Source organism: Xenopus tropicalis, chromosome 9 (genome assembly GCF_000004195.4).
Source record: "Xenopus tropicalis strain Nigerian chromosome 9, UCB_Xtro_10.0, whole genome shotgun sequence".
Taxonomy (NCBI): domain Eukaryota; kingdom Metazoa; phylum Chordata; class Amphibia; order Anura; family Pipidae; genus Xenopus; species Xenopus tropicalis.
Window position 1 is genome coordinate 84,042,214 of NC_030685.2, and position 121,896 is coordinate 84,164,109.

The following is a 121,896-nucleotide window of genomic DNA, read 5'->3' on the forward strand; positions in this document are numbered from 1 at the left end:
CATAGAAACCAGGACACATTTTTGGGGGGTGTTACTTGTCCTTTAAAAGGCTGAGGTGGCACAATATGTGGGCAGCATAGGCTTCTATGCATCTAATCCAACATAATGACCTGATCTGTTTTACCCATAAATTTTTTAAATACTTTTTCATTTTTGTCATTTGCAGAATAAAATAACCATCTAAGCGCATATTCACTTTAATCCATTGGGAATAAAGAGATTACAGGGGTGCCGCTGCCTCATTACATCCAACCAAAGGGTTTTGCTGCTGTGATTTTTAGCATTTTCTCATGATTACAGCAAATAGGAAACACACAAACACTTACTAGAAGATATTGTATATCCATGAATGTTATGTATTACTTCTCATTTACAAATCAGTTGAATTAAGTATTACAGAGCTGATATATATCATAGAAGGGGCAATGCAGTCTCTGTGGGGTCAGGTAACCACTTTATGGCCACAAAGCCACAGACAAAGGAATTCCAATAAATCAATTTTCATACAATATATTGTGTCTACTTGTGTATATGTATATATATATTTATATCCCTTTATTTGGATATGTATTATAAGGGATAATGTACCCCCTACTGTAAATGATAAGGATATTAGCAGTCACTGAGGGGTTCTGTGCCCATATAAAGGCACAAGGCTGCAGGCTGAGTTATACAGGGAACTCTGAGTATCACTCATGTATTATAAGGGATAATGTACCCCCTACTGTAAATGATAAGGATATTAGCAGTCACTGAGGGGTTCTGTGCCCATATAAAGGCACAAGGCTGCAGGCTGAGTTATACAGGGAACTCTGAGTATCACTCATGTATTATAAGGGATAATGTACCCCCTACTGTAAATGATAAGGATATTAGCAGTCACTGAGGGGTTCTGTGCTCATATAAAGGCACAAGGCTGCAGGCTGAGTTATACAGGGAACTCTGAGTATCACTCATGTATTATAAGGGATACTGTACCCCCTACTGTAAATGATAAGGATATTAGCAGTCACTGAGGGGTTCTGTGCCCATATAAAGGCACAAGGCTGCAGGCTGAGTTATACAGGGAACTCTGAGTATCACTCATGTATTATAAGGGATAATGTACCCCCTACTGTAAATGATAAGGATATTAGCAGTCACTGAGGGGTTCTGTGCCCATATAAAGGCACAAGGCTGCAGGCTGAGTTATACAGGGAACTCTGAGTATCACTCATGTATTATAAGGGATAATGTACCCCCTACTGTAAATGATAAGGATATTAGCAGTCACTGAGTGGTTCTGTGCCCATATAAAGGCACAAGGCTGTCACCTGAGACACAAACAAGTAAACAGACTGCAGAGCAAAGAGAACAGAACACGTAGTTTGGACTTTAATCTCTGTAATACATAGACATTGTATCACGATTAGGTTGATATCGCCACTGATTTATGACTAAGGACCCAATATCTCTAAATTCTGATACTGATGCCATTTTTTGAATTGTTTATAGACCAGGATTTCTGGTGGCACGGGGGCTGCGGGACATTAATCAGCCTGTGGGATTTTTGGTCACTAAAATTTATTTTGGGAAAAGTAATTTCTTTTTCTCTTATGATTTTGGGTGAATTTTAGGTAAGTGCCCCCATCCCCCATAGTCAACAGATGCACTAGGGAAGGTGAGTGATTGCCGGGATGATTGACAGATACATTACAGCTATTTCTGTATATAACTGCCTGCTCAGTGCCTTGAAATCCAATCCGCAGGGTGACATTTAGCAGCTGTAGAACCAACCCCTGACCCTGAATTTAAAGCACTATGAACCCTTCCGTTCCGCTTCATCCTAATTATATCATTGCTGTGACTTCCCAGGAAAATACCTTCCAGAATCTGATAGATAAAAGGAACCTGTGCAGTTACCCATTGGGTAGTATAAAGGTCTGGGATCCCCAGAGTTACAGGGCCGGCACCGCCCAAACCAACTGGGTCACTCCAGGTTGTTTATCTTTCTGTTCCTCTCCTAATCTGCCGTCCAGTCTGTCATGCTAGGATCAGGGTCTCCACAATCTACCTGTATCCCTGTCCCACCCAATCATGTGACAGTCCCACTGCAACTCTATTACTGCCCCAGCTACCCCAAGTGTACAGCTGCCCCACTGCCCGGCACAACTGCCCTCTGTACTTCTGGCCCTTCCTAAGCCGGCTGGTAGGAGCACATCCAGAGCCCAGTGTGGCGCCTCTAACAGGATTTTCCAGCTAATTCAATTGATATCAGGCCGAGCAAGATAGTTTTTTGGCCTGTGGGTCAATGTCAATATCAGTCAGTCAGAACCTAATGGCCACATAGTCCTTCCCTAGGTCTGTGGGGCATACCCTTATGTGCAACTGTACCCTCAAACCCTTAAGAAAGGGTCACATATAATAAAGTGCAGTGACAAAACAAGGAGGCGAATAAATGCTACCGGCCCCTTAGCCTGTCTATATGGAGAAGCAGCCAGTCTCCCCCCCTAAGAACAGATACTACACTTGATCTAATTGTCCCACTGTACTACTGCCCCATCTAATTGTCCCACTGTACTACTGCCCCATCTAATTGTCCCACTGTACTACTGCCCCATCTAATTGTCCCACTGTACTACTGCCCCATCTAATTGTCCCACTGTACTACTGCCCCATCTAATTGTCCCACTGTACTACTGCCCCATCTAATTGCCCCACTGTACTACTGCCCCATCTAATTGCCCCACTGTACTACTGTGCTGTCCATCCGTCCCACTGTACTAAATGTATAAAGCTGCTGTCTCAGCACAGTACTGGGCAGGAATCCAGTGTATCAGTTTCCCAGGCTGTTCCATTTCAGGAACTCAATTAGCTACAACCCCCCCCCCCCTGCTGCCCCCACCACTCCTGCCCCCCGGGAAGGGAAGAGCTACAGACACAGGGCTACAGGGCTGATCCACTGTCCCAAACCCAGGGGAAGCCTGAGAGCCTTTAGCTGCAGAGCCCTGAGTGCTGACAGGTAGGGGTGGTGCTGGGGTAGGTGCTGGGGTAATCCATGGGGGTAGTGGGGGTGCTGTGCCAGTTTATGGGGGGGGGGTTGCACCGACAGAGGAAATGGTATTAATACAATGAGCTGGGGGGTTTCAGAGGAGGGTGTAAGATTAGAAGGGGGAATATTGAGATATAGAGTATGGGGCAGTGTGGGGAGTGGGGGTTCTATATGGAGAATGGTATGTGGGTACCGAGGGAACAGAAAATGTTTGGGGGCTACAAAGGGTCATTCCAGGGTATTTGGGCTGAAGGTGCAGACCCAAGTATGGCAGGTCCAGAACCCTGTGAAGGCACTTAGAACCCAGTCAGCTCAGATATGGCAGCATAAGTGGCAATGTTGCAGAATACAGATGTATGTATAGTATGTACTAGGGACTGTGTGCTGGGTATAAAGTATAACTGGGGGTTACAGGGGCCCACTGGAGGCTTATTATAAATTTTGGGGGTAGAGGGGCAACTGACAATTATGTGGGAGGAGACTGGATGCTGCTGTGTGGGGGAACACCAAATAATCACTTTATCTGGGATGAGGGTACCTGGACTTGGGTACATTTGCCCTGTCCCCCAATATTCCCCTGACTACAGACCAACTGGGGGTCTAGACAGGTTAGTGATTTGGGGACCCAGCCTGCTGCCCTCAAGCCCAGATATATTTGCTGCTGCACCCCATTTACTACAACCCCAGGGTACATTTACCCCCTGTAACCATTTACTGCTCATGGGCTGCTCTCTTTCCCACGGTCAGGCACCGACTGTGTCACCACTCATTGACCTCTGTGTGTAGTTTAAAGTGTCTTAATAGAGTTTGGTCACTAGAGGGCATTGCTTCCCTGCCCAATATGATCCATACAATCAGTATTCTGTCTGTGCCAAGCTCCGACACTAAAAAATATTTATATACTAAGTTGGATGGACCTAGTAGGGTTGGGTCCATTTGCATCCAATACAGTGGGCTAGGGGAACCAGTCTAAACATTCAGCTGCTCATTCTTGTGGCCAGGAAACTATCTGCCTTCTTTATATTCCCCTCCAATGACCTCCTCAACTGATATGAATCCCCATCCCTTGCCAGACAGTGGGAAGGAGAGCAGCATTGGAACAGTAGGGAGAACCAGCACTCTGTACACATGACTGAGCTTGGATACTATTACTCTATTAGCAAAGAGTTAACATTGCATCATGGGATCTGTATTCTTTCTGCCTGTGCCTGTGGGGATAGAAGAATAGATCATAACGACCCTGTATTCTGCTTTACAGAATGGCATCTTCTGACCTTAGAGAAGAACTCAACTGTTCCATCTGCCTCAACATTTACGCCGACCCAGTGACCCTTAAATGCGGCCACAATTTCTGCCTGGCCTGTATCAAGAGTGTGTTGGCCACGCAGAAGGGCTCTGGGGCCTATTCGTGCCCTGAATGCAGAGCGGAGTTTCGGGAGCGGCCGGCACTGCAGAGGAACATGAAACTGAGCAACATAGCGGAGCGGTTCCGTTCTACTCGATCTACACAGCCCAAAAGGACTGGAATTTTCTGTACTTATTGCATTCACAGCCCGGCGCCTGCTGCCAAGTCTTGTCTCCTCTGTGAGGCCCATCTGTGTGAGAACCATGTCTTGGTCCATAGTAAGTCCCCAGAACATGTCCTCACTGACCCCACAACGTCCTTGAACAACCGAAAATGCTCAGTACACAAGGAGGTCATGAAGTATTATTGCCCCGAAGATGCTGTTTGCATCTGTGTCTCCTGCTGTGTGTTGGGGGAACATAGGGGCCACCAGGTGGAGCTCCTCAACGAGGCCACCGAGAAAAAGAAGAAGAGATTAAGAAATATTCTGGAAAATTTAACCTCAAAACAAGACCAGGCCCAGATTAGAATCCAGAACCTGCAGGAGCACAGGAGGGACGTGCAAGACAAAGCCGCCGCTGTATCGGACCAAGTCACGGCTCTTTTTGGGGACATCAGGGAACAGCTGGAAGCGTTAGAGAAGCGGGTGTTGTGTGAGATCTCCAGACAAGAGGAACAAGCTTTGCTTCATGTCTCTGATCTCATCCAGCAGCTTGAAATCCAAAAGGAGGAGTTGTCGGCAAAGATGCACCACATTGAAGCGCTGTGCAACATGACCGACCCATTAACTGTCCTACAGGGGCGGGAGTCGGACTATAATGAGCACAAAAGTCACAAGGACAGAGGAAGAGATGACAAAGACATGGCCGCCGTAGGAGATCTGGATGAGGTGTTGATCTCAGTGACTCTGCACAAAGCCTTAACTGATATTGTATCTGATGCAGAGAGAAAGAGAGGCCTCTTCATCCAGGAGGCCAGAGACGTCCTTCTAGATATCAACACCGCTCACAATAATGTTGTTGTATCCAGTGATCTGAAAAGTCTCTCGAGGTCAGATCAGAAGCAAAGCCACCGGCCGACACGGGGAAGATTTAAATTCTATTTCCAAATACTAAGCATCAGGTCCTTCTCATCCGGGCAGAGTTACTGGGAAGTGGAGACCAGTCAGACTGGTGGCTGGAAGATTGGCGTGGCCTTTCCCAGTATAGAAAGGAAAGGAGACCAGTCCTGGTTGGGGAACAACAAAAAGTCCTGGTGCCTGTACAAATATAATAAAGAGTTTTCAGTGATACACGACTCAAACATAAACCCCTTAACCATTGAGGCCCACTGCCAGAGGATTGGGATATTCCTCGACTATGAGGCTGGACGCTTGTCATTTTATGAGCTCACTGAGCCAATCAGGCACCTCCACACCTTCACCTCCACCTTCACTGAGCCTCTTCATGCTGCGTTCTATGTACGAGACAGCGGTTGGGTCAGAATTAGGAGCTAATCATGCTTCTTCATTGGCTGAAGATCAGCGGTACCGGATCTATCAATAGATATACAGCTGGTGACCAGAAGATTATAGTAAAGGAGATATGGTCAACAAGCATCTCTATCAGTTTCTTCTGCTGGACATTTATGCTTTGACTGATTGGTGCTGTTTATTGAATAAACTATTTTATATAGGGGCAATTTACTTTACCAGTGTCTTAGGGTCCTGGCCAGTAAACTCGATACCTTCTGGAAAAGGAGGAATCTCAAAAGAAACTCAGATAAGCCAGACTTTATCCATCTCACTCTACTAACATCTGGGAAAGTCTATGGCAGAAATGGCTGCCAAGATAATGATATGATATAGTCTCTATGTCCAACAGGTTTATCCATAGATAGAGCTACATATGTGGGTTAGGGTGGGTTGTAGGCCATAATTCAGGCAGGTAAATGTCTTTGGCCTGAAGTTATCCATTTAGCCTCTCTCATTTACTGATTCCATTGGTCAGGGTTTGGGTCATTAAAATGGCAAAGGCCTCTGTATATTTTGGGTTCTTGTTAATACCAACAGGTGTAGATGGTACATTTTCCTGATCTACTTACTTTTATGATCAAGTATTTATTAAGCCCCAAAAGGTTCTGCAGCTCTGAACTTTGGATTGGGACAATGTTCCCTCTTAGCCTTGTGCTTATATAGAGAACAATGGAAAAATGGAGAATAAAACAGGAAAAATAATATGGAAGAACCCAACACAAGGACAGAGGGGCCCCTGACTGGGAATATCTATGGTTCCATCTGTGATCAGTGACCAACCCCTAGATGGAGAAATGTTACTCCTACACTGTAATGTTACTACTGAGGGAACATCTGGAAGCCCTGGAGAAATGACTATTGAGTGAGAACCATATTGTCCCTTTCCAGGTAATGTACAAGTTGGAGCAAAAATAAGTAGAACAATTATATATCAAGGTTTAACACTGTATAGGCAATCTGGGGGCGAATATCATTGTTTATACCATTTTTTGCATCCAATGAAACAAAAACTACACATTCAACTGTCCAACATGTCATGATCTTTCTTGTATGGTTGTACATACTGGGATCCCATTGGCCGAACTGATTATTGATTCCTACTCTATGGGGCTCATTTCTCTACACCTCTCTTGGGGGTATATTTATTGTGCTGTGTAAAAAGTGGAGTGAAGCATTAACGGTAATGTTGCCCAGGGCAACCAATCAGCAATTAGATTTCAACAGTTGGAAAACCAAAGTAAAACATCTGATTGGCTGCTATGAGCAACATCAACAGTGATGTTTTACTCCACTTCTTACACCGCATGATAAATATACCCCTAAGTGTCTCTGGAAATCACGTAGGCAGTGGTGCATAGTGCCCCCAGCCGCCATGATAGGACCCAGCAATGTATGTCTCACCTTGAGCGCCACCCGCAGGAGAAACATGCCTGGCTTACACACACACACGTGGAAGTAGAAAGCAGCCGTGGGACTCTAACCCTTACTTGCCCTTTAGAGGTGTTTCCTACGTTGCAGATATTGAGTAACTTGCTTTGATCCCTCATCCTATAGGGCAGTTATCTACTTGTACAGCTGATTCTAAGGTTATGTGTTATATAAGTGACTGGTAATTAACCCGAAAATATTAATTATTGGCTAAACCTGTCTTATATAATACAGGTCTCTGTTATGTCTCTGTTATGTAACCCAAGCGCCACAAACTCTTACTCATGCTGAAGTGCACCCTGGGTTTATGGCATGTTACATATATATATCTATATATAGCGGTACATATTACACAAAAAGCCTTTATCCATTTAATTTTGCAAACATTGAAAACATATTTCAGTTATTTCCCTGTAATTACAGGATAACAAGCAGAGTCAAACCAGGGCCCAGGTCCCATCAGGAAACCACAAGCCCCAATATCTTCTCCTGTGGCCCCCCAGCTTCTTCCTTCCCCTTCTCTCCCACCTCTGGGACTAGAGACCATCTGGCCTACATTAGAACATGTCCTGGATTTTATGGAACATTTATGGATCGTGTAGCAGTTTACAGAAAACCTGTGCTGCCTGGCCTATTCTTCCCAAGATTGACAGAAGCCCAGTCATTTACAGTACAGACACCATGGCTTTAATATATGGGAAACAAAAGGCAAGGAGTCCAATAACATAAAGCCCAAGTCATATGTGAGGGAGACGGAGATGAAATATTGGGTTTATCCACATGAACCTTCCTTATGGAGAAGTCTATTCAGCCATGACATAAGATTCCAAGCGGTTTGGGTACCGACTCACTCTCCTAAGGCCCAAACTCTCCCATAGTAAGTAGGTTTGTGTCAATAGGTTTTATTTACAAAGTGGAAGGCAAGGTGCAAAGACCACAATCCACCTTTTTATTGTACTTTGCCCCCTGCCTCCTACTGCAGTTGAGTGGTGGCAGTCTGGGTCCATCTGGGACATACACAAGTGAGGGGAATGGAAGGGCTTGTGAGCCACCAGGAGGGTGGGGTGGCTTGGCACTGGCACTGGACCTTGTATACCAAAATAATTTGGCCAGGCACTGGCTTCAGCCACTGAACCTTTTCCCCTTTCTACAGTACATCTCCTTATGCAAAAGCCTTGTGGCTTATTCATAAACAATGGCCAAATTGGCAGAAACCCAGAGCAACCAAGGTGATTGGCTTTACAGCCAGCTCCAAATAAGACACTAATAATCCCCAACAGTAATGCCCATCCCCAATACACAAACATAAGGCCTAAGCCAGTTTGGGCATTTTCACCATTACATTTCCTTTTCGGCAGGCTGGTACAGGGTCAGACTAAGCTGGGGGGGTACCGGGTAAACCCAATGGGCCCTTGAGGGGGCTCCGCCTCGGGATTGCTGCTTGGCCGGGATCTGCAGGCCCTCTGACCATATAACAGTGGCCTCAAGTTTTCATGAGGAGAGAGGAGGTACACGGTGGACCGGTAATTTTTGATGGGGTGTTGGGGTGAGGGTAAGTCTTTGGCTGCCGAGGTCAGTGACCCCTATGTGAAAGTTAGAAAAAGAGACAGAGAAAAGCAAATAAGTCAAAAATGAAATGAAGACCAATTAAGAAATTACTAAGAACGTCATACTTTCAAAGAGGAGCCATTTGTTATTATGGTTTTCCCATGAGTCACATGACTATTTAGGGGTCATCTATACATTAGTGTGTCCCTTAGTCAGGTGGTGCCACAAGTGAAGGTGCCCAAATGGTTGCTTTAATGGTTTTCCGCTGCCAGATTCTGGGGAGGTTTCAGGTGGCATTTAGCTCTGCTCTTCTGTGGCACAATATGTCCGTGCCAGTCATTAGGTAGAAATTCAGTGGGCATATCTTCAGGATCAATGCATCATGGTGCTACGTGGCTGCCAAGGTTTAAATATTAGAACACATAGTTCAAGTTGCCCCAGGGACTTGTCCAATTGCCATCTTGGAGTCAGGAAGGAATATTTTTCCCCTCTGAGGCAAATTAGAGAGGCTTCAGATGGGGTTTTTGCCTTCCTCGGGGCAACTAGCAGTTAGGCAGGTTATATATAGGCATTATGGTTGAACTTGATGGACGTAACCTAACTTACTATGTAACATAAAAGTGGGGGTGGGGTGGAGAATATTAATGTAACATTTGAATGATGCAGACTGGTAGGAACCCAACCTCTCCCCCAACTGATCCAGAAGCAAAATAACCCCCAATGTTATATAAGTCATGGTACCACCAGCCCTTTAATCTGTGCCCCCAGTTAGATGGGTCAGGCAAGGGGTTAAATCAATACATTGATTTTTCTTTAAATCCTTCATAAATCGGTCAATATACGACATCTCTGTAATTTTGCTTCGTGGCAGTTTCCTTATCTGCGCTGAGCAGAGTTTAGTTTAAATGTTACTTTTATGGCCCCCGTGCAGCTATAAATGCCTGGGTGCTCCCCCCCTGCCACACTGTGCATGATGGGTGCCTACAGGGTGCTACTCGCACTGCTGCTCTGCTCTCTGTACCAGGGAGCCCATAACCTGACACCCAATGAGAAGCTTGTGGCCCTTGCTGGACCCATAACAAGCAGTGTATTGGGGCCACTGAATGAGGGAAATGGAGACATTGGGTGCCATGATGCCCTTTTGCAGAAGCTTAGAGACCGGCTGCCAACGCTGAGCCAATATGGCGCCACCCATTATAAGCTGAACCTACAGTGGGCTGCCCTGTTCCACAAGGGGTATGATCAGACAGGGCAAGTCCAGTGCTACCGGAACCTGCTCCAACTGCTGGTCAGTGAGAACATGAAGCCGGTGGTCATTCTGCAAGGAGAGCGCAGCAGTGGCCTCTTGCTTTCCGCTGCCAGTAGCCAAGCGGCCAGTGACTTGGCCAATGAGTATGTGGCCCATGCTGACTTTGCCTTCAATGTGTTCGGTGATTTGGTTCAGACCTGGATCACCTTTGATGTTCCCACAGGACAGAGCGGGGAGGCATCTCCTGGGGGCCTGAAGGCCCTGCTCCGTGCCCACCAGAGAACCCATGACTTGTACAGGGGCAAATACTCTTCCAAAGGTGAGAGACTCCGGGGCATCATTGGGACCTGGTAAAGAGATATTTATAAATGCCCCAGTCATTAGCCCCTGGGTGGTGGGGCCCTGCCAGTCAGTAGAATGGGACCCCAGAAAGCATGACCACGCCCCTTATCCACCATGGCCACGCCCCATTATCCTCACCCATGTTGCACCCAGACCCTGCCCACTACCCCGCAAGTTCCCCTTTGGAACATGAGAATTGCACCTTTGCATCTCTTGGGACCCCCTTAGCAACGGGGCATCTGATTGTACCCAATAGCAACCAATCAGCAATTAGTTTTAACAGTCTACTACAAATTATAAAATGTAAGCAGAGGCCTGATTGGCCCTAGGGGGCCACTGTTTTGTCGTTGCCAACTTTCTGTTCATCGTGGCTACTTTGTTATCCGTTTCCTTTCTCAGGTGGGAAACTGTCTGTTGCCATGGAACCGGCCTTACTGGAGGCATCTCTGTCCCTTCAGCCACGTCACCGGGTAAATATCCAATATTCTGTCTGTATTAGTTATTAAAGGGGAACTCCACCTAAAAACTTTTTTTCCAACTCCCCAATACCCATTCATTCCTCATTCTCACTGGGTTTATAGTTATGTGTAACTGTCACTGTGTCTGTCCCTTTCCCTTCCCTGCACTGCTGGTTCTGACTCCTGATACAACTCCCCAATATCCATTCATCCCTCATTCTCACTGGGTTTATAGTTATGTGTAACTGTCACTGTGTCTGTCCCTTTCCCTTCCCTGCACTGCTGGTTCTGACTCCTGATACAACTCCCCAATATCCATTTATTCCTCATTCTCACTGGGTTTATAGTTATGTGTAACTGTCACTGTGTCTGTCCCTTTCCCTTCCCTGCACTGCTGGTTCTGACTCCTGATACAACTCCCCAATACCCATTCATTCCTCATTCTCACTGGGTTTATAGTTATGTGTAACTGTCACTGTGTCTGTCCCTTTCCCTTCCCTGCACTGCTGGTTCTGACTCCTGATACAACTCCCCAATATCCATTCATCCCTCATTCTCACTGGGTTTATAGTTATGTGTAACTGTCACTGTGTCTGTCCCTTTCCCTTCTCTGCACTGCTGGTTCTGACTCCTGATACGACTCCCCAATATCCATTCATTCCTCATTCTCACTGGGTTTATAGTTATGTGTAACTGTCACTGTGTCTGTCCCTTTCCCTTCCCTGCACTGCTGGTTCTGACTCCTGATACGACTCCCCAATATCCATTCATTCCTCATTCTCACTGGGTTTATAGTTATGTGTAACTGTCACTGTGTCTGTCCCTTTCCCTTCCCTGCACTGCTGGTTCTGACTCCTGATACAACTCCCCAATATCCATTCATTCCTCATTCTCACTGGGTTTATAGTTATGTGTAACTGTCACTGTGTCTGTCCCTTTCCCTTCCCTGCACTGCTGGTTCTGACTCCTGATACAACTCCCCAATATCCATTCATTCCTCATTCTCACTGGGTTTATAGTTATGTGTAACTGTCACTGTGTCTGTCCCTTTCCCTTCCCTGCACTGCTGGTTCTGACTCCTGATACAACTCCCCAATATCCATTCATTCCTCATTCTCACTGGGTTTATAGTTATGTGTAACTGTCACTGTGTCTGTCCCTTTCCCTTCCCTGCACTGCTGGTTCTGACTCCTGATACAACTCCCCAATATCCATTCATTCCTCATTCTCACTGGGTTTATAGTTATGTGTAACTGTCACTGTGTCTGTCCCTTTCCCTTCTCTGCACTGCTGGTTCTGACTCCTGATACAACTCCCCAATATCCATTATCATTACTATTATTTTTTTTTTGGCGGGGTGGGGCATACATAAAATCCTTAGTTTATTTCTAATTAAATTGTTTCTCTTTTCAGGAGTTTGTTGATTTTGTTGCTCTGAAGATAAACTACAGTTGCAAGAATGGAATCAGTTTGGAGAAACCTCATTGGGAACAGGTACCATATCCCCCATATAGTGTAACTGTAACTCCCTGTATTTAGCTAAATGGTTCTGGTATCTGTCACCTTGTTATGGGCTAAGGGGGCCCAGCCTGAAGGCCAGTTAGGGGGGATTTGGGGTGAGAGCTTATTTGTGCCCTGGGTACCCCTGGAACTATAGAGGGGTGACTGTTACCCCAATGTTTCTATATATCTGTAACCTTGTTATGGGCTAAGGGGGCCCAGCCTGAAGGCCAGTTAGGGGGGGATTTGGGGTGAGTGCTTATTTGTGCCCTGGGTACCCCTGGAACTATAGAGGGGTGACTGTTACCCCAATGTTTCTATATATCTGTAACCTTGTTATGGGCTAAGGGGGCCCAGCCTGAAGGCCAGTTAGGGGGGGATTTGGGGTGAGTGCTTATTTGTGCCCTGGGTACCCCTGGAACTATAGCAGGGTGACTGTTACCCCAATGTTTCTATATATCTGTAACCTTGTTATGGGCTAATTGGGCCCAGCCTGAAGGCCAGTTAGGGGGGGAGTTGGGGTGAGTGCTTATTTGTGCCCTGGGTACCCCTGGAACTATAGCAGGGTGACTGTTACCCCAATGTTTCTATATATCTGTAACCTTGTTATGGGCTAAGGGGGCCCAGCCTGAAGGCCAGTTAGGGGGGATTTGGGGTGAGTGCTTATTTGTGCCCTGGGTACCCCTGGAACTATAGCAGGGTGACTGTTACCCCAATGTTTCTATATATCTGTACCCTTATTGTGTTGCTATAGATATTTCTGGCTGATTGGGGGGTTTGTGTTACAGAGTATCTGGAAGGGGCTGCAGGTTCTGGTTTTCCAGTTGAAGCTCGGGGGCTGCGCTTCTCTATCAGATGAAAGTAGATATCTCCCGACCTACCAACTCGCTGCAGGTAAGTGACAATATCTGCTAGAAAGCTGACATTTACACTATTGGTTATTGCTGAGATTTTCTTTGATTTATCATATTTATTTTAAAATATCAGAAAAATGGCAGGAATCTCAGTCTGAATGTATATATTCTCTTTTTCCTTTAGGTCTGAGCAGCGCCGGGGCAGTGTTTCTGGGGTACGACATCAGCGCCTTCATAGACTATTCGCCCATAACTAAGGAAAGGTACGAACACAGCACTGACGGCCGGGGACTTGCCTTGGGCACCAGAAGCTTTTGGCCGGGCTGCTCCCATGTCTCAGGGGGGCTTAGTGCAGAAGTTACTATGTTCACAAGCATTTGTCCACTAGAGGTCACTGTTTCCCTTGAGAGTCTAAGGCAGTGCTCAGTGGAGAAGCCAATATGGCTGCCTCCAGTCACAGGGATAGGCACGATTATACTCAGTGGGAATAGTGCTCTGATATGGTCATGGTGGTGGGAGTGGATTTGGGGAAGGGGAAGATTATTGTTGCTGATATATCATATAAAGTGATAAAGGAAAGCATTATTTAGTGGCGGTGGGCCAAGCAGTGTTACTGGAGTCGGCAGGGTAAGGACAAGTGAGTATTACTCCAAGTGGTTCCAAATTACATGGGAGAGTCTTGAATCTGGACCTCAAAAGGAAAGGGACTTACTGGGAGTAGGCGGAGTTTCAAGTTGATTGGCGGATTGTCTAAGTGTAACTTGACATGACTAGGGCAGATTTAAGCCTAAAATGTCCTGACTTGGTTTGCAGTGAAAGTGACATTATAGTGTTTGCACAATTAATTATGTTTTCTGTCTCTCGTTAGGGTGGAACAAGGTGCAGAGAAGTCCCTCTTTGCCCCTCTAATTGCCCCTCGTTCCTCCTACACTACAGTCTGGGACCGATTTGCTAACCAGGCCCCGGCCGAGAGAGACTCCTTCCTGCAGGACGTGTTTCCCAGTGGGTTCTGGTGGGGCTCATCCACTGCTGCTTTCAGAGTGGAAGGGGGTTGGGCAGAAGGGGGGAAAGGAGAAACCATCTGGGACAGGTTTGGCCATCAAAACCTGGCAGCACAGAATGCCACCGCCAACGTGGCCTCCGACAGCTACCGGAAAACTGACTACGACGTCTATCTTCTCAAGGGCCTGCAGTCCAACGTGTACAAGTTCTCCATCGCCTGGTCCAGGATCTTCCCAAATGGGCTCAAATCCGAGGGGAGTAGAAAGGGGGTGGAATACTACAATACATTAATTGACAGCTTAAGAGCCGCAGGGGTGGAACCAATGGTTACTTTATTCCACTGGGATCTGCCCCAACCTCTGCAGGACCTTGGGGGCTGGACAAACGAGAACACGGTAGATGCCTTTGTAGACTACGCCGATTTCTGTTTCAGCCATTTTGGAGACCGTGTCAAACTCTGGATCACGTTTCATGAGCCGTGGGTCGTCAGCTACGCTGGTTATGGAACTGGGGAACATGCCCCAGGGATTAAGGACCCTGGAAATGCTTCTTACAAGGTATGTCCTGTGATATAAAGGGGTTGGTATATGGATAAAGGATCCCCCCAGTTTTAAACAAGATGGAAGGTGGAACTACCTACATGAGTTAGTTACAGTATTCTCAACCAATGACCAGATTCCCAACTGGGCTGGAAACAAACCAGGCCAACTAAACTGACCTCTGTTTAAACATCTCACTCAGTGCTGCTTCTTGGGTTGCAAATAGTTGAATAAGAGCAGCAGTCGCGAGTAGGAAGCAAGATGGTGACAGTAACACAGTCACTGGTTTCCAGTTGGCTTGGTCAATACCCAGCTCAGCACCCACGAAACTCTGCACCTCATTATATACATGTTTGAGGGGTGAGCAGGGAACCTCCATTGGACATGCAATTAGGGCCTGATTATGGTTTGGGGTTCAGCCGCCCCTTTAGTCTATAATGCAAATACATTATAGGGCTTTCAAGCCCAAGGGAAAGACATGTACAATCTAGTGATACAATTTATTTGTGACTTTATTGTCTTCAAGGTGGCCCACAACATCATCAAAGCTCACGCAAAAGCCTGGCATTTGTACGACGGCCAATACCGTGCCCATCAACAGGGCAAAGTGGGAATCTCTCTGAACTCAGACTGGGCGGAGCCAGCATCCCCGGCCAATCCTGCTGATGTTGAGGCGGCTGAGCGATACCTTCAGTTCATGCTGGGCTGGTTTGCACACCCTATACTGGTCGATGGGGACTACCCAGCCGTTCTCAAAACCCAAATACAGAAGAAGAACCAGCAGTGCCCTGGAACAGTCTCCCAGTTGCCCACCTTCACCGAGGTGGAAAAATCCAGCATCCATGGAACTGCAGACTTCCTGGGAATTTCCCATTATACCTCCAGGCTGGTCAATGCATCTGTTAGTGCAGCCTGTGTCTCCGGATATAACAACATTGGGGACTTTGAACCCTACGTGGACCCTTCATGGCCGGGGACCTCCTCACCGTGGATCTCAGTGGTGCCTTGGGGTATCAGGAGGCTGCTGAACTTTGTGAAAGAGGAGTATGCAACAGGCAGTCTGCCATTATACATCACGGGGAATGGGATGCCGACGGCACACAATGTAGAGATGTACAATGATCCAACCAGAGTGGACTATTTAAAGGCCTACATTAACGAGGTCCTGAAAGGTAACATTTTATAAAGCTGAACATTGAGGATGGTACCTATCTCCCAAAGCTTTCTGGGCGCTCCCCTTGGCAGTACCCTTGGTGCTACCCTTGGCACTCACCTTGGTGCTACCCTTCGTGCTACCCTAGGCGCTCCCCTTGATGCTCCCCTTGGCACTCCCCTTGGTGCTACCCTTGGCGCTCCCCTTGGTGCTACCCTTGGTGCTCCCCTTGGCGCTATCCTTGGTGCTACCCTTCGTGCTACCCTAGGCGCTCCCCTTGGCACTCCCCTTGGTGCTACCCTTGGCGCTCCCCTTGGTGCTACCCTTGGTGCTCCCCTTGGTGCTACCCTTGCCGCTCCCCTTGGTGCTACCCTTGGCGCTCCCCTTGGTGCTACCCTTGGCGCTACCCTTGGCGCTCCCCTTGGCGCTCCCCATGGCGCTCCCCTTGGCGCTCCCCTTGGTGCTACCCTTGGCGCTCCCCTTGGTGCTACCCTTGGTGCTACCCTTGGTGCTCCCTTTAGTGCTACCCTTTGTGCTCCCCTTGGCACTCCCCTTGGCGCTCCCCTTGGTGCTACCCTTGGCGCTACCCTTGGCGCTACCCTTGGCGCTACCCTTGGTGCTACCCTTGGCGCTACCCTTGGCGCTACCCTTGGTGCTCCCCTTGGCGCTACCCTTGGCGCTACCCTTGGTGCTCCCCTTGGCGCTACCCTTGGTGCTCCCCTCCTTGGGTTCTCTGTCCCCTTGATTATTACATAATAATAATAATGATTAATGATATCACCTTCTTCCCTTCCAGCTGTCAAGACTGATAATGTGCCAGTTGGAGCTTATATAGTCCGTTCCCTCCTGGATGGATTTGAAGGCCCCCAAGGTTACAGCCAGAGGTTTGGGTTACACCACGTGGATTTTGAGAACGGCAACAGGCAGAGGACCCCCAAAGAATCAGCTTATTTCTTCCACAGAATCATTGAAAATAACGGCTTCCCCGTGACGAAGAAGACCAACGTGCCACCGAATTCAAGATGGCCGTTAGCAAAGAAGTTACCTGCTCTGCCTTCTTCTGAGGTTCCTTCAAAGGCCCAAGTCGTATGGGAAACATTCTCAGGGCAAACTGATTTTGAAAGGGATATGTATTTCTATGGCACCTTTCCAAGCGACTTCCACTGGGGGGTTTCAACCTCGGCCTATCAGATAGAAGGTGGGTGGAACGCTGATGGGAAGGGGCCGAGTACATGGGACACCTACACGCATATTCCTGGGAATATTTATAATAATGACAATGGGGACGTTGCCTGTGACAGCTATAACCAAGCAGACGCAGACGTGTACATGCTCAGGGCCTTGGGAGTGACCAGCTATAGGTTCTCCTTGTCTTGGTCTCGGATCTTCCCAACTGGCACCGGCACCCCCAATGCAAAAGGGGTGGATTATTACAACGGACTTATCAACAAACTTGTAGAAAACCACATTGCCCCGATGGTGACACTTTACCACTTTGACCTTCCCCAGGCTCTTCAGGATATAGGTGGTTGGGAGAGCGATGCCGTGCTTGACGCATTTCACAGCTATGCCGACTATTGCTTTAAGACCTTTGGAGACCGGGTCAAGTTCTGGATGACGTTTAACCAACCCCACACTATTGTGACAGCTGGGTATGGCCTGGGGTTGATACCACCTGGACTGAAAGACGACCCAGGATCTGCTCCTTATAGAGTAGCCCATAATCTTTTGAAAGTCCATGCCAGGGTTTACCATACCTACGACCAACAGTATCGGGCTAGTCAAGGTGGCGTTATCTCTATAAGTCTCAACACAGAATGGGCAGAACCCAAAAACCCCAAAGACCCAAGAGACGTGACAGCAGCTGACAGATACTTACAGTTTTCACTCGGTTGGTTTGCCCACCCCATATTCAAAAATGGTGACTACCCAGATGCCATGAAGTGGCAAGTGGCCAACAAAAGTGACTTACAGAACCTAAAATCTTCCAGGCTGCCAAGCTTCACGGAGGAGGAGAAGGCCTACATCCAAGGAACGGCTGATGTCTTCTGCATTAACATCTACACTACGAAAATAGTTCAATATAAAACAATCTCCCTGAACCCTCCTTCTTTTGAAAGAGACAGGGATACGGTGGAAGAGGTCAACCCACAGTGGCCAACAATACCCTTCATAAACAGCAGAGCAGTGGCATGGGGGTTACGCCGGCTTCTTAACTGGGTGAAGGAGGAGTATGGGAACGTTCCCACCTATGTCACGGAGAATGGAGATGCAACAGACGACGTCCCACCAGATTATGATGACACCGCACGGATCTTCTACTACAAAACCTACATTGATGAGGCCTTGAAAGGTGAGTAACAAAGCTCGGTGTAGGTGTTCGTCATGGGTACCACATCAGGAACCTCCCTCAGCTCAGTACAAGCTCCACCCAATATTTACCCAAGTGTAGTGTTAGTGTTACTACTGTAATCCATGGGCTGCTCTCTTTCCTATGGCCATTCTATTGATGAGTATGGACCAAGAAGCAAAAAACATCAGGTTGAAGATATTTTGAGAGGGGGGCCCGGTGCACACTAGTTATGCCACTGAAAGGGTAACATAGGGAAGCACCTCTTTACAGAAAGGGTGATGCATACATAGAACAGCCTTCCAGCAGATGTGGTGAGGAATATTCCACTAAATTCAAAAATTTGTATTTAGCTTACAGCTTGGATGGTGTAAACCTAAAAGGCTATGCCCCGTGGTCTCTCATGGACTCATTTGAATGGAAATCAGGATACAGAGTGAGGTTCGGCCTGCACTACGTGGACTTCAAAAACCCAAGCCGCCCAAGGACAGCAAAGCACTCTGCCATCTACTACTCTCAAGTCATACGCAAGAACGGGATCCCACAGGGCAGGGAGGATGAGTTCTTCTATGGGGAGTTCCCCAAGGACTTTGCATGGAGTGTGGCCTCTGCAGCCTTCCAGGTAAGTCATTGTAGAACCATCTAGAGTCCTTTAGCTGCCCATGACCTGCAATGTGAGGGGCTGCAGAAACAGAGCCTGGCCCGATTATTAGATAAACTGCTCCGTTATGGCTAAGAGAAGTCTTTGACGTGCTGTTGTGTATCTGCAGATTGAAGGGGGCTGGAGAGCAGATGGGAAAGGTCTGAGCATCTGGGACCAGTTTACACACTCGCCATCCAGAATCGAAGACGACAGCAATGGGGACGTGGCCTGCAATAGCTACAACATGATGGAGAGGGACGTGGAGATGCTGAGGAACCTCAAAGTCTCCCATTACCGATTTTCAATATCGTGGCCAAGAGTCCTTCCAGACGGGACCGTGAAGTCTTTCAATCAAGCCGGTCTGGATTATTACATCCGCCTGATAGATGCTCTTCTGGCTGCCAATATAGAACCCCAGGTAATCAAGTCATGATGTTGTGATATACTGGTCAGAATCAGTTAATCCACTGTCATTTATATGAATGTAGTTCAGTATCAACAGAAGTTCTGTAGGATGGACATCCCTCATTATAGGAAGGAGAATGCATAGGAAGAAACCTGAGCACATTGGCACCTCTGCCTCTAGAACTGGGAAGGGGCACCTCCTTCAACTTTTGCTTATTCTCTGTACCTCCAGCTCATAGGTTGCTTTCTTTCCATAGTCAATGAGTGGGTGGGGCTTGGTCCTGATACAGAAGCCAGTTATGGGGTTTCATGTACTTTCCTTGACCAATACTCATGGGGAAACATCTGGGCCTCTTCTATCAGGTCCAAGCACCACCAATGATATTAAACAATATAATCTATACAACACCATTACAAACACCCCCCTTTTGACATTTACAGGTAACTTTGTATCACTGGGATCTTCCACAAGAGCTACAGAACATGGGCGGTTGGGAAAATGAGACCATGGTGCAATGGTTTAAAGAGTACGCAGACTTGATATTCCAAAAACTGGGAGACAAGGTGAAGATGTGGATAACGTTCAATGAACCGTACATTATTGCCCTCCTTGGCTACGGCTATGGCAACTTTGCCCCAGGTAAGTGGCAGATACACACCTGAACAGGACTCAGAGAAGATCTGAAAGCATTTATTGGCCTAGCACCAAAAGACTTTGGCATAGTCCTTACACCGAATGTCCCCTAATCTCTTCTTGTTTGAGGGCCTGTATACTGATTGGAGGGGGCTATCGTACAATTGAATTGAATCTGCAAATGAATGGGCTAGGGTCCAGTGGAATGGAATATCCTCGTCCAATATAACTGTGAACCCATTGGTCAGCGGTGAACTTGTTATCATTCAATCTCCATTGGTTTCATTCTTTTAAGGTGTTAATGTAAGAATTGGGACCGCCCCCTACGTGGTGGGACACAACATTATCAAGGCCCACGCAGAGGCGTGGCATCTGTACAATGATAAGTACAGGGCGGCACAAGGGGGCCTCATCTCCATTACTGTCAACTCCGATTGGGCAGAGCCAAGGAACCCCTACAAGCAGGAGGATGTGGAGGCTGCTAGAAGATACTTGTCGGTATGGAAGCCATGTAGACACTTGGGCTGAAATGTGGGTCCATTTGCATTCGCTCCTCTAGGATCCTCACCCCTGGATATATCTGTCCAGCCCTGCCAACCTTCTTCTATTTCTCTGTACCTTCTGTTCCTGGAATGGTTCTTTCCCATGGTCAAATAGGGAGCTGAGTTGGGTCCAACTGAGAAGCTGGGTTTTCTCAATGGTTTGATCTCTATGGGCCGAGTCCAGGGTAAAGTGTCTGGGTCAGGCCATGAAGATCAATGCAAGAAGTTTGCTTCTCATTTTGCTGTGACCTTCGCTCCATGTACTTGACCATGGGAAAGAGAGCAGCCCAGGAACAGCAAATATACAGATCTGTCCATGGAAGGTTAAGAATGCAAAGAGACCCAAGAGTCAATAGGTTTTTGTATTTAGTTACTACTTGCTTAATTACCTCTAACAATTGGCTTTATAGAAGGAGACTTCTGGCTATTGGACCAAAAGAGAGAATCGAATCATGCAGAATGCACCAATGAACAGATTTGATTGGCCGGACATTCAGTTAGCTAAAATACTTGTTTGTATAACTAGAATAGTCGGCCACGATCTGCACTTCCAAGGGCAACTAATCTCCACGTGTGCCGTCACCCTAAGCTGACACGTGACCAATGTTGGGCAATTATATAACTTTAAGGGCAAAGGTGCCCCATGGGGGGAGGCAACTCATTCTGCATTTATTGGGCCTTATCTCCGGGCGAGTCCATAGTATGGCGGGGGGGTTCAAAGCCGGCGCTTATCAGCTCAGAAGATGGAAAATATTTATTGAAGCCAAAGTTCTGCCCTGACAATAGGATGGGGGGGGGGGGGGGGGTATTAGTGGAACCAAATCCAGATCCATTTACACTATTAAAATAAATTGTATTTCCTTTATGTAAGTTTTTTTGCGGTTGGTTCGCTGATCCCATTTTCCATGGAGACTACAACGAAGTCATGAAGACGAGGATCCTGGAGAGGAGTTTGGGTCAGGGGCTGACTACATCCCGGTAAGGGCAATGCCTTATGGCACTAAGGGGGATATCTGCCGGCGCATTGTTATGGGGGGCTTATTCACTATCCTTCATTTTCTGCCAGACTCCCAGAATTCACGGAGAGCGAGAAGCAAAGAATTAAGGGAACTCATGATTTCTTTGGGCTCAATCATTACACCACGGTGCTGGCAGCGCCCCTGGACTTCCCAGAAGGAGACCCGACGTATGACGCAGACAGGTAACCACCCCTGAATTACCCAGGGGCAATAGTCAGAGAATGTGATTGGCAGAATCCCTAACTGGCACATAGGGGGGCACATCATTATCTGTCTGCCCTATAGATGCAGGGATTGGAGGAGGCATTTGGGGGCCAGACTTTTGCTGTAGGGTCACAGACATAGTGGGGTTCCACTGTGGATCCAACCTGATGTCCCCATTCCACAACTCTAGTCCAAGTATGGACTCCTCTGGTCAGAAGGAAATACGTCCCCATAGATTGTAATGGGATTGGCCAATACTATGATTGCCAGACCAATACCCTGCGCCTTTCTGTATGATATAGAGGTACCGCTGTGATGAGTGATCGGACCTGGCTCGGTTCCGGCTCTAACTGGCTGAGGGTCACCCCGTTTGGCCTAAGGAGGCTGCTCAACTGGATAAAGGAAACGTACAACAACCCCCCCATTTATGTGACAGAAAACGGGATTTCGGAACGCGGGACCAATCTGAAGGACGTATGGAGGGAACATTATTATAAATATTATATCAATGAGGCGCTGAAAGGTATGGGGCCCAGTTACCCAGGGGTTACAACATGGCTGCAATACTCACTCATATCCAGCTCATTCTCCCATCACTTCCTGCTTGTGGGATCTTTAAAGGGGCGGGCTCTTGAATTATTTGCCTTCTTCTTCTGCCTCTTTCCAGCTTTCAAATGGGGGTCACTGACCCCGGCAGCCAGAAACTATTGCTCTGTTGTTTTTTATTACTTATCTTTCTGTGCCTTTTACTATTCATATTCCCATCTCTCGTTTAAACCACTGCCTGTGCTGTATCTGGTAGGCAGCCCCTTGGCGCAGGGTAAGTCCCACATCCCACCATTGCTTCCATCCCAACCGCTCTGTGTTGCCCCCATTTAACAGCTGTCAAATACGATGGAGCCGACCTCAGGGGTTACGCAGCCTGGAGCCTGATGGATAACTTCGAGTGGGCAGCAGGATACACGGAAAGGTTCGGACTGTATTACGTCAACTTCACGGACCCCGGGGTCCCGCGTATCCCTAAGGATTCTGTAAAGTACTACAGATCTATCATTCAGTGCAATGGTTTCCCAGACCCCAAAGATGGCACCCCCCCTTGTCTTCAGCCTGAACCCGAAGGTAATCTCATTATAGTTATTGTCTTATAATACTCTATATGTATTGTGTATGTATGTATTCTATCACAGAACCCCTTAATGACTTCTAATACCTTATAATTTACCATAGGGGGTACATTATCCCTCATAATACATGAGTGATACTCAGAGTTCCCTGTATAACTCAGCCTGCAGCCTTGTGCCTTTATATGGGCACAGAACCCCTCAGTGACTGCTAATATCCTTATCATTTACAGTAGGGGGTACATTATCCCTCATAATACATGAGTGATACTCAGAGTTCCCTGTATAACTCAGCCTGCAGCCTTGTGCCTTTATATGGGCACAGAACCCCTCAGTGACTGCTAATATCCTTATCATTTACAGTAGGGGGTACATTATCCCTTATAATACATGAGTGATACTCAGAGTTCCCTGTATAACTCAGCCTGCAGCCTTGTGCCTTTATATGGGGGGCACAGAACCCCTCAGTGACTGCTAATATCCTTATCATTTACAGTAGGGGGTACATTATCCCTTATAATACATGAGTGATACTCAGAGTTCCCTGTATAACTCAGCCTGCAGCCTTGTGCCTTTATATGGGCACAGAACCCCTCAGTGACTGCTAATATCCTTATCATTTACAGTAGGGGGTACATTATCCCTTATAATACATGAGTGATACTCAGAGTTCCCTGTATAACTCAGCCTGCAGCCTTGTGCCTTTATATGGGCACAGAACCCCTCAGTGACTGCTAATATCCTTATCATTTACAGTAGGGGGTACATTATCCCTTATAATACATGAGTGATACTCAGAGTTCCCTGTATAACTCAGCCTGCAGCCTTGTGCCTTTATATGGGCACAGAACCCCTCAGTGACTGCTAATATCCTTATCATTTACAGTAGGGGGTACATTATCCCTCATAATACATGAGTGATACTCAGAGTTCCCTGTATAACTCAGCCTGCAGCCTTGTGCCTTTATATGGGCACAGAACCCCTCAGTGACTGCTAATATCCTTATCATTTACAGTAGGGGGTACATTATCCCTTATAATACATGAGTGATACTCAGAGTTCCCTGTATAACTCAGCCTGCAGCCTTGTGCCTTTATATGGGCACAGAACCCCTCAGTGACTGCTAATATCCTTATCATTTACAGTAGGGGGTACATTATCCCTTATAATACATGAGTGATACTCAGAGTTCCCTGTATAACTCAGCCTGCAGCCTTGTGCCTTTATATGGGGGGCACAGAACCCCTCAGTGACTGCTAATATCCTTATCATTTACAGCAGCGTTTTTCAACCACTGTTCCGCGGCACACTAGTGTGCCGCGAGATGTTGCCTGGTGTGCCGTAGGCAGGGCACCAATGTACTAGGGGGGCACTGCTCTTGGCACCAATGTACTAGGGGGGCACAGCTGCTGGGCACCAATGTACTAGGGGGGCACTGCTGCTGGGCACCAGTGTACTAGGGGGGCACTGCTCTTGGCACCAATGTACTAGGGGGGCACTGCTGCTGGGCACAGAGTTAAATTTTTTAACATTTTCTAATGGTGGTGTGCCTCATGATTTTTTTCATGAAACAAGTGTGCCTTTGCCCAAAAAAGGTTGAAAAACACTGATTTACAGTAGGGGGGTACATTATCCCTTATAATACATGAGTGATACTCAGAGTTCCCTGTATAACTCAGCCTGCAGCCTTGTGCCTTTATATGGGGGGCACAGAACCCCTCAGTGACTGCTAATATCCTTATCATTTACAGTAGGGGGTACATTATCCCTTATAATACATGAGTGATACTCAGAGTTCCCTGTATAACTCAGCCTGCAGCCTTGTGCCTTTATATGGGGGGCACAGAACCCCTCAGTGACTGCTAATATCCTTATCATTTACAGTAGGGGGTACATTATCCCTTATAATACATGAGTGATACTCAGAGTTCCCTGTATAACTCAGCCTGCAGCCTTGTGCCTTTATATGGGCACAGAACCCCTCAGTGACTGCTAATATCCTTATCATTTACAGTAGGGGGTACATTATCCCTTATAATACATGAGTGATACTCAGAGTTCCCTGTATAACTCAGCCTGCAGCCTTGTGCCTTTATATGGGGGGCACAGAACCCCTCAGTGACTGCTAATATCCTTATCATTTACAGTAGGGGGTACATTATCCCTTATAATACATGAGTGATACTCAGAGTTCCCTGTATAACTCAGCCTGCAGCCTTGTGCCTTTATATGGGGGGCACAGAACCCCTCAGTGACTGCTAATATCCTTATCATTTACAGTAGGGGGTACATTATCCCTTATAATACATGAGTGATACTCAGAGTTCCCTGTATAACTCAGCCTGCAGCCTTGTGCCTTTATATGGGCACAGAACCCCTCAGTGACTGCTAATATCCTTATCATTTACAGTAGGGGGTACATTATCCCTTATAATACATGAGTGATACTCAGAGTTCCCTGTATAACTCAGCCTGCAGCCTTGTGCCTTTATATGGGCACAGAACCCCTCAGTGACTGCTAATATCCTTATCATTTACAGTAGGGGGTACATTATCCCTTATAATACATGAGTGATACTCAGAGTTCCCTGTATAACTCAGCCTGCAGCCTTGTGCCTTTATATGGGCACAGAACCCCTCAGTGACTGCTAATATCCTTATCATTTACAGTAGGGGGTACAGTATCCCTTATAATACATGAGTGATACTCAGAGTTCCCTGTATAACTCAGCCTGCAGCCTTGTGCCTTTATATGGGCACAGAACCCCTCAGTGACTGCTAATATCCTTATCATTTACAGTAGGGGGTACATTATCCCTTATAATACATGAGTGATACTCAGAGTTCCCTGTATAACTCAGCCTGCAGCCTTGTGCCTTTATATGGGCACAGAACCCCTCAGTGACTGCTAATATCCTTATCATTTACAGTAGGGGGTCTGAGTTTATGCACTGATCTTTATTCCACCCTATCCCCTTACAGGCACAGCTAAAACAACTGACCAATCACACGTCACTACTGCCCAACCAATACAAGGAGATGAAGGAACGGTTTCCTTCCTGGGACTGGGAATCTCCGCTGCGGACGCTCAGATCGCTCTGTACGTGGAATTCGCGCTCATGATCGCTGGGGTTCTAGGGATTATACTATTTGGTGTTTTATACAGCAAGTTGGCCAAAAAATTTAAAAAGTCAGTAACATCATTTTGATTGGCTGCACTTTCTGGGAAACTGTCGAACAGTTCTGGCGACTCTCAGGGGCTTTTATTGCTTAATCCAGGCAAATAAATGTTTATATATTATTATTGGTTTGGAGTTGTCGGTTAAAACACGGTATTTTGGTGATATCAACGGAATATTAACCCACGCTGCCCCCCTGGATCTATAAAGAAACATTTTACTTAACTTTGCCTTTAAAGCGACTGTATATTTTGAGATGTATATTTCCATTTATATAAAAAGCTTTGTTTACAGACTTTTGCCTCTGGGTCGTTTGTTCATTCTCCTTGGCGAGTGAATCGGCCAATCGGTTCGGTCCCTTACTACTAACTGAGCTGATGCGTTGCTTTATGTGGATAACAAGACCCAATCATTTAAACCAATCAAAATGGTTTATTTAGTATCCCCTTTATAAGCTGCTCTCTCTCCCTTGGTCAGGCAGGGGGGCCACAGAGGATTATGGGAATGAAAACTCTCTTACTTCCCTTGTTGGTTCAGTCCAACAGATCCCAAGGCCATCCAATAAAATTGCAGGATGCTCCATTGGGAAGATGAAGGAAGGCGTGGCCTGTAGTATTTCCCACCTATACACTGGGGGCACCAGCAGTGTTGCCATCCAATAAAATTGCAGGATGCTCCATTGGGAAGATGAAGGAAGGCGTGGCCTGTAGTATTTCCCACCTATACACTGGGGGCACCAGCAGAGTTGCCATCCAATAAAATTGCAGGATGCTCCATTGGATTGATTCCTACAGTGGGAGGGAGGTCCAAACTGAATGTCATTTGGGGGTGAATGACTATTTGCCTTCCTGAAAGCCTCATTTAAACATCACTTGTACAACTATAGAGGAAGCAGACCCAGCGGTTGCTAGGGGGGCGGGGCCTGGCTGCAGGGTCTGCTTCCTGTACAGTTGCAAATGGTAAATAGTTCCCAATATTCATACAAATACACTATTGACCTTATGTAAAATTATTAAATATATTAAATAGTAAAAAATATTATTCTTACCGTTTGTTTGTTATATACGTATTATACCAAATTGGGTTTCGGAAAAGCTAAAAAAATTCTCACACTTTGTACATATGTATAACATACGTTTATTCACTATGATTTGTAAGATATGCTCTGATTGGTGAATGAGCTGGATGCTGTGATTGGACACTCGGTGACTGGTGCTTTTAGCTTGAAATACTGGGTGATTTCAAACAATCTTTAGCCGATGATTGTGTCTCCTTTTTGGCACAAAACGCGTCAGGCTTCTCAGCTTTGTAACTGCACCACGTTAGTCTTTTTCTTATGAAGTAACTTGTTTCAATTAAATTTCCTTAAGAGCCGAGGGTTTGAGCACCGGGGCCCCAACGTTTTCTCCAAAAAGAAATCTAACTGCAGTATTTTTTATATTTAAGCGATTTATCTCATTAGGAGCCAAAGGAGGGGGGGGGGGGGGTAACAAGATGTTGAACCTCAAAGGGCTCAAACTAAGAAAAAAAAATAGTTCTATTGGAAGTGCCCCCTAGTGGCACCAGTTGAGAATTACAGAATAATCCAATCAGATTGCTTTATGCCCGGCCAGCTTTACTAGTTCATATTATTACATTACCAATAGAGCAGCTGAGGGTGCTCATCCCATACTCCCCCTGCTTCCCACACCCCTCCCCTGCCCCCCACACTCCTCCTCTGCGCTTTCAACGCCCCTCCCCTTTTTGCTTCCCACACCCCTCCCCTGCTCCCCACGCTCCTCCCCTGCCCCTCCCCTTCTTACTTCCCATACTCCTTCCCCTGCTTCCCACGCTCCTTCCCCTGCTTCACGCTCCTTCCCCTGCTTCCCATGCTCCTCCCCTTCTTGCTTCCCACACTCCTCCCCTTCTTGCTTCCCACGCTCCTTCCCTTCTTGCTTCACGCTCCTTCCCCTGCTTCCCATGCTCCTCCCCTTCTTGCTTCCCACACTCCTCCCCTTCTTGCTTCCCACGCTCCTTCCCCTGCTTCCCATGCTCCTCCCCTTCTTGCTTCCCACGCTCCTTCCCCTGCTTCCCACGCTCCTTCCCCTGCTTCCCATGCTCCTCCCCTTCTTGCTTCCCATGCTCCTTCCCCTGCTCCTCCCCTTCTTGCTTCCCACGCTCCTTCCCCTGCTTCCCACGCTCCTTCCCCTTCTTGCTTCCCACGCTCCTTCCCCTGCTTCCCACGCTCCTTCCCCTTCTTGCTTCCCACGCTCCTTCCCCTGCTTCCCACGCTCCTCCCCTTCTTGCTTCCCACACTCCTCCCCTTCTTGCTTCCCACGCTCCTTCCCTTCTTGCTTCCCACGCTCCTCCCCTTCTTGCTTCCCACGCCCCTCCCCTTCTTGCTTCCCACGCCCCTCCCCTTCTTGCTTCCCACACCCCTCCCCTTCTTGCTTCCCACGCCCCTCCCCTTCTTGCTTCCCACGCTCCTTCCCTTCTTGCTTCCCACGCTCCTCCCCTTCTTGCTTCCCACGCCCCTCCCCTTCTTGCTTCCCACGCCCCTCCCCTTCTTGCTTCCCACGCCCCTCCCCTTCTTGCTTCCCATACTCCTTCCCCTGCTTCCCACACTCCTCCCCTTCTTGCTTCCCACACTCCTCCCCTTCTTGCTTCCCACACTCCTCCCCTTCTTGCTTCCCACACTCCTCCCTGGACAATGAGAGGAGAGCAGCCCATGAGTAAGGGAGGATTAGCTGGAAGCAGCACTTGGGGGGGAAGGGGAGCAACCAATTAAAAGAACAAACAAAACGAGAGACATCACAAGGTCATTTTCTTTGAAAACTTTATTTTCAATGTCTCAAAATCCATCATGAAAAACTACAAGAAACAGCTTGGCTTTTGCTTTTGCTTTTTTTTTGCAGAATTAAAGGGCAGAATCATATAAATAAGTTCTCTCTTTCGCTCTCTTTTTTTATTTTCCAAAAACATCGCATTATAGTGAAATGTAGCAAAAATCCCAAGTGTGGGAGGAACCCGAGGCTGCGGCACAACTACCAACTGAACAGACGGTTCCCCGGCCAGGAAATAACGGTGAAAATAAAAATCCCAGTACGTGCGTGGGTTCTAGGGTTCTAGTACAGTGAGAGGAAACCATACGGAAAGCGCTGGCAGTAAATAAAGAGGGTTAATTGGATCATTTCTGGTGCCAGAACCTACTTTCATGCAGCAGACTAAAGTACTGAATGCTCTTATGAATGTGGCTACCAGAATCCCCTGCGGTTCCGCGGGGGGCGGAGTTCAGAAGCCTTTGTACATTTGGCAATGAGTCCCACCTACATTTGCTGGGTCGAGTTCCCGTTCCAGGTGTTGTTCTCGTCCTCGTCGTCCTGAGTTCGCAGTCTGTAGATTTTGCCTTCTTTTTTGAACTCGTCCGTGCGCTTTTCTAGAACTCTTTTCCTAACAACATCTCTGGAAAGAGCAATGGCGACAAGTTAGCCGCACAGTGGGTTCCGACTACCAAACATCTTATTAAAGGGATACAAGCGCTAAAATGCATTGTATGTATGTATACATGCATGTATTGATCTAGTTATAAATGGTTACCTCTTTGGTTCGGAACTGCTGCTCGCTGTTGGGTTTGTGCTTTCGTGCCGTGGATGTGCCGGTCGCTCTGCAGGCTGGGAAGGGGAGGGGCTACCAAACAGGAAGTTGCTTAGAAACCGCCATACTGCTAGGAGAGGGAAGAGAACTGTACCGAGGAAACCCCAGACTCCGCCTTCAGAGCTCTGTATGACAGCGTTGGACGGCCTTCCTGCCTAACCATGCAATAAACATCAATAGGTCAGCCTGGAAATGGCTAATTGGCCACATAGACAATGTAGGATAGCAATCAAACAAATGGATATAAAGTATAAACCCCCCCCCCTGAATGACTTGAGAGCACCATTACCCAACAAGGAGCCTAATTTACAAATGGGCACATCTGCCATTATTGTTTCCCATTGAACCCATTAACAGAAATGAATAATGCACATACTGGCAAGAGGACTATTGAAGCACTGGGTGCGAGTTCCAACGACAACAGGGATTTCCCATAATCCTCTTTGGTGAATTCCCTCCTTGGAAACATGGTCGCCAGTGCAAAGTTTCCGTAAGTATTTCCGACTGTCTGTAAAAAACAAGAGATTGAGAAAATAAGGTTGTGGAGCAGGGAGCAGTGTGTATGGACCTGTGGGTGCTGATAAACCCTTGGGTATGGGGGGGGGCATCTTGTTTCAGCCCCTATTTTATGTGTCTGCCAGAGGCTGTTACTTCAATGCCCAGATGTTAGTATTGAAGAAGCCGATATATATATATATAGATAGATATATATATATATATAGATATATATATATATAGATATATATATATATATATTATCATTATCTCTTATAGATGCCTGACGTTATGCAAAGCCGTAACCAGAAAATTCACTCAGATTTGATTTTATAATTGGAGGGAGTGGCCAGAGCAGGGTATAAAATAGCCCAGTTCCCTTAAATGTGAACTGTTAGTGCTGTGCTTGGGCAGAATAGGCAATAACTTGGTATGCAGCACCATCTGCTGGTGGAAACCCTGTATAGCACATATAGCAGCCAAGTGATCAGGCTGTATAAACTAACCTGTGCAGCAAACTGTCGCGCTTCCTCAAGAGGAGCTTCTGATGCAAACTGGTTGGTGAATGAAGAACCGTCAGGAAGTCTAAACTGTATCCGGGCGATGGTACTGCACAGAGAGGATTGTGTAAGGCTGAATTCAAACACGGAGTAGCAATACTTGTACATGTAGAATGACGTTACCTCCTCTCCTTCTGTGCCACCTCTCTCCGGGCCTCTCTCTCTGCCTGCTGGGCCTGCAGTTCCGCCGCTTTCGCTGCTTCCAGTTCTTCTTTGTTTTTTGCAAAACGGGCAGCACGGTCGGCGCGGTCCTATAACGGGAAGAGAGAGGGCACACTGACTAGCTGGATGGTGATAGGACTGCCCTAAAAATCCAATCAGCCAACAAGATATGAGCATTCACCATCCGACCATACAGATCAGTTGGTGTTGGGTTTGCTTTATGCACGCAGCCAACCCGAGGCCCATTCACACTGTACCTGAGCGATCTGCTGCCGAATGCGATCCCTGGCGGCTTTTTCTTCCGCCTTCTCTCTGTTTCTCTCCTCCAGGGCCCTTTTTGCCAAGTCCTCCTCCTGCTTTCGCTTATATTCCAGCATATCTTTGCCCATTTTTCTTCTCTCAATTTCCTTCTTTATCTCAACCTGTGTAACAAATAAAACACATCTCAGGAATTGTTGAGTATTACCCCAGACCAAAACGTGGGCCCCTTGGCTAGCATATACTAGGCCGTAATCGAAATAATAAACAGAAGCCTCTTTAGGGTGAAGACACACAGAGCTACTAGTAGCAGCTACTTGTCACGGCTACTAAAAAAGACAATGCTGATCATTTACTGATAATTGTCTCTGTGTGTGTTTTAGCAGAGGCAATTCTCAGTATTGTCTAAGGAAATGTATTTTCAGGAGCTTAGTAGCCGTGAAAAAGTAGCTGCTACTAGTTGCTCAGTGTGTCTTCACCCTTAATTTGTATTAGATAAGGGCTAGAAGGCAACTACAAAATCCATAATAGACTTGGAGCGTTGCGCCCTAAGGTTAAAATAAACACGGAACCCCTATATATTTATTTCATTTTTATGGAGACAATAAGAAAACAGAAGAAATAAGGACGTAGAGGAGAAGACTCATTGTGCAAACTTTATTGTTCATTTTTAATTTGTAGTTCAGTTTGTTATATTTTATTATGAATATACCATTTAACATGTCTGTACATCATGAATGATTCCATCATAAACACTCTACATAGGAGAGCATTAGAATTCTATAAGATAAAAGCTTAAATATGTCTGTGTAATGGTTAATGAATATGGCTAAGTAGAACTGTTTCTCCAAAAAAGATGGGCGCTGCTTAAATTCAGTACCCGGGTTACCCATGGCTCTTTCCTACAATGATTTTGTTTAAACAAGAATAACCAACTAATTTCTCTCAGTAAGATAAAGGCCCCCCATGCCTATAGACTGCTGTCACAGTGATGTGCATCAACACAGGGGCACTTACCTGCTCCTCATCCTTTTTTCTCTGCTCCCTTCTCTCCTCCAGCTTTTGTGTTACCCTGGGCAAAATAATGAAACAGCATTGATCATAAAGTGAATAATGTACCCCCTGTTGTAAAATATAAGGATAAGTCACTGAGGCACTCCATGACCATGTAAAAGTACAACAGCAAAGGCAGAGAGCTTTTATATTGTACTTTTATACTGGCTGCTTTGACCTTGAAAGCTCCAGCCAGGGAGCTGTACAAACAACAGCCATAGTGTAACACATTGTTCTAGTTGTTGCTGTATATTTGTACAGTTAGTACTGATACCTCACAGTAGATAATAATCCCCATCTCACCGCTGCACTCTGTCGGCAAACTCCTCCTCTGGTTGGATAGGCTGCACACACTCAGTCCCCGGTTCCTGGGATTCACTCTCGTGGGCGGGGGGCAGAGCTGCCACTGATGTGGGAGGTTCTGAGCAAAGTAAGAAAGCACAGTGACATTGTGCCCACACTGTACATAAAGGCGACAGTCTAGAAGGCATAGCAGCTCAGGAAGTACAGAGAGTTAGAATTCTGTACTAATTAAATATTGGGGAAAAGCCAGTGGCCCCAGGATTCACCCAAAGTGAGCATTACACTGTATTATTGGCTCATTGCATTTGTACCTGTGGTAGGCGATGAAGTCTCTGGCTGCGTGCCTGCTGGCTGGGCATTCTCCGGGGGGCTGGCGTGGGTATGTGGAACAACAGGACAAGGTGCTTCAGAACACGGCTCTGGAGAACTTTCTGGAAGCTTTGCATTTACTAGAAGTCCATCCTTCTTTCCTGAGTGCATCTAGAAAGTATCAGTATATAAGATCATGCCAGCAGGAGAGAGAAGGACTTGTTATGAAGGCACAGGGCTGGCCCCTGTTTACAGACTGCAGGGCAAGTTGGGATGAAACCCGTGAAACCCTCTCAAGCACTCCCCCCCCCTTTAGATTAGAAGAATCCAATCTCAAACCCCCCCCCCCCCCACCCCTTTCACATGTAGAAACCTTGAATCTGTCTATTTTCTGGGGGGGAAAGGGTTTGGACCAGGAAAAGCAGATTGCTAGACCTCTCTCTCTAGAACAGGGATCCCCAACCTTTCTTACTCGTGAGCCACAGTCAAATGTAAAAAGACTTGGGGAGCAACACAAGCACCATAACAGTTCATGGAGGAGCCAAATAAGGGCTGTGATTGGCTATTAGGCAGCCTCTATGCACCCTATCAGCTTACAAGAGGGTTTATTTGGTAGTAAATCTTGTTTTTATGCAACTAAAACTAAAACAAAGTCAGGAATTTAAAAATAACTCCCTGGTTTGGGGGCACTGAGAGCAACATCCAGGGGGTTGGTGAGCAACATGTTACCCCTGAGCCACTGGTTGGGGATCACTGCTCTAGAAGGCCAAGCTTTATAAACCTGTTTTATGCTCTCCATAAAGCACAAGGCAGTGTGACCAAGCGCTCAGTAATGTCCAAGCCCCGCCTCCCCCCTGACACTGGGAAAGAGAGCAGCCCATGGGTAACAATCACAACAATTGTAGGGTTGAACTCTAGGAGACAAAGACTCAGTACATCACTCTGACCTGTTTGACTTTGGCTATCTTTGCAACAAGTTCTTCAGCCGAAATACTCCCAGCAATGACTTCCAACGGGATTCCATTCTCCCCTATAAAGAAGCTCGATGGGACGCACACAACAGGATCTGAGAGACAGCTGCTCAAGGAGCTATAAATAATAATGGGACTATTTATCAGGGTGGGGGCCGCAGATGTTCAGCAGGAGCATTGGGATAGATAGAATAGATATAAAGTGGCACCCTTCTGGCATTTATAGCAAAGCCCACTGCTCTGCTGGGCCAAAAACATAGGAAGCCAACACAGAGGCTAAAAATATAGGGTTAAACAGGCTTAAATGTGTTCTTTTTTTTCAGCCATTTAAAATGTGCCCACTCTGTGGCCTTAGCTCTGTAATCACTGTACAGATTTTATGCCGGCACACTTATCAAAGGGTAAAAACAAAGGTGACTGTATGATAAATATGCCCCATGGTAATACAAACACTGACACCTAGAGGCTACTGCAGGCATCACCGAATGTTGTGGTGTTTAATGAAGCACTAATCTCATAAGAAAGGATACAGATCTGTGAAAACTGCAGGCAGGATTCACTGCAAAAAAAAAAAGAGGAATTTTAGAAACAGATTTTTTAAATTTTTTTTTTTTTTATTATTCTGCAATTCTGTAACTCCTATAGGAAAGAGCGCAGTAGCAGAGAGACAATACGACTGTGCCCCAGGGAACCAACCTTTGGCTATCGAGCTTTATAGCGACGAATCCCTCGGAAGTGTTCTGGGTCACTCCTTCATTGGCCCAGCTTTCCGACATCCGGATCGACTGCTCATCCTCCCCTGCAACCAAACATAGACTGCTGTATGGGGCTATCCAACAGAAATCATACATACAGTGTTATTTATATGTACGGTTATATAGCGAGAGTATACAGTGGAACCTGCTGCGCTGTATAATGATATTGTGGGTACGCAAGCCTTATGTCTGTAATTCTACATGAATTCTCCATGAACCGGACCCACCGACAGGCTCGACCAATCAGTATCTAGTCAGTTTAAAATTGCCCAGTGTGTCAATGTGGGAATACTGGGGGAAAGATCCATTTGTTTAGCAGCCTGGGCAAACAAGCAGATCTTTAGGGGCATAGCCAGCTTTACCCAGGCCTGGGGCCGGACTGGCAATCTGTAGACTTTACATGAGCCTTATCAGTAGCTGCAGTTTGTAAGCTGCCGGTCTCACTAGGTTGCATTGGGTTGATGTGTGTTTGGGCCAAATCATTAAACATAATGCATGAATAATATAAAATGAAAAACATGGTGTCTATGCAGTCTGTATGGGCAATCGGTCTCTCTTTATATTCTCCGCCCTGCTGGTTCTGACTACTGAAACTATGTAGCAGTTTATTAACAGACCTGTGAAGAAGAATTCAAGTGCAGACAGGGAGAGACAGACTACGCGCAAATTCCTTACAAATTTATATCAGAAAGTTGCTTAAACTGACATTTTCTTTTCATTAGGCAAAATCTTATTTTTGGGTTTACATTCCCTTTAATGATCAGTGGTCCCACGACAGAGCTAATAAGCGCTGCCATTGGTTAGCGGGAATGGGTAACTTGCTGAAGGGCAGAAGGGAGGCAGTGGCGTGAGTGAAGGCAAAGTCCGTGTAATGGCAGGAATGGCAGCAATGTGCCACTTGTACACGGGAACAGCGTTTAAAGGGAAAGCAGATCTGAATAATCTACCTTGTAAGGACGTTAGAAGTCAGTGTATATAGTAAGGAGATGTGGTGCCAGGGGGACGGGGTGAATAGTAAGGCTTTAGGAGATTGCCCAATTGTATGTTTAGTAAGGACACCGTCCCTGGAGCACATAAACACTGACTATAAATACCATATCAGCACAGGAGTATTATTAGCCGCCACTTGTCAAGTGCATTGGTAGCTCTGCCTGCCGCCTCTGTCTGTCACCTAATACCCAGATTTCATCACAACAATAACCCCCCCCCCTCACCTATAACACACAGGCAGCTACAGACACCACCCACAGTACTGGGAGGGCTGTGGTTTATTTGCTCTCCCTTTGTTTAACCTTCTTATGTCTCCCAATAAGGGCAGTGAAAGCATTTTGTTGTGACAGTTTGGCAAAGAGCTGGCGAGACTGCTGGCGAGACTGCCCTACAGTGACAGGGAATGAGCAGCTTCACGGCACAAACAAGACAAACACAAAAGAAACAAGATGGAGGCCCAAGGCTCACTAGGATGTTATTTTCAAACTACGTAGCAACAACGGCAGAGAGGATGCCAATGGTGCCGCTGGCCCAACTGTGCCAACTGTGCCAGGCAGTCTAACAGAGAGACGGGCTATAATTACTGGGATAGAGCAATAATGGATTTTATTATTGCATCCAAGGGACATCTCATAAAGAGACTGTACTGTAGGGCCAGGAACTCGCAGTGACTGCACTTTGCACTCTCAGACTGAAGCCAATAAATAACTGCCTGCGAGCCCTTCAGAGATGCTCTGTCTGTCACTCTAACTGTCACCCCGTTCCTCATTACTAAATGGCTAAAGTGCTGCCCCTCTATTGGATGGGTCCCCTATACACGCAGTAATACCATCCAATAACAGCATTATTAGCGGCAGCGACCTGGGGCCCCTTTGGCAGGCAGGCACAGAGTTGCCCAGAGAAGCCCCCAGGATCCATCTCCATTCACACACAGGATGCCAGTGACAGAAACTGTGCAACCCCAATCCCACCCCCGCTACCAGCCAACAAACACAGGCTGACAGTTAGTAAAGGCAGATGCCTGACAGTTACCTGTTTCCCCCCAATCGAAAAATTACTCCTTTTTATAAGCCGACAGCTACTTGCCTGGAAATAACAGGGTTCCCCTTTACAAAAAACTGAGCATCTACCCACCCAAGCCTGGTCCTACTGCCCCCCATTACTATTGATGACACGCTCATTAACCCTATCTACTGGTCCTACTGCCCCCCATTACTATTGATGACACGCTCATTAACCCTATCTACTGGTCCTACTGCCCCCCCCATTACTATTGATGACACGCTCATTAACCCTATCTACTGGTCCTACTGCCCCCCCCATTACTATTGATGACACGCTCATTAACCCTATCTACTCGGCACGTGGTTTGGGGGGGGATCTCTCCTTCTCTCACCATATAAACCCCACTGTCAAAACCTGTAACTTTTTCTTATGCAAAATTGCCAAAATCTGTCCCTTTCTGTCACCCGTAACTGTCAGGCTGCTCGTACATTCTCCCCAAATTTCTGCCGAGGGTATCCCCCCTGTCTCTGCAGAACTCACAGACCCCCCCTTGGGGCTCTCGCATAGACCTGAACTAGGAACTGGCACTTATACTGCAGTGTCACCTATTTGTGTCTGTAAGTTATTTAGACTGTAAGCTCTACAGGCCAGGGACCTCCATCCTCCCGTCCTCGGTGGAATCATTAATACAACTGTACTTTATATTTATTTGTATTTATTCCTTTGTACCTATTATTGTAATGAACCTGTTTGTTTATGAATTCACACATACGTAGCATTATATACATGAAATATACATACATACCAACAAGCTGACAGTTACTAGGCAACCCCATGAACACTGACAATAATAATGGCCCATCATAAAGCTGACAGCTTAGTATTTGTGGCCTACAGCAGCCTCTGGGCTACAGAGAACAGTTCTAATGCCCCAATATGTTGCCTGGGTTACCCACATACTGACATTCGGCAGCGAGTCCTTGGGCTCCACTCTGGCAGGACATTGGTTATAACAGTCCCCGGGTTCCCACTATACTGACAGTTAGCTGTGCCAGTCCCTGGGCTATCTCCATGATGCCAGATGTACCAGTACATGGGCTCCCCTCTGACAGGCAGTTAGTAGCAGTACATGGGCTCCCCTCTAACAGGCAGTTAGTACCAGTACATGGGCTCCCCTCTGACAGGCAGTTAGTACCAGTACATGGGCTCCCCTCTGGCAGGCAGTTAGTACCAGTACATGGGCTCCCCTCTGGCAGGCAGTTAGTACCAGTACATGGGCTCCCCTCTGACAGGCAGTTAGTACCAGTACATGGGCTCCCCTCTGACAGGCAGTTAGTACCAGTACATGGGCTCCCCTCTGACAGGCAGTTAGTACCAGTACATGGGCTCCCCTCTGACAGGCAGTTAGTACCAGTACATGGGCTCCCCTCTGGCAGGCAGTTAGTACCAGTACATGGGCTCCCCTCTGGCAGGCAGTTAGTACCAGTACATGGGCTCCCCTCTGGCAGGCAGTTAGTACCAGTACATGGGCTCCCCTCTGACAGGCAGTTAGTACCAGTACATGGGCTCCCCTCTGGCAGGCAGTTAGTAGCAGTACATGGGCTCCCCTCTGACAGGCAGTTAGTAGCAGTACATGGGCTCCCCTCTGACAGGCAGTTAGTAGCAGTACATGGGCTCCCCTCTGACAGGCAGTTAGTAGCAGTACATGGGCTCCCCTCTGACAGGCAGTTAGTAGCAGTACATGGGCTCCCCTCTGACAGGCAGTTAGTACCAGTACATGGGCTCCCCTCTGACAGGCAGTTAGCTAAACTGACAACTATAACAATCATTGCCCCCCCCCCGATACTGGCAGCCCTTGTGCCCCTATGATGCCCATATTATGCCCCTATGATGCCCATATTATGCCCCTATGATGCCAGACAGTTGGCCGTGCCTCAGGCCCAGTTGCCCCTATGACAAGTTGCCCGATACACTGAGAGGCGGGGAATCCATTCTCCTCACCAGCCACGAACACCACAAACACGGAGTTGCGCTGCTTGGCGGCCGCTATAGCCTCCGGGATGGAGCCCTGGAACCACAGCATCGTCCGACTCCGCTGCCCGCCTCCTGTCACTGCCCTCACTGCCCTCACTGCACACACACAGACGGTGACGAAGCCGGAAAACAGGATGTGACGTAACGCCGTCCGCTCTCACGCCGCACGCAAACAATAAGCCACGCCCACGTGGGGCGGAAGTGAATACTGAGCGCAGCGCTGATGGAGTTTGTTGTCATGGAAACAACCAAGCCGCCATACGCTCTGCCCGTAATGATGTCATACGCATATGCAGTTACCTCATACACTAATTGCGCCTATAATTACCATCATTGCGTCATGTTTTATTCAGTTTTGCTGTATAGTTAATGTAGGCCATTCTCTGGGGTAATACCATTTATTTTGCCCTTCCCTCCCACCCAATCAGCAGCTTGCTGGGCTTGCCACCTGTTTAGTTATCAAGTTCAATTCATTTCTTATTGTTACAGAAATAAAGAGCAAATTTCTGAGCTTTCTGGAAAACTGGTATAACAGAGCCCATACAGTTACCCATCAGGCAGAATAAAGACAGAACTAGGGCTGCCAATCAAACTGACTGGAATTCCAGCCAATTGTAAGCGCTGCAGTAACTGCACTCTGGCATCATAACCCCGCCCCTAGCTTTGCTGCCCCACCCCTATAGCTTTGCTGCCCCGCCCCCTTTGTTCAGGTTTAGCACTGGCAAAGGTGGTGACCCCAATGTTTTCCACAGCACTGCCCTCAGGCTCAGGCCAAGAAAGTGTCCGGACTGACCAGAGCATGGGCTGAGGCAATGGTGCCGGACACATTCCTCCCTTGAAAATGGAAAGAGGGACAAAAATAAATAACGCACGGCAAAATTTTACCACGCCCCCTAAATACCACTCCCATTTGACTAAATTTGGCAGGTTATTTAAGGTCTGAACACATTTCTGGGGGGTTTGGGGTCCTGCTTCAGTGCAGGAGATGAGGGAAATGAGGGACAATTCAGTAAGAATCCGGGACTGGGAGCTGAGCTGTCAAAAGAGGGACTGTCCATATCACACCATTAAGGTTGCGCCAGATGGGCCGTACCCCAACAGATCACTGCCCGAGATGTGCAGCTAGCCCTGCTAACTTTCATATCCCCATATGCAGTCACTAAATACTCATCAAATAACTTAGCCTTCCCTACTGTGACTGCTCCTGAAACCTGCTTGCTAGGGGTCCTAGACAGTATAATTGCCCAAAATAGCGCCCAGATACGCTACAGAATACTCCTATGCAAAAAAAACAGTCGCAATGCATTGGATGGGCCCTACCCTGCCCACCATTACAGCCTGGAAGAACCTAGTGAATGCGGTTGCCCCTCTGTATAAACTCACATACGAGACTAGGGGCGCACCTGACAAATTTGACAAAGTTTGGGGCCCTTGGTGTTACCTAGAGGGAAATTGAACAATCTCGCTCCTAGTTACATAGTATAAGGCGTCCTCCCACCTTGTTCTGCCACACCCTGAACACGTAGTTCAGTAGGGTGACGGACCCAATATGCTGGAACTGCTGCCAAACATACACACTCTGTAATGTCACAACCTATCCCTTCAATGTTTGTAACAAATTTTAAAGATAAACCTGGAAAAGAAAGACCAATGCATTTTCCTCATTGCATTGTTAAATGTGTTATTTTATGTTTTTGTTTGTATGAAAAATTAATAAAATACACCTTTCAAAATATAAAAAAAAAAGGGGGACTATCCCGTGAAAATCGAGACAGTTGGGAGGTATGGGTACAGCCCACCCTGCAGGGTCCTAAAGGCGCCACACATGGTAAAATCTGCTTGTTTGGATGAACTCCGGGCCCTAAGGCCAAATGAATGAATGAGAACAGTGGGACTCGGCACCGTCAGACCGAGGACCAACCTCATCAATGGGCCAATGCGGTCCCTGATCTGATGGAAAATCAAACCTGCTCCGGCAGGACTTGGCTCACTGGCAGCTTTCCTCAGCCCGGCCCATGTATCCCTTTACCCTGAGTATAAGGAGATCATTTAAGGCTGATTGGCCCAAGTTCATTTAAATAGTTTGTTCTGTGTGATTTATATGAATTGTGTCCCCATCAGCCATGAAAGGTTTTTGACTGCCCCCAGGCCTGGATTTGTGGTGAGGCCATAGAAGCCCAGGCCTAGGGTGGCAAAGTTTTAGGGATGGAATGCCCCCCCACTTGCCGCAGCGCCACAGCTGTCCCCGGGGGAAGCCGATGCAGGTTAGATGGGGTGGGGCAGTTTCAGGCGGGTTCTCAGAAGTTTGGCGCACTAGTGCGCATTCACAGGCCGGCCTAGGGCCGTATGCATTTGAAATCCAGCGCTGACCGACCATTTTGGGGTTTTATTGAATAAGCATATTTCATGCTGAATCCTATATACTGTAGCCCCGGCTACAGACACTTATTTTTCTGGATTTTAGGCTGAAGGAGCTGAAAAAAGCGCAGGTTGAAAATTAGCCCCATGTGGCATTAGCCTTATGCTGAAAGCTCTGAGGCTTATCCACAAACCACATATGGCTGCTTACTTGACTTTACCCCACTACTGAACCTCATCTAAAAGGCTGAAGAGGGTGCATTAAAGGGAAAATACATTTCTAAACCAGTGAAAGCAGCTTCATGGGCCAGACTGGACACTAAGCAGGGAGGTCGCTGAGAGCTGTAGTTCAGTATGAGCTAAAGCAGGTATCCAAACCCGACCATAGGGGCCCACACTGGGGCTTCTGGGGACTTTGTGATAAAGTGATCGGATAGGAGTCCGAGCTCAGACATTTAAACTAAACCTGCGTGATGGTATCTATGAGCTGTATGGCGGGGCCCTGGCTGCCGGGATCTGCTTATAGCAGCTGTTTCTCTCGCAGGCCCAGCAGCTGTCGGGATTTCTTCTGCGCTCGAGAGGGTCAGTAAAGGACAAGCGGGCATCCTGGGGCAGTACCGATACATTCTGGGCATGTAGTAGCACCTTTAGGGATCTCTGCATTTGTATCAACCTAGAACATGAACCCAAGGGGGAACCTAATTGATCTAGAAAGTACAGCAGCCTGTAACAGTAAGTGCAGCCAAAATATTGCTAATTAACATCTGCCCAGTTATAAAGAATTGTTATCCACCCGGCTATAGTTCCAGGGGGCAATAATCGACACATTTTCCGCATATAAAACATTTATTTTCCTTAACGGAGAGGCTTGCACCCCCGCACACACTGTGCAGCCTTTGCCAATACACCCACAATAAGTTTGTTCATATGTGCAGACTCTTTAGATGTCCATTAATCCTTAATGGGGGGGGTACAAAAATAAGTTATAAATCTTTTTATTTTTGGCTGGGGGCAGTTTGTCTAAAAGCACATTCTTCCATCTCAATTCTATGGCTCATTTCTTAACACTGGGCAAATTGGCACTTGGGCAGTATCCCATAGCAACCAATCAGATATTTATTTTCTCAACTAGCTGGAGGTAGAATAAAAGCAAACATCTGGTTGGTTGCCATGGGATACTGCCCAGGTACAAATTTGCCCAGGCTTTATAAATTACCCCCCCGAGAATGGGGGTTTTCAATCACACAGATAATTCCCAGCTGCAGGGGCTTGTAGTTCAACATCTACCCTTCAGATCCGCAGGCTGCCATGACAGTCAGGTTCTTACCATTCTTCTCTCTGATGCCCAGACTGGGGGGGAAATAATTAGCTATAAAATTATATAAAATTTCCACCCAAAACAACTTACCATTTTTAATCTTTTATTTAAAAAACTCTATCCCCCTGAATGGTCTCTAATAATATAAAAAAAAGCAATAAAAATCTTTTTCGGACAATGTATTTTACAATGTTCAAGGCCTTTAGTCGGGTTTAACTCTTGGGAGGTCACTGTAAAGCGCGTAAGTAGTTCCGTCTGTATAGGAGCCGGGGCCACAGGACTATTTCCTATTCCAGCAGTAATAGGTTTATTTATTATCTCTTATAGATATATATTAATATTTCATAAGCGCAGCAATTAATTCCCCACCCTGTTCTATTAAAATGGATGGCAAAGTGCTGGCTGTGAAAAAAAGTAGAAAACACATTTTTTTTCTTTCTTTTTTTTCATTTTTTTTTTTTTTAACATTGGGCATTCATTATGAACAACATTATCTTTTTCTGTACAAGAGAACTTTGGGTCCGATACAGAAATATAAATATAAAACAAACAGACTATAAAAGGAAAGGAAGAGTTTATCCTGGTGTTTCGTTCTGCCGCCACTGGTTCCGCTGGGTCCAGCCTCGAGGTGTCGCTGCATGAGGGGGCAATGGGGGGCTGGGGGGGGGACTGGTAATGGCATTGGGGAATGGGGGGGGGGGGGATCACGCAAAGGTCTCTTACTGAGAGCTGGCCCTTTCTAGAATGTGGAAATCGTAGTGCTTTCTGCTTGTTTTCAGTCTGAACTTGTTCATGAAGTTATTGTGTTTCTTCAGCGCGCTCTGAGCGGCCGACACGGTGGGGAAAGTGGCTACGATGGTGTAGGTGGAGGCCAGGTCCGGCGAGGCGTTGGAGTGTTCGCTGCTCGTGTGGTTCTCCCCGCTGCCACAATAGTGCGGGTGGTGTGGGGTTGGTTGGGAGCGAGGCTCCCGCAGCCACCGGATACTGGCGCCGGCCTTCGACAGGTCTCCTAAAAGCATTTCGGCATCTTTGCGGCTAATCCCCTCCGGCAGCTCCGTGATCTCAAGGACTTTCCCCATTCCGGAAACAACTGGGAGAAAAAGACGGCGTTATTACGGCACAGCCAGTGTCATCGACAGCCCCCTATCTGTTACCTATATCATGGGGAAGGGGACTCAAACAGAAGATACAATATAGACAGCTGTATAGCAGGAATTTGCACTTGGCCTCTACTCTTTATGCCAGAGCCACATAAACCCATTTAATAGCAATGAATTCCGGAACCTGCAGTACAGACCTGCGCGGAACCAATTCTTAAGACCCAGTAGTGACCTCGACCCACAACCCACATCTTTACTCGCTCTGACCCACTAACCATCCCGACCCACAAATGCCTTATCCACAACCCGCTGACCACCATTAAATGGGAAATGCTGTTGCAAACCAGAAGTGGGCGGGGGTAGGAAAGAATGTTTATAGGAGTAATATAGGTAATATAAGATAAGAATTGTACAGCGCTGCAGAATATGTTGGCGCTTTATAAATAAATGTTAATGTAATGTAATAAGAAATAATGGACTTGAGGGGGGCCGTATGGGACATAGCAGTGAGTAGCCAATCAGTGACTTGAGGGGCGGTCATATGGGACATAGCAGTGAGTAGCCAATCAGTGACTTGAGGGGCGGTCATATGGGACGTAGCAGTGAGTAGCCAATCAGTGACTTGAGGGGCGGTCATATGGGACGTAGCAGTGAGTAGCCAATCAGTGACTTGAGGGGGGGGGCACATGGGACATAACTGTCAGTTAGTTTGCATTTGAATCTGACCAGCGTGCTCACAAACTGACAGTTATGTCCCATATGCCGCCCCCCCCCTCAAGCCACTGATTGGTTACTGACTGCTAACAGCTTAAAGAGCTGTAAAGCAGGAAGTAGTGTTCTGGCTATTATGTTAGACATCTGCCCACTCCAGCCTTTATAGATGACATTTTTGCCCAACTAACTATATTGAAAACATTTTGCACAGTCTGTCTGTTTTACCCAGTTTCATTTTTACACTGAACCTTTAAGACAGCAACAAAATAACCCCCCTCCCCACTGACTGGCAAATGTGGGTCCCGTAAAACTGACATTCTGCTTAAAAAAAAAAGGTTTTGGCTGAATTACTGCTTACACATGTGTATCATGCGATCCTATTATCCATTGCTGTATATGTGTGCAGGAATCCAGGAAACAATGTCTGTACCTGGGTCCCCCGGGCAAAGGTCTGTGGAAGCGGCTTTTTTGGGAGCCTTCTTTCCTCTGTTTCCGTGCCGGTGGCCAGGCTGCCCCTACGCAGAGAACAAGTCAGCTCCAATGAATCAGATATAACATCAGACAGCATAATATTATATATTATGCTGTCTGATGTTATATCTGATAATATATATATATATATATAAATCTCAACTCTGTAGATCACAACTGAACTCATTTATCTAATAAATTCCTCCTGAATTTAAAAAAAAAAAAAAATGCCCCCGATAAGTTGTGGGTACCAACCTGTTGGTTAATGTGTCCCTGTATCACATGGGGAGCATTGTAATGTAACGGCTGCCCGAGCAACGGATACCTGGTATCACCTGTTAGAGAAAGGAATACAGGAAACCCAGTTAGGGGATAATTCATATGTAATGAGACACATTGCTTTATGTCTTTAAAGGGGAACTTCACCCAAACACAACTTGTTTTTTTGAAAAGTAAACATAATTTCAAGCAACTCTGCAATATACACCAATTCAAAAATATATATGTAAAATGGTTTGGAACAGTTCCCTAAGCCCCACCCCCTGTTCCCTAAGCCCCGCCCCCTGCTGATCTGGCTGACTACTTTGTGACTCAAATAAAATGTAACAGTAGTCGTCTGTCCCTCAGCCTGCCTCCTCCCAATCCCACAATCCCCTGCTGCACACGTGATGTCAATAAGGAAAGGAACATCCCAGTGCAATGCATTGTGGGTTATGTAGTTCCTGCATGCTGTCTGTAAGCTGTGGAGAAGTTGTTACAATTTGTAACATCAGTGTTTTAGTCCCTCCTCCCCTGCCAGGATTTCAATTGATGCAGAAAGAGAAGAACTGTTTTGCAGCTGGATTTCAGCATATAAACATGGGATTTATTCCTACTGTTTGAAGGAACAGATTACAGGGATAGGGGTATTAGGGGTTTCTGTGTTGTGTGGGGCTTTGTAACAAATTTTGGTTCAAAAGCCAGAGTTCCCTTTTAAACTTTGTTTTAATTCAGACTGAAAGATACATTGGAATCTCTCGGCAGTCACTGCTCAGACAGAGAGAAGGGCCGTTCCTTACCTTGCCCGGCAGTAAATGGTCGCGAGAACTGAGTGACGAGAGGAAGAGGAGTGAGGCCGGGCCGAATGTTCTTCATGTTGGTTAAATGAACAGGCAGAGGGGACTGATTGGGCGAGGTGACAGGACTCCCCAGGTGGGTGTTATGCTAAAGGTAAAAAAAGACAAAAATATAAATGAAAATTCATTAAATGTCAAAGTAACAAGATTTTCCTCTTTAGACAAAACAATGTAGGCTCAAATACATACAATTCCCAGTACAGTAACGTAGTAAAATGCTACCTAGCAACAAGTGACACTCCCGAGGGAAGATTTTCCAGTGCAGCTGTGTCACGCTCTCCCCTTACCTGTGTGGTATGGTCCAAGCTGCTGTACTCTATAGACTTCTGCGCTCTCTGGTGGTCACAGTAATATTTATTTGGTTTCCATTGAGGTGGTGAATGTGTCTGAGGTGGAGGATTATTAGGTACATTCAGCTGCATCATCACCATTCCACCACCAGGGGGAGGCGCCGGCACAGCTACAAACGGTGCAGAAAGAACACATGAAGTTACAAAATGGCCCCCGGCATTAGACAATTACCCCACAATAAAGTCTTATTTCTTTCAAGAAGGAAGACGTTGCGTCCAAAAGCTGAATTTTTTAGCAGGTTGCGTAAAGGGGAAATGAAACCAAACAGAAGAGCTTCATGGAGCAGCAGCCACCATGTGTTGTCTTTACTCTAATGGGATTATTTAAAAAAAAAAAAAGAAAAAGGCACTATGTTTGCCCAGGAGCAGTAACCCATAGTAACCAGGGAGAATTTACTAATCACCTGTTTAAAAGCATAGGCCACGCCACACAGCGGCAATGCCACGCCACACAGAGGCAATGCCACGCCACGCGGGCTACCGGGCAAACTTAGTGCCTTTTATTACATATGGGGGCAAGTGCTCTGCCATTTGGCAAATGTACACGTAAGTGGCGCTCTCTCGAAACATGTAACACGGAAGTGACTTACCTCCACACTGAGGGCCCGGCATAGGCTGCGTATTGCACGGTGATGTTGTTCTGTTAAACTGTATTGGTTCAGATCCTGACGGTTGGATAAATCCCACTGAGGAGCTGAGAAAGAAAGAGAGAGGCCAATGGCATCAGCAGAAGAAGGAAGAGACTGTCACAGCGAGAGAGTGAGGCGCAATGAATCGCCCTTGCCCGGCACTCACACAGACGTGCCATTATACAATCACCAATGAGAACCCACCTCATGTTGTTTTGCTGCCCGGGTGATATGACGCTATAATACACCGGCATTCCTGCTGCGGGTAACGGCCCTGGGTTGGACTGACTAGGAATCAGCACCGGTTGGTGGTATGGCTGCTGCGACACAGACTGAGAGCTCTGTCGGACTGGCACCTATAGACGCAAACAGGAGACTCCATGAAGGCTGAGGTGTCCCTGTCCCAAAGCAAATGGCACTTTCTGGATACCCACAATGGGACGCCATACCTGATAGGAGGGCACTGAGGAGTACTGCACCATCACCCCCTGAATGGGGTTTGTAAGGTTGCTGGGCTGCCCACCAACTAGCGCTTGGTTCTGAGGCTGCTGGACGATGCCCTGGAAATTCGGCTGCTGGTTGGACATTACAGTGGGGAAACCTGGGGAGAGTCACAGGCACCATTATTGTCATGGTCACAGATCCTGCTCCGATTGTGTGTGACACAAATGCTTCAAGCTGCCAAATTATTTTACTTTAGGCCTGTACAACTCTAATACGTGGGATTTTCTCATTGTTGTAAGTGTGGAATGAATGCAGCCATACAGAATAGTATCTCAGCCATAAAGCAGGGCAGGACTGCTGCTTACAATGGGAGGGGGGGATCAGATAGGATCTGTGCCACTGTGACAGAATGCTCTGTTATACAGATAGCTAGAATCTCAGCCATAAAGCAGGGCAGGACTGCTGCTTACAATGGGGGGATCAGATAGGATCTGTGCCACTGTGACAGAATGCTCTGTTATACAGATAGCTAGAATCTCAGCCATAAAGCAGGGCAGGACTGCTGCTTACAATGGGGGGGGATCAGATAGGATCTGTGCCACTGTGACAGAATGCTCTGTTATACAGATAGCTAGAATCTCAGCCATAAAGCAGGGCAGGACTGCTGCTTACAATGGGGGGGGAATCATATATATATATATATATATATATATATATATATATATATATATATATATACATACTGGAACAAGGACAGCACTCCTAGGATTTAAAGAATTGTGAGCAAAATATAAATGCAAAAATAGAAAGGTTTATTACTCAACGTTTCAGTCTCACACAGAAACCTTCATCTGGAGTGGAGTGTTTGTGAGACCAATATATATCTCCAACCAAACTAATCTTCTTAAAACTTATATACTTAAATACAGTCACATTAATAAATTGCTTGCACTGCTTATATAGTTTGTTTGGGGACTGAAAGGACATTCTCAGTTAAATGCTAACTGCTACAAAATCCCCGGCTTGGTACATAGACGCTGCAGATTCAGATGAGTCAGTTCCAGAATGTGGCGATTCAGGAGCAACACAGTTTATTTACAGTAGAAGGAGCCATCTGCAGCAATTCTCCAGGACGCTCGTTAAAATAAAACTGCTCGGCAGAATATTAAAATAAACTGTAAATGCACTCGTGCAGAAATCATATGGGTATGTCAGCGGGGAACTCCAACCCCTGTAAATTCTAACTATATGGGGCACTTTTTTATGTCTAAATGACCCTGTTACACAGCAAATAATTCCCTCTGCCATTTAACCTTTTATTCTTGAACCAACAAATGTATTTGTAGCTGTAATATTGGTGTGTAGGCGCCATCTCAGTGCATTGTGCCTGAGTCTGAGCTTTCAGCCAGCGCTACACATTAGAACTGCTTTCAGCTAACCTATTGTTTCTCCTACTCCCATGTAACTGGAGGAGTCCCAAGCCGGACTTGGATTTCTTACTATTGAGTGCTATTCTGATACCTACTGGGAGCTGCTATCTTGCTCCCTTCCCATTGTTCTGCTGATCGGCTGCTGGGGGTGAGGGGGGGATATCACTCCAACTTGCAGCACAGCAGTAAAGTGTGCCTGAGTCTGAGCTTTCAGCCAGCGCTACTCATTAGAACTGCTTTCAGCTAACCTATTGTTTCTCCTACTCCCATGTAACTGGAGGAGTCCCAAGCCGGACTTGGATTTCTTACTATTGAGTGCTATTCTGATACCTACTGGGAGCCGCTATCTTGCTCCCTTCCCATTGTTCTGCTGATTGGCTGCTGGGGGTGAGGGGGGGGGGGATATCACTCCAACTTGCAGCGCAGCAGTAAAGTGTGAGTGAAGTTTATCAGAGCACAGGTCACATGGCTGTGGCACCCTGGGAAATGAAGAATATGGCTAGCCCCATGGGAAAAACAGATTACAATGCAGGATTCTGCTGGAGAAGCTCTATTAACTGATGGGTTTTAAACATCTAATACACAGTTGCACCAGTTATATTATTGCCCTTGAAAGCAGTTATTTGTCCCTCTATTTTCTGCACTGCTGGTTCAGACTCTTAATACATGTAGATGATTTAATAGGAGAAGGGCAATAGACAGGGAGACGGAGGGTAAGAAGGGGAGGCAGAGAGACCAGAGATTTCCCTGTGCAGTAAGGGTTAATACGAGGAGAAGCCGCACACAGATAATGGCCGTTATTGTGCCGAGAGATCAGGAAGATTAGAAGAGACTGAAAAAGAGACCGGTTCACTGTGAGAAACTTAAACCCTCTCAGACAGCGCTCCGGGCCCGGTTCCAGCCGCTCAAACACCCGGCACCAGAGCAGCTTGCCACTAACGACACGAAGGGCAACTAATTACCAATATGGGTTACAAACGAGCAACAGTATCGCGTGAGTTAATCGGATTGACAATGAGGAACAGACTGCGCAGAACGGTTATCGGTATCTGTATCGTGAGAGTGTCCATCTGCTGAACAGTAAGGCGGCGGCACAAGTTGCATGTAGGTGGCATTAGCCATCTGTACCTACCTCCCACCGCCGGGCTCTGCCAGCCATCAGGGCACCAGAATGATAGCTTACATTATATACACCTGGGAGTGGCTTCTTAGCAAACAGCAATGTAAATCAGTCATAAAAGACTGAAAGAGAGCATTATGGGAAGGGACTGGATAACAGTTTCCCAGGTAACGGATCCCGTATCTGTAGAGGCTCTCCGTTCCATTGCTGAATAGGCAGCTGTGTATTGTATTGATTCTCTATGAGCCAGGGCTGCTCGCTCCATCAGATTCTGTAAGCCACACCCCTAAGCCTGACCATGGGAAAGAGAGCAGCCCAGGACGAGGAAGTACATAACATTAGAACTCTGTCGCTGAGGGGAGGTTGGTTCCTGGTGAAGCAAATGCAGATGAGCCCAGGTACTATTCTCAATGGGTTTAACTAAAGTACAATTATTATTCTATTACACTCAGACGGAACCCTTGTGGAACCTCCATGGAGGAAGAGAGACAAACCTGTGGTGTGGGCAGCCTGCGGCAGTGATTGGCTGGCTTGGGAACTGTACTGGACGGACGCCACTGGCCGATATTGTTGACTGGAGTGTGGATATTGGTTTGGGGCACAGTAACACGTCGGTATCTGAAACGTGAACAAAGTCCGTCATACATGCCCTGGTAAAACCAATAAGCCTTTATTATAAGAAAATCTAGGACCCCGTCCTTTCTCACCCAAATCCCCGCCCTCTGTCAGAAGCCCCGCCTCTGCATGTATGACCCATATGTATGCCACTCACCTGCTGTATAGATGGCTGCATGAATCCCTGTTGCTGCATGACTGGCTGGTTAACGGGCGGGTTCGAGGCTGAGTAAGTGGGAGGAGGCACAGACTGCCCGAGGGGGGGTGCTGGGGGTGGAGGCGGGGCCATGATATATCCAGGTTGGGCAGACGGTTGAAGCACCACTGTTGACTGGAACATTGTCGAATGAGCATCTGAATTGTCCGCAGATGGCTGCCTGGCAAGACTCATATGGCTAAACTGGGATCCCAGGTTATCTGGCTGAACAGAACAAGAACAAAACCCACATTAATCAATGTAATAAATATACAGATTGGACCATCCTATGTGCTTAAGGGGGGGGGGGGGGGGTAGGGGCAAATATCATCCGACCTATCACCTGATAAAAGACCACGAAAATGTAATTTCTCTATTGAGTGCAATGATTATATCTACAATCAAGGATTTTTCTTAAAGGGGCAGGCACCTTTTAATGAACATTTAGTCAAATTATCAGTATTTAAAGACAATTTGAAATTTGTCTCTAACAGTTTTCCTCCTATCCCAGGGCTCCTCTACCCAAGAGTGTGCACCGGTCCAGTGTTTACAGATAAGTCAGCATCGTTATATATTTCCTTAATTATTTCAGAACTCCGGGGATCTGAGCTCTTTTTTGAAGAGTGGGCATAGGCGCCCCTGCTTGTGTTCCTTAGGAAAGTTCTGCACTCGCGTAAAGGAGATTTCAATTTGATGCCTAAATGGGAACTCCGGCTTCGGAACCTTAATCTATTAAAGAGCCCCACCCAACACAGAAACCCCTAATATCCCTATCATTGTAATCACCGTGTCTAACTGCATAGAGACCGTGTCTAACTGCATAGAGACCGTGTCTAACTGCATAGAGACCGTGTCTAACTGCATAGAGACCGTGTCTAACTGCATAGAGACCGTGTCTAACTGCATAGAGACCGTGTCTAACTGCATAGAGACCGTGTCTAAATGCATAGAGACCGTGTCTAACTGCATAGAGACCGTGTCTAAATGCATAGAAACAAGGGGGGGGACTATGTATAACTGTATAGAGACTGTGTCTAAATGCATAGAGACTGTGTCTAACTGTATAGAAATGAGGGGGGGCTATGTATAACTGTATAGAGACTGTATAACTGTATAGAAATGAGGGGGGCTATGTATAACTGTATAGAAACGAGGGGGGCTATGTATAACTGTATAGAAACGAGGGGGGCTATGTATAACTGTATAGAAACGAGGGGGGCTATGTATAACTGTATAGAAATGAGGGGGACTATGTATAACTGTATAGAAATGAGGGGGACTATGTATAACTGTATAGAAACGAGGGGGGCTATGTATAACTGTATAGAAACGAGGGGGGCTATGTATAACTGTATAGAAACGAGGGGGACTATGTATAACTGTATAGAAACGAGGGGGGCTATGTATAACTGTATAGAAACGAGGGGGGCTATGTATAACTGTATAGAAACGAGGGGGGCTATGTATAACTGTATAGAAACGAGGGGGACTATGTATAACTGTATAGAAACTGTATAGAAACAAGGGGGGCTATGTATAACTGTATAGAGACTGTATAACTGTATAGAAAAGAGGGAGGGGCTATGTATAACTGTATAGAGACTGTATAACTGTATAGAAACAAGGGGGGGCTATGTATAAATGTATAGAGACTGTATAACTGTATAGAAAAGAGGGAGGGGCTATGTATAACTGTATAGAGACTGTATAACTGTATAGAAACAAGGGGGGGCTATGTATAACTGTATAGAGACTGTATAACTGTATAGAAACAAGGGGGGGCTATGTATAACTGTATAGAGACTGTATAACTGTATAGAAACAAGGGGGGCTATGTATAACTGTATAGAGACTGTATAACTGTATAGAAACAAGGGGGGGCTATGTATAACTGTATAGAGACTGTATAACTGTATAGAAACAAGGGGGGGCTATGTATAAATGTATAGAGACTGTATAACTGTATAGAAAAGAGGGAGGGGCTATGTATAACTGTATAGAGACTGTATAACTGTATAGAAACAAGGGGGGGCTATGTATAACTGTATAGAGACTGTATAACTGTATAGAAACAAGGGGGGCTATGTATAACTGTATAGAAATGAGGGGTGCCATCTGACCCCCCAAGATGTTACTGGGCTTAAGGACAATGCAGTGCCGCTGGACAGGTTAAAGTGACCCATTGGGTGGGGGGGGGGGTAGATTTTGCTGGCTGCCCGCAATGAGTCTAATTGGGAAGGAGGCGATGGGGTAATGTTGCTTTCTCATCAGGTTACGTAGGGCCCCCCCGGAACAGGCTGACATTGCAATGTGCAGATTTAAGGCTGGAAACACCAGAGCTCAGATCCCCCGAGTGGGGAGAATAATTAAGGAAATAGATAACGATGCCAAATTGGACAAGGTTAGCAAAAGTTGACTAATCTATAAAAATGACAACTCCCCAAAATATGTTCATTATGGAAAGCCCCGAGGATAATTAGCGGCTTTGGGGTAATTAGGAGGATAGTGAATAGCAGAAGAGGGTTTCTTGGCGCTAATGAATTGATTATGTAAATGGCGTTACATAAGGCCGGCCCATTGCGCTTATTTAGGGTAACATTGCCGGGGAGGCCCCCCCCCACACTGCCTAATGCAGCGCTAATTAACAAATCAGGAGATATTACCAGGACATTGCTGAAATCAAATCCAATCATACTTTAATTGCCAATTACTGCTGAATGAAGGGAAGATGAAATTAAACTGCAGCCCCTCCGAATTGCCATGGTTACAACCAACCGGAGCTAAAAGCCTATTGCTTGATGGTACGGCTGCAAAATATAAAGTCAGTCTGATACTAAGGGCTTGTGATCTGAGCTGTTAGCCTCCTTGTTAGGGAGTTTAAGCCCCAACACTTCAGCATTTCATCCCTTCCCTGTAATTCGCTGAGTTTTTGGTGTAAGTTCAAGTACTACCCTTATAGGATTGGGATCTTCCCCTAAATATTCTTCTATAGCTTTTACAGACTCCTTGCCCTACCCACTGTAGGTTGCCATCAGTGTTCTAGTCCCACCCACTGCTTGAGTTACAGGCTCCCAGTCCATTCCCCTGTAAGTTGCCATCAGTGTTCTAGCCCCACCCACTGCTTGAGCAACAGACTCCCTGCCCCACCCCTTGTAAGTTGCCATCAGTGTTCCAACCCCACCCACTGCTTGAGCCACAGACTCCCTGACCCACCCCTTGTAAATTGCCATCAGTGTTCTAGCCCCACCCACTGCTTGAGCCACAGACTCCCTGCCCCACCCCTTGTAAGTTGCCATCAGTGTTCCAGTCCAACCCAAGTCAGACTTGCTGCCTCTACCCAAGTAAGCTGCCATCAACATTCTAGTCCCAGTAAGTTGCCATCAGTGTTCTAGCCCCACCCACTGCTTGAGCCACAGACTCCCTGCCCCACCCCTTGAACATTGCCATCAGTGTTCTAGTCCCACCCACTCTGAGTCACAGACTCGCTGCCCCACCCTCTTTAAGCTGCCATCAGTGTTCTAGTCCAACCCAAGTCAGACTCACTGCCCCTTTCCAAGTAAGTTGCCATCAGCATTCTAGTCCCACCCACTGCTTGAGTCAGAGTCTCTGCCCCACCCTGTAAGCTGCCATAAGTGTTCTAACCCCACCCTCTTTAAGCTGCCATCAGTGTTCTAGCCCCTCCCACTGCTTGAGTAGTAAACTCTCTGCTTCTCAAACTAAATTTCCATCAGTAATAAAGTTAACTGCTGCTGTGTGGGACCCAGAATCAAAGGGGGCCCCCAGTGGGGGTCATGACTGAAGCACAATTACTGGATGTGTGTTGAAGGGTTCTGGCAATTTTTAGCCATAGCAACTTACATACATAGATACTAGAGCCACTGCTTCAACCTGATTCAAAGGGACCAAAAAAGACTTGAGAGCCTGTATTTATATTTATATATATATGGGTGGGGGCTGCCATATTGTTTCCCTTAGAGTCAGTAGAAGGGTACAGCACAATCCTCCCTCTATACTCACATTTCTACATAATAAAGTAGCAGCTTTATTCAGCTGAATGACTCTGCATAGACTTTGTCATAATGTGCATGACCACTAGGGGGGGGGGGGTGTTTTGACGCTGTAAGTCAGTGAGAGCTTTAGCAGCTCCCATGTAAATGTATAGAAGTTCTATTTAATGCAAAGGGTGAAATAAAACTTAGGACCCCCCCCCCCCCCCTATAGGGGTTACTGGTTAATTAGTTGCTTCAGTAGTAAACTGTGCCGCCCTAACACTGGGCATAGCAGCCCGCTTCCGCCACCATTTTATTATATTGAGGCTTAATGACAAGGTGGGAGGGCATTTGGGCACTTGGCAGCGGAATGAAAGGCGTCTCGGAGACAAAGGCGTTGGGGACCCCGCAGCCGCCTCGCTCTGTTCCGCATATAAGGACATTGGAGCAGGGAAGGTTACGCAATTGGCTCTGCAGTTATTACAGGCTGACAGCTTAATGATAAATGCCGAGCAAAAATGAATCCAATTAAACAAAAACAAAACAACAAGCCCTGCATATTGCACATCTCAAGGGCATTCAGATACAACTAATGTACCGGCGTCTCCAAAACGCAGATGTGCAGCCTGACAGCGGCTGGGAAAGTCTGCCCAGTATTCTCTCTGCCAGCAAATGGCTCATCATAAAGGGCTGCTGTGTTTTATGGTATCTCTCTGTACAGGCTATGGGCAAACTTAGGGGGCTGTTCCTGCTGAATTGTGCTTAGTACAGGGGAATCCCTATGTGCCATAGTTTTATGGTATCTCTCTGTACAGGCTATGAGCAAACTTAGGGGGCTGTTCCTGCTGAATTGTGCTTAGTACAGGGGAATCCCTATGTGCCATATTATTATGGTATCTCTCTGTACAGGCTATGAGCAAACGTAGGGGGCTGTTCCTGCTGAATTGTGCTTAGTACAGAGGAATCCCTATGTGCCATAGTTTTATGGTATCTCTCTGTACAGGCTATGAGCAAACTTAGGGGGCTGTTCCTGCTGAATTGTGCTTAGTACAGGGGAATCCCTATATAGGGGAATTTCCAGAGGTTTTAAAGTTATTTGTTATTGCAATTAAAGAAGTATCCGACTGGCTACACCCCTGCTTGTTACTAATAGAGGGGATTACAACAATAGGGAGGCTTAATGGGGTGATAGGGAAGACTTATGAGTGTGAGACAATGGTAGTTTAGGCAAGATTGAAAATGCATCAAAAATGCCTTGACAGAAGCTGAAGAAAACAAAACAGGAATATTAAACATTAACAGTAACCTCAAATAAAATAGGAAACTAAGAATAATGGGTAAGTTGCCCTTTAAAAAAAAAAAAAAAAAAAAAAAGTTGAGTTTAACACAATGCAGGGTCGTTATGCCGATTACTGTAACGAGCCTCCCCAGCGAGGAGCAGAGCGTATGGCAGGTGGGCAGGAGGCGCTGACGCCAGCAAGGGAGACGGCCAATAATGTCATTAAATCATCATAAAACTCCCCGGCCGCTCTCATAACCGAATATAGAGAATTCCCAGAACAACTGGACAATTTCTTTAATTAAAAATTTGTAAAGAATATTTTGGAAAGCGGCTGTGTAATTAGTTATGCAAATGTAAGTAACTGATAGGATAAGGTCATTAAGGAACGGAAGAGCACTTCCAGGCACAAGTACAATTAGCGTTAAGTCTACCCCCCCCCCCCCCCCCGGCACCTTCGTTACAGCCCCCCCCCCACTATAATTAGCCATTATTCCTTAATATGAATGCTGCCCGGGGTTATGATTCTGTCCTCAAATGCCTTAATCAGTGCCATTAAAGGGGAGGTAAACCCAGGAATTGTTTCGAGAGACAGAACCAGGAATACAGAAAAGGACACAGACACCCGACTCTCCGTAGCAATTACATTTATATGGGACTTTAAATCCACTGGAAATGTGAAACTGATATTGTGAAGTTACCCAGCAACTCTGATTCTCTCTATTCTGTACAGCAGTCCTGCCCTGCTTTATGGCTGAGATTCTAGCTATCTGTATAACAGAGCATTCTGTCACAGTGGCACAGACCCTATCTGATCCCCCCCCCCCCCCATTGTAAGCAGCAGTCCTGCCCTGCTTTATGGCTGAGATTCTAGCTATCTGTATAACAGAGCATTCTGTCACAGTGGCACAGATCCTATCTGATCCCCCCATTGTAAGCAGCAGTCCTGCCCTGCTTTATGGCTGAGATTCTAGCTATCTGTATAACAGAGCATTCTGTCACAGTGGCACAGACCCTATCTGATCCCCCCATTGTAAGCAGCAGTCCTACCCTGCTTTATGGCTGAGATTCTAGCTATCTGTATAACAGAGCATTCTGTCACAGTGGCACAGACCCTATCTGATCCCCCCATTGTAAGCAGCAGTCCTACCCTGCTTTATGGCTGAGATTCTAGCTATCTGTATAACAGAGCATTCTGTCACAGTGGCACAGATCCTATCTGATCCCCCCCCCATTGTAAGCAGCAGTCCTGCCCTGCTTTATGGCTGAGATTCTAGCTATCTGTATAACAGAGCATTCTGTCACAGTGGCACAGATCCTATCTGATCCCCCCATTGCCAGCAGCAGTCCTGCCCTGCTTTATGGCTGAGATTCTAGCTATCTGTATAACAGAGCATTCTGTCACAGTGGCACAGATCCTATCTGATCCCCCCATTGCCAGCAGCAGTCCTGCCCTGCTTTATGGCTGAGATTCTAGCTATCTGTATAACAGAGCATTCTGTCACAGTGGCACAGATCCTATCTGATCCCCCCATTGTAAGCAGCAGTCCTGCCCTGCTTTATGGCTGAGATTCTAGCTATCTGTATAACAGAGCATTCTGTCACAGTGGCACAGATCCTATCTGATCCCCCCATTGTAAGCAGCAGTCCTGCCCTGCTTTATGGCTGAGATTCTAGCTATCTGTATAACAGAGCATTCTGTCACAGTGGCACAGATCCTATCTGATCCCCCCATTGTAAGCAGCAGTCCTGCCCTGCTTTATGGCTGAGATTCTAGCTATCTGTATAACAGAGCATTCTGTCACAGTGGCACAGAGAAGGAATTATCTTTTAAACACGTGAAAATGCATTGACTAAATTTTTCTGTATATTTTTAGGTTCACACTATTTACAGGTAATTTTGAGGTTATACAGAGCAAGTGCTCACCTATAAAATCCAAGCACAAACACAACCAAGCCAAACACACACAGACAAGACTTCACAAGACATGGAGAAGAAGAGAGCAGAAGAAAGTACCACAGTGTACTGCTGGGTGGGTGAGACTGGCAGGAGCGGGGGCGGATAAGAGACTGCGGAGTACTGAACAGGTTGTGCAGAAGACGGCAGAGACCGGAGAGGCTGAAGGAGTAACAGTTGGACAGTTTGGTTAATAACAGAGGAAATGAATATGGAAACACAAGATCAGCTCTACATAGGGGGGTATTTATATGAACACTGGCTGGGAGATTCTGGCTTGGATGAAGTTAAAATAATAATGTAATATAAGCTTCGTCTCATGGAAATACGAAACATTATAATTATATATTAATTATATATATATGTCTCTCTACATGCAGCAGTCGGGGTCAGATTTTGATGGACAAGTAGGACTAATACATTTTGCCTGTTCTTTTTCCTAGCAGTTATGTTTTGATTGACAGGTCTAACACGACTCCGCCTACTGCATGAAGAGAGCCATATGCAGAGAGGGGGACAAGCGAAGGTTTGGTTAATTCAGAAACAGGACAGAAACGTTAATTGATTATATATGGGAGGCTCCTTATTTCAGTCAGATGAAGCTGATATTACATTTTCATTTTTGCCACAGATCGCATTTAATGCCCACGCACCATGGGTGAGTTTAATGAGGCTGATTTACCAATGTAGGTGCAATGCAGGTTGAACAGTCTGTTACACGTTGGAAAAGGAAAGCAGAAGCCTAATATGGTTGCCACTGGCAACTGCACTTGTGCAATTTTGCACCTGTAACCTGGCCCTGCTGTGCAGTGGGTTTAGTCTGTCATGGAATCTTCCTTCCCACTGCCCCCTCAGCCATTGTACCCCATTATAAAGCTACCCCCTTACAGTAGCTGCCTATGCCGGGGCATTTGGGCACAGGGGTCTCTGGGTATAAGCAGCTATGTCATTGGGAACATACATTACTCTGATTGGTGGGCTGATTATGGAAAAACGAAAGGGCAAATAATGTACTGAATCTGTGCGCTATTCATAGGATGCTAAAGGGGCGGCTCACCTGTAAGTGAACTAAGTATGTTCTATTCCTAGTAACTTTGCAATTGGTCTCCATTATTTATATTTTATAGTTCTTGAATTATTTGCCTTCGTCTTCTGGCTCTTTCCTACCTTTAAATGGGGGGTCACTGACCCCGGCAGCTATAAACACTATTGCTCTGTGAGGCTACAATTGTTACTTTTTCTTTATTAGTTACCTCTCTATTTAGTCCCTTCTCCTATTAATAGTCCAGTCTCTTCTTCAAAGCACTGCCTGGTGGGTGGGTACATACTAGACAGGAGAGCTGCTGAACAAAAAGCTAAATAACTGAAAAAACACAAAAATATAAAAAAATGAAGACCAATTGAAAATTGTTTCGGAATATCACTGTTAACATTATACTAAAAGTTAAAGATGAACTGCCCCTTTAATATGACAATCTGCCCAAAGCGCATTGGGAACACTGTGCTACACTGGGGGGTTTGTCTGTCTCACAGATGAAAACAAGGGGTTTCACTATGTCACTGCTGAGAAGAGGAACAATAATAAGACAAAAGTCCTGATTGGTGGGCCTGTGTTATAGTAATTAAAGAAAAAGCAGCATATAAGTCAAAATAGGAGAGAAATAATATAAAATGTTCCAAGCCTGGTTAAAGAATTACTAAATATGATAGGCCCAAACACAAGTATTTGGCTTACACAGAGGGGTGACAATGCAACTCAGATTATACCTTGTATTGTTGTTTAGGCGCAGCAAGGCCACCCGGGGGCAGTGCCATACACAGCAAGGCCACCCGGGGGCAGTGCCATACACAGCAAGGCCACCCGGGGGCAGTGCCATACACAGCAAGGCCACCCGGGGGCAGTGCCATACACAGCAAGGCCACCCGGGGGCAGTGCCATATGCGGTAAGGGTTATATAGCAGGGTGGTGTGGAAATCACATTCCCTATGCAATAACTGGGAACCTACCTGGGACAGTATGTGATTGGTGGGTTGCTGAGGCGGCACCGGGGGAGGAGGCGGGGCAGGTGCAGGCACTTGGGTCCTAACTGGTTGCTGAGTGACAGGAGGGTTGTACACAACTGGAGTCCCATCTGGGTTTATAAATGGCTGACCTGGGGAAAAAGAACACATTAATCTCTGGGAGCACTATTTATTTCTCTATATAAGTACTTGGTGCAAAGCATCACTGGTGGTTACTGAGCCACAAATATTACAATATTATAGCTGAGCTCTTTACTTCCCATCAGTAGTATATATATATATATATATACACTATATACACACACACACACACAATTATTCTATAAATTCCATTAAAAACACCCAAATAATCAATCAGTTTCAGAACCTCGGCATTATGACAATCAGCACATTTTATATTATGGAAACACTGAACTTGTATCATTTTCTTTCTAATTTCAAAAGCAAAGGTTATTATACAGCTAATACAATAAAAGTGAAACAGCACCACCTGCTGGCAATTATGGCCAACGGGCTACAGTTGGCTGAAAATTAATTTGGAGAGAAAGTACAGTCAGAAACTTGGGAATATGCGGATACTTTATAAATGTCTGGCCTGCCTGAAACCCCACCCTTAAAAGCATTTGAGTTACCTTAGTATGATGTAAAGATTGATATTCTGAGACAATTTGCATTTGGTCTTCATTTTTTATAATTTTCAGGTTTTTAATTATTTACATTTCTGATCAACAGTTTTCCAGTTTGGAGTTTCGGCAGTTAGCTGGTTGCTAGGGTCCAAATGACCTAAGCAACCAGGGAGTTGTTTGAATGAGAGACTGGTATTATAATAGGATAAGACTGGAAATGTAAAATAAGTTTTAAAAAGTAACAATAACAATAAAACTGGAGCCTCACAGGGCAATAGGTTTTTGGCTGCCGGGGTCAGTGACCCCCATTTGAAAGCTACAAGAAGTAGCAAATAATTAGATTAAAACTATAAGAAATAATGAAGACCAATTGAACATTTGCTTAGAATTGTCCAATCTATAACATACTAAAAGTTAACTTAAAGGTGACCCACCCCTTTACCTGCACACTAAAGCCAATCAGCTGATTGATCTGATCCACAAAAGGGCAAGTAACTGATGTAAGAAAATCAGCCATTGGACCCTACCAAATGAGGAGGGGTAACAAGCAACCTAAAGGCTATTCATGGCCTTACCAACCTGGCATTAATATCTGGCTTAGCAACAAGAATGTTACCCATTATAATGAAATATCTCATTACACAGCAGCAGTCTGAACTAAAGGGTAAGTTCTCCTGTGATTAAACCTGAACCCATCAGCATTATACTCATTAGCAACATCCATCTGGCTGAGAAATCCCCCCGGTACTGAGCTTATGGGCTGTTCTGCTTCCCGTAGTCAGGCAGGAGAGGGGCGGAACCTAATCTAGACTGACGCTTCTGGAGATGTACAGCGCTGTATAAATAGCAATATACCCACACACATTTGCTATTGCACTGGTCTCTATGCACAGTGCCCACTAGAGGGAAGGAGGCCATCATTGTTTGTAATGTGCCTTAAGGGTGAAGTCACACAGAGCTACTAGTAGCAGCTACTGGTCATGGCTACTAAGATAGACAATGCTGATCATTTACTGATATGAAAAAGTAGCTGCTACTAAGTAGCTCTGTGCGTCTTCACCATCAAGGAACACTTGGGTGTAAAATGAAACTGGGTAAAACAGACTGCGCAAAATAAAACATATTTCTAATATAGTTAGTTGGGCAAAAATGTCATCTATAAAGGCTGGAGTGGGCAGATGTCTAACATAATAGCCAGAACACTACTTCCTGCTTTCAGCTCTCTAACCTCTGACTATAGGGTGGAAGCCATATGGGTTATCAGTTTGTGAGCACGCAGGTCAGATTCAAATGCAAACTAACTGACCGTTATGTCCCATGTGCCCCCCAAAGTCACTGACTAACTAAGAGGTTAGAGAGCTGAAAGCAGGAAGTAGTGTTCTGGCTGTTATGTTAGACATCTGCCCACTCCAGCCTTTATAGATGACATTTTTGCCCAACTAACTATACTACAAATATTTTTTAATTTTGCACGGTCTGTCTATTTTACCCAGTTTCATTTTTACACTGAACTGTTGCTTTAACGAGGCCATATTTTATAAGATTGGGATCTTCCCCCACTATACCCATGGCGATATATGACTATTTTAATCGTTCAAATCAAATTATGACGACAGAGATAGTAGCAGTTAGATCGAGGACCGCATCAATGAGCCGACGTGGACCCGATCTAACTAAAAAAAAAAAATCTTCCCATGTATGGGCACCTTTAGTAACCAATGCAATGGGAAAACTTAATCAGCGTTATCCGCCAGATCCAAGCCCCGCCTTCTGACAATAGGAAAGAGAGCAGCATTAGTACCTGGGTTAGTGGATTCACTTACCTGGAGGCAGAACCTATATTCATATCCCAGCCCCCCTCCCATATACAAACAGACAGTACATGCAACAAGTACAGTGATATTTCTATTTATTTTTTATATTTGCACCATTGAGCCGATTGGAAGTGCTGTGATTGGGTACCAACCTGTTTGTGGGTTGATCAGAATGCTGCCCGGGGGAATGCCTGTGGCTTCCAGGGGAAGCAAAAAGAAGCTAGCGCTAGGAGGAGTCACTTGGCCATTTATAGCGCCATCAAAGGAAAGAGAATTACTAGTGCTGACAGGTGGATAGACGGCAGCGGTGCCATGGGCTGGCTGGCTTAGAGCGTTTACTGGAAGAGACTGCTGCTGCGGCTGCTGCTGGGTGTGGGACAGAGAGCCAGTGGACGACCCTACACTACTAGAAGACTCTGAACCTAAGGAAAGGAGCAATGAGAAATGTATTTTTACCCACAGGTCGAAACAGCATGCACAGTTACACATATCATGTTATGCCCGTAGCTGCCAGCCGGGTTGGACAAAACCCTGCCCTTCCTATGGGGCATGACAGAGCGTTGTCGCCCCCTGCTGGCCACAAAGCAGTAAACGACAGAGAAGCACAGCCTTGTAAGCAAAGCATGCAGGTGCTAAACATGTATATTAGTCTTATTAACACAGCAGTAAAGGGGAAATATACCATATATCCATATGTTTATTACCCATTTGCTACAAATAATACACTTAATACAAAGGTTACCCATGTAGAAACCACTACAAGTTATCCAATACAAGGATTGCTCGCTCCAGTATAAATATGGTAGATTTTCCCTTTACAGCAGCAGCTCCATGCACCTCACACTTTTGATTAAATATAAAAGGCCCACCACCCCCCATGCTTCAAAGCAATGTTCACAAATGTATAGAGGGAAAAAGAAAACAAACGCGTGGATGTTAGAGCACAACACACTGCAAGCCACTTCTGCACACTGATTGGACAAACAGCAGGAAGGGGGGGGGGCAGATAATGTAGGTATCAGAATGCCTGGGGAAGCACAGACACAGGACTGATCTGTTACTATAAGAACATGAACCCACAAATATGTCCAAAGATACATTTCTTCTGCTTCAAGAACATTCCCTGTGCTGTTTTTCGGGCAGGCTTGGGGGGGGGGGCATTGTTTGCCAATGGGTGGGATGTAACCCCCGATTGTCCTTTGGTGGGTTGTAACTTGAAAACTTAACCCCCCCCCCCCCCCCCATGAGCAGGCCCGGACCGGCAACCTGTGGGTTCTGGCAAATGCCAGAGGGGCTGCTGTAAGGTTCCATAGTCACTATTTATTGGGCTGGGGGGGGGGCTTTTTTTGCCTCTTGGTACTTGGAATGCCAGGGGGGCTGTAAGGTGCCACAGACACTCACTATTTATTGGGCTGGGGGGCTGTTTGTGCCTCTGGGTACTGGGAATGCCAGGGGGGCTGTAAGGTGCCACAGACACTCACTATTTATTGGGCTGGGGGGGGCTGTTTGTGCCTCTGGGTACTGGGAATGCCAGGGGGGCTGTAAGGTGCCACAGACAGTCACTATTTATTGGGCTGGGGGGGGGGGTCTGTTTGTGCCTCTGGGTACTGGGAATGCCAGGGGGGCTGTAAGGTGCCACAGACACTCACTATTTATTGGGCTGGGGGGGCTGTTTGTGCCTCTGGGTACTGGGAATGCCAGGGGGGCTGTAAGGTGCCACAGACAGTCACTATTTATTGGGCTGGGGGGGGGTGTTTGTGCCTCTGGGTACTGGGAATGCCAGGGGGGCTGTAAGGTGCCACAGACAGTCACTATTTATTGGGCTGGGGGGGGGGGGGGGGGGGGGGGGCTGTTTGTGCCTCTGGGTACTGGGAATGCCAGGGGGGCTGTAAGGTGCCACAGACAGTCACTATTTATTGGGCTGGGGGGGCTGTTTGTGCCTCTGGGTACTGGGAATGCCAGGGGGGCTGTAAGGTGCCACAGACAGTCACTATTTATTGGGCTGGGGGGCTGTTTGTGCCTCTGGGTACTGGGAATGCCAGGGGGGCTGTAAGGTGCAACAGACACTTGAAATGCCAGGGTCCATTTTGAATCCAATGTTTATATATTAAAGAGATTGTTTGCTTTTGAGTTAACATATACTATGATGCAGAGAGTAATATTCTGAGACAATTTGCCATTGGTCTTCATTATTTATCATCTGGTTTTTTTTTTAATTATTTCACTTTTTGTTCAGCATCTCTTCAGTTAGGAATTTCAGCAGCTGGTTGCTAGGGTCCTTATTACCTTAGCACCCAGAGAGAGTGGTTTGAATGACACACAGGAATATGAATAGGGACTGAATAGAAAGTAAAGTAACAAATAATAACATTGTAGCCTCACAGAGCAATAGTTTTTGTTTTTTTTAGCTGCCGGGGTCAGAGCCCCCCCCACCCCTCCTCCATTTAAAAGCTGGAAAGAGTCAGAAAAAAAGCCAACTTTTCCAAATCGTCTTCATTTTTCCTTTTTTACCAATTTATACATATAAATTAGTAAAAAAGGAAAAATATATATATATAGTAAATAAACCTCTAGGGTTCAATAGCATTAGCCCTCCTCTCCAAGAGGAATAGGGCTGCTTGTATATCTACATTCCCTTTTCAATTGGAAAAACCATCTCTCTGGTGACAGGACCTTCCCAACATTCGACAGGGTCACAGGAAAAATACATGTTGCCCAGGGACCCCCCCAAGTCTGTATATGTGGGACTGTGGTCTGGTTTGTGCTGTTGGGATAGGGCAGGAATAAGCCCGCTGCGGGAAATGCTAAAAAACCAGCACAGGGAATGTTCCCATCCAATAGGAGTGATTTATATATAATAAATATATGTTATCTTTAGAAATAGAACTTGTTTTAACTCATTATTACTGCACTGAGAACTCGGCCCACATTATTCCTTTATACAAGGAGTGGTGCCGCTGCTGCAGCTGCAATTTGTCAAAACACCATTAGCCAATCAAACAAACACAGAGGGAATGAAAGGGGGAAAAAAAAGAACAAAAATCGACATATTTGACAAAAGAGAGCCTTTGTTAGTTGTTTGCAGGCGAGAATGCCATTCGGTAATCGCTACAGAGAAGAATGGTAAATATTTCGAGCCGTTCTAGGATCCTGAGGACAAACAATCAATGCGGTGACCACTAGCAGCGGAATTGCAAAGGCCTTTAATATACCGTAGCCTATTAAATGGAAATAACCCGAGTAGCTAAAAACGACACCGGCAGGGGCCAACGAGCCTATTAGAAGGGCCCGCTGATACGCGCCGGCTGGGTTCTGCTTCTCCATTGTTCAGGGGAACAAGGTGTTTGAAAGCAGTGGTGTAATTGGGCCCAGTATTCCATAGAATGCACGTCAGAACTACATGTACAAGGTGTGAGGTTTCCATTTTCCCTTACTCTTTATACCTACATGGTCAGCCTGTGCTCCTGGCTTTCATAAGCAATCTGATACTGTGGGGAGGGGGGCACAAAACAATGAAAGCACTGGGGTATGGCAAGAAAGAGATTGCCACACAGCATGGGAACTTTTTTTGGGGGGTTTGGTCATAAACTTGGGCACGGGTAAGGGTGAAGACACATGGAGCTACTTGTAGTGGCTACTAAACTAGACAATGCTGATCATTTACTGATAACTGTGTCTTCGTGTGTTTTAGCAAAGGCAATTCTCAGTATTGTCTATGGCAGGGGATTTCCTGGCATTAAGTTTAGCAATGAAAAAGTAGCTGCTACTAGCAGCTCTGTGTGTCTTCACCCTAAAGGTGCCCATACACCTTCAGATCCTCTCGCTTGGCGACAAGTGATGTCACCAAGCGAGCAGATCTTCTCCCGATATCCCCACCTATGGGTGGGTGATATCAGGAGAATGCAGGCTAATTCGATCATTTGGCCCCAGGGCCATTATAACAACGGGTATAGGAAAAGTCACTCCGGGAACCGCATCAATGAGCCAATGCGGTCCCCAATCCGACTAGATTTTCTAACCTGCCCAATCGAGATCTGCCCGATTTCAGGCCAGATGTCGGTCAGGCAGGCCCGTCGGTAGTGCCCATACAGGGGCAGATTTCAGCTGCAGACTCTGGTCCTTCAGACCAATTCAGCCGCGACAGGCCTCCCCGACCAACACCTGGCATAAAATCATGTAGATTTCCATCAGCCAGATTTGATTTTCCTTCGGATCAGGGACTGCAATCAGCTTGTTGATGCAGTCCTTGGTCCGACGGTTCCTAGGGCCAAAAAAAACAAATTAGCCCATTATCGCCCACCTTTAGGTGGCCATACCAGGAGAAGAGCCGCTCATTTGAAAACCTTGCCAAACGAGCAAATCTTCCCATGTATGGCCACCCTAACAAGAGAAATATGGTTGGCTATTGAAAAGGCCTTTGCAAGGCGCTCCCCACTTTATAGAACAGTACTGTGGGCTCTTAACAGAATTTGCCTTGTTACCCCCCAAATAATCCTACTGAATGAGGCTGGTGCAGGTGTAGGCATGTTCCACGCAAGCACAAATAAAATAAAATAAGGGGGTATGCGTTGGCGGCTGTAGGTGGGAGCAAGCAGTACCTGCTTTGGAAAGCCTGCCTGTGCTTTTGCTGCTGCCGGAGCTGTCGCCCCTCGTCAGAACGGAGATGCCGCTGAAGCTGCTGGCTTTGGTGACTGCCGGCTTTAGGTTCCGGATGGAGCTGTCTGAGTCCGTGCTGCTCCAAGGGCGAGGCTCGTTGTACTTGCCGTCATTCTCCGTGCTGCTGAAGAGGCTGTTCCCCGAGCGGCCCGAAGCGTCTTTATTGATCCTGCAAATCGGCACCGGCTGTTAATAAATCTGGCGCTTAGTACAGAAATAATATAGACAGAGGCGCCGCGGCACCGAGCAGTACCTAAATATCTGCCGTCTCTGCTGCGTGCTGTTACTCTCCTCTTCTTGGATCCTGTCGGTATTTATAAGCAGACAGTCACTCAAGGGCATTACTGGCAATATAGTAATCGTGTATTAATAACCGTCACTTCATTTACTCACCTCTTATCGCTGAGATAATTCTCCTGAGACTGGAGGGGGGGGAAAATAAAAATATTTCTTTTAGTTTGCAAAGCATAAAGGGGAATCAAGTTGTAGATCTAACAATTGAGTGTAATACACATTCTCCCCTGCAGGGTGTGCTCTGGTGTTTGTAGGAGGCAAGTGCAAAAGCTTCTGCTCTACACAAAAAAAAAAAGAGACAGTCTCTGCAGCGTTAAATGTTTCGTTCTGATGCCGCAAAAAAGTAATTATTTCAAATTGTAAGAGGCCCGAGAGAAGTGTCAGCGGATGGATCGGGCAACGGTGACATTCACTGCAGGACGGAGAAGGAAGCTGTGATAATAAGGCCTGGTATTAAAAGCTCCATCGCAAATGCCACAATTACGGCTCTTTTTAACCCACGCCTACCCCTGACATATCCATAAAGGCGGCTCTGTAATTATCATTATGATGCTGGGGATCTTTAGTAACCCTTTGCCTGCCACGGAGCGGCTGCTCTATTCTCCGTGCTGCGGATCTGCCGGAGACCCGAGGGGATAATCTTCCCTCGCATTAAACAAGCAAGCGTGGAAATAACGCTGCAAAGAAGGGAGATTGCCCTGATGAATTGAAACACTCAGCACTTCTCCACGGGGTTTTAGAACGCGCAGCAAATTGCAAGGAAGCAAATGAGCATCCTGCGAGTTCAGCTGAGGTCACGCTGCTATTTACCGAGCATTAATGCTCTGCCGCATACGTAACCATTATCTTACACAAGAATACTTCAGCATTCTCCCCAATCGAGCTAATCCCAATGGAGGGAGCATTGTACAATATACAGTAATTGCTTCTAGGCTTAACATTCTTAATTAAGTTATCACTGAACTACAACTCTCCACATCAAACTGTGGGGGCTGCTAGGGATAAGTACCACCACCTAAAGGGCTGCCAGTGGCCGAGGTTATTTTGGGGCCTTATTTATCTGCATACAATACCGGTAAGAATAGCAAAACTGGCTCTGATGAGATGTTCTCACCCCTGGGGTTAATGCTCACCAGGGGCAACAGTGGCAGATATAGGAGCATAGGGAGGGGCTCATAGTAACAGGCAAGATGGAGACACTTTATTTCACTGTTGCAAAACCTGTGTCTCCTCAGTTACTCAGAAGTGGGATGCTGCTGGGAGTTGTACATCAACAACAGTTGTAAGGCCACAGTCAAATGTAAAAAAGACTTGGAGAGCAACACAAGCACCATAAAAGTTCATGGAGGAGCCAAATAAGGGCTGTGATTGGTAGGAAATCTTGTTTTTATTCAACCAAAACTTGCCCCCCAAGTCAGGAATTCAAAAATAACTCCCTGGTTTGGGGGCACTGAGAGCAACACCCAAGGGGTTGGAGAGCAACATGTTACCCCGGAGCCACTGGTTGGGGATCCCTGCTGTAGAAGATGGACCAAGAGTACACTCACCTAATGGATAGCATCTTGTGGCTGATTAGGTAACTATGTAAAGGCGGCCCATACACTGTAAGATCTGCTCGTTTGGCAAGGTCGCCAATTGAACGGATCTTCTCTCAATATGCCCACCTATGGTGTATGCCCACCCTAAGTTACGAGCCATCCAATGACCCCATACAAATGTCAGCAGAGGCCACTGGCTAATCAGGTTTCCCGTTCTAGCCAAACAGTTCTACTTTGATTCAGATGATGGTAACCGATCCAGAACCTTCATGTCAAGGGTTCTGTTCTAGATATATCTTACCCTGTTTAGGCTAATGCCCCACGGAGAGATTAGTTGCCCATAATAAATCTCTGCTACCGTGTCCCCGAAATGCCTTTCCACCGGCAACAAAGAGATTTGATGGCAGAAAGGCCTATGCATCGTTTCGGCTTTCCAAAGTTGCACAAAGATTCCTCCTTCAGGCAGCTACTCGCAACTTTGGGGCACCGAAATGATGCGTAGGCCTTTCCGTTGCAGATTCCCTTTGTCTTCGGTGCAAAGGCATTTCAGGGACACGGTAGTCACAACCAAAAACAGTGTGGGGAAACAGTAGCAGAGATTTATTGCGGGCAACTAATGTGCAGCAGTGTAGGCTATAACATTTTACCCCACTGTGTGATGCAAGGATCTAATGAGAATTAGCAAAAGGAGACTTCCCAACCAGCATAGGAACGGTTGTACTTGGACCCCATTTTTTTTTTTTTTTAGGTGCAGCAGTAATTTATTCCCCCCCCACAACTGAAGTTGAATTAGCAGTCACCCTGTAGGCCGTTTTATATGCCCCCCCCCCGGCTCAATATTTAAAGAGTTTGGAAAAGGGTGAACTTAATCGATTTGTGTCCTTTTCCAACCTAAGGATACGATGTAGCTATTAAAAGGCTAATTACCTCTTGTGCAAATATTCTCTCGCGAGCCCTCTGATACTCCTCTTCCCTTTCTTCAATCGATTTGCTCCTTCTGTCCTCTTTTAACCTCATTCGCATCTGTGTGCGGAAAAAGAATGAAAATGTATCTGGAAGCTGTAGGGACGGTTTACTTTCAGCCTAAGCTGGAGCCCGCCGGCCGCTGTGGGACTGCAGTTCTCAAGGGGGAATGCTGGGAAATGTAGTCAGACAGCAACGTAAGGCTAAAAGTTTCCCACCCCTGTTACGCAATGGACTGACCTGATTATCATCTTTATCTAAACTCGAATTATCGCGCTTGAGAATGTACCGCTTCTGAAAGTCTACGTTCTTTTCGTCCTTGATGTGTTCCTCAAATTTCTGATCTGGGCTGAAGGGGAAAAAAAAGAAAAGAAAATGAAATTCATTAAGGCGGCAATACTAGAGGGTGGCACAGCGATAGCAGAGGGCACGAGTTCCAGAAAACCAATTAGGGGGATCTGCTTCGACAGGCAGCTCTGAGCCATTCTGCCATCTCCATGCTGAAGTCAGCACTAAATGAAAATACGCCTGCGTCTCCTCTGACAGTACAATTAAAGCATTGCAGACAGGCTTCATGTAGCGCCACTGCCAGGCGCACAAAGTACAACAGGACAAGCCGCCGTGGGTAACACGGCACATTAAAGAATCAAAGTCTGTGCCTAAAAATATCACGATCTGCCCATAATAAGCCGATCCGGGGTTCTCTGGGACACAAAGGATTTTCATGAAGTATTGCAACATAAAAAGTTAATTGCCCCCTAAGTTTGCTCATAGCCTGTACAGAGAGATACCATAAAACTATAACAGCATAGGGATTCCCCTGTACTAAGCACAATTCAGCAGGAACAGCCCCCTAAGTTTGCTCATAGCCTGTACAGAGAGATACCATAAAACTATGGCACATAGGGATTCCCCTGTACTAAGCACAATTCAGCAGGAACAGCCCCCTAAGTTTGCTCATAGCCTGTACAGAGAGATACCATAAAACTATGGCACATAGGGATTCCCCTGTACTAAGCACAATTCAGCAGGAACAGCCCCCTAAGTTTGCTCATAGCCTGTACAGAGAGATACCATAAAACTATGGCACATAGGGATTCCCCTGTACTAAGCACAATTAGGCCAGCAATTCTAGTGTACAATAACCCTTGAAATATTGAAGCACTACACGGACATGTCTGCTGAGCCAAAGAACTTACATTCGTGTATTGCTCGTTTTATTCACAATCACCGATTTCCCACTCTGGTCCACATTGTGGTCTAATCCAAAGTATGCCGCCACCCGGTGCAACAGCATTCTGTGATACGAGGTCATTGGTGGAAATTTTTTACGTTGGCTCCTAGAATATAAAAAAAAAAAAAATAAATGAATGAAAAAAAGCTCGATACACGCGGATACTACAAGCAGGCCCAGCAAAAACAATATGAGAGCCACGGACAGACTTACTCATTGGTACCAATGAAATCTAATATATCCTGTTCCAGCTTCAGCAGCATCATCCTGTCCCTGCGAGGAAAAGAACAAACATTCTGATTATTATAGTTATAGGGCTGCTAAACCCCTGGGCTGGTACAGAAAGATCAGTGCATAAAATACAGCATTTCTACTTTCATTTAGTTCCCCTTTAAAACATCCCTGAAGGGTCATTTAAGTGCACTGGGCCCAAAGAATGGGTATATGAAAAGCAATAAATATATAGCTAAAGGGATAACTTTTTATATATCTTACTGAATACTTATATATTACTAAAATAATATATATAGTGTCTCCATCTTGCTATATATATATATATATATATATATATATATATATATATATATATATATATATATATATATATAGCAAGATGGAGATACTATCTGAAATACGTTAAGCTGGCTGAAAACAGCACAACATTACAGTATTTTGTGCCTGCGAAGGGGTTAATTATTAATGTAGGGTGAGTGTCTGGAGAATCGCAGGTCAGCTGATTCAGCAAGCCAATTATAGTGCCTTACCATTACTAATTAATGAATGATAATATTTCCCATAAAGATGATCTAAACAACACGGGGAAGGCAGGAGAGAACATTCCATTAGGGGCACGAGGGTAGGAAACAGACATCTATGGAAAGATTACAGTCGCCCACAGTCAGAGTAGGACAGGGGTTTCAATTACGAAGGGGCCTTAACAGCCCCCTAAATAGTCCCCATCAATGGCAACTTCCGGCAGCCCCAACCTACAGATTGCCAGCCCAGTCCTGCCCACAGCCCAGCAGGATCTATGAAAATGGCTCACTTCTAAGGGGGAACTGCCTATGAGTAGGGAGGGGTAAATACTAATGGGCTGGGGTGACTTAAGGGCAGATCTATAAAAAACGAAGAGATTGACTTTGCCTTCCTGATTACTCAGTATAATAATGCTTGGATGACTATTGCCTTCTATTATCCAGGGCAGCTGCCTATGTTGGTACTTTATTAACAGCAATTATTCAGTAATCTGCCCACCCCGACAGTATGGATGGAATATGGTTGATCTGAAGGTTTGATCCTAGGGCAAAATAACATATCGCAGGCTGCAGACCTTATATAAGACCTGATGCACTGCCCAACCCTGAGAGTGAAGACACACACAGCTACTAGTAGCAGCTACTAAAAAAGACAATGCTGATTATTTACTGATAATGGTCTCTGTGTGTTTAGCAGAGGAAATTCTCAGTGTTGTCTATGGCAGGGGATGTTCTGGAATTCAGTAGCCTTGAAAAAGTAGCTGCAACTAGTAGCCCAGTGTGTCTTCACCCTAAGAGCAACAATCTCCCATCTGATCAAGCTCCACTGGTTACGGATACCATAAAACTGTCAATATTGTCTGTCACCTCCAGTGAGCAGTTTATTATAGGTCCATGTACATGACTGGAGATCACACAGCTGTCACCCACAAAGTCCCCAAGGGGGTCAAACAATCTGATTGTCCTTACTCAGCCCCCATATGGGTGGCCTAATCAGGTAATGATCCATTAAGTTGCCAAACGAGGTGATCCTCTGATTTAAGCCAGACTTTAATAGTCCTACCCACACAAGTCTGAGGGCTAGTAACCCTCTGCGCCCCACAGGAACCTAGACGTGAAGGTTAGTGTTGGTCACTAGTATGGACTGGACTAAAGGAACACGGAGCTATGGAGAAACCGTAAAGGGAAATTAACAGTATAATTGATTTAAGGAAAGGGAGGCTGGGGCTGCTCCTACCTTGGGTTGCTCTTTAGTGTATTCACTAAGAACTCGTGCAGGTCTATCCCCGTGGAATCAGTGTATTCTTGACTGGAATCTGTAAGGAAACAAAAAAAGCAGTGAGTTTGTGGCAAGAAGGAAGCACCCACGAGACACCCCCGTGCCCGGTTTTGGGGTAACGCTAGAGAAGGAAAGCGCAGCAGACAGACCTCTTGACAGCATTTTGCGCGCCGACTTCTCGCTCCCCTTTTCCTTCTCAGACTCATCCTTCGCCGGCTTCTCTTCCTTTGCGGGGGACGGCGTTAGCTGGACTTGAGTGGTTTCCTGCGGATTCACAAATGAACGCGGTTATAACGCTTATCTTTTCAGTGGGGAAACCTCACGCCACACACACACAAAAACCTGAGTTAATTATCTATATTGTGAGAAGAACTCAATGTTCCCGGAATAATAAAGTCTCTCTTTGATATCAAATTGTATAGAAAGTGTTGCACTCAGGACATTGCCTTGCCCAGCCCTTAAATCCCCACTTGCAGCCATCATTTGCCCAACGTACTGCCCCACACACCCTGCTACCCCGTGCCCATCCAATACCTCTTTTCTCATATCCCCCTCCCTCATTCTCTATACTCTTTGCGGTTCAGTCTTCACAGTCTAAGCCCTTACCCTCCGTTAATGGTCCCATATCCTTACTGTATAGATACTGATAATATCCAATAATTTTATAGTTATATATTTTCTCCCAAGGCCCCCCTTGGGAAGCTAAAAGGCCAATGCTATTTCGGATGCCCCGTGGGTGCTTCCAGAGGTGCCCTTGGCCGGGAAAGCAAACAATTCTATTCCCCCTGCTGAAAGAGCTCTGCTGTATTAATCCTACATAGGCTGCATCCCTGGATGCTACAAAAATGGTAATTTGATGCAGTTATCCAATTCCCCCCACTCCCCAATATGCTGCCAATCTGATCAGCCTCCTCAATTCAGAAAGACAAATGACAGCAGAATGCAATTTACATCCCAACACAGAGATGGAGGCACGGAAATAAGGTCACATTAAACAGAATAAGGCAATCTCTGCCAAAACAAACTCATATCCCATATAGCAACTCAAGGTTAGAACTCTGGCAGCATGCCCCCCCTCCATCCCTACCAATGATAGGCTGCCTTTAGGATCGGGGCCACATGTTCCATTAAGTGGAAGAGAGAGTCCAGTTGACTCAGATGAGACAAGCAATATGGCAGCACCTATAGGTATAAATATTCCTTCGACACATACTTCCAAGCCTCACTCTCAAAAATAAAGTAACCTAAACACCACTCTGGCTAATTTCTTCCCTGAAGTCTCTTTAGAGACAGACACAGTGACTGCTGCTACATTTCTATCCATGTCACAGGCCCAGATTAAGCCAAAGTCTCAGTACATAGGTCATGGCAAGTCTGTGATATCGTTTGCCAGTAATTAGCTTTGTTTGCCAACTTATTAACTTTTTTTCTATCAGCTACAGGTTGAATATAGCTTCAAATTGACCATTTAACACACAGCTACTATCAGACGTCAGAATGGCAATTAGAAAGACAAATATTAAATGATGCTTATAAATGCCAATGCACAGAAGGCACCCGTGTAAATCGGGTTCACGCGTTGGTGTGGTCTTGGTGCCAAGGGGCTCCCAGTGCACAAGGAGAACGGGGTGAAGGGAAATGACCCAATTGTGGCTAGGTGGGTGCCCTGCAGGATGGGCACTGGGTGTAGGTTCTGAGTATGGCACTATAACCTTCCTGCTATACGGCTGACGGCTACGGATAAGTCATTCAGCAATGTGATTAAGAACCCGAGTCTAGGATCAATACCAACATAACCCCAAAAATGCTGTAGAGAGTGCTATTCTGAGACAATTTGCAGTTGGTCTTCATTTTTCTATTAGAGTTTTTATTAATTATTTCGCTTTTTGTTCAGAAGCTCTCCAGTCTGGAATTTTAGCAGCCGTTAACTAGAAGTTGCTACAGTTCTAAGCTTTCTTCATTATATATATAGTCATATATAGTTATTTACCTTCTTCTACTGAAGAAATGGGGGTCACTGAACCCGGCAGCAAAAACCTACTGCTCTGTGAGGCTACAATTTTATTATTATGGTTACTTTTTATAGCTTATTTTTCTATTCATGTCCTGCACTATTCATATACCAGTCTCTTATTCAAACCACTCCCTGGTTGCCAAGGTAGTTTGGACCCTAGCAACCAGATAGCTGCTGAAACTATAAACTGGTGTGCTGCTGAACAAAATATTAAATTAAAAAAAAAAAAAGACCAATTGCAAATAGCAATTACTCTCTACATCATACTAAAAGTGAACAACCCCTTCAATTAGGTAGAACAAGTAACTGTTACAATTGGCTGCCGGGGTCAGTGACCCCCCTATTTGAAAGCCAGAAGAGAAACTCAAATAATTTAAAAACTATATAAAATGAAGACCAATTGGAAAGTTGCTATGAATTGGCTGTTCTACAACATACTTGCTCTAATGCCATTTAAAAAGTGAAAATGATCCTCTATGCTCTCTGCTTCCCCTGTACCAGACTATTCCAAACTCATTGCTGATTGGTTGCTGTGTTCTAACTGGCTTCCTGGGGCTCAATCTAACCATGTGACCACATAAATGGGGTTATGTCATAAAAAGACACCAAATTTGCCCAGGAGCAGTAACCCATAGCAACCAATCAGCAGCCAGCATTTCCTGGTGACCTGTTTAAAAGCAAACATCTTATTGGTTTACCCTCCCATACAGATTGTATCTATTATTATCTTAATAACCCCCTGTTTGTATTAATGTATTCTACTGTACAGCGCTGCGTACATAAGTAGCACCTTATAAATAAAGATATACATACATAGGTTGCTATGGGTTACTGCTCCTTTTATTACATATATGGGGGTGCTTTGTAACAGGAAGAGCACAAATAGTAACAATAGAACAATCCCTCCGATTCCTGTTTATTACCTGTATGTCCGGGGGTGTATCAGCTGTGGAAGGAGGAGGAGATTCTTCACACACAGCCAGGCTCCGCACTAGCCTTAACTTGGAATTTGACTAAAGAAAGTGATTTATAATAGAACTAGAGGTCAGGAACAAGCTCTGCGAGGCACCAAAGCATTCAACAGCCAAGCCTTTCCCCTAGGCGAATATATACAGGCCGGACACACTACACAAGGCAAACCAAGGCCAATATTCAGGATATACACGCACACACAGAAATATACACGTAACACGCCAAACAGAAAAAAAAAATGGCAAAACTAGAAATTAAATATAAAAAAAGTGCATTTTTACAAAAACAGCACACGGAAATAAAAAGATCTCCAAGCACAAAGTCGGGAGCAGGCATGCGAGCATACACGGCGGGTACGGTACCTTAGACCTTTTTCCTGTTTGGGCCAAGGGCTGTACGGGTCGCTGAGGGCGGGGGTAACAGAATTTCTCATTATACAATATAGAACCATATACTGCATACATAAACCAAACAATTATATATAATATACAGGTTGGTCATTTCCCTATGGGATCAAACTCTAAATTATATCCTTATAAACGGTGCTTAGTGATGTCATCAGTTATAACAGGAGCTTAGTGATGTCATTTCTGTAACATGACTCACTAAAACATATACAGGTATGGATAAGTCTGCTAAAAAAAATATCATTTAAATGTTAATTAAACCCAATAGGGCTGTTCTGCCCCCAATAAGGGGTAATTATATCTTAGTTGGGATCAAGTACAGGTACTGTTTTATTATTACAGAGAAAAGGGAATCATTTAACCATTAAATAAACCCAATAGGGCTGTTCTGCCCCCAATAAGGGGTAATTATATCTTAGTTGGGATCAAGTACAGGTACTGTTTTATTATTACAGAGAAAAGGGAATCATTTAACCATGAAATAAACCCAATAGGGCTGTTCTGCCCCCAATAAGGGGTAATTATATCTTAGTTGGGATCCAGTACAGGAATTGTTTTATTATTACAGAGAAAAGGGAATCATTTAACCATTAAATAAACCCAATAGGGCTGTTCTGCCCCAATAAGGGGTAATTATATCTTAGTTGGGATCCAGTACAGGAATTGTTTTATTATTACAGAGAAAAGGGAATCATTTAAACATTAAATAAACCCAATAGGGCTGTTCTGCCCCAATAAGGGGTAATTATATCTTAGTTGGGATCAAGTACAGGTACTGTTTTATTATTACAGAGAAAAGGGAATCATTTAACCATTAAATAAACCCAATAGGGCTGTTCTGCCCCCAATAAGGGGTAGTTATATCTTAGTTGGGATCAAGTACAGGTACTGTTTTATTATTACAGAGAAAAGGGAATCATTTAACCATTAAATAAACCCAATAGGGCTGTTCTGCCCCCAATAAGGGGTAATTATATCTTAGTTGGGATCAAGTACAGGTACTGTTTTATTATTACAGAGAAAAGGGAATCATTTAACCATTAAATAAACCCAATAGGGCTGTTCTGCCCCAATAAGGGGTAATTATATCTTAGTTGGGATCAAGTACAGGTACTGTTTTATTATTACAGAGAAAAGGGAATCATTTAACCATTAAATAAACTCAATAGGGCTGTTCTGCCCCAATAAGGGGGAATTATATGTTAGTTGGGATCAAGTACAGGTACTGTTTTATTATTACAGAGAAAAGGGAATCATTTAACCATTAAATAAACCCAATAGGGCTGTTCTGCCCCAATAAGGGGTAATTATATCTTAGTTGGGATCAAGTACAGGTACTGTTTTATTATTACAGAGAAAAAGAATCATATTTAAAAATGTAAATTACTTAATTAGAATGTCGTCTATGCGAGATGTCCTTTCCGTAATTTGGAACTTTCTGGATAACTGGTTTCCGACATATATATTTTACAATATTGGCTACTTTATTCATTATATAATATTTATCATGACATTACATCATCTTTCCATAAGGGACAGTGTTGCCTGAGGGAAAATGATTTCATATTTAAACAGTTAGTCCCACATCTATCAGATGGCTCCACAAACTATCCATCTTTTGGGGTGGGGCGATAATCTGATAGGACAATGCTGCCATACAAGGATGCTCATGGGCCGGACAGTAAGAAAATTAGGGATGGACCAAATCCACTATTTTGGGATTCAGCTGAACCCCAGACCCTTTGTGAAAGATTTGGTCAAACACTGAACACAACAGACCCCTTGTGTCTCAACCCTATCTCCTTATAGATTGTAAGCTCTTATGGGCAGAGTTTGATTTTTGTTTTTAATTAATAACCCCCTTAGTATGATGCAGAGAGTGACATTCTGAATTGGGCTTAATTTTTTTTTTTTTTTTTGGTTACTGGGGTCAGTGACCCCCAATTGAAAGTTAAAAATTGTCTGAAGTGGCACAATTTAAAAACTATAAAAAAAAATAAAATAATGAAGACCAATTGAAAAGTTGCTTAGACTGGCCATTCTATAACCTACTTAAATACCCTTAAATGCAGCAGAGCGGTACAATGAAGGCCGCTATGTAGCAGAAATTTAAAGTTGAGCGTCTCCTTAAGTCCATAAACCCCAAGGCTGAACCCTAAAGAACCCCTGGACGCCCATATAATACCCATGAATGTTATATTGCCCTAAACGCACAGCTCTAAGCTCCACAAATACAAGTACCCGGCCAGCAGAGGATTCTGGGAAATGTATGCTGCCATCTTTGCTTAAGACGGCCAAAAACATCTTAGCAAACTCCTCTCTTGGCCTTTAATATCCCACAAGAGAGCAATCCGATTATCTCCCAATAAAACTGCCCAGGTCACTGGTTTTACAGATTAAATACTCGTCTAAATGGCATTTTATGCTCCAGGGAACCTATAGGCAAACAAGTGTTGGTGGCACTGAGAGGCGGCAGTGGGGACGGCGCTTTGCTGCCAGTTAAATACACCGGCAGAGATAACAGCCTCGACACCACTGTCTAAAAATATGCTTTGGCAGCGGCAGTTGTTTCCAGAGCCGATATCCTCGGGCAATGCAGGTTTTATAGATTTCCCCCAGGAACAGAAGGGAATCAATAACCTGGATAATTCAACCTGACATACCCTCCCTCAGCCTTGCTGACTGGGCTGTATGAATATGCCGCAGGCAGTGCAGTTAGGGCCCCCCAGTTTTATATGAACACATCTTTCAGTTGATAATAAGGGTTTGCCATTGGTGCAACATGGCGTGGGGAGGTTTGTCACTTGCAGTACCGACACACACCAGGTTAGCTGGGAGGCAGCACTGCGAGAACTAGGAATTCTGTGGCTTTCTTCTATAGACAGAAGGCTTGGGGTAAATCACCTTTAAAACAAAGCCCCACAAATGGCAAGAATGCTCCTAAAGGTGGCCATACACTCGTTTGGCAAGGTGGCCAAGTGAGCGGATCTTCCGCAGATATGCCTACCTATGCCCACTGTTTTCATTCGATCGTTTGGCCCTAGGGCCAAAGGATCAAATGAAAACGGTGGGCAAAGGCACCGTTGGATCAGGGAATGTATTAACAAGGCAACAAATTCCTCTATCCAATGGAAAAACAAAACCTACCCAATTGAGATTTCAGGCCAGATGTCCATCAAGGAGGTCTGTTGGGGGCGTCCATGCACCATAGTGGTCTAAAGGACCTATACTGGCAGCTGAAAATCACCCCCTGTATGGCCACCTTTAACCAACTGGAAGATCTACCCTTGGAGTTACACGTTGGTTTGATATAGTTGCCGGCCCTCCAGCCGGGGATGCTTAGAGCCGTATCTCAGCAATATCTAGAGGGCTGTCAGTTACCCCTTCCTAGCTTCCATTGATTCCCATTACTTCCAGGATCCACTGTTATTAGGGACGCACCAAATCCACTATTTTGGGAATCGGTCGAACCCTTAAGGTGCCCAGACATGGGCCAATTCTAGCTGCCGATGTTGGTCATTTACGTCGATTCAGCAGCTTATCTGCCCATGTAGGGCCACAAACAATGGGCCTCCCCAACAGACATCTGGCCTGAAATCAGGCAGATCTTGATCGGGCAGGTTTGATGTTTACATCGGATCGGGGATCCAATGTGATCCCCAAACCAACGGCACCTGTTCCAGTCACTCTAATTCTAATTTGGCCCTGGGCCTAACGGCCGAATTAGCCAGATATCGCCCACCCGTTTGTTTAATTTTACGGATCTGGTGCACCCCTAATTGTTATACCATTTACAGGATAGGCTATAGGACACAATTTGCATATACAAAGGGGCGGAGCTTGGGTCAGAGTGTGCGCTCTCTCTATGCCAGTTAGTGAGAACCCCCCGCTGGTTTTATATCTGCAGAGCCGCGAGCCTATTCTGTGACCTCTAACAGGGCTCGTGCGTTTCTGCCATCTTCCTGCGCACAGCCGCTATAGATTTTCCTCTGCCCAAACTGCCTATTATGGGGGGGGTCAATTAAGATCCGATATTTACACCATCCGTTCCTGTGAGTTTATTTGGTCATGTTTTCGCTACTCTGGACTTCATTTCGCAACGCATTGATTTTTGAAGGAGCGTTCCTGCTTGATCCTGAGGGCTTAATTAAGAAGGGGCTTTGTCACTTTGATTGATGAACAAAACTCATTGTGGGATCTCTTTACACTCTGACCTGCTCAGACGCTCGTCAAGGCAGAAATAAAAGGCACGAGAATAAAGTATATAAAATAAAAAATCCATATTGCTGCCCGCGGCCCTGCTTTTGGGGTGTGTGCGCCGTCCCTTTATTATATATATATTACTATACATATATTTATAATTGCGGCCGTATCTCCTGATCTCTAATTACGGTTAATCGAATGGCAGGAAGAGATTTCATTTTACCTTATGGCGGCGGCTGAGTGGCGGCTCGGAGATACAAACACAGATTTGGGGCTGCGCACAGGTTAATGCGCCGATGTTTAACGTAAAGGGAAACTATACTGACCCTACTTATCTGTCACTATGGCAGCCCCGGCGCTTGCATTAGGGCTCAATTAAAAAAATATTTTTCTTTCCGGGCCTCGGGGCTCCGCTATGCGTCTATGCTCCGCTTAATGGGCGACGCTGCAGTATGAAAAATAGACAGCATTTTTTGCCAAAGGAATACATAATGAGGATATTTAGTGCTTAGCCGCACAAACACCAAACATTTCCCTTAATGGAAAAGATAAAAACTTTGACAAATTTGAATGTCACTGTTGATGGCTGTTGAGATATTTTTCTTGTTCTTCTCTCCCACCCCCGTGACATTTAAAAATGTCTCTCATGTGAGATGTAACAGAACGAGCCATCAGGTAGCACTTATGACTGATAGCAACACTGCTGCTCATAGCAACAAATTCCTATTAAAAATGTGATAAACTGAATGCAGGGGGGGGGGGGGGGGGGTGTAGTCTGGATTGGATAACAGAGCCCCCAAACCTCTACACTGTATTTAAAAAAAGGGGGGGGTAATTTTGATTATACAGGTATGGGACCTTTTATCCACAATGCTCAGGACCTGGAGTTTTCCCAGATAAGGGATCTTTCCATAATTTGGATCTCTATATCTTAAGTCTGCTAAAAATCATAAAACACTATTAAATAAACCCAACAGGATTGTTTTCCCACCAATATGGAAGCTACGGTTTTATTTTTACACAGAAGAAGGAAAAATCGCTTTGAACAATTAGAATTCTTTGCTTAGAATGGAGTCTATGGGAGATGGCCTTCCTGTAGTTTGGAGCTAATTGTGGACAAAAGGCTTCCGGATAATGGATCCGCATATGAAAAATATATATTTTTTTTGTTGTTGTGGTTTTTTTTTTGTTTACTTACTTATATCGTATAAATATATTATGACAGCATGTCATTGTGCGAGTGATTGACCTTATGAACATGCCCCCCAAAGCCCTCCCTTTCTCTCTTCATATAGCTATTGTATCTATATAGCTATTGTATCTATATAGCTATTGTATCTATTGTATCTATATAGCTATTGTATCTATCTAGCTATTGTATGTATCTAGCTATTGTATGTATCTATATCTTTATAATATATAGATACATCAGAGAGAGATAATCTATATGAAGAGAGAAAGGTCAAGCACACAGGCCCACAATCACATGCTATCCCCTCACCTCATTAAAGGGGATCCCTTGACCATTTTTGACACAATGAACACTAAATTAGCCATCAGTAGGGTATATATTTAATTATCTACTTTTCGAAAGAGTGCTTGCTTGGCAGGTTGGCATAGTGATGTAATTCTATAGACTCCCAAGAGACTGCACGGAGACATCTGTTTGTGGGTACAAATGACTTTTCTGTAAGATTTTGGATGAGAGGTACCAATGGGCCGAGAGGCCGGACATTGAATGAAGCCTTTGCAGGGAATTTTTTGCCTTGATAAAGTGCATTAAATGCGATGGTTACCTGTCACTACAACTCTTCAAGTGTCGCTGATGGGCACATTTGGGTTTTGGAACCCCATAAATTCTACAGTACAGTGTTGATGGATTGATCACAGGCACCAAACTGGCATTAATTTATTTTTTTCTTTAAAAGGTAAAGCAGTTCATATTAAATAATTGTTTAAAAAAAAAAAATCCAATTGGCAACAACGATTTTGGGAAACGGAGCAGAATCACGGAGAGAAAGAATCTGACAGCAAATTAGCACAGAGAGACGCTCCTTGTAGGCACCACGGCGCCCCCCGCAATTTTACAAACTTCTGGCCGCTGCGGTGTTTGTGGGTAAATGAGAGAAACCTGCCTTACCGTAGCATCCTGCTGGTTAGTGGAGCAGCCGTCCTCTTTGTCACTTGGCGATTTCTCAGGGCCCTCGGGTTTTATAAGGTTTTCTAAAGAGGTGGAGTGTCTCATGTCGGTCTCGGATCCCTTGGTGGCTTCGGAGCCGTCCTTTACAGCAACAGTACCAGACATCCTCATTGGAAAAGGTCACTTTAATAATCAAGGATATGCAGAACCTTGAAAATATTCCAAAAACAAATAAATATAGGTTATAGGCACTACATACTGAATAATATACAGACATTCAAGCACCTATCATTTTCATGTATATATACATTTATATGTCACATATATCTCTTATACAAACCTTTTTGGGGGGGGGGGGCTAATAAAAATCTACCTATATATTTATGAAAACCTTAAAATAATGTATTTTTATAGACAGATATACTGGTACAATACAGTTTGATAAAATGCAAGAATATAAGAAAATATACAGACAAATCAAATTTATCATAGATTTCATAGATAGATTGATAGATAGAACTGATACTGGTCAATAGATAGATATAGACAGATAGAGATAGACAGATAGACAGAGAGATAAATACAGAATTGATAGATAGATAGAACTGAGACTGGTCAATAGACAGAGATAGACAGAGAATTGATAGAAAGATAGATGGATAGAAAGAACTGAGACGATAGATAGATATAGACAGAGATAGACAGATAGATAGAGATACATAGAGAATTGATGGATAGAGATAGATAGATATAGATAGATAGAACTGAGAGACTGGTCGATAGATAGATAGATATTAATAGAGAATTGATAGATATAGATAGATATAAAAGCCCCAAGCCTAGGGGGCGATTGTTGGTGTATGTATCTCTCCCCATACAAGACACACGGAGACACAGGTTTCTCTCGCAGCTTGTTGCTATAATGCAATTTCTGCTTTATTTAATTAGCAACGTGATGAAACGCGGTGTCGCCGGATTTCCAGTAATACTGATTAACATCCCACTTTACATGTTTAAGGCCGGCCGTTGTGCCCCATTAAAGAGCCGACACCAAATGAAATGCAAATGGTTATGTTTTTTTTTCTCCCCCCCTTCCACTTCTTTCTCTAAGGGGCTATAATTCTGGAAAATAGGAGGTTTTCATGAAGTGCCAGTCGGGATTCTAAACATAGACGGAACAATAGATCCGTTCCCGTTGCCATGGCAACCAGGGAGAAGAAACATTTACTGCAGCTTCGGAAAAAGAAAGGAAAAAAAAATGTGCAGCACAGGTGGGGGGGGGGGGGGAAACAAAGGGACAGCTTATATAAATAACCCCCCCATGGTCGGCTCACAGGAATAGGAGGCAAAAACTTGCACATCCTTCTTATAATTTGCTTTGGTTGGTCCTAAATTCTGTAAGCCCCTCGTTAATAGGGAGAGGAACCTGAACGTGTCAGTGGCCATTCAGAGCATGTGATCTCTGCCCCCCCCTCCCCGGGTCACTGCAAAGCCCCTCGTCCAATAGACACTGACACGAGGCAGACAATAAGCTTTGTCTCTTATAAAGCAGCTTTCTAACATGAAATAGGAGGGAAGCCAAGGGATCAGTATAGGAACTGTCAGTCTCTTCCTTAAGCCCTGTAATTAGCTCTTGTGGGCCGTTACGCTCGGGGAGGGGGGGCTGGAACGGGGGGGGAAATATCATCACATGAAAAGATGAAGGGATACAGATGGAGAAAAGCAAAAGAAGCCAAATAGAAAGGGGGAGAGAAAGAAAGAGGAAAAGAAAGGAAATAGAAAATGGAGAAAAAGATGGAGTAAAAGAGCAATGAGAATTAAGGGAGAGATGAGGATCAGGGAGAAGGGAAATAATAGGGGAGAAGAGATGGAAAAGATCAAATGGGTTTAATGAACGAGAGAGAGAAAATGAAGTATGGGAACAATTAATGGATAGAACAAATGAAAGAATAAGGAAAGACAGGATGAATGAACGAAAAGAATGAAAAGGAAGAAGAATGCAGGGCTCCTCGTGTAGCCGGATCCAGCGCCGTGTTCCCTCCATGTTTCACTCAACTTGCCCAACTTGTCCCACCATCACTGGCCGCATAACTGACAGGAGCAGCACAGCGAGACCCTGCGCGTTCCCAGCCGATCTGCTGCGCCCCCCCCATCCCTTCCCACCGGCAGCCCCTCATTACTCATCCCACTGTAGAACCTTCTCTAGCCAGGTGTCGGGCAGATGGCACCATAACATACAAGCCGGGGCTGTTTCTTGTACCCCCCCCCCCCCCCCCCCCTTATTGCTTCCTTATGGCACTTTCTTTCTAATGCATCAGTGCTCTGCACCTTAAATTGCCCCTTATTGCCAATGGGTGGGCATTTAAACATGGGAAACTGACAGAAAGAAACCCGTTTTAGGATGGAATCTGTATTTGGTAAAATAAAAAGGAGCCCCAATTTTCTCATCAATCTTCCCCCCCACCTTTTCGTTTGATGGCAATGAGGCGGCCCCCACCCCTCCTTCATTTTATGGTAATGACCAGAGACCCAGTCCCGGCAGCCGGTGACCTGAAGAAGCCCACGCTGCGAGATTACCTGATGTATCCTACTGCTAGGAGTATGTGATGTCCCACAGCAAGACAGAGAGACAGACTCAGGTTCCTTCCCACTGAGAGTAAGCAGGGTGTCAGTCGTAATGAACTGCCTGGAACGTGACAGAGGTCGTCCCATGTCCTTGTCACCAAAGTAATGTCCAGGGTAGAATGATACGGCGCTGGGTCAGGTGCAGCATGCCTTACGCGAGCCTGTCGGCAGAGAAAAGAACACACAGGTTGGAAGCTTGCAGCACACACGGCACACACGGAACCTTTCAGCGGCTCCAAACTTGAAGCCGGTACCTCCAAATTAACCTGAACCCGCGGGGTGAGAAAGATCCCCCTGTGATACCAACTTGCGCCGAGAGCCCGGGATACATTTATGGGCATTTATATAAATAAGCCCATTCGCTGCCAATAGAGCCTGCCAGAGGATGGAGAGGCATAATGGGGAAAACGAGCCTGGGATTTGGCAATTTGCTCGGTGCTAATCATTATAAACACTCCGGCACTAATATAACAAAATGAGTGTGTTGGGGAGGGAGAGGGGGGAACGGGAGAAAAAGTCTTCTCTGTAATTTTATACAAAAGCTTCATAGGTCAAATTAAGCAGAGTGCGATCCGGCATGGCTAATATGGAAGCAATAATGCCAAGCTGGTAGCAGGGGTACGGGGGGTGAATCCCAGGGGGGTTACAGATCGGATGCGCATTTCCTCCCACTAGTCAGGGCATAGCTATTTCATATACAAGCGAATAGGTGCCGGGGCACCCACATACGGGTGCTAAGTCTCCCACCCAATGTCACTGGGATGGAAACATCGATCCCAAAGTACTGAAAGGGTCAAGGATAAAATTATCCCCCCCGAACAGTAACATATGGAAACCCAGTGTCCGCGTCTTTCTCCATAAGGACCCCCCTTATAGGCAACATCCCAATGGCCATATGCTTTAAATCCCTAGGAGGAAGGGGTCCCCCCCTTAAAGGAACAGTAAACAGAATTCAATGCAATGATCTAACACTTTACAGATGGGCACAAATAACAATGTTACAATGGGGTCCTGTAGGGTTCGGAGAATGAAACCATAACAGGACCTTATTCTAAGGCAGAAAGATAAAAGTCTGTGTTTGAAACATTTCATTATAGTCTTGATTTTGTTTCTTTTAACCCTATTAAAGTAACATTTCCAAGACATTTCCACGAAACACAGTCAATATCAAATATAAATGATGAAATAGGATATGAAAATGTAGTAAGATATTGTATTTTTATCTATTATACACGCAGCCCTGCGACTGTAGCGATCAGGTGTAACCGCCAACATGTCACAAAGCATTAGCAAGAGAAGCATTCTCTGCCCATAGAACGAGAGAAGCCCTGTAGCCAAAATACACACCACAAGGTTCTAACTGGACCCACAAACCATACCCCTTCCCACGGTTCTGCCATGGAAAGCACCACTGCTACAGCCACAATGTCATATTTCCTTCAACAAATCCTTTTGTCTCCCAAACATATTCCTTCAGTTTCTTCTAACAAACTGCCGACTTGCCCCGGGGCGATACAACTTTGCGGGCAGATGGCACGGTTCCGAACAGTCCCTATTTCATTGCAGCTATTTACTAAGCAAACACGAATTGTAACAGGCAATCGATACTTGAAAGCGGCGCCAAGTGACAGTCTTTGACACGGATATATGCGCAGAATAAGAAGGCTGAAGGGGGTCGGATAGGAAGGCTGAAGGGGGTCGGATAGGAAGGCTGAAGGGGGTCGGATAGGAAGGCTGAAGGGGGTCGGATAGGAAGGCTGAAGGGGGTCGGATAGGAAGGCTGAAGGGGGTCGGATAGGAAGGCTGAAGGGGGTCGGATAGGAAGGCTGAAGGGGGTCGGATAGGAAGGCTGAAGGGGGTCGGATAAGAAGCCATAAGGGGGTCGGATAAGAAGCCATAAGGGGGTCGGATAAGAAGCCTGAAGGGGGTCGGATAAGAATAAGAATCCTTAAGGGGTCGGAGACATACCATGTCTATTTAATCACAAGAAAACTCTGTATTCAAAAGAAAATCGCTAAATTAGGAATAATAAAATCTTTTAGTTTTAAACAGGGCAACGATAATGGAAACAATCCTGTACCAGAGAGAGCATTAATGATAATGTATGCGTATCACTGCATCGTGCAATTAAACGGAACAGCTAAAGAGGCTGAACGTTGCAGGTAGTTAGCCCGGCAAGGCGGTCGGAGGCTGGGCGGCCGGGCAGGGACCTTACCTGGAGCATCCCGGCACGTAGCTTCATTGCACCAGATTAGAGGAGAATCGCTTTCCATAGCATCGAGAGCGTTCCCTGGCCGACGGCTAAGGCTACACTTGCTCTATGCAGCAGGCACCTGGCGCTCAGTCTGCTAAGGCACTTCCACGAGCCGCGCAATGAGCAGGGAGCCAACTGCTGTACATGGTGATGTCAGCAGCAGCCCGACCAGTAAGAGCTCAGAGCCAGCCAAACGCGTCTCTCACGCTAAATTCAGCTCCTCATTAGCAATTCAGCAGCAGATGATGCAAAGGAGAAAAAAAAAATGTGTGAACGTGTGAAAGTGCCAAGAAAAGGGGTAAGATATATATTTTCTTCATCATTAAAACTGCACTTGGATGACAGCACCGAGAGGAGGGGGGGTTGGAGGAAAAAAAAAAAAACCCAAAAAAACAAAACAAAAACAGGCGTTCGTATCAAGCTCAAACCCCTCAATTTAACGCGCTGCCTTCTGTTTCGTGTAGGGGGGGGGGGGGAAAGAAATAGTGGGAATACGGCAAATAAAGACCAATTATAAATAGTTCTTGGGCAGGACGGGTTCAGCGTTCCGCAGCAGCTCCCAACCTCGGCAAATGTGGGAAATTATCTGATTCTCAGTGGATTGGGGCAATTTGCACAGCGGCTGACTTTCCGCCAGAAATACGATAAAATATCATCTTTATCAGTCAAACGAATCCTCCGTGGAAGGCGAGATTATGGCTGCGCGTTTAGAAAGATATACAACGTGGGGGGGGAGATTATATTATATATATATATATATTTATATAGTGTCCCTATAGCTTCCCAGCATTACATGTAATTAGTCCTTAATCAGGATCCATGGAACATTTCGATATTGGCAATAAGAATAAAGGTTTGCTTTGTTAGAAAGTTGCAAAATGGCACAGCCAGGGGGGCACGTAAGGGCAATGAATTGCATTGGGCAATGTGGGCACCCTGGCTTGGGAGGCACAGAGTTGAGTTGGTAAAAGAAAGAGCCAGAGACTCAGGCTCAGCTGCAATAAAATAGTGCAGGGCACCCTTGGGTCCTGCACAGAGCGGGCACCCATAGAGCAGCAGTGTGGGTGGGCAAATGAGAATAGCAGGCTAGGGATCTGGCACACTGCTTGCCCCAGTGCTGTATACACCAATACATACAGTAAGTTATAGGCACACACTGTACTACCACTATGGCAGCTCCATCCCAAAAAAATAAAAATACAAACAAGGACGTGGGCAAAAAACCAATCCCCTCCCACAGAGAACATGACAGGGACCCCCTGGGTAAATAGAAAATGCCGCACATAAGCAATTCTCCTACCCCGGGTGACCCCTGGCAGACAGGGCGGGTTACTTTGATGCAAGAGAATGGATTTGTAAAAACACACAGCACTCTGGGACGTAGGGACAATCCCAACAGCAACTGGAGTGGGACATGGAGTGCGGGAAGGTTGCAGAGAAGCGAACGCACCGTGGGAATGGGGGAGACTTTGCCCAAACGGTGCAAGGCCGGGGTGGGCTTCTCCTGCCACCTACAGGGCACCCAGCGAGTAAATACACCCCCCCCCCCAGACTGAACGTAATTTGCACGTTGGTTATCTGTGAAAGGATCTATGGGAATCAAGTGTGGCTCTAACCACTTACCACCTACCACCGCAGCTGCTGTGAAAATGTCGGGGCAGCGTACGGCACAGAGCGGGGGGTCCCCCTGCAGAGCCCTGGGAAATGTGCACCGAGCAGCTTGTGGTCACCTACCCCCCCACATACGTTCCGTTACTGTACCGAACACTCAGCCACATTCTGCCACAGGAGGGGGTCAGATAAACTAAATTCCTGTGGTTTCTAGCTGAAATATAAACCCATAGAGGGGAGACAAATGCACCAAATAAAAATGGCACGGACTTGGGGGGGGGGACTGTATTGAGTATCAGCTGTGCCAGGGGAATGTACCAGCTGGGGGTGCCCACACGTACCCTACAAAGGGAGATCAGAACAGCTGCCCGATAGACCCTTCCCAAGTACCACTGCCCGGGGTGACGACTGACAGCAACGTGACAATGAGGGGTTAATAAGCACGAAGCACCATTTAGTCATTCTGTGCCGCACACAATTGTTTCAAATACATTATGGGCCGGGGGGGGGGGGGGTATTAGAGAGAATATACTCCGTAATCAGGGGCCACGTATATAATAGATTTCTCTCCTCTCAGCGGCAGATATAGTAGCTAAATTGAATAAAGGAGTGAGAATGCTAAAGCACACAGCTCCTATTGTGCCGGCTGTAACACAGGGCAGATTGATGATCTGGCTTCTCATGAACAAACAAAAATATGACATATGGTGCAGCTGATTGGGGGGTTGCGGATCTCCCGTAAAGATCTGGGGGGGCTCCTCCCAATACAGCTGGTCCCCTGGATATTAAAGGTAGGAAGTCGCGGCTACATATTCCCCCTGGGGCTTCAGTGCAGCAACATAGGCAATAAGTGACTTGACACATCACTGCTTCTTAGTGACAGTTTAAAAAAAAAAAAAGCCTTTCTGCCCATAGCAAAAATATTTATTCACTGAATTATTTAAACACTTTTACTTCCTTTATGGGGAAAAATTTTACACCATGCATACCAGAACAGGTTTCACTTGTACCAGGCACATCACATTGCCAGCTAAATACACCAGCAACGTCCCAATGGCAGCCTATTGCACCGGCGACGTCCCAATGGCAGCCTACAATGCCAGCCTATTGCACCGGCGACGTCCCAATGGCAGCCTACAATGCCAGCCTATTGCACCGGCGACGTCCCAATGGTAGCCTACAATGCCAGCCTATTGCACCGGCGACGTCCCAATGGCAGCCTACAATGCCAGCCTATTGCACCGGCGACGTCCCAATGGCAGCCTACAATGCCAGCCTATTGCACCGGCGACGTCCCAATGGCAGCCTATTGCACCGGCGACGTCCCAATGGCAGCCTATTGCACCGGCGACGTCCCAATGGCAGCCTATTGCACCGGCGACGTCCCAATGGCAGCCTATTGCACCGGCGACGTCCCAATGGCAGCCTATTGCACCGGCGACGTCCCAATGGCAGCCTATTGCACCGGCGACGCCCAGCCTATTGCACCGGCGACGTCCCAATGGCAGCCTATTGCACCGGCGACGTCCCAATGGCAGCCTATTGCACCGGCGACGTCCCAATGGCAGCCTACAATGCCAGCCTATTGCACCAGCGACGTCACAATGGCAGCCTACAATGCCAGCCTATTGCACCAGCATAGTCACAATGCCACCCTATTGCACCAGCGACGTCACAATAGCAGCCTACAATGCCAGCCTATTGCACCAGCGACGTCACAATGGCAGCCTACAAAGCCAGCCTATTGCACCAGCAACATCACAATGGCAGCCTACAATGCCAGCCTATTGCACCAGCGACGTCACAATGCCACCCTATTGCACCAGCGACGTCACAATGGCAACCTACAATGCCAGCCTATTGCACCAGCGACATCCCAATGGCAGCCTACAATGCCAGCCTATTGCACCAGCGACGTCACAATGCCACCCTATTGCACCAGAGACGTCACAATGGCAGCCTACAATGCCAGCCTATTGCACCAGCGACGTCACAATGGCAGCCTACAATGCCAGCCTATTGCACCAGCGACGTCACAATGGCAGCCTATTAAACCAGCGACGTCACAATGGCAGCCTATTAAACCAGCGACGGCCCAATGGCAGCATATTATCCTGCTGCACTTCAAATTCTAATCTGCTTAGGCTTAAGGGCCAAACCCCAAGGCCAGATTTGGCTAAACCGCAAAGTGAACCTGAAACCTATTTTCACATTCTGGATGTGCCGCTGTCAAGCAGATTCCCACAATTTGATTCGGCTTAAAATGAGGGATTCTGAATCCAGACGTTTGCGACTATAACATCTCCATCGATCGGAAGGATAGAATGTTTCCAACACAGAACTGAACTCTATTATTTCCCTTTCTGAGCAGAATGTGTCTTTGGCTGGGAAATGAGATCTAATAGCCAAGCTACACGCAGCCCCCCTATTCCCAGCGGCCCGGCGCTGCCATTGAACTCTTTCATTAACATCCCCCTGTTCATTTTGTGCACCGTCGCATTTATTGTGTGACCCCAAATTATCTGAAAGCCCAAGAGAACCGAGCAGAACGGAACAATGCGCCGCGGGGCTTCATGGTCAGCGAGAGGTGAGATACAGTGCGTTCCGGGGAATGGCCGCCGGTTCTAAGGCTCATTGTATCTAATATATCTAGATATTGTATATTATATATCTTATATTGTATGTTATATATCTAGGTATTTATAGGGGTTTATACAGAAAAGGGCTCAATTGCAATTTACACAAAAATAAAATTTCATTTAGAGACAATAGATGCATATAAACTGGAGCGGAGGGGATCGTTTACACTGCAGACTCTGATGGCACAACTAGAATTTGCCCGGAATTAGCCAGGGGCTCTTCCCACTAATGCCTGGGGCAACTGCAGCAGCAATGACTTTAGGCAAACTCATAGGGATTCTGTCTTAATTAGAGGCACTTGAGACTCTAAATGAAAAAATAAAAGTTTGCATGTGTCTCAAAATAATAATAGGATCTGTGTAGGGTCTAAGTACAATAGTACTAAGTCTATCTGATCCCCCCCATTATAAGCAGCAGTCCTGCCCTGCTTTATGGCTGAGATTCTAGCTATCTGTATAACAGAGCATTCTGTCACAGTGGCACAGATCCTATCTGATCCCCCCCATTGTAAGCAGCAGTCCTGCCCTGCTTTATGGCTGAGATTCTAGCTATCTGTATAACAGAGCATTCTGTCACAGTGGCACAGACCCTATCTGATCCCCCCCCCCATTGTAAGCAGCAGTCCTGCCCTGCTTTATGGCTGAGATTCTAGCTATCTGTATAACAGAGCATTCTGTCACAGTGGCACAGATCCTATCTGATCCCCCCCCATTGTAAGCAGCAGTCCTGCCCTGCTTTATGGCTGAGATTCTAGCTATCTGTATAACAGAGCATTCTGTCACAGTGGCACAGACCCTATCTGATCCCCCCCCCATTGTAAGCAGCAGTCCTGCCCTGCTTTATGGCTGAGATTCTAGCTATCTGTATAACAGAGCATTCTGTCACAGTGGCACAGATCCTATCTGATCCCCCCATTGTAAGCAGCAGTCCTGCCCTGCTTTATGGCTGAGATTCTAGCTATCTGTATAACAGAGCATTCTGTCACAGTGGCACAGATCCTATCTGATCCCCCCATTGTAAGCAGCAGTCCTGCCCTGCTTTATGGCTGAGATTCTAGCTATCTGTATAACAGAGCATTCTGTCACAGTGGCACAGATCCTATCTGATCCCCCCCCCATTGTAAGCAGCAGTCCTGCCCTGCTTTATGGCTGAGATTCTAGCTATCTGTATAACAGAGCATTCTGTCACAGTGGCACAGATCCTATCTGATAATAAAGTGCCACAGGACCAGTTTATGTTATATACACACACTAGCGGCTGTAATGTGTAACCGACATGCCAATACACCCAGCCCAAAGCCTTATGTGGGGATGGGATAACCCCCATGAAATACAGTAAGTACAGTACAGGATACAGTATGTATATAAAAGGTAGAAACACAATACGTAAGTCTATTTCTAGCCTAGAAGCCCCACTAATGGCCTTAACCTTTTCCAGCATTTGAGCAGCTTCCCCCCTCGCGGTGCGGTAATGTCCATCCCATACCCTATTAATGCTGCATTTCACTGTACGCGTTTAATTGAATTAATGGAGGCATTATCCCGTGCAAGATCCATTAGGAGATATTGATTTCAGAGCATCACAACAAGATTCTCATTACATTTCACTTATGCCTCATTATTTCACAAAACCTGGCAGGGAAAAAAAAATAAAGAAAAACACAACTGCCCAAGAAACGGTCTATAACATAAGCGTTACAGAGTAATGTGCATTTACAGTCAGAATGAAGACCAACTGCACAGGGGAAGTCGGAGCTGCCCTTAGCCCACTATGGAACTCAAGAGGGAAGTTTAAATACAAATAATTTGCCCGTTTGTTTTGAACTAATGAGCTTTTTGTTCGGCAGCTGTCCAGTTTGAGATTGAAGCGGGTTACCTGGTTGCTAGGGCCAAAATTTCCCTAGCAACCAGGCAGCAGTATGAATGAGAGACTCGAAGATTAATAGGATTGGCCTGAATAGGAAGCAGTGTTATAATATTTATTTGTGGGCTAAAATAAAAGGTATTAACAAACAGGTGGGTTTTCAGCATCAGTGCCCTGCCACAAAGCAACCCAGTCACACACACATTCATTGGGTGCATGTAGTAAAGCCAATCAAGGAGCTGAGAATAACAGGTGGGTGGGCTTTAGTCCCAGTTAAACCTGATTTCCTTATTATATTGTCCCATTGGGCAGAGAAAGCAGTGTGAAGACGATAGTTGTTGTAGCTTTGGCCACTAGATGGAGCACTTCATCTAACAATCTGATTTGTTTTGATCTCTATAGGCAACATGTAGTGGGAAGCTATCAAATGGGAATCTCAATATGGACCCCGCCCCACCACCTCTCCCTGACAATGGGAAAGAGAACAGCCCAGCAACAGGAAGTAGATAAAACATGAGCTCTATCCCAGAGCTGGCTATACCCAGGCAGCTAGCTTATCGTCCCATGCTGGGAGGCCCTGTCCAATCGATATTAAATTAAGAATTTCAATCAGTAGGCCCCCACCCCCCCATTATGATCTAATCAAAAATTTGGGCCAAATGACTGGATCATCCCAATTAAGCCTCCTGTGTTGGTGGCCAAACTGGGTAACAAATTGTTCATTTAGTAAGTTAATATCACGGCCAGCTTCACCCATGACAGATTCCTATTGAGACCCAACAAACAAAAGGGTTCTGGTATTTGATACAAACAAAAAGTATATTTTAGTATATTTTATACAAATATAAAGTTAAATGCACAAGAAGTACCAGCAGATACTGCTTCCCCTAGACAAGGCTTGGCGCCATTTTTAGGCACAAATGTACGACTTGTATTACACTAAGTTCTAAAACAAAACTGCTCACCACAAAAAAAAGTGTATTTTGGGGACAAATGTCCAAGACATAAGCAGAGTTAAAAGGTAAAAAACAATTACAAGCAACTTTTCAATTGGTCTGAATGTGCCTCTCTCTTCTAACTCTTTCCAGCTTTCCAATGGGGGGGTCACTGACCCTAGCAACCCAAAAACTAGTGCTCTGTGGGGCTACAATTTTATTATTATCATTACTATTTATTACTTATTTTTCTGTTTCAGTCCTCTCCTATAAATACATCTGTTCCTCATTCAAACCACTCCCTGGTTGCTAAGGTAGCTCAAACCCTAGCAACCAGATACCTGTTGAAAATCCAAACTGAAACCTACTGAACAAAAAGTGAATTAAAAACACAAAAAAACACAAAAATAAAAAATGAAGACCAACTGCAAACTGTTCTCTACATCATACTAAATGTTAAAGGGTTGTTTGCCTACAAGTTGAGAATTTCAATCAGGAGCAGCCGTACTGCAGGTTGGATATCCCCAACTCAGGGTCTCTCTATCCATCCGCAATCCTACTCACCTAAACATTAAACAGCGAGCCTGTGATTGGACGGAAATGGAAGGCAAGTGATTTCAACAGCAATTTCCATACTCTAATCACCAACTGTCACCCTTTCTTTGATGGCTGCCTCTGACTGCCACCGTCCCTTTGATGGCCGCCTCTGACTGCCACCGTCTCTTTGATGGCCGCCTCTGAACCCTCGGCAGCGCTACTCGTAAGCGAGTGTCACTAACAGCCAAGCGCAGCCGCAACCTTCATGCAAATAAACTGCAGTAATTAGGCAAACAACTTCAAAAGCCCCGTCCCCTGTTTTTCCATAACTCACCCATATATTTATAGGAGTAAATAAAGAAGCCATTACTACTCAGCTGATACTCACACAGCCAATAAAGCCTTCCCTGCCCTAAAAGAAGTGGGAATACATTCAATACTTCTATTTCTGGCTTTATATGCCTATCAATATGATGGGGATAGCTCTGTTGCACAATAAAGGAGATTCATGTAGTTTTTGTTTTGGCCCCTAGAGGGAGCACTTTTTGTTATTTTATACACAGGCATGGGACCGGTTATCCAGAATTCTCGGGACCTTTATGTAATTTGGATTTCTATAACTTAAGTCTGCTAAAAAGCATTTACATATTGAATAAACCCAATAGGGCTGTTCTGCCCCCAATAAGGGGTAATTATATCTTAGTTGGGATCAAGTACAGGTACTGTTTTATTATTACAGAGAAAAGGGAATCATTTAACCATGAAATAAACCCAATAGGGCTGTTCTGCCCCAATAAGGGGTAATTATATCTTAGTTGGGATCAAGTACAGGTACTGTTTTATTATTACAGAGAAAAGGGAATCATTTAACTATGAAATAAACCCAATAGGGCTGTTCTGCCCCAATAAGGGGTAATTATATCTTAGTTGGGATCAAGTACAGGTACTGTTTTATTATTACAGAGAAAAGGGAATCATTTAACCATTAAATAAACCCAATAGGGCTGTTTTGCCCCAATAAGGGGTAATTATATCTTAGTTGGGATCAAGTACAGGTACTGTTTTATTATTACAGAGAAAAGGGAATCATTTAACCATTAAATAAACCCAATAGGGCTGTTCTGCCCCAATAAGGGGTAATTATATCTTAGTTGGGATCAAGTACAGGTACTGTTTTATTATTACAGAGAAAAGGGAATCATTTAACCATGAAATAAACCCAATAGGGCTGTTCTGCCCCCAATAAGGGGTAATTATATCTTAGTTGGGATCAAGTACAGGTACTGTTTTATTATTACAGAGAAAAGGGAATCATTTAACCATGAAATAAACCCAATAGGGCTGTTCTGCCCCAATAAGGGGTAATTATATCTTAGTTGGGATCAAGTACAGGTACTGTTTTATTATTACAGAGAAAAGGGAATCATTTAACCATTGAATAAACCCAATAGGGCTGTTCTGCCCCCAATAAGGGGTAATTATATCTTAGTTGGGATCAAGTACAGGTACTGTTTTATTATTACAGAGAAAAGGGAATCATTTAACCATGAAATAAACCCAATAGGGCTGTTCTGCCCCCAATAAGGGGTAATTATATCTTAGTTGGGATCAAGTACAGGTACTGTTATTACAGAGAAAATTAGAATTATTTGCTTATAATGGAGTCTATGGGAGAGGGCAATTTTCTGTAATTCAGAACTTTCTGGCTAACGGGTTTCCGGATAAGGGATCCCATACCTGTACCTTTATTACATCTTTAGTTGTTAGGAATTTTAACAGTTCTTGAAATTAGTTTGTGATCTTCTGGTTCTGGGTCCTGAGACAAAGTAGAATGTAACAATGGCCCCTTTATTGGAGCTCCCTAGAGATCCTCTCAGGTCCCTGTCTGGGTTTCAAATGAGGGGTGGGCGTGTCCTAACGGTCCCTGCCAGAAGCACAGTAGGAGGGGGAGAGCCAATCACAGCCCTGCAGTCACACAAGCAAAGACAGGCTTCAGTTCCCTATCAGGTCAGCCAAAAAGGAGGAGGAATGAGTGGATATTGGAAAGTTGCTTAGAAATAGGTTCTTAATTAGGTGGATTTCCCCTTTAAAACTAAACAGCAGTGCTTGAAGGGCTCGAGCGGGGTTGCTAGCTGCACCGGCCGTACCATGGGAGAGAAACCTTGCGTGCTAGAAATATGACAGTGCCGGCTGCTCGCTCCCATGCGCGTCCCCAGAGCACTGACACAGAACAGGTTTCTGAGGTAACCGGCTCGCGTTCTGCTTGTGTGCGACTTACACACTCATCCATCTTCATGCCATTAGCAGCAGCCACTCGGCACTCCCCCAACCAGGCTGGGTGCTCCGCAAGGAGATATTTGGAGGCGCCCAGTGGCCAATGGGCTTTCACTTCTCTTCATCATATAACTTTCTGGGTTGCAGCCTTCATAAATGAAAATATATATTAAAGGGAATGCAAACCCTATCATGAGCTGTGCCCAGAACATTCCTTCTCTGTATATTTGTATTTATACATATGGGTAGGAGGTGCCATAGTGTTTCCCTTAGACAGTACAGTATGGGGGTACAGCTTATTGTGTGCCCAGAACATTCCTTCTCTGTATATTTGTATTTATACATATGGGTAGGAGGTGCCATAGTGTTTCCCTTAGACAGTACAGTATGGGGGTACAGCTTATTGTGTGCCCAGAACATTCCCTCTCTGTATATTTGTATTTATACATATGGGTAGGGGGTGCCATAGTGTTTCCCTTAGACAGTACAGTATGGGGGTACAGCTTATTGTGTGCCCAGAACATTCCTTCTCTGTATATTTGTATTTATACATATGGGTAGGAGGTGCCATAGTGTTTCCCTTAGACAGTACAGTATGGGGGTACAGCTTATTGTGTGCCCAGAACATTCCTTCTCTGTATATTTGTATTTATACATATGGGTAGGAGGTGCCATAGTGTTTCCCTTAGACAGTACAGTATGGGGGTACAGCTTATTGTGTGCCCAGAACATTCCTTCTCTGTATATTTGTATTTATACATATGGGTAGGGGGTGCCATAGTGTTTCCCTTAGACAGTACAGTATGGGGGTACAGCTTATTGTGTGCCCAGAACATTCCTTCTCTGTATATTTGTATTTATACATATGGGTAGGAGGTGCCATAGTGTTTCCCTTAGACAGTACAGTATGGGGGTACAGCTTATTGTGTGCCCAGAACATTCCTTCTCTGTATATTTGTATTTATACATATGGGTAGGGGGTGCCATATTGTTTCCCTTAGACAGTACAGTATGGGGGTACAGCTTATTGTGTGCCCAGAACATTCCTTCTCTGTATATTTGTATTTATACATATGGGTAGGGGGTGCCATAGTGTTTCCCTTAGACAGTACAGTATGGGGGTACAGCTTATTGTGTGCCCAGAACATTCCTTCTCTGTAAATTTGTATTTATACATACAAGTGGGATATTCTACCATAAAGCAGATGACCCCCATGCATTAAGCCATTTGTCAGCCATTTTCAGGCCTCGCAGACATACAGAAGCGGTTACAATCTGTAACATCAGTGTTTTAGTCCCTCCTCCCCTGCCAGGATTTCAAATGATGCAGAAAGAGAAGAATCGTTTTGAAGCTGGATTTCATTTTATAAAAAATGGGATTTATTCCTACGGTTTGAAGGAACAGATTACAGTGATAGGGATATTGGGGGTTTCTGTGTTGGGTGGAAGCCTAAGTTCCCCTTTACGTTAGTGACAAGAAAAAGTCCTGTGAAGACTAAATTGCAGAAGCGCTTGGGAAAGTCCTAATTGCACAGAGATGCCGTACAACCACGTCAGTATAGTTATTCTGTACCAAGCACAATTCAGCAGGAACATCGGATCATTTTTATGTACAGGCAAGATTATACCCTCTCCCCCCCCCCCCCAAATTAATTGGCCCCCACTTTAGTTTCTTATTAAGGAAATATAAGTGGGAGGGTAGAGATAATTACACACAGATAGACACGTTGTTCTCTGCACTTGTATCTATGGGGGGGGGGGGCTTCACTTTCCTGCACACTCCATTGTTATTCCCTCCCACATATACTGGGAAACCCTCACTGAAGTATTAATAGGAAATTCCTTTCCTGGTGAGTTTTAGGCACAATTGGGAACAGAAAAATGGCTCAAAACTGACACTGAAGATAAAACGACACTTGGAGAAAACTAAACTAATCAAGTAGGTCCTTCCCAACTGCATTAACTGTAGTCCCTTTGCCGGGGTTTAAGCAGCGTCAGACTGGGAGTACAAGGCCCACCGGGGCTACTGCCTCAGGGGCCCCCTGGCTGCTAGCCCACCCCCCCACCCCCACCCCAGCAACCAACACAACACAGAAACCATTAAACAGTTAAATCCCTGTTCCTTCAGTAAGTAGGAATAAATCCCATTATTATATGCTGAAATCCAGCTGCCAATCAATTCTTCTCTTTCTGCATCATTTGAAATCCTGGCAGGGGAAGAGGGACTAAAACACTGATGTTACAAATTGCAACAACTTCTCCACAGCTTACAGACAGCATGCAGGAACTACATAACCCACAATGCATTGCACTGGGATGTTACTTTCCTTATTGACATCACGTGTGCAGCAGGGGATTGTGGGATTGGGAGGAGGCAGGCTGAGGACAGGCGACTACTGTTATATTTTATTTGGGTCACAAAGTAGCCCGCCAGATCAGCAGGGGAACAGGGGGCGGGGCTTAGGGAACTGCTCCGAATCATATTATCAGGATATTTTTAAACTGATGTATATTGTAAAGTTGCTTGAAATTATGTTTACTTTTTAACAAGCTGAAGTTGTGTTTGGGTGGAGTTCCCCTTTAAAAAATAAATAGTATCCGAGTGCATCTGTCCTTGGATGCTCTGTGTCGATGGAAACAATGTAGCAGAAGCCGGCTGAGTGACAGACTTGTGATTGGGTTACATTGTTGTAAGGGACAGACGTCACACATAGCGGGAGCGCTCAGACATTTAGAGAATGAGGGGAGCTATGCGGATTCCCGTCTCTAGCAGGGCATTAGCAGTCTCCATTGGCTCCTATTTCCCCTGCCCAGCTGTATCACTATTATAGTTATGGGCTCAGTGGGCTCGGCAGAACCACAATGTATCCCCCTAGGAACTCACTATAAACTCCATGGCACAACGTTTGTGAGGTTTTTCGCCTTCCTCAGGATCAGCTGGCAGTTAGGCAGGTTATATATAGGCATTATGGTTAAGCATGATGGGCGTATGTCTTTTTTCAACCTAACTTACTATGTTACTATGTATAAGCGGTTACTGCCTACCCCACTGGGGCAGCTTTTTATACCACAGGGGAGGGGGGGGGGTCTTTTGCTGGCGCTATAACAAAAGCATGATTTACTACCATTATTATTATTATTACTATTAACATTTATGTATAAAGCGCCAACATACCCCGCAGCGCTGTACAATAAGTGGGTTTCATACATTGGACATAATTACCAATACAAGAGGTGAAGAGGGTCCTGCCCAAAAGAGCTTACAATCTACCATCTTAACATTCGCCAAACTAAACAGATTACTGTATATACTCGAGTATAAGCCTAGTTTTTCAGCACCCAAAATGTCCTGAAAAAGTCACCCTCGGCTTATACTCGAGTCAGGTGCCATGGGGCCCTCCAGACTAGCACCCTCTGTCTTTTGTGTGCAAATTAGGCCTCCCGCAACCAGACCCTCCAGTGCCCTGGCCCACTCCCACATCCATCTACCATCCTCACGTGCCCCATTCTGCACTAGCCATTGCACTTTATATTCTATATAAAATATATATATCGTTTTGAATGATTTTAACTCTTTGTGTTTTAGCTGGGTTGCTGATTGCGCTAAGGGGGTAGTACTCTTAAGGTATCATATTGTTTTTGTTGACCCTCTTCTCCACTTACAAAGCTAGTTATTTTACTGGTATTTATTTTGATTATTGGAACTTGGCAGTAGCGGCTGCATTTCCCACCCTAGGCTTATACTCGAGTCAATAAGTTTTTCCAGTTTTCTTAGGTAAAATTAGGTACCTCGGCTTATATTCGGATCGGCTTATACTCGAGTATATACGGGTAACTGCTTTTAAAATTCTAAGGGGTGTATATATTGTAGACAATCATCACCGGTGATGCCCATAGCAACCAATCAGATCTTTCTTTTTGTTTTCTAACTTTTAGGTGACCGTTAAAACCTCGGTTGCCAATTGGTTGCTATGGGCATCACCACCTCCAAAGTCAACATTTAATATGATGGAGAGTAATACTCAAACAATTAACAGTTGCTCTTAATTTTTTAATTATTTGTAGTTATTTTAGTTATCGAATGATTAGTTAAGGAGCTCTCCAGTTTGGAGTTTCGGCAGTTATTTGGTTGCTAGGGTCCAAGTTACCTTAGCAACAAGGGAGTGGTTTATATGAGTGACTGTTATATAAATAGGAGAGGGGCTGAGTAGAAAAGAAAGTTACAAAAAGTAACAATAAATCTGTAGCCGCACAGAGCAATAGTTTCTGGCTGCCGGGGTCAGTGACCCCCATTTTAAAAGATAAGAGTCAGAATTAGGTGCCTTTTTCTTCTTCTAACTATTCAACTATAAAAAAAATAAATAATCCAAATGAAAGGTTGCTAGGAATAGGTCATTCTATAACCTACTAAAAGTTAGTTAACCCTTAGAATGCCTCCCTGCAACTCACAAGTCGACAGCACAAAGCGAGAGCAGCCAACGTTCGGCTTCATGGGCTCCTCAAACCCAGATACATAACAATGTGGTTAAGTTGTCACAGGTAACACAGGAAGAGCCCTACGTATAGTGCGACCGCAACTCCCCAGCCCCCCAGCAACAGCCCCGAACTAACCCATCAGCAGAATCACACAGAAATGGATAAAAGCTATACACCCACCTTATATTTGCACCAAACGCTTCCATTACTGGGAAAGCCGAAATAAAACTCCAAACCCATATGTATAAATACAAATATACAGAGAAGGAATGTTCTGGGCACACAATAAGCTGTACCCCCATACTGTACTGTCTAAGGGAAACACTATGGCACCTCCTACCCATATGTAAAAATACAAATATACAGAGAAGGAATGTTCTGGGCACACAATAAGCTGTACGCCCATACTGTACTGTCTAAGGGAAACACTATGGCACCTCCTACCCATATGTATAAATACAAATATACAGAGAAGGAATGTTCTGGGCACACAATAAGCTGTACCCCCATACTGTACTGTCTAAGGCAAACACTATGGCACCCCCTACCCATATGTATAAATACAAATATACAGAGAAGGAATGTTCTGGGCACACAATAAGCTGTACCCCCATACTGTACTGTCTAAGGCAAACACTATGGCACCCCCTACCCATATGTATAAATACAAATATACAGAGAAGGAATGTTCTGGGCACACAATAAGCTGTACCCCCATACTGTACTGTCTAAGGGAAACACTATGGCACCTCCTACCCATATGTATAAATACAAATATACAGAGAAGGAATGTTCTGGGCACACAATAAGCCAGATATCGGCAGCCCTGGGATGTGTGCGGAAATCAAGCAACCCCAGCGAGCAGCAGCGAGGCAGGGTAACAGGCGATGCGACTGCTGAACAACAATACACGGAGCTACATATCAACTCTTTCCTCCAATCTAATAAGATTATGAGAGTTTAATCTCTTCAGTGAGGCAGGGAGACTGCTCAAGCACCTAACAAATATATGAAAGGCGACGGCTGGATATTAAAAAGGAGGGAATACGGAGCGGCACAGGCAGCGCCGACACTAAATAACATGGCCAGGGGCCCCGCCAGAGGAAAGGACAAAAATAAAAACAAAACGTTCAGGACTAGAAAATCACTGTAGAAATCAATACATGATTAGTTTCCCCTTTAAAAAATACATGGTGACATTTCTAAGAGGTGGAAACAGTTTCAAAACACAGGGAAACCATCTGGGGGGGTGTCCAGTCACAGTCCCTGTGGAAAAAGGGGCCCCCCCCAGGAGACTTAAAGGTTCCATGGTTTCCAATGGTGGCCCTGACTTAGCAACCAACTAAAGCAAAAAGGCTTGGACTGGTATTCATAATATTCCCTGGCATTCCCAGTACCCAGAGGCACAAACAGCCCCCCCCAAGCTCAATAAATAGTGAGTGTCTGTGGCACCTTACAGCCCCCCTGGCATTCCCAGTACCCAGAGGCACAAACAGCCCCCCCCAAGCTCAATAAATAGTGACTGTCTGTGGCACCTTACAGCCCCCCTGGCATTCCCAGTACCCAGAGGCACAAACAGCCCCCCCAGCCCAATAAATAGTGACTGTCTGTGGCACCTTACAGCCCCCCTGGCATTCCCAGTACCCAGAGGCACAAACAGCCCCCCCAGCCCAATAAATAGTGACTGTCTGTGGCACCTTACAGCCCCCCTGGCATTCCCAGTACCCAAAGGCACAAACAGCCCCCCCCCAGCCCAATAAATAGTGACTGTCTGTGGCACCTTACAGCCCCCCTGGCATTCCCAGTACCCAGAGGCACAAACAGCCCCCCCAGCCCAATAAATAGTGACTGTCTGTGGCACCTTACAGCCCCCCTGGCATTCCCAGTACCCAGAGGCACAAACAGCCCCCCCAGCCCAATAAATAGTGACTGTCTGTGGCACCTTAAAGCCCCCCTGGCATTCCCAGTACCCAGAGGCACAAACAGCCCCCCCCCCCAGCCCAATAAATAGTGACTGTCTATGGCACCTTACAGCCCCCCTGGCATTCCCAGTACCCAGAGGCACAAACAGCCCCCCCCAGCCCAATAAATAGTGACTGTCTGTGGCACCTTACAGCCCCCCTGGCATTCCCAGTACCCAGAGGCACAAACAGCCCCCCCCCAGCCCAATAAATAGTGACTGTCTGTGGCACCTTACAGCCCCCCTGGCATTCCCAGTACCCAGAGGCACAAACAGCCCCCCCAGCCCAATAAATAGTGAGTGTCTGTGGCAACTTACAGCCCCCCTGGCATTCCCAGTACCCAGAGGCACAAACAGCCCCCCAAGCCCAATAAATAGTGACTGTCTATGGCAACTTACAGCCCCCCTGGCATTTGCCAGAACCCACAGATTGTCAGTCCAAACAATGTAGGTCTCTTTAAAATATATTGCACAAACATAAATAAATGTACATTTAGTAGTACAGGTATAGGACCCGTTATCCAGAATGCTTGGGAGCAAGGGTATCCCGGATAAGAAGTATTTCCGTAATTTGGATCTCCATACCTCAAGCCTACTAAAAAATATATAAACCATTAAATAAACCCAATAGGGCTGTTCTGCCCCCAATAAGGGGTAATTATATCTTAGTTGGGATCAAGTACAGGTACTGTTTTATTATTACAGAGAAAAGGGAATCATTTAACCATGAAATAAACCCAATAGGGCTGTTCTGCCCCCCAATAAGGGGTAATTATATCTTAGTTGGGATCAAATACAGGTACTGTTTTATTATTACAGAGAAAAGGGAATCATTTAACCATTAAATAAACCCAATAGGGCTGTTCTGCCCCAATAAGGGGTAATTATATCTTAGTTGGGATCAAGTACAGGTACTGTTTTATTATTACAGAGAAAAGGGAATCATTTAACCATTAAATGAACCCAATAGGGCTGTTCTGCCCCAATAAGGGGTAATTATATCTTAGTTGGGATCAAGTACAGGTACTGTTTTATTATTACAGAGAAAAGGGAATCATTTAACCATTAAATAAACCCAATAGGGCTGTTCTGCCCCAATAAGGGGTAATTATATCTTAGTTGGGATCAAGTACAGGTACTGTTTTATTACTACTAAGAAAAAGGAAATCAGTTTTAAAATTCTGAATTATTTGATTAAAATGGAGTCTATGGGAGAGAGCCTTTCTGTAATTCGGAGCTTTCTGGATAATGGGTTTCTGGATAAGGGATCCCATACCTGTATGTGCTATTGGTTAATCCTAAATAGAAAAAGGGCCGCCCCCTGGGATCATAGGATTCACAGTACATACAAGGCACACATACATGCTAGGCCCCATCAGCCAATGAATGGACAGAGTTCTGCCTTTTGCTCCCACACTACTTCCTGTTACGGTTAGAGCTGCATCACTTCCTGTCAGCTGATCTCTGAGGGAGCACACAGCCCATCACTAAATTGCGGCTCAAGGGAAAGGATGTAAAAGGGCAATATTTACGGATATATATATTCCAGTTTGGGGAGATTCTTTAATAGTTAAGTGACCTATCTGTGGATTAACTATTCATTCTGGGGGACCAATCGTACGAAAGCGACTTCCTGGAAATGCATTGTGGGTCCCCCAAGGGGAAGGTGGGGGGGGGGATCTGAAAGTTTCTAATCTGGGCAATCGATCATAAGAAATTGGTCAACATTTTTCCCAAATCTTCCCCTTTCTGGCAGATCTTATCGCGTGCAGATTTGTTCTTCAATCCAAGAAGGTGATGTTTCTCGGCGGTAATGTGATTTATTATTAAAGGGTAATTATTGCAATGTGCGCAATCTGTCACCGTGCTGTTAGGGAACACGGAGGAACGGAAACATTTTGTTTTCTCCCATGATGCAGATCAGCGGAGCTGCAAAAGGAGACAGTGTTGCCCCGGCTCTCTTTAATTTACAATTAAGAGGTTTACTGAAAAAAATTAATCAAGAGGAATCACATTAGGATGGATAATAGAGCGAATGCCTGATGCCAACGGGAGCAAATGCCACAGGTAAGTGGTGTATTGTCTGCCCCCTCCCTGCTTTGTTCCACTGTCCTTAATCACATCATTAATTGCGGTTTGCAGTTTAAGCCTTGCCTAGAACTCCGTTATTCTATCTGCCCACAGCTCTCCTAAATCATCCCAAGTTTGCCCACAGCCTGTACAGAGAGATACCATAAAACTATGGCACATAGGGATTCCCCTGTACTAAGCACAATTCAGCAGGAACAGCCCCCTAAGTTTGCCCATAGCCTGTACAGAGAGATACCATAAAACTATGGCACATAGGGATTCCCCTGTACTAAGCACAATTCAGCAGGAACAGCCCCCTAAGTTTGCTCATAGCCTGTACAGAGAGATACCATAAAACTATGGCAGCATAGGGATTCCCCTGTACTAAGCACAATCCAGCAGGAACAGCCCCCTAAGTTTGCTCATAGCCTGTACAGAGAGATACCATAAAAACTATGGCACATAGGGATTCCCCTGTACTAAGCACAATTCAGCAGGAACAGCCCCCTAAGTTTGCTCATAGCCTGTACAGAGAGATACCATAAAACTATGGCACATAGGGATTCCCTGTACTAAGCACAATTCAGCAGGAACAGCCCCCTAAGTTTGCTCATAGCCTGTACAGAGAGATACCATAAAACTATGGCACATAGGGATTCCCTGTACTAAGCACAATTCAGCAGGAACAGCCCCCTAAGTTTGCTCATAGCCTGTACAGAGAGATACCATAAAACTATGGCAGCATGGGGATTCCCCTGTACTAAGCACAATTCAGCAGGAACAGCCCCCTAAGTTTGCTCATAGCCTGTACAGAGAGATACCATAAAACTATGGCAGCATAGGGATTCCCCTGTACTAAGCACAATTCAGCAGGAACAGCCCCCTAAGTTTGCTCATAGCCTGTACAGAGAGATACCATAAAACTATGGCAGCATAGGGATTCCCATTAAACCTTGGCGCTGAGGGTAAGTTACCCTTAAAAAGGGACATAAGCATTTTTTAAATTTATTCTCACAACATAGTCACCTCATTTGGCCTAATGCTCATCCCCAGTAAACAGAAGGATGTAGGCGCCCCCCCACCCCCTACACTATATACAGCAGGTCCCTTTCAGGTCTGCCAACCATTGGCTCCTCATCCAAAATATGGGGATTGGCTGAGCGCTGCTGGTTATCCTGAAGCATCCTGGGAAAGCAGCGGTCAAAAAGGTGAGCGGTGCTAGAAGGGTTTCTGAGGCATATATTAATTAGAACATAAAAATAGGCACTGGTACTACTGGTACTTGACAATATGACGACTCCAGTAACACCAACACACAAAGAGAAAGTTAGAACTTGACGTGTAACAAAATAAAAGTGACACGGGAGTCCCATATGGAAATGGTTATGTGCCTTCAGGCAGCTTCTATAGATATCAATAGAGCAACATGTGCTGCTAATGTGATAATGGGGTCATGTTAACAACTAATTAAGAATTCCTCAGCAAGTAACAGAATCCCACACTTCTGTTTTTGAATACAGAGGAATGCTCTGGGCACAGAAGCTATGACATCATGTTGTAAGTCTAAGGGAAACACTATGGCACCCCCTACCCATATGTATAAATACAAATATACAGAGAAGGAATGTTCTGGGCACACAATAAGCTGTACCCCCATACTGTACTGTCTAAGGGAAACACTATGGCACCTCCTACCCATATGTATAAATACAAATATACAGAGAAGGAATGTTCTGGGCACACAATAAGCTGTACCCCCATACTGTACTGTCTAAGGGAAACACTATGGCACCCCCTACCCATATGTATAAATACAAATATACAGAGAAGGAATGTTCTGGGCACACAATAAGCTGTACCCCCCAGTATATTTATATTACTGCCTAGCTCAGTGCCTCTCCTATCAGGCATGGCAATGTTACATAGAAATTCAAGGAGTGGGGGGCTGACTGCAGTTGTCTAGGGGGCAGCGCTGAGTCACAAATTCAGCCCCGTGCCAACCTCCGGTCTTGAAAAACATCAAACGCTTGTCAAGGAGCTTGTATTGATCATGGCCCAGTCATGCCCTGACCAAGCCACCATTACTGCCCAAGGCCGACAAGTCAATCTAGTATAACTGGTATAAAATTATAGGGGGGCTTTTATCATCCTTATCGTAAGGTTTAGGATTTTATTTCAGGGAAACATAAAGAGGGCGGCTTGGCAACTCCCGGAAGGCTTGGCACGCCCAGAGTGGCATATTGTTACATAGGATGGCAGCGTCTCTGTAGAGTTCCTGAAGCTCACATTGCTAGCAGGCTGTAAATAAACAAGCCCCCACAAACTCCCCAATTATCTCTTTCTTAGCGGGCCCACGTCTCTAATCTTATAAGCAGCTGCACTGCTTTCCTGCTATGTCCCCAGGCACGCCAAAATTAGCCTGCAGCTGACCCAACAGCAGCCGCTCCTCCGTCAGTCTCAGGCCCCCCCAATACGGAACAGCTGCACCTCCCAAATACAGCACAGACGGTTCCTGTAATGCACCCTGCCGGTAACTAACAAATATGGCTGCTGGAAGAGCAAAAAAAAGGAGTGGGCCACCGCCAGAGCGAGCGTAAACAAATCAAGGGACAACGCTGAGAAATTGGTACATACAATTAAATGGGGTGCACACAATAAAAGAGAAGCAACTTCTACCATATATTTGGCCCTGGTGGGAACGTTAAGGCAACTGGCTACAAAAACAGGAATAAATCCCATTATTATATGCTGAAATCCAGCTGAAAAACAGTTCTTCTCTTTCTGCATCATTTGAAACACTGGCAGGGGAGGAGGGACTAAAACATTGATGTTACAAATTGTAACAACTTCTCCACAGCTTACAGACAGCATGCAGGAACTACATAACCCACAATGCATTGCACTGGGATGTTCTTTTCCTTATTGACATCACGTGTGTAGCAGGGGATTGTGGGATTGGGAGGAGGCAGGCTGAGGACAGGCGACTACTGTTACATTTCATTTGAGTCTCAAAGTAGTCAGCCAGATCAGCAGGGGAACAGGGGGCGGGGCTTAGGGAACTGTTCCAAACCAGATTATTATATTAACAATCATGAAAAGGCTGCATATTGTTTAACTGATGAACAGGTATGGGATCCCTTATCCGGAAACCCCTTATCCAGAAAGTTCTGAATAATGGAAAGGCCATCTCCCATAGAGATAATAATTCACATTTTTAAAAATGGGTTTCCTTTTTCTCTGTAATAATAAAACAGTACCTGTACTTGATCCCAACTAAGATATAATTACCCCTTATTGGGGGCAGAACAGCCCTATTGGGTTTATTTAATGGTTAAATGATTCCCTTTTCTCTGTAATAATAAAACAGTACCTGTACTTGATCCCAACTAAGATATAATTACCCCTTATTGGGGGCAGAACAGCCCTATTGGGTTTATTTCATGGTTAAATGATTCCCTTTTCTCTGTAATAATAAAACAGTACCTGTACTTGATCCCAACTAAGATATAATTACCCCTTATTGGGGGCAGAACAGACCTATTGGGTTTATTCAATATTTAAATAACTTTTAGCAGGCTTAAATTATGGAGATCAAAATTACAGAAAGATCCCTTATCCGGAAAACCCCAGGTCCCGAGCATTCTGGATAACAGGTCCTATAGCTGTATATTGAAAAGTTGCTTGAAATTATGTTTACTTTTCAAAAAGCTTAATTATGTTACATAGTCAGTGTTCTCCTTTAGGTACAATAATCAGCCACCTAATTCCGCTCAACTCTATTTAGAGAAATGACAAACCCTGCACTTCACTTTAATACCTCAATTAATCATATTATCCAAGCCTAAAAAAAACATTAAACAAATGGAGAGTTCCTTAAACTCTCCTTAACTAAACAGTTATGAACACGCATTCAAACTGCAGTGGATACCTTATAATGTTATTTCACATATTTCAGTACTTTATTTCATCTTACAATTTTCCTACTGCAAGTGGCTCAGTAGCGGCTGGCGAACTGCTCACTCACGCTGCAATCAGCCAATTAGAGCAGGTAAAATTTGTCAGTGACTCACAGCATCATAGTGTTAGTCTTATAAATTCATAAATAGTTAAATATCTAAACAACTTCAAGGCAAAAATAGTAAATACTGTTTGCTAAATATTTTTAAATGATCAGTAAAGACCAGTGATCAGATACATAGAAATATTGGGGTAACAGTCACCCTGCTATAGTTCCAGGGGTACCCAGGGCACAAATAAGCACTCACCCCAAATCCCCCCCTAACTGGCCTTCAGGCTGGGCCCCCTTAGCCCATAACAAGGTTAAAGATATATAGAAACATTGGGGTAACAGTCACCCTGCTATAGTTCCAGGGGTACCCAGGGCACAAATAAGCACTCACCCCAAATCCCCCCCCTAACTGGCCTTCAGGCTGGGCCCCCTTAGCCCATAACAAGGTTACAGATATATAGAAACATTGGGGTAACACTCACCCCTCTATAGTTCCAGGGGTACCCAGGGCACAAATAAGCACTCACCCCAAATCCCCCCCCTAACTGGCCTTCAGGCTGGTCCCCCTTAGCCCATAACAAGGTTACAGATATATAGAAACATTGGGGTAACAGTCACCCTGCTATAGTTCCAGGGGTACCCAGGGCACAAATAAGCACTCACCCCAAATCCCCCCTAACTGGCCTTCAGGCTGGGCCCCCTTAGCCCATAACAAGGTTACAGATACATAGAAACATTGGGGTAACAGTCACCCCGCTATAGTTCCAGGGGTACCCAGGGCACAAATAAGCTCTCACCCCAAATCTCCCCCTAACTGGCCTTCATGCTGGGCCCCCTTAGCCCATAACAAGGTTACAGATATATAGAGACATTGGGGTAACAGTCACCCCGCTATAGTTCCAGGGGTACCCAGGGCACAAATAAGCACTCACCCCAAATCCCCCCCTAACTGACCTTCAGGCTGGGCCCCCTTAGCCCATAACAAGGTTACAGATATATAGAAACATTGGGGTAACAGTCACCCCGCTATAGTTCCAGGGGTACCCAGGGCACAAATAAGCACTCACCCCAAATCCCCCCCTAACTGACCTTCAGGCTGGGCCCCCTTAGCCCATAACAAGGTTACAGATATATAGAAACATTGGGGTAACAGTCACCCCGCTATAGTTCCAGGGGTACCCAGGGCACAAATAAGCTCTCACCCCAAATCTCCCCCTAACTGGCCTTCAGGCTGGGCCCCCTTAGCCCATAACAAGGTTACAGATATATAGAAACATTGGGGTAACAGTCACCCTGCTATAGTTCCAGGGGTACCCAGGGCACAAATAAGCACTCACCCCAAATCCCCCCTAACTGGCCTTCAGGCTGGGCCCCCTTAGCCCATAACAAGGTTACAGATACATAGAAACATTGGGGTAACAGTCACCCTGCTATAGTTCCAGGGGTACCCAGGGCACAAATAAGCTCTCACCCCAAATCTCCCCCTAACTGGCCTTCAGGCTGGGCCCCCTTAGCCCATAACAAGGTTACAGATATATAGAGACATTGGGGTAACAGTCACCCCGCTATAGTTCCAGGGGTACCCAGGGCACAAATAAGCACTCACCCCAAATCCCCCCCTAACTGGCCTTCAGGCTGGGCCCCCTTAGCCCATAACAAGGTTAAAGATATATAGAAACATTGGGGTAACAGTCACCCTGCTATAGTTCCAGGGGTACCCAGGGCACAAATAAGCACTCACCCCAAATCACCCCCCTAACTGGCCTTCAGGCTGGGCCCCCTTAGCCCATAACAAGGTTACAGATATATAGAAACATTGGGGTAACACTCACCCCTCTATAGTTCCAGGGGTACCCAGGGCACAAATAAGCACTCACCCCAAATCCCCCCCCTAACTGGCCTTCAGGCTGGTCCCCCTTAGCCCATAACAAGGTTACAGATATATAGAAACATTGGGGTAACAGTCACCCTGCTATAGTTCCAGGGGTACCCAGGGCACAAATAAGCACTCACCCCAAATCCCCCCTAACTGGCCTTCAGGCTGGGCCCCCTTAGCCCATAACAAGGTTACAGATACATAGAAACATTGGGGTAACAGTCACCCCGCTATAGTTCCAGGGGTACCCAGGGCACAAATAAGCTCTCACCCCAAATCTCCCCCTAACTGGCCTTCATGCTGGGCCCCCTTAGCCCATAACAAGGTTACAGATATATAGAGACATTGGGGTAACAGTCACCCCGCTATAGTTCCAGGGGTACCCAGGGCACAAATAAGCACTCACCCCAAATCCCCCCCTAACTGACCTTCAGGCTGGGCCCCCTTAGCCCATAACAAGGTTACAGATATATAGAAACATTGGGGTAACAGTCACCCCGCTATAGTTCCAGGGGTACCCAGGGCACAAATAAGCACTCACCCCAAATCCCCCCCTAACTGACCTTCAGGCTGGGCCCCCTTAGCCCATAACAAGGTTACAGATATATAGAAACATTGGGGTAACAGTCACCCCGCTATAGTTCCAGGGGTACCCAGGGCACAAATAAGCTCTCACCCCAAATCTCCCCCTAACTGGCCTTCAGGCTGGGCCCCCTTAGCCCATAACAAGGTTACAGATATATAGAAACATTGGGGTAACAGTCACCCTGCTATAGTTCCAGGGGTACCCAGGGCACAAATAAGCACTCACCCCAAATCCCCCCTAACTGGCCTTCAGGCTGGGCCCCCTTAGCCCATAACAAGGTTACAGATACATAGAAACATTGGGGTAACAGTCACCCTGCTATAGTTCCAGGGGTACCCAGGGCACAAATAAGCTCTCACCCCAAATCTCCCCCTAACTGGCCTTCAGGCTGGGCCCCCTTAGCCCATAACAAGGTTACAGATATATAGAGACATTGGGGTAACAGTCACCCCGCTATAGTTCCAGGGGTACCCAGGGCACAAATAAGCTCTCACCCCAAATCTCCCCCTAACTGGCCTTCAGGCTGGGCCCCCTTAGCCCATAACAAGGTTACAGATATATAGAGACATTGGGGTAACAGTCACCCCGCTATAGTTCCAGGGGTACCCAGGGCACAAATAAGCACTCACCCCAAATCCCCCCCTAACTGACCTTCAGGCTGGGCCCCCTTAGCCCATAACAAGGTTACAGATATATAGAAACATTGGGGTAACAGTCACCCCGCTATAGTTCCAGGGGTACCCAGGGCACAAATAAGCTCTCACCCCAAATCTCCCCCTAACTGGCCTTCAGGCTGGGCCCCCTTAGCCCATAACAAGGTTACAGATATATAGAGACATTGGGGTAACAGTCACCCCGCTATAGTTCCAGGGGTACCCAGGGCACAAATAAGCTCTCACCCCAAATCTCCCCCTAACTGGCCTTCAGGCTGGGCCCCCTTAGCCCATAACAAGGTTACAGATATATAGAGACATTGGGGTAACAGTCACCCCGCTATAGTTCCAGGGGTACCCAGGGCACAAATAAGCACTCACCCCAAATCCCCCCCTAACTGACCTTCAGGCTGGGCCCCCTTAGCCCATAACAAGGTTACAGATATATAGAAACATTGGGGTAACAGTCACCCCGCTATAGTTCCAGGGGTACCCAGGGCACAAATAAGCTCTCACCCCAAATCTCCCCCTAACTGGCCTTCAGGCTGGGCCCCCTTAGCCCATAACAAGGTTACAGATATATAGAGACATTGGGGTAACAGTCACCCCGCTATAGTTCCAGGGGTACCCAGGGCACAAATAAGCTCTCACCCCAAATCTCCCCCTAACTGGCCTTCAGGCTGGGATAACAAGGTAACAGATAAATAGAAATATTGGGGTCTAGGACAGCAAGTAACTTTACACCCCAAATCTTACCTTAAATAACCTTCAAGTTGAGGCTTTCAAATGTATCTAGGAGAGCAAATAAACAAATTATACCCTAGCTGCCTTCGAGACCCCGGCTATTGCTCCAAGCCCCTGAAGTGGGAACACCCCTATAATTTGGGAAGCGCTGCCCTGGGGGTTCAGGTGAGAAACTCAGAAGCAATGGTAGGAAATAATACTGAAAGGGCTGTGGGTGCAGTAGAAAGTGGCTGATTAAAAATTAAATAGTAATACCTGTGCTTTTCCAGAGAACCTATGCACTACCCATAATGGAGAATACATTCCAATGGAACAATCTATATGGGATGGTTGAATGACTGAACCCGAGGAGGGTTAGGAAACGATTCCTATGAGTCAAGAGACAGACTGTCATGGTTTCCTTTCCAATCTGTGGAATCAGGTTTTAAAACAAAATATTTCTTGAAGTTGAGATAGTGTTTATGTAGATTTACTGCTCAAGTCCAACTGGATTCACCCATTTCAGAAAGAGGAGTATTTTTTACTCTTTAAAATGCAGCCTTTTTGGCTGCTACTCTGGGGGGACTTTACATCTATCCACCCATAATTTATAGAAGTCTCTCCTAAGCCATCAGAACTAAAGGTGGCAATTCCAAGGGCTAAGAATTAGACCATGTGCCCTGGAGCCAAAAAAGCCTGATCTGGCCAAACAGACAAAGACCCACCCATTGGCCAACCTAACTAAATGAACAGATGTATGGCCAGCTTCAAGTTGAACTGAGGTCACAGAGAAATCCAAATGGACATCTTGCTCTATCTACATCTACATTAACCTGTTGCAAAAATATTCACCTCTTTGTCTGCTTTGATTCCCCCCTTATAACCTTAGCCTTTGTCACCATCTTCATGTACTTTGTCCTTGACTTCAATGAATTTAATTCTGAATGCTCCCTTTTATCCACCCGCCTACAATACCCATGAATGTAACACAATGTTCCTTTAATTGTGCTCTAGTTCTGATCCACTTTAGGACCTTTGTGTAAGACCTGAAGTTTTATTTGATACAGACTTGAAAAACTTATGTAGCGATCAAAAGCCAACCAACCCCCACAGCAGGGTACGTGCCCCCTACAGTTAATTGCTATCTGAAGGGACCAACATAGCCTGACCTTGGCTGCTGTCTAAAATACGGAAAAATAGATCCAACTGTTGGGCTAGGGGCCACCATGTTTTTTTCCCCCATTTCCAGTCCTGAGCAGGACTGCCAGGCAGTAGAATGGGCACTAAACGATAACCATGGGGAGTGATTAGAGCCATAAAGTTTAGGACTGTAAACGAAGCAACTAAACATGGTGGCCACCAAGCCACTCGTGAGCCATACTCAGATGTAAAAAGTGTTGGTGAGCAACACAAGCATGAAAAAAGTTCTTTGGGGATGCCAAATGAGGACTGTGATTGGCTAATTGGTAGCCCCATGTGGACGGCTAACCTGTTGGAGGCTCTGCTTGGAGTAAAACAGTGTCTCTGTGCTTCCAAAACTTGCCTCCAAGCCAGAAATGTATAAATGGGCACCTACCTCAGGTTAACTTTTAGTATGTTATAGAATGGCCTATTAGCAATTTTTCAATTGGTCTTCATTTTTTAGTTTGTATAGTGTTTTTCATTTTTTGCCTCTTCTGACTCTTATAGCTTTCAAATGGGGGTCACTGACCCCAGCAGCCAAAAACTATTCCTCTGTGAGGCTCCAGTTTTATTGTTATTACCGGTACTTATCTTTCTATTTAGGCCCTCCTCTGTTCATATTCCTGTCTCTCTTTCAAACCACAGCCTGGTTGCTAGGTTAAATCACACCCAAGCAACCAGAAAGATGCCAAAATTTCAAAGTGGAGAGCTGCTGAACAAAAAGCCAAATAATTCAAAAACCACAAATAACCAGGAGCCTCTGGTTGGGGATCACTGCCTTAAGGTGACAACACAAGAGATTTGTTAGGGCGATTTGGACAATTTTGAGTTTATGATGTGCGGTACACAAATAGCAACCATGGGAGATGCTGACGCACCTTCCTTGAGTGTAGATGAGGCTTCGATAATTCTGAAACTTGTTCAGAACACAGTGAATGGATCGATAGTACTTGGACGGCCAAATCAGACAGACAATCTACGGGCTGAAGAGACATATAGTACTAATGTCATCCCATCCCTTGCATTGTCCTTTTTCATTCGGCGAAAGGGAGAAAATTGTCTTTCCACAAGTAATGAGAAAGTAAATGTTTGAGTTTTATATCAATAACTTCATTAACGCAGATAAGGGCCTCCTTCACTCTACAGGGCTGATTACACCTGGGCTGATTGCAGTGCCATTTTGGCACGAACGCCAGAGCAGATATAGCGCGGGCACCCAAGCCTGTGATGCTGCACTGCCCATCGGCAAGTTTGTGCCAAACGGATTTGCTGAACTGCACACATTCATAGAAATGAGTAGATGGGTGCCAGGGTTCTGACTCCAGTGTTCAAATCTCATTTCCAACAATTCCAGCCAAATTGCAACCTTAAAGGGGTGGTTTACCTTTGTGTTAACTTTAAGTATGTTATACAATGCGCTATTCCTAGCAACTTTGCAATTGTTTTCTATTATTTAGTTATTTATTTAAGTTATTTGCCTTTTTCATCTGCCTTTTTTCCAGTTTTGAAATGGGAGGGGGGGGGTGGTCACTGACCCCGGAAGTAAATAACTATTGCACCGTGAGGCTACAGGTCCTCTCCTATTCATATTCCTGTTCGACCCACTGGTTGCTTGCTAGGGTAAATAAGACCATAGCATCCAGATAGCAGCTGAAATACCAAACTGGAGAGAGGCTGAATAAAAAGCTAAATAACTGAAAAACAAATTGTTTATCGGCTGGTGGGGTCAGTGACCCCCATTTGAGAGTTGTCAAGACTTGGAAGAATCCAAGTAATTAAAAAAATATATGAAAAAATGAATACCAATAGAAAAGTTACTAAGAATTGGCCATTATAGGACATTCTATAAGATACAAAAGGTGGCGATACATGGGCCGATTCTAGCTGCTAATATCGGTCCCTTAGACTCGGCAGCTTATCGCCCTGTGTATGGGCACTAATGATGGGCCTGCTCGACCAACATCTGGCCTGAAATTGGCCAGATATCGATCGAGCAGGTTTAAGAATTTAGTCGAATCGGGGACCGCATCGGCTCGTTGATGTGGTCCCCAAACCGACTGCGCCTATATCCGTCAATCATTTTGCCCCAGGGCCAAACAACCAAATTATCCTGAATTAGCCCGATATCGCCAACCTGTAGGTTGGGATATCAGGAGAAGATCCGCTCGCTTGGCAACCCCGCCAAGCAAGCAGATCTTAGCGTGTATGGCCACCTTAACCTGAAAAGTGAACCACCCCATTAATGATAAGCCCCCCGATACTGCTCTAGGCCCTCCAGTTAGGGAACCCCTGCCCACACAGACAAAAACTTAGTCATTCTCAGTGAGTTTCTGCTAAAAGTTATATCAGAGCCACCACCTAAGGTTTATTAAACCATTTAATATTTCCTCCTTCGGCTCCTGGCACTGCCCCTTAAACAAGCACGGGCCTTTCCGTGTCCTTTAATAGAAACAAACGTCTCCACTATACGTTTGATTTGTAAACGAGAAGAGATGAATTGGTAATGCTGAAGCAAGTCTTGGGCAGGGAAATTGTCTCCCCACACTTAATCTGGGTCCCATCCAAAAAAGGTCAAGAAACACTGCTTTAAATAAATATTTGATGAGCCTTGAAACTATGTAGAAGCAGCTGCTGGAAAGGCACCCTGGCTCGGCACAAAGCGGGTACATTGGGATGACTTGTATTGAAGGAAAAAAGCAGCATGACCTAATATACTGGTGGGGGGGAAGCATTTATATCTTGTTCCCTTAAGCAACTATACTATAAATGCTAATATATAACTAAGCGTTCACCCCCTATCACCACCATGATTTTCATTTGGTTGGGAACCAACTGGGGAACATCTGCCACGTTCCCTCCCAAAGGGACTTCAGTTGCAGAGTTTGGGAGCAACTGTCATGTAAAGTGGGTGGGTCACCTTTACCTTAAATTTTAGTACATTATAGAATGTCCTATTCCTAGTAATTTTGCTATTGGATTTCATTATTTATATTGTATAGTTTTTAAATTATTTGCCTTCTTTTTACTCTTTGACACTTTTAAATCAGGGGTCACTGACCCCGGCAGCCAAAAATGATTGCTCTGAGAGGCTCCAGTTTTATTGTTATTGTTACTTTTTATTCCTTATCTTTCTATTCAGATCCTCTCCCTTTCACATACCTGTCTCTCATCCAAACCACTCCCTGGTCGCTAAGGTAAATCCAAACAGGAGAGCCGCTGAACAAAAATATAAATATTTAAAAAACTAAACATAATAAAAAATGAAATTGTCTCAGAATATCACACAAGTCACCGCCCAAATTTTTTATTATGATACTGTACATTCAGGCACAGGGACCACATAAAACAGCCAAAAGGGCCCACGGGCCCCGTGTTTGACACATGTGCTCTACATCATACTAAAAGTTAACACAAAGGTGAGTTAACTCCTCAGCAAAGTTCCATAAGACGTTGGCTCCAAATTATTATTGTTGTTTAGTCAGACAGGTTAGAAAATGTCAGATAAGGATAATATTATTATTAACATTTATTTATAAAGCGCCAACATATCCCGCAGCGATGTACAATAAGTGGGTTTCATACATTGGACATACAGAGTAACATATAAAGCAATCAATAACCGATACAAGAGGTGAAGTGAGCCCTGCCCAAAAGAGCTTACAATCTACAAGATCTGTGTATGTATTGCCTGGCAATATCAGTGGGTGACCTAAAATGTATTTCCAGGACATAACTTTGGTACAATTTTTAGGACTTTAAACCTACAATTTGAATGTTCGTTTAAGATCGTTGCATTAAAATGTACAATCAATAGCCAAACGTTTGTCGTATCAGAATGTGTATGGCCAAGCTTTACTGTAGCAACAGAGTTTATTGCCGACCCCTTTGTGAATACTTCGTAGGGGCCTCCAGAGTAGCAGCACAATTTACTAACAATGGCCAGGGGAAGTTAGTAGGATACTGCCCCCAAATTAAAGGCATACCTATGATCTGTATCAATAAAGCACCCCAAACTCCGGTACTAAGTCATAGGCAGTTATGTTCCCATACATTTCAAAACACTCTTTTAACCTCACGGTGTAGAAGTATTGCCCAATGTGTTGGGGCCCCCCCGCTCAAGTGCAACTGAACATATGGAGTAAGTGATAACATAAGTCGATAAAACCCACTTCAATCCCAAAAGGCGTCAAAAATAGGTTCAGCCAAGCAAAGAGCAGCTGCACCCTGCCTGAGCCACCGAGCTGCACACACTGCAGTCTGGGGAGAATATGGAGATATTTTAAGGTGGCGCTACATGGCGAGCTCTGCTCACATACTCACGAGTGCCAATGCCTGTGCCATTATGTAAAAAGCGGCCTAATACCGTGAATGTAAGTGGCCAGCCGTAGGCACACAAACATGGCTACGGAGCGCATACGCCCCATGAATGAAGAGACACACACAGTTAATACAGGAACGTTACACAAGACGACCTGCCGAATTTTAAATATTCACCGAGCTGCTAAACAAAGGCTCTATCCGCTGGTCAGGGAGCGTAAGCTGTTACTTAACTAACCAGCACAATATTTCCTGGTACAGTGTTGCAACACGTGTCGACAAGCCGACAGGAAAAGGGGGACACAAATGCCACGGCTCAATGATACACAGTGTTGGGCACAAAATGGATGAGGAGGGCACAGTCACTTCATTCAAAGATGCGGGGTGGGATCTTACATTATCTATACCCAGTGGCGCATCTCATATAGGTTGTGGGAAAGGAAGGGCTTTCATTGTGCCAGCCTAGCCCTTACCCTGATGGCTTTATGGTTACGGCCAACGGGATAGGCAAGAAAAGGGTGGGGCAGCTGGTGAGAGTGGGAGGGATTAGTATTGGGAACTGACCAGGTGCCAACTGGGCAAATGAATGGGCAGTAGGCAAGAGAGGGGGTGTGTGAGGCTAGACAGGTTGGGAGGCTGGAGCTATAAGACTAGTCCTGAGAGAAGGATGGAGCTGAGACTAGTCAGGTTATGCAAGTTGGGGAGTCAAGTGGAGAGATGGCATTTGAGTCAGGTGAAGGGTGGGGTAAACTAGACTAGTGAGGGGGGCAGGACATGAGACAAGATATCAAATGAAAGAGGGGGCAATAGATTACTGCTTAGAGGGGGTGGGTTTAGACTATTCTTTGGAAAAAAGGGGGGTGTACCTGTAATCAGGTAAAGGGAGGGAGGTACTGAGCAATAGAGGGGCAGAACTTGAGACTAGCCAATAGTAATACAAGAGACTGGTAATGGAATAGCTCACTGGGTTGAGAATAGTGAGATTAAAAGGGAAGGTGAGTTTAGTCTATGTAGGAAAAATGGGGATTGGGACTAGTCAGGTAAAGGGAGTAGGGTGGTTAATCATGCAAGGGGTTAGGGGGAGACTGGTTAAATGAAGGGGGGGGGGTGAGACATCAGATCAACAGGGATGTAAATTTAGTCTACTCTTGGGAAAAGAGGGGTTGAGACTAGTCATGTGAAGGGGGGGGGGGGGTAACAACAAGACTAGCCAGATGAAGTGGGATATAGTTCATTAAGGGGGGGGGGTGTTTCCACTATTCTTAGGGGGAAAATGGGGGGGTTGAGACTAGTCAGATGAAGGGAGAGACTAGACATATCTGGGGGTTGGTGAGTTTAGTTTACTCTTGGGGAAAAGGACAAATACTAGTTAGGTAAAGAAGTTGGGCAGGAGCCTTGCTGGTTGGGGGGGGGGGCGCTCTGGTAAAAATGGCTAATTACTAATTAGGTGAAAGGGACTAGTTTAAGACTAGTCAGGATGCTGAGACTAATCAAGTTAAAGGGGTGAGACTAGTCATGGGAAGGGGGAGGGGTTTAGTTAAATATATGAGGAAGTTGATTCTGGCAGGGGGGTATGGGGGTATGGGGGGATGGGGGGGGGGGGCAAATTGATCAATAGAATCATGTAATTGGCACCCCTCAGGTGAAAGGGGGCAGAAGTGACACTATACCCCCCCCCCCCAGCCTCCACCCATCAGTAAGAGCTGCCATCTTTAAATGCCCCCTCCCCCCCCCAGCCTGATACCTGCACTACTCACACCGGGGGCCTAATGCCCCAACCTGCACACACTCACCCCCCCCCCCCCGCACCCATCTCTAACATGATGGCATTATAAATAAATAGCACCCCCACCCCCTCCTTACCGGCTCACAGGCTGTCACAGAGATGAAAGCCCACAGTGGGGGGGCGTGGGTATATTCCTGCGTGACGAGACAGTGGAAGCAGCTAGCGTCTCATTAAAATTGGGGAGTTCCAAATAAATACATAAAAAACCGATATATAAGGGGAAGAGAGGCTCAGAGAGAGGGTGCAATGGAGGAGGGGGAGGAGAGACGCGGACACCCGCAGCGCGCACCCGTCTCCAGACTCAAGCGCGTCCCGAAGCTCGAAGCGCGAACGCGGCTCAACGCCGAGCAAAAGCATGGAGGCGAAAAAGGGGAGGGGTAAAAGCAGCAACCAATCAGCCGCAAGGGCGTTAAGAAACCGCTTGACTCTTGTCCAATCCAAATGCACAGGAGGAAGCAGTGTAGCTGGGGCCGATAAGGCGAAGGTGGGAACTCGCATTCGACCAATAGGAGAGGCAGAAACAATCACCAAATGAGCTACGGCTCAAATGTCACCAATTACAGCAGGGGACGAGTTGGCCGTCGACAAATAGGAAGCTTGGGAACGTAAAATCCATCCAATGCCCATAGATATGGGATAAACTCGCCCGGTCTCGCAAATAGACGATTTACAGCTCTTGGGCACTTTAACATGTGGCATGGCAAGAATGCTGGGAGTTGTAGTACAGCAAATGCCACTTTAGTGTTTGAATTAAACGTGGATAATTAAATATCATATCATGTAAAATTGGGTATAGTAAATACTGGCAATAATCTGGGGGTGAATTCTGCTGCCAGCTTTACCAGCCCCCCCCCCCTCAGGAAAAGTACAGAAATTGGGGTTGTTTCCACATGTTTCTCCTCTATGTGTTAGAGCTGAGAGTCAAGTTA

General features: G+C 45.6%; 4 protein-coding genes and 1 non-coding gene across 13 annotated transcripts; 2 read left to right on the top strand and 3 right to left on the bottom strand.

The window, feature by feature from the left end:
* The first annotated feature begins 2,943 nt into the window (after positions 1-2,943).
* On the top strand, positions 2,944-6,916 carry MGC79670 (protein). Its single transcript, NM_001007508.1, has 2 exons — positions 2,944-3,001; positions 4,290-6,916. The coding sequence occupies exon 2, from the start codon at positions 4,291-4,293 to the stop codon at positions 5,869-5,871; it is 1,581 nt and encodes a 526-aa protein (NP_001007509.1). The 5' UTR covers positions 2,944-3,001; position 4,290; the 3' UTR covers positions 5,872-6,916.
* A 2,895-nt stretch (positions 6,917-9,811) lies between these two features.
* lct.2 (lactase, gene 2) lies at positions 9,812-26,355 on the top strand. The gene is made up of 17 exons (XM_012970934.2): positions 9,812-10,433; positions 10,856-10,926; positions 12,328-12,408; positions 13,203-13,308; positions 13,453-13,531; positions 14,137-14,827; positions 15,336-15,981; positions 16,759-18,315; positions 18,666-18,934; positions 19,083-19,373; positions 19,802-20,000; positions 20,290-20,492; positions 21,408-21,514; positions 21,603-21,737; positions 22,062-22,282; positions 22,642-22,878; positions 25,864-26,355. Exons 1-17 carry the CDS (start codon positions 9,836-9,838, stop codon positions 26,088-26,090), a joined length of 5,718 nt encoding a protein of 1,905 aa, XP_012826388.2. The 5' UTR covers positions 9,812-9,835; the 3' UTR covers positions 26,091-26,355.
* Positions 26,356-28,858: 2,503 nt separating this feature from the next.
* Positions 28,859-38,737, bottom strand: ubxn4 (UBX domain protein 4). Its single transcript, XM_002933949.5, has 13 exons — positions 38,556-38,737; positions 34,501-34,603; positions 34,335-34,363; positions 33,781-33,899; positions 32,836-33,004; positions 32,525-32,642; positions 32,186-32,240; positions 31,168-31,332; positions 30,872-30,999; positions 30,695-30,797; positions 30,070-30,201; positions 29,637-29,848; positions 28,859-29,501 (listed from the first exon to the last, which is right to left on the bottom strand). The coding sequence occupies exons 1-13, from the start codon at positions 38,635-38,637 to the stop codon at positions 29,366-29,368; spliced, it is 1,551 nt and encodes a 516-aa protein (XP_002933995.1). The 5' UTR covers positions 38,638-38,737; the 3' UTR covers positions 28,859-29,365.
* Positions 38,738-42,224: 3,487 nt separating this feature from the next.
* Positions 42,225-121,318, bottom strand: r3hdm1 (R3H domain containing 1). 9 transcript variants are annotated; one of them, XM_004917645.4, is made up of 27 exons: positions 121,045-121,317; positions 85,168-85,376; positions 82,591-82,799; positions 76,203-76,244; positions 75,792-75,881; positions 73,004-73,118; positions 72,813-72,891; positions 71,034-71,093; positions 70,786-70,926; positions 69,827-69,935; positions 69,551-69,646; positions 67,185-67,213; positions 67,045-67,095; positions 66,734-66,960; positions 62,288-62,557; positions 59,681-59,826; positions 57,734-57,835; positions 50,410-50,673; positions 50,132-50,255; positions 47,093-47,244; positions 46,848-46,999; positions 46,605-46,708; positions 45,952-46,124; positions 45,608-45,752; positions 44,805-44,884; positions 44,509-44,593; positions 42,225-43,354 (listed from the first exon to the last, which is right to left on the bottom strand). In XM_004917645.4, exons 3-27 carry the CDS (start codon positions 82,759-82,761, stop codon positions 42,984-42,986), a joined length of 3,378 nt encoding a protein of 1,125 aa, XP_004917702.2. In that variant the 5' UTR covers positions 82,762-82,799; positions 85,168-85,376; positions 121,045-121,317; the 3' UTR covers positions 42,225-42,983. The 9 variants fall into 9 exon arrangements, with proteins under 9 accessions (XP_004917702.2, XP_012826389.2, XP_012826391.2 ...); XM_012970935.3 differs by lacking the exon at positions 121,045-121,317 and adding an exon at positions 87,431-87,579; XM_012970940.3 differs by having other exon boundaries at positions 42,350-43,354; positions 44,437-44,593.
* On the bottom strand, positions 49,343-49,425 carry mir128-1 (microRNA mir-128-1). The gene has a single exon (NR_049676.1). It is a non-coding gene; the product is annotated as a microRNA mir-128-1 (primary transcript).
* Positions 121,319-121,896: the final 578 nt, after the last annotated feature.

What these genes read in the sequence shown, in the direction of transcription:
- MGC79670 (NM_001007508.1), top strand. Translation starts at nt 4,291, where the DNA reads ATGGCATCTTCTGACCTTAGAGAAGAACTCAACTGTTCCATCTGCCTC.
- ubxn4 (XM_002933949.5), bottom strand. Translation starts at nt 38,637, where the DNA reads ATGCTGTGGTTCCAGGGCTCCATCCCGGAGGCTATAGCGGCCGCCAAG. An exon ending in CCTGCAGTTTTCACAGATCT is followed by an intron (nt 33,900 to 34,334) that starts GTATCCTTTCTT and finishes GCTGTCTCTCAG; the next exon opens with ATCCTGTTGTGTGCGTCCCA. An exon ending in CTTCAATAGTCCTCTTGCCA is followed by an intron (nt 29,849 to 30,069) that starts GTATGTGCATTA and finishes TTGCATGGTTAG; the next exon opens with GCAGGAAGGCCGTCCAACGC.
- r3hdm1 (XM_004917645.4), bottom strand. Translation starts at nt 82,761, where the DNA reads ATGAGGATGTCTGGTACTGTTGCTGTAAAGGACGGCTCCGAAGCCACC. An exon ending in GATTTCATTGGTACCAATGA is followed by an intron (nt 70,927 to 71,033) that starts GTAAGTCTGTCC and finishes TTTATATTCTAG; the next exon opens with GAGCCAACGTAAAAAATTTC. An exon ending in AAAACGAGCAATACACGAAT is followed by an intron (nt 69,936 to 70,785) that starts GTAAGTTCTTTG and finishes TTTCCCCTTCAG; the next exon opens with CCCAGATCAGAAATTTGAGG.
- lct.2 (XM_012970934.2), top strand. Translation starts at nt 9,836, where the DNA reads ATGATGGGTGCCTACAGGGTGCTACTCGCACTGCTGCTCTGCTCTCTG. An exon ending in CATTGATGAGGCCTTGAAAG is followed by an intron (nt 18,316 to 18,665) that starts GTGAGTAACAAA and finishes ATTTGTATTTAG; the next exon opens with CTTACAGCTTGGATGGTGTA. An exon ending in CCGACGTATGACGCAGACAG is followed by an intron (nt 21,738 to 22,061) that starts GTAACCACCCCT and finishes TGTATGATATAG; the next exon opens with AGGTACCGCTGTGATGAGTG.